This window comes from Amblyraja radiata, chromosome 6 (genome assembly GCF_010909765.2).
Source record: "Amblyraja radiata isolate CabotCenter1 chromosome 6, sAmbRad1.1.pri, whole genome shotgun sequence".
Classification (NCBI taxonomy): Eukaryota; Metazoa; Chordata; class Chondrichthyes; order Rajiformes; family Rajidae; genus Amblyraja; species Amblyraja radiata.
In genome coordinates, this window is record NC_045961.1 from 87,079,716 (window position 1) to 87,193,722 (window position 114,007).

General features: G+C 45.1%; 1 protein-coding gene and 1 long non-coding RNA gene across 2 annotated transcripts; both read right to left on the reverse strand.

Annotated features, from left to right (window-relative positions):
- Positions 1-34,834: 34,834 nt before the first annotated feature.
- Positions 34,835-91,388, reverse strand: cdc16 (cell division cycle 16). The gene is made up of 18 exons (XM_033023131.1): positions 91,267-91,388; positions 90,618-90,672; positions 86,096-86,193; positions 83,908-83,946; positions 79,750-79,890; positions 71,853-72,012; positions 67,347-67,441; positions 66,751-66,884; positions 66,244-66,323; positions 65,813-65,862; positions 64,542-64,615; positions 60,740-60,865; positions 59,491-59,643; positions 57,325-57,388; positions 42,959-43,020; positions 38,159-38,294; positions 36,256-36,346; positions 34,835-35,384 (listed from the first exon to the last, which is right to left on the reverse strand). Exons 1-18 carry the CDS (start codon positions 91,330-91,332, stop codon positions 35,095-35,097), a joined length of 1,914 nt encoding a protein of 637 aa, XP_032879022.1. The 5' UTR covers positions 91,333-91,388; the 3' UTR covers positions 34,835-35,094.
- Positions 51,485-55,777, reverse strand: LOC116974546. Its single transcript, XR_004412385.1, has 3 exons — positions 54,169-55,777; positions 53,802-53,977; positions 51,485-51,657 (listed from the first exon to the last, which is right to left on the reverse strand). It is a non-coding gene; the product is annotated as an uncharacterized LOC116974546 (long non-coding RNA).
- Positions 91,389-114,007: the final 22,619 nt, after the last annotated feature.

The window sequence follows — 114,007 nt, forward strand, 5'->3', positions numbered from 1 at the left end:
ACTCTTTTTGACAATGCCCACTCTAGTTTTAGAGTATAGTTTACATGGAAGCAGTTTCCGTGCTGCCTAAAGCATGTACGATTAGTTCCTTCCAGGCAAGGTTGGTGCTAGAAACTCCATTCATCGATTTACATTTTCAAAGTTTGTCAATATCATAATATTGGCATCTGTGGAAATATCAACATTCCAGTCACCTTGCTCCTACAAGCCCACCTCTTAAGTAGGCTTACTGACATCTCCCTCCACCCCATCTCTGCTGACACGTGATCCATAACCCTCCATATCTATGTGCCTATCTAAAAACGTCATCAATGCCCCTATCATATGTGTCTCCGCCACCACTCAAGTAGTGTTTTCCGGGCACCCACCGTAAAAAAAACCGTTCCCACACATCTACTTGAAAGATTCCCTTCTGACCCTAAAACTATGCCCCCTCGTCTTTGTCATTTGCCACCCTGGGGAAAAAGATTCCGACTGTTTACCCTAGCAACAATAGACCATAGACAATAGACAATAGGTGCAGGAGTAGGCCATTCGGCCCTTCGAGCCAGCACCGCCATTCAATATGATCATGGCTGATCATCCACAATCAGTGCCCCGTTCCTGCCTTCTCTCCATATCCCCTGACTCTGTTATCTTTAAGAGCTCTAACTCTCTCTTGAAAGCATCCAGAGAATTGGCCTCCACTGCCTTCTGAGGCAGAGAATTCCACAGACTCACAACCTCTATGTGAAAAAGTTTTTCCTCATCTCCGTTTTAAATGGCTTGCCCTTTATTCTGTTGCTCCTCTTAAAATGAAAAAGCCTAAGCCTAAAGGCTGGCCCTGCCTCAATGACACCACCAGAGCCCTAAGAAGAGAGTGCAGAAAATCAGAACGGAAGAACAAACCTGCTAAGATTCAAGTTTCCTTTGAACTTCTGAAAAACAATCTTCTCAAATACCAGGAAGCAGTAAAGTCTACGAGAACACAATATTTTTCCGACCTTATTTCCAAAAACGCACATAACTCCAAGGTCCTTTTTAGCACCATTACCTCCATTATATGAACCTGCCCCCAGAACCAGTTTAGCTGGGTCCCCTGCTATGTGCGAAGAATTTACTACATTTTTCACCAGCAAAGTTAAGAACATCAGATCGAATATTTCCCCTCCCATCCATGACCTAGCTGTCTCATTGGTCTGTTCTTCAAAATTAGACCTTTTCCAACCCGTTACTCTACCCTCCCTTGTAAAGCTGGTCACTACCATGAAACCTGCTACCTGCCCCCTCTGCCCTTCTGAAGGATGTCATTGCAATAGCCGGTCCCGCACCCTCGCCATCATCAACAGTTCTCTGGCCACTGGCACTGTTCCTACCTGCTTCAAGCATGCGGTGGTCCAGCCCCTCCTGAAAAAACCTAACCACGACCCCACCTTGCCTAGCAACTACAGACCTATCTCCAAACTGTCCTTCCTTTCAAAAGTCCTTGAAAAGGTAATTTTAAGTCAACTTATGCCTTACCTTCACCAAAATACCATCCTGGAAACTTTCCAATCAGGTTTCAGGACCCACCACAACACAGAGTCTGCCTTGTTGAAGGTACTTAACGACCTACTTCTCATCATTGACTCCGGCGACTGTGCAATCCTGCTCCTTCTCGACCTCAGCGCAGCATTTGATACTGTCGACCACACCATCCTAATTGACCATCTCCGGTACGGGGTTGGTATTGTTGGCACTGCCCCGAGCTGGTTCATCTCCTACCTCAAAGATAGGAGTTTATCTACATACATAGGCAACTCTTTCTCCTCCCCAGCTAGCCTTTGCTGCAGGGTTCCACAAGGCTCCATCCTAGGCCCCAATCTCTTCTCCCTGTATATGCTCCCCTTAGGACAAGTCATTCAAAGGCACGGCATTTCCTTCCACTGCTATGCAGACGATACACAACTCTATCTCCCCCTGAAACCCAACAACCAATCTAATCTTCTCAGCCTTATCCACTGCCTCGAGGATATAAAGTGTTGGATGGCCCAGAACTTCCTCCAACTAAATGAGAGTAAGTCTGAGGTCATCCTACTCGGCCCCTCATACTCAATCAAAATGATAGCAGGCAGCCTTGGAAGCCTTACCCCACTACTCAAACCTCACGTCAAAAACCTTGGCGTGATAATTGACTCCGCATTGAAATTTGACAAACAAGTCAATGCCGTGTTAAAAGCTAGCTTCTTCCAGCTTCGGACGATAGCTAAAATAAAACAATTCCTCCAATTTGACGACCTCGAAAAGATCATCCACTCATTTATCTCCTCCCGCCTTGATTACTGCAACTCCCTCTACACTGGCATCAGCCAATCATCCCTGTCCCGCCTGAAATTGGTCCAAAACGCCGCAGCGAGTCTCCTGACAGGCACCCGAAAAAGGGACCACATCACCCCGATTCTGGCCTCTCTCCACTGGCTCCCAGTGTGGTTCCGAATCAATTTCAAGCTCCTTCTGTATGTTTACAAAGCCCTTAAAGGGCTTGCCCCCACCTACATCAAAAATCTGCTTACCCACCATACCACCTCCAGATCCCTCAGATCGGCCGACCTGGGGTTACTGACCATCCCGCGGTCTAGGCATAAGCTCAGGGGTGACCGGGCCTTTGCGGTTGCAGCTCCGAGACTATGGAACTGCATCCCTATTCCCATCAGAACTGCACCCTCCATCTACTCTTTTAAGTCTAGACTTAAAACTTATATTGTATTGTATTCAAATTTATTGTCATTGTCTCAATTAGAGACAACGAAATGAATTTCCCTTTACAGTCAGTATCATAAAAATAAATAAATAATAAATAATAAAACATATTAAAAATAAAATAGAATTTTAAAAAAAGCAACAAAAAAAAAAGCACAAACACAGAAAGTCCACGACACAACATAACACAAGGGCACCAAGGTGAGGAAGGCACCATAGTCCAGCCAGCCTCCCCTCCGATCTTCCCAGATGTTCACCCGTGGTCGGGGTCTTCCAAGCACCCGCAGTCGCCACCCCGGGCGGCTCGATGCTCAGACCCTCTCGCCGGGCTGATGGAACGCCGACGCCGAACCCCGACGGTGAAAATCCTCCTCAGCGGCCCGGACCTCCCGATCAGCCGCCTCCCATCGGAGTCCGCAGCTCCCGAGTCCGCAGGCCGAGCCGGGCAGAGTCACAGGACCCCACGATGTTTGTCAGCGCCGCCCGCGTTGGGAGCTCCGCGAACCACAGCTCCAGGATGTCGGAGCCGCAGGCCCAGCACTCCGGGCTCCAGACGGCGATCCCCGGTAAGGCATCGCCAGCCCCGCGATGTATCAGCGCTGTCCCGCCGCTGCTGGAGCTCTGGTCGGTCCAGGCAGGAAAGGCCTCGCCAATCCAGTAGGTAGGCCGCTGGGGGGGGGTGAGGACGCGACTCGAATAATATTCGCGTCCTCTCCAGGAAGCGACTGAAGGACGATATCCCCTGCACCGTGCCCTCTTCCCCCACATTAAAACATTTTAAAAAAACATTAAAAACACACTTCAACATAACAAAAAAAAACGGAAAAAAAAAAAGATACGGGGCTGAAGGTGGAGGCAGCTGGCACCAGCGCCACCGGAAGTACAACATTGAGACTCTCTTGAGGTCCTCTGAGGGAGCGCTGTATGTATGTATCTATGTATGTATTGTTGATCTATGTACCACTGTTTGTACCACGTTAGTACCTGCACCAATGTAAAGTACTTTGGTCAAGGAGATTTGTTTTTAAATGTGCTATAGAGATAAAATTGACTTGACTTGACTTGACTTGACTTGACTTATTCCTAAACTGTGGCCCCTGGTTCTGGACTCTCCCAACATCGGGAACATGGTTCTTGCCTCTAGCATGTCCAAACTTAATAATCTTACATGTTTCAATAAGATCGCCTCTCATTCTTCTAAATTCCAGAGTATACAAGCCCAGCCGTTCCATTCTATCAACATATGACAGTTCTGTCATCATAGGAATTAACCTTGTGAACCAACGCCGCACCCACTCAATAACAAGAATGTCCTCCTCAAATTTGGAGACCAAATCTGCACACTATACTCCAGGTGTGGTCTCACTAGGGCCCTGTACAACTGTAGGACCTCTTTTCTCCTATACTCAACTCCTCTTGTTATGAAGCCAAACATGCCATTCACTTTCTTCAACGCTTGCTGTACCTGCATGCTTACTTTCAGTGACTGATGAACAAGGACCCCCAGATCCCATTGTACCTCCCCTTTTCCCAACTTAACTCCATTCAGATAATAATCTGCCTTCCTGTTTTTGCCACCAAAGTGGATAACCTCACATTTATCCACATTAAACTGCATCTGCCATGCATCTGCCCACTCACCCAACCTGTCTTGGTTCTTGGTTTCTTGGACCTCCAAAATATTCCAAATGGAATTTAAACTGGAGGTCCAATTCACCCTGCATCCTCATAGCATCCTCCTCACAGTTCACACTGCTACCCAGCTTTGTGTCATCTGCAAATTTGCTAATGTTACTTTTAATCCCGTCATCTAAATTATTAATGTATATTGTAAATAGCAGCGGTCCCAGCACTGAGCCTTGCGGCACCCCACTAGTCACTGCCTGCCATTCTGAAAGGAACCCGTTTAACCCTACTCTTTGTTTCCTGCCTGCCAACCAATTTTCTATCCATGTCAGCACCCTACCCCCAATACCATGCGCTCTAATTTTGCCCATTAATCTCATATGTGGGACCTTATCAAATGCTTTCTGAAAGTCCAGGTACACTACATCCACTGGTTCTCCCTTGTGCATTTTCCTAGTTACATCTTCAAAAAATTCCAGAAGATTAGTTAAGCATGATTTCCCCTTCGTGAATCCATGCTGACTCGGACCGATCCTGTTACTGCTATTCAAATGTGCCGCCATTTCATCTTTTATAATTGACTCCAGCATCTTTCCCACCACCGATGTCAGGTTAACTGGTCCATAATTCCCTGTTTTCTCTCTCCCGCCTTTCTTAAAAAGTGGGATAACATTAGCTACCCTCTAAACCACAGGAACTGATACTGAATCTATAGAACATTGGAAAATTATCACCAATGCGTCCACAATTTCTAGAGTCACTTCCTTAAGTACCGTGGGATGCAGACCATCAGGCTCTGGTGATATATCAGCCTTCAGCAAAGCTTCTCATAACTTATCTGCATCTCTCAACCTCCCATGCTCCAGGAAAAAACAATCCAAATTTGTTGAACCTTTCCTTATAGTTAGTAGCCTCTAATCCAGGCAGCATTCTAATAAACCTATTCTACACCCTGTCAAAAGCCTTCATATCGTTCCTGTAATGGGGGTACCCGACTCAGAAATGCAGATACAGTACCACTCCAAATGCAGCCTAACCCAAGTGTTATAAAGCTGCAACTTAAAGTCTTGACTCTAATGCCTTGGTGAATTAAAGCAAGCATAGCATTCACCTTCTCTACCACCCTGTTTACTTTTGTGTGTTTTTTGTTTTCAGTTTGTTTTTGCTCAAGATTCCTGTCTACAGACTCTTATGTCTTCACCCCTTCCTGATGCAATTATTCTTTTAAGGCCAAGTTCTGCAGGTTGTTATTAACGGTTGCCAAAGCTTTGTTCTCCATTGTATGCGACCTTGCAGCTAAACATTGATGCAATTTCTGCGTCTCAGGTTTCTAGACCACCTTGCTATAAGCAAGGATTTCTTTTAGGCTGTTTTCTTCTAAGTTACACCTCACGTCACAAAACCCATTGGTGACTCTGAAGGAAACAGTCATGCTCTAGCAGCAGCTGAAGGAGTGCCCACCTGACCCAGCACTCTGGAATGGGGGTAGGGTAAGAGGGAAGGTGACTGCCCTGCCCAGTTGCTCAGCCATGATCAGCCATGATCATATTAAATGGTGGTGCTGGCTCGAAGGGCAGAATTACTCACTCCTGCACCTATTTACTATGTTTCTAATATTCTTATAATAATTCAATAATAGTGTTGAGGGAAAATATAAAGTGTCCTGATAATCAATCTTTCAGCCCTGCAAACTCTGAAGTAAATTGTAATCTCACAGTTTACCAGTTCTCTTCGCATGGACTCACCTTGATCAAAGTATTGACCAGGAGATCTAGCAGATGAGATGGGGAGATCAACATGGGGGGAATTTGACTCATGACTGGGCTTCAGCCTGGTATTGTCTCAGGGCTGGAGTGGGGGGGTTGGGGTCATTGGTGGGTTTTGTAACTTCCTCCTGACCTACATCATCTTCACACTCCCCCATTAGAGACTTCTTGCACTTTCTTAATTCCCTTCATTCATCGGTGGTGTCTGTCCTGCAGTTCAGTTCTAAACAGAAATGCCATCCTCATACCATTCCAACTCTTTCTACTCTTTAAAATGGATCAGGTTAGGGACGAAGGATTATGAAGCAATGGGAGTTAATCCCATAAAACTGCTGGACGTTGCTGGAACTGCTGAAAATCTGGAAGGGAAACCCTTGGAAAGCATCTGGACCTGATGGTCTAACAGTCATATTCTCAAAAACAGCTCAGACCAAATGACTGGAGTTTCGGCAGACTTCTTCAACCTCTCATCAGTGAGGTCTGAGGCTCCACTTGCTTTGAAAGGGCATCAAGAAAACTGATGCCCAAGAAGAGGAAGGTGACTTGCCTCAATTACTACTGATCAGTGGCACAAACGTCTGTGGTGATAAAGTGCTTTGAGAGGTTTGCTATAGCACCTATCAACTATGTTAGTAAAAAACTGGACCTACTACAATTTTCCTATCACCAAAAATATATCAACGGAGTGGGTATGCCATCTCACTGGCTCTTCTCTCTGACTGGACCATTTGGACAATAAAAACACACATGTCACACTGTTGTTCATCGACTACAGATCAATTTTGAACATGATCACCACCACTGGACACAGTTCTAATTCTATCTTTGAATTTGCTGACGATACCATTGTGGTCAGACGAATTGCCAACTTGAATGACCAGGAACAAGGAAGATCACAAGAAGTGGAGGACACTGCCCAGTCCATTATGGATATTGACCTCACTACCAAAGATACTAGAGGAGCAAGATAGACCACTCCTACGAAATCCAATGGACTGACGTGTAGTATGCAACGGAACGTCACTTCCTCCATTTTAGGAATAAGACCCCGATCCCTGTTATGCCTCTTGCAGTTTAATCCATGTCAGTCCATTGAATTTTGCAGTTTATCTTGGTCTATTTTAGCCTTCTATGATAGACCATTATGATCTTTGTTTATAATAAATAAGGTGCTTCTTTAAAAAAATGTTTTTAAAGGGAAACTGCATATAAAATGGGAGACAATGCACAATGAAAGGTCTCTGGACCATATGCATTCTATGATCTTTGGTTTAATCTGTGTTGTGGGGGATCGGTATGTGTGTGTTTGTGTGTGTGAGAGGCAGGATAGAGATAATAGATTTCAAAGCTCATGGATCAGAAGCAACTTTGATTTAAAGCAACATGATGTACATGAGCCATTCTCATGATGTACATAAGCCATAAAGGCAATTATATATGCCTTTATTTTTTTGCCTGTAAGATACAAGGAACATAAGCCATAAGCCAATATATTTGCCTATATATTATATATTATAAACACGTATATATATTATATATATGATACACAAACATATATAAATGTGATATTGATGTATATAATTATATAACACACATACATATTCCTCTAGTTTCTTATATATATATAAACACATATATTCATTATATATATATATGATGCGTATATATGTGTGATATATATGTATATAAATATATAACACACACACACATGTATATTTCTCTTTCTTGTGATCTCTAATTTTGTTGAACTTTTTTTTCTTTCATTCAACCTCTCTCTCTGAAATCCTAATATTGTGAATAAAATATAAACGAACACAAGCCAAGATATATTTTCATTCTATATTAGTGTAAAGAAATATAGTGTATACATACCTACATTGATGCAGAAGTGCGAGCTTTAGACATGAATACTGTGCATTGCTACCATAGTTTAGTTTTTAATTTAACATATATTTGAGGAAAATCTAACATATATTTGAGGGAAATGAGTTACCTTATTTCCCAGCAATGAAGAACGCACCACCATTTGAGTTGTTAAATTTTGAAAAAAGGATGGCGGGACAGGATCGAGGGTTTGGTTTAGTCCAGGGGTCCGCAGCCTTTTTTGCATAGGGGCCAAGACCCTCCGGGACTTGCTGCAGTTCCCAGGTCACCTGCGAGCCCCGGGTCTAGCTGCGGTTCCTCTGTCCGGTCCCAGCGGCCACTCACAGTCACTCGAGCTACTGAGTGAGTTTTTATATGTGAATATCTCATAACTAAACATTTGTGGGTTAGCAATATATTGCATCAATCCACTCAATTTTAAATAATTCTACATCAAAATTCATAAACAAGGATAACACTTTTTATTTCTGTCATTTATGGTAAGATTTACATAATTTATTGCTTTATGTGTGAGATATACAAGGTGTTCAGAACAAAGACGGCAGTTCTTTGACAAGTACTCCGTAGTTCAGTGTCGGAGATGTTGTTCCCTATAACACCATTTATCATGTATTTTAAACACCACTGATCCATGTACATTGTGTATATTTAATACCATTTATCATGTATTTTAAACACCACTGATCCGTGTACATTGTGTATATTTAACACCATTTATCCTGTATTTCAAACAGGCTTAAACACAAGCCGATTCGTGATCTCCGCGGCTTGGAGGTCCTGAATCGGCCGCTTCCTACCGGAGACAGGGGCTTCATGATGTTATAGGCCGCGGGCCGGCGGTCGGAGCTCTTCTCCGGCGAGGAATCCCAGACTCCACAAGGTAAAGTACACACTGCCCCCGCAACTAGAAGCTCCGCACACTGCGGCTTCAGGGTGTTATAGTCCGCGGGCCAGCGATCGGAGCAATTCTTCTGGCGACCCCCGGCTCCACGATCTGGGCTATAGGAAGAGAACGGGCAGGCCACCCCTTCAGAAAGTTTAAATTTTTTTCTTACCTTTCGTCTTTAGTGGGGAACCTGAAGAAAGACTGCTATAAATTACTCAAATCGCTTACATTGGCGATTCGAGCACTATAACAGAACAGCTCGCGACACGTGTAGATGTGGACGCCATGACGGAGGCCCATTTAAAAAAAACCCTCATATATTTGATTCCCAAAATGGCGCGAATAAATTATCTATGAGCCCATGCCTGCACTACGGCTTTTTCGTCAAGTGGTCTACCTTGCTCCTCTAGTACCTTCGCTCACTACCATCGATGGGATCTACTGAAGGCGTAGCCCCAAAAAGGCAGACCACATCATCAAGGACCCACTCCACCCTGGCCATGCTCTCATTTAATTCCTGCCATCTGGAAGAAGGTGTTGAAGTCTGAAAACCACGACCTCCAGGTTCAGGAACAACTATGAACAACTTGTTACCGGCAACCATTAGGCTATTGAACACTACAAACACCAACATATCTTCAAACTATGAGAGGAGCTTCAGCAGTTCAAGAGACTGGCTCTCCCTTCATTTACTCAAGGATATTTTAGGGTGGGCAATAAATGCTGGACTTGCAAGCCATGCCCACATACTTAAAATCGCTATTGATTTTTGAATTTTAAAAAACTTCCATGTACCGTAGCTTAAATGTGGTATCAGGGGTCTACTGCCAGATCTGAAGTTGATGCGGGCTTATGGATAAGAAAAATAATGTTGTTGTGATCTGGAATGGGGTCGAGCAGGCTTAACAGGGATTTTCAACAGGAAATAGAAAGGGAATATTGCAGGACTATCAGATAGGTATGGGTGTAGGACTAAATGGAGAGATTCAGTGCATTCAGAAAGTATTCAGACCGCTTCACTTTTTCCGCATTTTGTTACGTTACAGCCTTATTTTAAAATTGATTACATTCTTTTTTTTTATCATCAATCTTAACACAATACCCCAGAATGAAGAAGCGAAAACAGATGTTTAGAAATTTTTGCAAAGTAATTAAAAATAAATAACTGAAATATCACATTTACATAAGTATTCAGACCCTTTGCTATGACACTCAAACTTGAGCTTAGGTTCATCCTGTTTCCATTGATTATCCTTGAGATGTTTCTACAACTTGATTGGAGTCCACCAGTGGTAAATAAAATTGATTGGACTATGATTTGGAAAGGCACACACATGTCTATATACAGTCCCACAGTTGACAGTGCATGTCAGAGCAAAAACCAAGCCATGAAGACGAAGGAAATGTCTGGTGACCTCTGAGACAGGATTGTGTTGAGGCACAGATCTGGGGAAAGGTATAAAATGATTTCTGCAGGTCCCGAAGAGCACAGTGGCCTCTGTGATTCTTAAATGGAAGAACTTTGGAACCATCAGGACTCTTCATAGAGCTGGCTGCCTGACCAAACTGAGCAATCGATGGGAGAAGGGCCTTGGTCAGGGAGGTGGGGTGGGAGATTGCAACATTCGCGTGGTCCGCCCTGTTTTGATGAATGCAATCAACCTGGTGTGCACAATCAAGTAAGATCAAATGGAACAAGTTGTCCTACAACTTTAGGCTGTGCACGCCATACGCAAGAAGAAAAAGAAGAAGAAGTCAGGGAGGTGACCAAGAACCCGATGGTCACTCTGATATTGCTCCAGATTTCCTCTGTGGAGATGGGAGAATCTTCTGGAAGGACAACTATATCTGCAGCTCTCCACCAATCAGGCCTTTATGGTAGTGGCCAGACGGAAGCCACTCCTCAGTAAAAGGCACATGACAGTGTAGTAGCCAAAAGGCATGAGAAACAAGATTCTCTGTTTCAAGATGAAACCAAGATTGAACTCTTTGGCCTGAAGGCCAAGCGTCACATCTGGAGCAAATCAGCAGCTGCTCATCACTTGGCCAATCCCATACCTACGGTGAAGCATGGTGGTGGCAGCATCATGTTGTGGGGATGTTTTTCGGAGGTGGGAACTGGGAGGCTAGTCAGGATCGAGGGAAAGATGAACGGAGCAAAGTACAGAGAGATCCTTGATGAAAACCTACTCCAGGGCATTCTGGACCTAAGACTGGGGCGGAAGTTCACCTTCCAACAGGACAACGACCCTAAGCACACAGCCAAGACAACACAGGAGTGGCTTTGTGACAAGTCTGTGACTGTCCTTGAGTGGCCCAGCCAGAGCCCGGACTTGAACCCGATCGAACATATCTGCAGGGACCTGAAAATAGCTGTGCATCGACGCTCCCCATCTAACCTGACAGAGCTTGAGAGGATCTGCAGAGAAGAATGGGAGAAATTACCCAAATACAGGTGTGCCAAGCTTGTAGCGTCATACCCAAGAAGACTTGAGGCTGTAATCACTGCAAAGGTGCCTCAACAAAGTACTGAGTAAAGGGTCTGAATACTAATGTAAATGTGATATTTCAGTTATTTCTTTTTAATTATTTTGCAAAAATTTCTAAGCACCTGTTTTCGCTTTTTTATTATAGGGTATGATGTATAGATTGATGATTTAAAAAAAAAAGAATCCATTTTAGAATAAGGCTATAAATGTAACAAAATGTGGAAAAAATGGTGGGGTCTGAATGCACTGTACCTGTAGGAATGGGTGCAGGAATAATTAAATAGCTTCATCGAAATATTTTCCTTGTGTTGTGACAGTAAGTGAGATTAAATAAAATGAATATGCCTTGTTCTTTTTTTGACGTTGGGACACCACCTCAACACTCCCATTTCACAATGAATAGGTTAGTCAATGCCTAAGTTTAATTGGTAGTTTGACTGCACTGTACATTGATGATAACAATTGAATTTATCTGATGCAATATGTGATAAAACAGGTTGTACCCGGAGGGATAGAAACCGCCTCTGGTTATAATTGTAGCTTTAATACTATTGACACTGTGGTTATATTTCTTCATTCTGAGAGACTATACAAATTGCTGGAGGAACTCAGCATCAAATAGGATCTGTTGGGGGAGGGGGATTGGTGACATTTTCGGACGACAGATGGCACAATGGGCTAAGTGTTCGGCTGGCAACCGGAAGGTAGCCGGTTCGAATCCCGCTTGGAGTGCATACTGTCGTTGTGTCCTTGGGCAAGACACTTCACCCACCTTTGCCTGTGTGTGAATGTGTGTGAGTGATTGGTGGTGGTCGGAGGGGCCGTAGGCGCAGATTGGCAGCCACGCTTCCGTCAGTCTGCCCCAGGGCAGCTGTGGCTACAGAAGTAGCTTACCACCACCGAGTGTGACTGAGGAGTGAATGAATAATGCGATGTAAAGCACCTTGAGTATTAGAAAGGCGCTATATAAATCCCATCCATCATTTTGATCCCTTTTCTCAGATGATATTTGATGCTGAATTCCTCCAGCAGTTTCGTTTTTTGGTCCAGATTCCAACATCTGAACTTTCCTGTGTCTCTAGGCAATGAAACAAGATGTGTCTTATTTTCATAGAAACATAGAAAATAGGTGCAGGAGGAGGCCATTCGGCCCTTCGAGCCAGCACCGCCATTCATTGTGATCATGGCTGATCGTCCCCAATCAATAACCCGTGCCTGCCTTCTCCCCATATCCCTTGACTCCACTAGTCCCTAGAGCTCTTAAATCCATCCAGTTACTTGGCCTCCACTGCCCTCTGTGGCAGGGAATTCCATAAATTCACAACTCTCTGGGTGAAAAAGTTTTTTCTCACCTCAGTCTTAAATGACCCCCCCTTTATTCTAAGACTGTGGCCCCTGGTTCTGGACTCGCCCAACATTGGGAACATTTTTCCTGCATCTAGTTTGTCCAGTCCTTTTTATAATTTTATATGTTTCTATAAGATTCCCCCTCATCCTTCTAAACTCTGGTGAATACAAGCCTAGTCTTTTCAATCTTTCCTCATATGATAGTCCCGCCACCGCAGGGATCAATCTTGTGAACCTATGTTGCACTGCCACATACATAAGGATGTCCTTCCTCAAATTAGGAGACCAAAACTGTACACAATACTCCAGATGTAGTCTCACCAGAGCCCTATACAACTGCAGATGAACTATACAGTTGCAGAAAAAATTCCTGAGAGATATTTTCTGATTAAAATGGACTCGGTGAATCAGAAGTTATTACATAGAAACATAGAAACATAGAAAATAGGTGCAGGTGCCCTTCGAGCCTGCACCGCCATTCAATATGATCATGGCTGATCTTCCAACTCAGTATCCTGTACCTGCCTTCTCTCCATACCCCCTGATCCCTTTAGCCACAAGGGCCACATCTAACTCCCTCTTAAATATAGCCAATGAACTGGCCTCAACTACCTTCTGTGGCAGAGAATTCCACAGATTCACCACTCTCTGTGTGAAAAATGTTTTCCTCATCTCGGTCCTAAAAGATTTCCCCGTTATCCTTAAACTGTGTCCCCTTGTTCTGGACTTCCCCAACATCAGGAACAATCTTCCTGCATCTAGCCTGTCCAACCCCTTAAGAATTTTGTACGTTTCTATAAGATCCCCCCTCAATCTTCTAAATTCTAGCGAGTACAAACCGAGTCTATCCAGTCTTTCTTCATATGTAAGTCCTGACATCCCAGGAATCAGTCTGGTGAACCTTCTCTGTACTCCCTCTATGGCAGGAATGTCTTTCCTCAGATTAGGAGAACAAAACTGTACGCAATACTCCAGGTGTGGTCTCACCAAGACCCTGTACAACTGCAATAGAACCTCCCTGCTCCTATACTCAAATCCTTTTGCTATGAATGCTAACATACCATTCGCCTTCTTCACTGCCTGCTGCACCTGCATGCCTACTTTTAATGACTGGTGTACCATGACACCCAGGTCTCGTTGCATCTCCCCTTTTCCTAATCGGCCACCATTCAGATAAAAGTCTACTTTCCTGTTTTTGCCACCAAAGTGGATAACCTCACATTATATTGCATCTGCCATGCATTTGCCCACTCACCCAGCCTATCCAAGTCACCTTGCAGCCTCCGAGCATCCTCCTCACAGCTAACACTGCCCCCCAGCTTCGTGTCATCCGCAAACTTGGAGATGTTGCATTCAATTCCCTCGTCCAAATCATTAATATATATCGTAAATAGCTGGGGTCCCAGCACTGAGCCTTGCGGTACCCCACTAGTCACTGCCTGCCATTGTGAAAAGGACCCTACTCTTTTTACTCCTACTCTTTGCTTCCTGTCTGCCAGCCAGTTCTCTATCCACATCAATACTGAACCCCCAATACCGTGTGCTTTAAGTTTGTATACTAATCTCTTATGTGGGACCTTGTCGAAAGCCTTCTGAAAGTCCAGATATAACACATCCACTAGTTCTCCCTTATCCACTCTACTAGTTACATCCTCGAAAAATTCTATAAGATTCGTCAGACATGATTTACCTTTCATAAATCCATGCTGACTTTGTCCAATGATTTCACCACTTTCCAAATGTGCTGCTATCCCATCTTTAATAACTGATTCTAGCAGTTTCCCCACTACCGACGTTAGACTAACTGGTCTGTAATTCCCCATTTTCTCTCCCTCCCTTTTTAAAAAGTGGAGTTACATTAGCTACCCTCCAATCCTCAGGAACTACTCCAGAATCTAACGAGTTTTGAAAAATTATCACTAATGCATCCACTATTTCTGGGGCTACTTCCTTAAGTACTCTGGGATGCAGCCTATCTGGCCCTGGGGATTTATCGGCCTTTAATCCATTCAATTTACCTAACACCACTTCCCGGCTAACCTGGATTTCACTCAGTTCCTCCATCTCATTTGACCCCCGGTCCCCTGCTATTTCCGGCAGATTATTTATGCCTTCCTTAGTGAAGACAGAACCAAAGTAATTATTCAATTGGTCTGCCATGTCCTTGTTCCCCATGATCAATTCACCTGTTTCTGACTGCAAGGGACCAACATTTGTTTTAACTAATCTTTTTCTCTTCACATACCTATAAAAGCTTTTGCAGTCAGTTTTTATGTTCCCTGCCAGTTTTCTTTCATAATCTATTTTCCCTTTCCTAATTAAGCCCTTTGTCCTCCTCTGCTGGAATTTCTCCCAGTCCTCTGGTAGGCTGCTTTTTCTGGCTAATTTGTACGCTTCATCTTTTGTTTTGATACTATCCCTGATTTCCCTTGTTATCCACGGATGCACTACCTGCCCCGATTTATTTTTTTGCCAAACTGGGATGAACAATTGTTGTAGTTCATCCATGCAGTCTTTAAATGCCTTCCATTGCATATCCACCATCAACCCATTAAGAATCAATTGCCAAGTCTATCTTGGCCAATTCACGTCTTATACCCTCAAAGTTACCTTTCTTTAAGTTCAGGACCCTTGTTTCTGAATTAACAATGTCACTCTCCATCCTAATGAAGAACTCAACCGTTTACAGTTTACAGTTTAGTTTATTGTCACGTGTAAAGAGGTACATTGAATGTTTTTTTTGTTGAGTGCTATCCAGTCAGCGGAAAGACAAGACATGATTACAATTGAGCCATTTACAGTGCATAGATACATGATAAGCAATAATAATGTTTATTGCAAGGTTAAGCCAGCAAAGTCTGATCAAGGAAAGTCCGAGGGTCACCAATGAGATAGATAGTAGTTCAGGACTGGTTGTGGTAGGATGATTCATTTGCCTGATAACAGGTGGGAAGAATCTGCCCCTGAATCTGGAAGTGTGCATTTTCACACTTCTATACCTTTTGCCTGAAGGGAGAGGGAAGAAGAGTGGCCCATTCTTGATTATGCTACAGGCCTTGCCGAGGCAATGTGAGGTATAAATGGAGTCAATAGAAGGGAGGTTGGTTTGTGTGATGGTCTGAGCTGTGTCCACAATTCGCTGCAATTTCTTCTGGACTTGGATGGAGTTGTTCCAAAGCCAAGCTGTGATGCATCCTGATAAAATACTTTCTATGGTGCACCTGTAGAAATTAGTGAGAGTTGTAAGGGACACACCAAACTTTCTAAAGGGTCTGTCCCACTTTCACCACCTAATTCACGACCTTTTTTACTCATGGACATTTTTCATCAGGCTAGAAAAACGCCCCAACCTACTTGATGCCACGAATACCTACGACTAGCATCACAATCTACCTGCGACCTCCTACGTCCCCGTGACGACAATGCTGCGCGTACGAGTCAAGGGCAAACTCGGCAGAGGTCGTGAATTAGGTCGTGAAAGTGGGACAAGCCCTTAAGCCTTCTAAGGAAGTAGAGGCGCTGGTGTGCTTTCTCGGTCGTTGCTTCAATGTGGGTGGTTCCAGGAGAAGTTGTTGGTGATATTGACTCTGAGGAATTTGAAGTCTTCAACCATCTCTACTTCAGCGCCATCATTGCAAACTGTGTACTGCTTCGCTTCCTGAAGTCGATGACTATCTCTTTTCTCTTGACACAAAGCTGGGTGGCTATGGTTCTATAACAAGCAAAGCTGGAGATGAAGTGGAGAGGAGCTTGAAGTGCAGATGTGGAGTTTGATAAGGAAGGAAGATAGGGTGTAAAATGTAGAACCGGATGGTGGGTGGAAAGGAAAGTGGGGAGGTTCAAAAAGTAAAGGAGGTAACATGGAGTAGGGATCAGTGGAAGGTGAGTGCATCGAGTTAAGAACTGGGTGACAAGGGCAGGGATAATGGCAAGAAAGGTGTGAATGGAGGGAGGATAATGGGTAGATGAGAATTTGAATGGAGTTTATGTGCAAGGGAAACATTTATTTTTTGTGCTATTGAGTTATAGGCTACCCAAGCAGAATATAAAGTGCAGTTCTTCCAGTTTGCTTGTGGCCTTACTGTGGTTGAGGATTGAAAGATTAGTATGGGGAAGGAGAGTTAAAATAGCGAGTAATGAGAGTTCAGTTGGCTGGAGATATGAAGATGCTATACAAACACAACCTGTGAAATACGAACAGAGCACAAATGTTCATCATAACCGTCACCTAGACCAGTGATTCCCAACCTGGGGCCATGGCAAATTTCAGGGGGTCCACAGAAAGATTTGGGGATTTAGGGGGCCACAGGTTCAATGAAGGGGGCCACAGAGCTACCACCCTGTTCCCTCCTAAATTTCAGTTCTAATAAATTTAAATCTATGTAGTTTAAATATTTTTGATGTTTGTGGAATAGAATAAAAGATATTATATATGTGCAATTAATAGACACTGATATTTTTATGGAAGGTATTATAATATTTTTTCCGCTAATAATGTTAGGGGGGGGGGGGCACAGAAAAAATTATAAGATTCCAAGGGGGCCATGAGCTAAAAAAGGTTGGGAACCACTGACCTAGACTATCCTTGGTCTCAACAATGTAAAAAAGACCACATGAGGAGCAATGAATAGATGAGGCTCGGTATTATTGGGAGAGGGATCATGTTGAAGATGGTGGAAATATTGGAGAATTATGTTTTGGTACAAAGTCTGGTGGGGTGAAAGGTGACTGTGGTGCCGCTCAGCAGACCACGGTGCCACAGCTATCCCCCGGCAGCAGGCCTGACTCGCCCGCCGCAGAACTAGGAAACCTGCCCCGAGGAGGGAAGCTGCCCAGCCCAGCTCTGCTCGTCCCTGAGGACTGGAGAACCTGGAGGATATCGGCAGCAGTGGACGCAAGAACAAAGGGCCGGCAATATGAAGTGGGGTCTTACCTTCTGCTTCTTCGAGGTCAACTGTGAGGTGTCCACGGAGCACAAAAGCTGAATGGTGGCCGGGCAAGGAGAGGAACAATGATTCATTGGCCAATTTGGATCGAGGCAGCAGATTGGGGGTTGGGTGCCGGTCCAGGAGACCAAAAGGGCGGACCGAATGCGACCTGCAGGTGTAGCCACGGTAGCTATATTTCACTTCCCTTTTTCTACCCCTATCAGAATCTATATCTGCATCCTTTTATCTCCAATTTACCTCTGTTCTCGTTTACTAATTCCACCCATCTGCCAATCACTCTTCATCTGTATCCAGCTATCCCCATCCATCGAGGGGATTTATCGAAGTCGCTGCGTCAAAAAGGCTGGCAGTATCATCAAAGACCCACACGATCCTGGCCACACACTCATTTCCCTGCTACCTTCAGGTAGAAGGTACAGGAGCCTGAAGACTGCAACGACCTGGTTCAGGAATAGCTACTTCCCCACAGCCATCAGGCTATTAAACCTGGCTCGGACAAAACTCTGAACATTAATAACCCATTATCTGTTATTTACCTTATAGCAGCTGGTAAACAGGACTTCCTAAGTGCAAATAACAGATAATGGGTTATTTATTCATGTGTTTTGTAGTCAATGCCTACTATGTTCTGTTGTGCTGAAGCAAAGCAAGAATTTCATTGTCCATCAGGGATACATGACGATAAACTCACTTGACTTGACTTGACTTTATTGCCCCATCTTCTTTCGCTACCAGCTTTCTCCCCTCTCCACCAATAATCTGAAAAACAGTCTTGACCCAAAACATCACTTATTTGTTTTCCTCCACAGATGCTGGCTGGTCTGCCGAGTTCCTTCAGCATGCATAGAACATAGATCAATGCAGCACAGAAACACACACTTCGGTCCCCCTATGATGGCAAGTTAATCTGTGCCGACACGTGATCCATAACCCTCCATATCTATGTGCTTATCCAAAAATGTCTTCAATGCCCCTATCATATGTGTCTCCACCACCACTCCAGCAGTGTTTTCCAGGCATTTGCCACTTGTGTAAAAAAAAAACTTGCCCCTATACATCTACTTTAAACATTTCCATCTGACCTTACAACTATGCCCTCTCTCTGGTGGAAAAAGTTTCCGACTGTAAACCCTAGCAACGCTTCTCATAATTTATCTGCATCTCTCAACCTCCCATGCTCGTGGAAAAAACAATCCAAATTTGTTGAACCTTTCCTTATAGTTAATAGCCTCTAATCCAGGCAGCATTCTAATGAACCTATTCTACGCCCTGTCAAATTCCTGTAATATAACCAGGCTGAGAAATGCAGATACCTCTCCAAATGCAGCCTAACCCAAGTTTTATAAAGCTGTAACTTGACGTCTTGACTCTAAGGCAAGCATAGCATTCACCTTCGCTACCACCGTATTTACTTTTGTGTTTTTTATTTTGTTTTTGCTCAAGATTCCTTTCTCCAGACTCATGTCTTCACCCCTTCCTGATGCAATTATTCTTTTAAGGCCAAGTTCTGCAGGTTGTTATTAACAGTTGTCAAAGCTTTGTTCTCCATTGTATGTGACCTTGCAGCTAAATCACGCTGCAGTTCCTGCTTGTCAGGTTTTTTACCTTGCTACAAGCAAGGATTTCTTTTGAACTGTTTATCTCTGTTGATTGATTGATTGATTGATTGATTGATTGATTATACCTTTAATAATCCTTTACAGGAAATTACAGTGCCACGACAGCTTCAAGACAGACATAACACCACACATTTCCTCAAATGGCTTCCATACTTAACAAGTTAAAATACAAGTTAAAATACAAGTTAAAATACAAGTTAAAATACAAGTTAAAATACAAGTTAAAATACAAGTTAAAATACAAGTTAAAATACAATTAATTTTAAAAAAGTGCAATTATTTATGCGCATTATATAACCTTATAGCAGCTGGTAAACAGGACTTCCTATGTCTCTCAGTTTTGCACATTGGTGCAATCAGCCTCTGACTGAAGATGCTGCTCTTGATCACCTTCAGGGCATGGAGTGGGTGAGTGGGGTTGGTCATTATTGAACCCAGTTTGTTCAGAGTTCTGGCCTCTGCCACCTGCTGGACCGTTCGTTGCTCAGCCCCGACCACTGAGCCGGCCTTCCTGATTAGCTTGTCCAGTCTGTTTTTGTCCGCTATGCGGGCGCCATCTCCCCAACAGGCCACAGCAAAAAACAGAGCACTGGCCACCACTGAATGGTAGACACTGCACAGTAGGGGTTGGCAGATGTTAAATGACCTCAGCCTCCTTAAAAATACAGTCGGCTTTGTCCCTTCCTGTACACCGCCTCCATATGACACTTCCAGTTCAGCTCACTGTCAAGCTGCACCCCAAGGTACCTGTGGTTAGCGACCACCTCCACCTCAGTGCCCTTAATGGTGATTGGTGTTGCTTGAGTCCTCCTCCTCCCCCTCCTGAAGTCCACAACTATCTCCTTGGTTTTTTTGGTGTTAAGATAGAGGTTATTGTGTGCACTCCACTCCACAAAGTTACTTATTATGTCTCTATACTCCTCCTCATTGCCCCCTTTAATGAGGCCGACAACAGCTGTGTCATCCGAAAACTTCTGCAAAAAGCAGCTGTTGGTGTTATATTGGAGATCTGCTGTGTAGATGGTAAACAGGAACGGAGCCAGCACAGTTCCTTGTGGAGCCCCTGTGCTGCTCAAGATGGTGCCCGAGACACTGTTCTGTAGGCGCACGTACTGTGGTCTGAGGGAAAGGTAATCCAAACACCACAGTACCAGTGATGGATCCACTTTCATCTTCTCCATCTTCTCCCCTAGCAGTCGGGGCTGAATTGTGTTGAAGGCGCTTGAGAAGTCAAAAAATGTAATCCTTACAGATGCATCAGTAGTGTTCAAATGTGTGTACACCCTCTGCAGCATGTAAATGAGGGCATCGTCGACACTGATGTTAGGCTGATATGCAAACTGTAAAGGATCCATTTGATTTGACACACTAGTCCTGATGTAGGAAAGGACAAGCCTCTCAAATGTCTTCATTATATGTGAAGTGAGCGCTACTGGTCTGTAGTCATTGTGGAGAGTGGGATGGGTCTTCTTTGGGACAGGTACCAGGCAAGATGTTTTCCACAGCCTTGGAACCCTCTGTAGACGCAAGCTCAGGTTGAACAGGTGTGTTAGAATACCACACAGCTCTGAAGAGCAAGTCTTCAGTAGCCTTGGGCTGGTGTCATCAGGCCCCACTGCTTTCCCTGGCTTCAGTCTGTCCAGCATCACCTTGACCTGAGCAGTATGAAGAGTCATGGGTGGGGCTGCCGGTGGAGTGGGAGGTGGAAAGAGGGGACTCCGTACAGGTGACATCTCAGGAGTGATGGAGAGAGGGATGGGAGGTGGAGAGGAAGCAGCAATGGTTAGCAGACCAGGTGGGGGAGGCTGGGGTGGTGTGGGGCAGTCAAATCTGTTGAAAAATCTGTTCAGATCATCAGCCAGACTCTGTTCACCATCAGGCAGTGTACCACCATTCTGCTTCATGCCCGTGATCTTTCGCATTCCAGCCCATACCTGCTTCACACCATCTTGCTGCAGCGGTCGTTCTAATTTGAACCTATAGGCTTCTTTCCCCTCCTTAATCCTCACCTTCAGTTCCTTTTGAAGTTCTTTGATTTTATTCCTGTCGCCCTCCCTGAAAGCCTTTTTCTTCTCATTTAGTAAGGCCTTCAGGCTGCTGGTAATCCAAGGTTTGTTATTAGGATAGCTCAGGCCTCGCGCCTCAAAACCCTTTCAACCTGGGAGCAGCTGTACTAAGCAAAGATCCTATAGCCGCTATATAGTATAGCGGATCAAGATAGACCACTCCTGCTAAATGCAATGGGCTGACATGTAGTACGCAACGGAACGGAACGTGGGCCTTTTTTTCATACATTTCCGTAACCCGACCCGACCCAACCCGACTCACAGTGTAATCAACATTGTGGGGGAACAATTTGTGTTAATAAATTATAATTCTATAAATGAGGAGAAGATTTTTACCAAATAACTTTTATTTTTACGAGGATGTTTCCGTGACCGACTTGCGTCTCCGCACTAGTATCTTTGCTCCGCTATGGGATCTTTGGTGCGGAGACGGAAGCCGGTTACGGAAATGGGGCCTAAAATTACCCATGAATCTGCCCATGACCGTACTACGTCTTTTTCGTCGAGTGATCTATCTTGCTTGCTATAGGATCTTTGGTACTGAGGGAACACCATTGTGAAATGGGCAGTGCTGAGGGAGCACCGCACCGCCCTTTGAGACAGTCTCTCCTTAAGGGCCTGTCCCACGAGCATGCGACCTGCATGCGGCCAGCGTGACCAAACCGGAAGCGGGTGCCGCGCGGAGGTCGAGTGATCCCCGTACAGGGCCAGTCCCACCAGCATGCGACTGCATGTGGCGAGCGCGACTAAACCGTAAGCGAGGTCGAATGAGTGACGTGAAGTTCGAGCGAAGTCCGTGGGAAGTTCGCGCATGACGTACGGCGTCAAGATGCTGCGTACGGCGTCAAAGCGCTGCGTACTGAGTTGAGACGCTGCGCACTCCCGTCGAGGCGGTGTGTACGGTGTTGAAGTGGCTACGGGCCGGCAGGCCGTTGCCGAGCGGAATTTTTGAACAAGGTCAGTTTTTCGGAGCACAACTCCATACGGCTCCGGCGATCGAAATGGGACCGGCCCCGCGAGGCCGTACAGCTCAAGCGACCACGTTAGGTCATGCTTGCCGCATTGAGTCGCATGCTCGTGGGACAGGCCTTTTATTTACTGCATCAAAACCTTTACTGATTTTTCACATCGCTATTACTTATACAGTCTTATCTATTTCAATCTTCATTTTCTCCAATATATTCAAATACAGTAGTGTGTGTGTGTTGTTGTGCTAATCTTTTTTACAATGCCACAATAATTTAGAATATAGTTTGTATGAAAGCAGTTTCCGTGCTGCCTAAAGCATGTACGATTAGTTCCAGGCAAGGTGGGTGGTAGAAATTCCATTCATCGCTTTACATTTTCAAAGATTGTCAATATCATAATATTCCCATCTGTGGCAACATTCCAGCAGGGCTGCCAATATTGTGTGAGAGTTGGGAGTGAGAAATTGCGAGAGACCAAGCCTGAGGGAGCATAGCGACCGAGGGGTGAGGAGGGGGGGGTGGGTGGATGGGGGGGAGGGGGGTGGTGGGTGGGTGGGGTGGGGGGGATGGGTGGGTGGGGGCGTGAGTGTCTTGGGGGAGTGGCTGGGTGGGGGGGGGAGGTGGCTGGGGGTTGGGTGGCGGGGTGGGGGGGGGGGGGGGGTGGGTGTCCCCACTCCATATAATCATATAACAATTACAGCACGGAAACAGGCCATCTCGGCCCTACAAGTCCGTGCCAAACAACTTTTTTCCCTTAGTCCCACCTGCCTGCACTCATACCATAACCCTCTATTCCCTTCTCATCCATATGCCTATCCAATTTATTTTTAAATGATACCAACGAACCTGCCACCACCACTTCCACTGGAAGCTCATTCCACACCGCTACCACTCTCTGAGTAAAGAAGTTCCCCCTCATGTTACCCCTAAATTTCTGTCCCTTAATTCTGAAGTTATGTCCTCTTGTTTGAATCTTCCCTATTCTCAAAGGGAAAAGCTTGATCACATCAACTCTGTCTATCCCTCTCATCATTTTAAAGACCTCTATCAAGTCCCCCCTTAACCTTCTGCGCTCCAGAGAATAAAGACCTAACTTATTCAACCTATCTCTGTAACTTAGTTGTTGAAACCCAGGCAACCCAGGCAACATTCTAGTAAATCTCCTCTGTACTCTCTCTATTGGTACAATTGGGGACATTTCTATTCAATCTGTCAAAGGAATTTATGGGGGGGGGGGTGGTTAGAAATAGTCAGTGAGGTAAATTGAGTGGCAAATGACAATACTGCTACCTTCCCAATATTTAACTGAAGGAAATAATGGGTTATCGGGGCTGTATATTGTGACAGACAGCCTGACACCTTTTTAATATTACACTTATCTCATCCCCCTGGATATTCCGAATGAATAAATTAAGGTTTTGTCAACTAATTACAAATCAGGCTAATTACAAATCAATAACATTAGCCAACTCCGAAACACGAAGCTCTGAGCATTAGGATCCAGACATCATGGACAACTGGCCTCAGTTCCCCGCTCACATCTGGCAGTGTTCTCCGTCTGAACCAAGGGCCGCAGAGCGTTTTTGAAAGTGGGGGGGCTGAGCGATCACTGATCACTGGCCTTGGGTGTATCTGGCGAGGGAGTGGAGCAACTGAGTGCGGGGAGGGTGTGGGAGGGGGGTGCTCCCCATCCCATGGTAGGCTTTTTGAAATTTGATGTATTAAAATCATATTTTAGTGCATTGTAGAAGTAGATTTCAATGTTTTTGGTTTGAAGTATTTTGAAAAGGTAACTTTTAAGGGGTAACTTTTTCCACACAAAGGGTGGATGGTGTATGGAACAAGCTGCCAGGGGAGGTAGTTGAGGCAGGGGCTATCCCAACATTTAAGTAACAGTTAGACTGATACATGGATAGGACAAGTTTGGAGAGATATGGACCAAAAGTAGGTCGTGTAGCTGGGACATGTTGGCAGGTGTGGGCAAGTTGGGCCGAAGGGCCTGTTTTCACACTGTATCACTCTATGACTACATCATACCTCCACCATGCATGAATGCTTCAAAATCAAGTGGTCGAGTTTTATTGCCATATACCCAAGCATAGAAACATAGAAAATAGATGCAGGAATAGGCTATTCGGCCCTTCGAGCCAGCACTGCCATTCAATATGATCATGTCTGGTCATCTAAAATCAGTACCTCTTTTCTGTTTTTTCCCCATATCCCTTGATTTCACAAGCCCCAAGAGCTAAATGTAACTCTCTCTTGAAAACATCCAGTTAATTGGCCTCTACTGCCTTCTGTGGCAGAGAATTCCACAGATTCACAACTCTCTGCGTGAAGAAAGTTTGTCCCCATCTCAGTCCTAACTGGCCTACCCTTTATTCTTAAACTGTGACCCCTGGTTCTGAGCTCCCCCAACATCGGGAACATTTTTCCTACAGATGTAGTAATCCAGTCGGCAAGCAGGATGCTTTCTCCAACCACCCCCATTTGAAGGCCGCTATCTTCCACCGTTTCTACCCAGTGCTTGGTACTTACTTCCAGCAGCCACTGGTTGTCCTCCAGGATGCACCGTGTCGCAGCTTGATCCATGCCGGTCACCAAGGCAAATTCGGCACAGAGACTCTGACGGCAGCGGCGCAACGCTTCCGACACCTCCAACGGGCCGGGACTCTTGCACTGAGGCTGCTCCATGGCCGGAGCTGCAGCGAGCGACTCGCCAGCCCGGCGAACACTTACCAGCCCAGCAAACACTCGCCAGCTCCGGCTCCCCGTACGCATCTGGCCCCGCCGCTGCTTCTGCTTCCATCCCTCCCTCAGCCCTGGTTCCCTAACACCCACGGCTCAAGCACTTGATATGAGTTTTGACATTTTCGTTGATCACAGAATTTCTCACGACAGAGCGTGAGAAATTTGTGATCAGTATGAGAGCGTGAGAATTTGTCCAAATGCGTGATTCTCACGCTCATTGCATGAGAGTTGGCAGCCCTGACATTCCAGTCACCTTGCTCCTACAAGCCCACCAGTAGTTGACTGGCATCTCCCTCTATCCCTTCTTCTAACGCAAATGAGATAATGAAAATCAAATAAATCACTGCATTCCTACTTGAGTGGAGAATCATAACTGACAATCAATTGTTTCCATGTCGTCAATATTACAGTTTACATTAGTTTTCAGTATTGTATATTAGCGTGCAAAATGAGAGCACATGATATTGAAAGTATGATATTGACATGGATGGAGAACTGGCTGGCAGAAATGAAGTAGGAATTAACAGGTCCTTTTCAGAATGGCAGGCAGCGACTTGTGGGGTGCCGCAAGGCTCAGTGCTGGTTCCCCATTTATTTACAATATATATTAACGATTTAGACGAAGGAATTAAATGTAACATCTCCAGGTTTGCAGATGACACAAAGCTGGGTGGCAGGGTGTGCTGCGAGGAGGATGCTATGAGGCTGCAGGGTGACTTGGATAGGTTGAGTGAGTGGGCAGATGTATGGCAGATGCAGTATAATGTGGATAAATGTGAGGTTATCCACGTTGGTGGCAAGAGCAAGAAGGCAGATTATTATCTGAAAGGTAGACACAAAATGCTGGAGCAACTCAGCGGGACTGGCAGCATCAGTTCAGAGATTCAGAGAGCATTAGTTCAGAGATACAGCGCAGAAACAGGCCCTTAGGCCCACCAGGTCTGTGCCGACCAGCGATCCCCGCACATTAACACTCCTACACCCACTAGGGACAATTTTTACATTTTACATGCCAATTAAGCTACAAACCTGTACGTCTTTGGAGCGTGGAAGGAAACCAAAGATCTCGGAGAAAACCCATGCAGGGAAACCCACGGGGAGACGAACAAACTCCATACAGACAGCACCCTAAGTCGGGATCGAACCTGGGTCTCCACCGCTGCAATCGCTGTAGGGCAGCAATTCTACCGCTGCGCCACCGTGATCGCGTGATCTCTGGAGAGAATGAATGGGTGACGTTTTGGATCGAGACCCTTCTTCAGACTGATGTCAGGGGAGTGGGCAGGACTGAAATAGAATGTAGTTGGAGACAGTAAGACTGGTGGGAGAAATGGGAAGGCGGAGGGGATGGAGAGAGAGGGAAAGCAAGGGCTATTTTAAGATAGAGAAGTCAATGTTCATGCAGCTGGGTTGTAAGCTACCCAATCAAAATATGAGGGGCTGTTCCTCCAATTGGTGCTGGGCCTCACTGACAATGGAGGAGGCTCATGGCAGAAAGGTCAGATTGGGAATGGGAAGGGGAGTTAATCGGGAGCAGCCGGGAGATCAGGTAGGTTAAGGCAGACTGAGCGGAGGTGTTCAGCGAAATTGATTATCTGAATGGTGTCTGATTAGGACAAGGGGAGATGCCCTTGTACATCAGTCACTGAAAGTAAGCGTGCAGGTAGAGCAGGCAGTGAAGGAAGCAAATGGCATGTTGGCCTGGGTAGCGAGAGGATTTGTGTGCAGTTTTGGTCTCCCATTTTCAGGAAGGATTTTCTAGCTATTGTGGGGGTGCAGCGTAGGTTCACCAGGTTAATTCCTTGGATGGCGGCCTGACATATGATGAAAGAATGGATCGAATGGGCTTATATTCACTGGAATTTTGATGAAAGGGGATCTAATAGAAACATAAAATTCTTAAGGGATTGGACAGGCCAGATGCAGGAAATAATTTCCATATGTTGGGGGAGTCCCGAACCAGGGGTCATAGTTTAAGAATAGGGGGTAGGCCATTTGGGACTGAGATGAGGAAAAACGTTTTCACCCAGAGAGTTGTGAATCTGTAAAATTCTCTGCCACAAAAGGCAGTGGGGGCCAATTCATTGGATATATTCAAGAGAGAGTTAGATATAGCTGTTAGGGCTAACGGAATCAAGAGGTATGTCTCTGTGGCCAGCTGCACTTAAAGCAACTTGGGACTTTGAACATGGCAGCTCTTGTATATGGTCTCAGTGAACTATTTCTATACACGTTGTACTTAATCAGTGATTGTGTTTAAGCAGTGATAATTTACTGAACTCTATACGGAAAAATGATTTGTACCTGATGTCCTAGAATGGAAAGCCTCATCATGAGAGCAGATGTCGTGGAGATGTTGAAACTAAAAGGATGGCAATTTTGCAGGAGACAAGGGGGGTAGAGGTGTAGGTTATAGTAGCTATATTTCACTCCCCATTTTCCATCCCTGTCAGATTTACAGATATGGAGAGAAATCAGGAATGGTGTACTGATTTTGGATGATCAGCAATGATCATATTGAATGGCGGTACTGGCTCGAAGGGCCAAATGGCCTCCTCCTGCACCTATTTTCTATTTTTCTAATATTCTTATAATAATTCAATAATAGTGTTGAGGGAAAATATAAAGTGTCCCGAAAACCCATCTTTCAGCCCTGCAAACTCTGAAGTAAATTGTAATCTCTCAGTTTATCAGTTCTCTTCGCATGGACTCACCTTGATGCAAAGTATTGACCGGGGATCCAGCAGATGAGATGGGGAGATCAACCAGGGGGGAATTTGGCTCATGACTGGGCTTCAGCCTGGTATTGTCTCAGGGCTGGAGTGGGGGGGTTGGGGTCATTGGTGGGTTTTGTAACTTCCTCCTGACCTACATCATCTTCACACTCCCCCATTAGAGACCTCTTGCACTTTCTTAATTCCCTTCATTCATCGGTGGTGTCTGTCCTGCAGTTCAGTTCTAAACAGAAATGCCATCCTCATACCATTCCAACTCTTTCTACTCTTTAAGATGGATCAGGTTAGGGACGAAGGATTATGAAGCAATGGGAGTTAATCCCATAAAACTGCTGCACGTTGCTGGAACTGCTGAAAATCTGGAAGGGAAACCCTTGGAAAGCATCTGGACCCGATGGTCTAACTGGTCATGTTTTCAAAAGCAGCACAGACCAAATGACTGGAGTTTCGGCAGACTTCCTCAACCTCTCATCAGTGAGGTCTGAGGCTCCACTTGCTTTGAAAGGGCATCAAGAAAACTGATGCCCAAGAAGAGGAAGGTGACTTGCCTCAATTCCTACTGATCTGTGGCACAAACGTCTGTGGTGATAAAGTGCTTTGAGAGGTTTGCTATAGCACCTATCAACTATGTTTGTAGAAAACTGGACCTACTACAATTAACCTATCGCCAAAAATATATCAACAGGGTGGGTATGCCATCTCACTGGCTCTTCTCTCTGACTGGACCATTTGGACAATAAAAACACACACGTCACACTATTGTTCATCGACCACGGATCAGTTTTGAAATCGTTCACCACTACTGGACACAGTTCTAATTCTATCTTTGAATTAGCTGACGAAACCACTGTGGTTGGACGAAGTATCAACTTGAATGACCAGGAACAAAGAAGATCACAAGAGGTGTAGAAGTTGGGATGTAATGTTAAAATTGTACAAGGCATTGGTGAGGCCAATTCTGGAGTATGGTGTACAATTTTGGTCGCCTAATTATAGGAAGTATGTCAACAAAATAGAGAGAGTGCAGAGGTGATTTACTAGAATGTTGCCTGGGTTTCAGCAACCAAGTTACAGAGAAAGGTTGAACAAGTTAGGTCTTTATTCTTTGGAGCGCAGAAGGTTAAGGGGGGACTTGATAGAGGTCTTTAAAATGATGAGAGGGATAGACAGAGTTGACGTGGATAAGCTTTTCCCATTGAGAGTAGGGAAGATTCAAACAAGAGGACATGATTTGAGAATTAAGGGGCAGAAGTTTAGGGGTAACATGAGGGGGAACTTCTTTACTCAGAGTGTGGTAGCTGTGTGGAATGAGCTTCCAGTGGAAGTGGTGGAGGCAGGTTTGATTGGATAGGTATATGGACTGGAAAGGTATAAATTGGATAGGTATATGGATGGGAAAGGAATGGAGGGTTATGGTCTGTGCAGGTAGATGAGACTAGGGGAAAATAAGTGTTCGGCACGGACTTGAAGGGCCGAGATGGCCTGTTTCCGTGCTGTAATTGTTATATGGTTATATGTTATATGGTTATATGGTTATATGTCATATGGTTATATGTTATATGGTTATATGGTTATATGTTAATATGTTATATGGTTATATGTCATATGGTTATATGTTATAAGGTTATATGGTTATATGTTATATGGGTGGAGGACTGTCCAGTCAATTAGGGAAATTGACCTCACTACCATCGAAGGGAGCTTTAGAACGCACTGCCCCAAAAAGGCAGCCTGCGTCATAAAGGACCCACTCCACCCTGGCTATGCCCTTATTTAATTCTTGCCTTCTGGAATAAGGTGTTGGGAGTCTGAAAACCATGACCTCCAGGTTCAGGAACAAATATGAACAACTTCTTCCCAACGACCATTAGGCCATTGAATATGACAAACACCTACTGGAGGGTGTCGGCGGCAGCAGACGCAAGAACAAAGGTCCGGCAATATGAAGTGGGGTCTTATCTTCTACGCCTTCCTGGTCGACTATGAGGTGCCCCCGGAGCACAAAGGCTGAATGGTGGCCGGGCAAGGAGAGGGACAATGATTAGCTGGCCAATTTGGATTGAGGCAGCAGATTGGGGGTCAACTGGGTTGGGTGCCGGTCCAGGGGAACAAAAGCGCGGACCGAATACGACCTGCGGTGGAGGATGCCTACACCTTCACTTGGCCAGGCCGACCCTACAACGCCACTAGAACAATGCAACTTGGCACTTTAAAAATGGCGGCAAAACCTGGCAGCTCTTGTATATGGTCTCAGTGGACTATTTCTATACACTTTGTTCTTAATCAGTGATTGTGCTTATGCAGTGGTAATTTGCTGAATTGTATACAAAAAAATAATTTGGATCTGATGTCCTAGAATGGAAAGCCTCATTATGAGAGATGTTGAAACTGAAAGGATGGCATTTTTGCAGGAGACAAGATGGGTGGAGGTGTCGTCACAGTAGCTATATATCACTACGCATTTTCCATCAGAATTTACATCCGCATCCTGTTATCCTCAATTTATCTTCTTGTTCTTGTTTACTAATTCCACCCATCTACCAATCACTCTTCATCCGTATCCACTTATCATTTATTGCCCCATCTTCTTTGGCTACCAGCTTTCTCCCCTCTCCACCAATAATCTGAAAAACAGCCTTGACCCTAAACATCACCTATTTGTTTTCCTCCACAGATGCTGGCTGGTCTGCCGAGGTCCTTCAGCATGCATAGAACATAGACCAATGCAGCACAGAAACAGGCACTTTGGTCCCCCTATGATGGCAAGTTAATCTGTGCTGACACTTGATCCATAACCCTTCATATCTACATGCATATCGAAAACTAACACCCCCATCATATGTGTCACCACCACCACTCCAGCAGTATTTTCCGGACACCCACCATCTCTATGTAAAAAAAAACTTGCCCTCATGCATCTACTTTAAACATTTCCATCTGACCTTAAAACTTTACCCTCGTGTCTTTGTCATTTCCACCCCAGGGAAAAAGGTTCCAACTGTAAACCCTAGTAACGATTCTCATAATTTATCTACATCTCTCAACCTCCCAGGCTCGTGGAAAAAACAATCCAAATTTGTTGAACGTTTCCTTATAGTTAATAGCCTCTAATCCAGGCAGCATTCTAATGAACCTATTCTACACCCTCTCAAAGGCCTTCATATAATTCCTGTATTGGAGCGACCAGAACTGTCATCTTCTCTACCACCCTATTTACTTTTGTGTTTTCAGTTTGTTTTTGCTCAAGGTTCCTGTGCCCAGACCCTTTCCTAATGCAATTGTTCTTTTAAGGCCAGGTTATACAGGTTATTATTAGCAGTTGTCAAAGCTTCTCTTTATTCTCCAATATACAGTGCCCTCCATAATGTTTGGGACCGATAATTTATTTATTTGCCTCTGTACTCCCCAATTTGAGATTTGTAATAGAAAAAAAATCACACGTGGTTAAAGTGCAGTCAGATTTTATTAAAGGGTATTTTTATACATTTTCATTTCACATGTAGAAATTACAGCTGTATTTATACAGTCCCCTCATTTCAGGGCACCATAATGTTTGGGACACATGGCTTCACAGGTGTTTGTAATTGCTCAGGTGTGTTTAAATGCCTCCTTAATGGAGGTACAAGAGAGCTCTCGGCACCAGTCTTTTCATCACCTTTGGAAACTTTTATTGCTGTTTATCAACATAAGGACCAAGGTTGTGCCAATTAAAGTCAAAAAGCCATTATAAGACTGAGAAACATGAAAAAAAAAACCTGTTAGAGACATCAGCCAAACCTTATGTTTAAGAAGGAACTGCAGATGCTGGAAAATCGAAGGTAGACAAAAATGCTGGTGAAACTCAGCGGGTGCAGCAGCTTCTATGGAGCGAAGGAAATAGACAACGTTTCGGGCCGAAACCCTTCTTCAGTCTGAAACATTGCCTATTTCCTTTGCTCCATAGATGCTGCTGCACCCGCTGAGTTTCTCCAGCACTTTTGTCTACCTTCAGCCAAACCTTAGGCTTACCAAAATCATCTGTTTGGAACATCATTAAGAAGAGAGCACTGGTGAGCTTACTAATCGCAAAGGGACTGGAAGGCCAAGGAAGACCTTCACAGCTGATGACAGAAGAATTTTCTCTGTAATGAAAAAAAAATAGGATGGCCATGTTAGTTTGCCAAGGGGTATTTAAAGAGCATTCATAGTTCTGGAAAAAGGTCTTGTGGAAAGATGAGATGAAGATTAACATATCAGAGTGATGGCAAGAGCAAAGTATGGAGGAGAGAAAGAACTCACCAAGATCCAAAGCATACCACCTCATCTGTGGTGGGGGTGTTATGGCCTGGGCATGTATGGCTGCTGAAGGTACTAGCTCACTTATTTTCATTGATGATACAACTGCTGCTGGGAGTAGCATAATGAATTCTTAAGTGTATAGACACATCCTATCTGCACAAGCTCAAAACTGAATGGCCGGCAGTTCATTCTACAACAAAGCAATGATCCCAAACATACTGCTAAAGCAACAAAGGAGTTTTTCAAAGCTAAAAAAATGGTCAATTCTTGAGTGGGCAAGAATTTATGCTAAAGAAAAAACTGAATGGGACTATCCCCCAAAACAAGCATAAGCTAAAGATGGCTGCAATACAGGCCTGGCAGAGCATCACCAGAGAAGACACCCAGCAACTGGTGATGTCCATGAATCAAACTTCAAGCAGTCATTGCATGCAAAGGATATGCAACAAAATACTGAACATGACTACTTTCATTTACATGACATTGCTGTGCCCCAAACATTATGGTGCCCTGAAACAGGGGGACTATGTATACACATTGCTATAATTTCTACATGGTGAAGCCAAAATGTATAAAAATGGCCTTTATTAGAATCTGACAATGTGCGCTTTAGCCACACATGATTTTTTTCTATTACAAATCTCAAATTGTGGAGTACAGCGGCAAATTATTGACGGGTCTCGTCCCAAACATTATGGAGGGAACTGTAGATCCATATCCCCAGCTTTCTTCATGTCTGGCCAAGAAAAAGGATTATCTGCTTGTGACCTTGTAGCTAAACCATGCTTTACCGCAGGCTACAAATCCTGCTTGACAGGTTTCTGGTCTGCCATTATATAAGCAAGGATATATTTTTGGCTGTTTATCTCTAAGTTATCACTCACGTCACAAAACCCATTGATGACTCTGAAGGAAACAGTCATGCTCTGGCAGCAGCTGAAGGAGTGCTCACCTGTCCCAGGACTCTGGAATGGTTGCTCTGGCAGGGAGTGGGGGCGAAAACGGGTGACTATTCGACCTGGGACTACGGCCAGAGGAAGATCGACTGCCCAGCTGTTTCTTGTGTGTGGGGGGGGGGGGATGTTTGAGGAAGTGACCATCCGACCGAGGGTTCTGGCCAGGGCACAGTCCGAGTGTCCATGTGCCCAGGCCCTGCTGGATGAGATCTTGCCTAGCTGCAATGCTGTGTTGAGGGCAGTACAGTTGATCCACAAACTGGAGAAACTGCAGGAGTGGCCTTTACATAGCATGCAGGTCAGAACCTCAGACAAAGGGAAGCAGGGTAAAAAGGGAGAAACATCTCGCCCTCCATTCATTTGTTGAACACCCAATGCTTAGAATCTTGGGTGGCACAATACAATACAATATTTATTACATGTCATTTGAACCTCAGTGAGGCTCAAACGAAACTCTGTTTCTGCAGCCATACAAACAAAGACACTGCAGCGCAGCGGTAGAGTTGCTGCCTTTCAGCGCCGGAGACCCAGGTTCAATTCTGACTACGGGTGCTGTCTGTATGGAGTTTGTACATTCTCCCCACGAATGCATGAGTTTTCTCAGGGTTCTTCCCAAATCCCAAAGACGTGCAGGTTTGTAGGTTAATTGGCCTCTGTAAATTTGTCTATTTTACTCTGTAAAAGGCAAATTGTATACAGTGCGGAGGATAGAACTAGCGTACGTAGTGAGCTAGAGATCATTGGTCAGTGCGGACTCAGTGGGCCGAATTGCCTTTTTCCATACTGCATCTCTAAACTAGACTAACATTTCAAACAATAATTGTCTGCAAACATGTATTTAAAAAAAAATCTGATCTCACTCAGCATAGATTAAATTTTCTCCCCAGTCACTTTTGCGATAAGTTTAATGAGCATGCACATTCCTTAGTCTCATATCACTATTTCCACATCTTTTGGCATTACACTTTTTACGAATAGCTTTGATTCCTCTTCTGGCAACACAGACTTGGCGAATAGCAAGATCTATCTCCTTTGTAAGCTTAAACCCTCTCGACAGTAACATCCTTGTGAACCTTTATGCAACAGTTTAATGATGTTCTCGGATTTGAAACCAATACTTGATCTAGTGAATAATGGCCATTTGCAGTTTCCTCCCCAAGTGTATGCAAAAGTTTTAAATAATGTCACTGCTAAAAGAGCAAAAGCGTGGTCTATATGCTTTGGTACTCCATTCCCGTACCAAAAGGAATATTTTTTCCCAATCCACCACTCCCCCCTCCCCCATCCCCCCACCCTCCTCAGTTTTAAGAAGAGTCCCGACACAAAACGTCACACATCCTTTTTCTCCAGAGATGACGCCTGACCTGCTGACTAACACCTCGTGTCTATCTTTCATGAACACTCCGTTACGTTCTGGCCTGAAAATTCCAAGGCAATGGGGAGTGAGCATGGAGAAACAGCAGTGACAAAGCTGAGGAGTGCTACATTATGTGAAAGTCAAGGAAGTACGGGTACAAATTGGGCCAGTCTTTGAATCATCAGACAAGACACACAAAGCATAGCGAAGGCATGAGCGGAAGCAGAAAAAGACTCAGATATTTTGTGTTGTTTTTGAGACATCTGACAAAGAACTCAGCCCAGCACTCTACACCAGCAAGGGGATGGTCTGAAGAACCAAAATTAACACTGAAGTACATAATGAAATAGACTAGCATAACTTTAGAAATATTAACACCTGATATTAGTTGCAAACCAAGATCAGTGCCTTTCAAGGATGGAATAACTTGGAGCCAAAGGTTATTTGAGATTTTAATACAATGAATTGATAGATTAACATTGCAAGATATCACTTGATCAACTTTTATCTAGCAGGTGAGTACAGGATCATTTGATCCCTAGTTTAGTCACCACTGCTGGAGTGGCTCAGTGTCTGTGGATCTTCAGCGCTAAAGCTGGGCTACATTCAGGACAAGACTGAACATTTGTATTGCTCACACCGGCCAACCCACTCACTACAAGGCGAGGAACAGTTCCAAAATTCCTGGTCAGAAGGCACTCAGTTGCTCTGGTCAGACAAGGATGTTTCTAACATCATGTCACTTTCGTTCATCTCCATGAAGAGTGGGGTGTCCTCAGGAGCAGGTCTGGGATTTGTTGCTTTACTCTGCTGAGGCGTGGTCTCCAGAGCCATGATGCCACTCTCCTCCAGGGGTGGTCTCTGAAACTCTGTATCACTCTCCCTCTCCCTCTCCTCCCACGAGCAGTAAATCATTTTCTTGATCATAGGTGCCTTCATTGCAGACAAATCGAGCTCATAGCATCCGAGTTTCTCCTTTATCTCCGTCCCTGCAACAAATGGAACATTTCCCTTGTGACAATCTTAAAGATGACTGATTGGATGACACAGTCACAATGGGCCAAACATTTCATATTCAAGATTTAGCAACATCTCTGTGCTCTTCTGCATAAACTGGCAGAAGGGAAGTTTTGGCAATTACACTACTGATCTTGAGTTAACAAGAGTACTCCTAAGGGATCATAGCTTGGCTTAGTGGTACCAAGTCAAAAGGCAGTGATTTCAAATACCACGCCGTTAGCAAATAATCCACACAAAGTTCCAGAGGGAGGCACTAAGGCAGTACAGCATTGCTGGAGATGGATTTTGGCTGCATAACAGTTCTGTTATTGTACCATTAACCTAATTTGACCATTCAAATTCAGTTATTTAAAGGAAAGTCAAAAACAAAAGTTTGATTACTAGATAGCTGTGTCTGTGGTTGCAAAAGAGATTACAGGTTGGTATGTTGCCTCCCTAGTGCGAGGGTCAGGAGTATTTTTGATGCCTTGGAGTGGCTGCAGGACGTTCTGAAAGGGGAGAGTAAACAGCCAAAGGTTGTGGTAATTTGCTACCAGTGACATAGGTAGGAGAGAAGAGGTCCTACAGCAGGTGTTTAGGAAGCAGGATCTCAAAGGTTGTGATCTCTGGATTGTTTTGCAGTCCATTTAGACTTGGACCATGGATTAACTTTGCAATACATGCAGACTGGGAATATGGACCAACAAATCTGTCCATGTAGACTGGGACCATGGATCAATGAGAAGTCCATGCAGATTGGAACTATGGAACTATAATGCAGAGGCAGTTTATAAAGACCATATTAGCACATTTCAAAAGAGCCTCCAATAACATTCTAAAAACCTGCGGAACAATGCTCACCAATATAGGCATCTGCATCCCCAATGTACATCTCGATGCAATGACCAAGCATCGTAACTGAAAAGGTATCATCTCTACGGAGACCTAGGGCCTAAAGAAGAGTAAGAAAGTCATACACAAGCTATTTGCCTTAATGGGAACCGAAAAAGCATTTAAAGCCACAGTAATTAACGTGCAAGATGGTTTCAACAGAGCAGTGCTTGCTTGAGAGAGGGAGGAGAAACAAATAATAATCGCACAAGTCCTACATTTATGGACGTATATAATTTCATCATAGCTGGGCGGTGGAAATATTGTGGCAGTTTTTAAGATTCCTATGACTAATGGACAACTTAATAATTCTTAATGAGTCTGAATCATTGGCAGAATCTGCTGTGATTCTGCCAATTTCAACATACATGTCTGTGTATGTCTACATCGCTGTGAATGCTGGCTGATCCGCTGCATCACGTCAGCATTTTGTGTCCTATTGTGTAAACTGGCTCCTTCTTTCTACCTTTTCGGCAGCATGGTCCTGTTGGAAGCATGTGGTGGTGAGCAAATTATTTATTCGTTGATATGAAGCAATGGGTGCAAATGTGGGCCAGCTGCTATGGGGGCAAATTAACACAACATACAGGTACTCAGTGTAGATGAAGAGGGTTTCATGTGGCAAAAAGTGTAGCGCACTGTTTCTGGTGCCCCAGTCGAATGTAGAGTGCTTTCAATGCTTTCCAATAGAATCCATCGGTTGCCTGTGCTCAGTCAACTCAAAACAATAGGTTTGATCAGGCTGGCACAAGCTATGTCACTAGACGGGTGAGATGTGTGTTTATTGCCCTAAATGATGGATTTAAGTAACTTCAGAAAGCAGAGAGGGGAAGAAATGTACAGGCAAGCTATAACAGGCCAACATGTGCTGACTGTAGTCATGCTTATGCCCCCGTCCCACTTAGGAAACCTGAACGGAAACCTCTGGAGACTTTGCGCCCCACCCAAGGTTTCCTTGCGGTTCCCGGAGGTTTTTGTCAGTCTCCCTAATGGTCGAAAGTGGTTTCCGCTTCTTCTATGTTCCGGCGATTATTTCAAAAAATTCAAAATCGGCCGAGACTAAAGATAGGTTGCCGTTTTAAAAATCGGTAATTTTTTTAGTCGAAGCCAGTTGCGATGCTAGTTGAAGGTGGTTGCCGGAGTTTGCAGGTAAGACCTTCCATCCAAATTCTGAACCCTTCAGCCCTACATCCTCTGCTCTTCAGTTACCCAAATCCTCTGGGTATTTTCAAACTGCATCTGTCCATTACAAAAGAGCATTCCACTCCTCTCTTCCCATTCCACCGTTCGAAGCGTCCTTGTGGACTCAACCACACCCAGCTTTTACTTGCAATCATTGGCATCAATTTGCATCTCTCCCTCCATGTTTTAATACAAAATAATAGTTTCAGGAGTGAAAGAAAGGTTTTTACAATTTAATCTCAATTGAAGATAACACTTGGACTGAACTATTAAGAATAGTTTCTGGAGGCAAGTGTTGGTGACAATGCTCCCATTTGTTGTAACCAGAAAAAAGTCACAAAAAGAATTGAACGGTAACAGCTTCAAACATTGGCCCAGGCCAGGTCAAGCTCTGTTTTCTGCCTCAATCGCCACAATATTATCCGCTAATGCTCCCCTGGTTATCATCCCCAAATTGATGAATTGAGACAAAACTTTACCATCACCAGACAAAAAAGACCTTCATCCCCACCACAACCCACGTGTTAATAGTATGCTACCCAGACTGCCATTTCTGATTATCCTTGAAAGGTATAAAAAGTAAACATCACATTGTTTTTCTATTATGGAGTTAAGAAAATTGGTAACCAAGAGGACTTTAAAGTTAAGTGCTTTAATGTCTGAAGTATTCTCATGTAACCATGAACCATACCGTGTGAAAATAGTTGATAGCACTCTCGAAGTTGCCCTTCAAACTGAGCACGTAACCTATAGCGGAATACGTGGATGCATTCTGGGGAATGAGAACCAGCGCCTGATGGTGATAGTCTAATGCTTCATCATACTTCCTGAAACACAAACAAAAGTTCTATTAATTGTCAAAATCTTCAGAGTTATGAATGGCCCTGTATGTACACACCAGACTGAACATACAGGAACTAAAGGTGGTGAGGAATCATGCAGTGTGGGAGGATATGTGGAGAAGGCAGGCACGGGTTATTGATTGGGGACAATCAGCCATGATCACAATGAATGGCGGTGCTGGCTCGAAGGGCCGAATGGCCTCCTCCTGCACCTATTTTCTATCTATCTATGAAACCACACGGCCCCTCATTCTAAGAGTGCTCTGCTTAGTCTTACTCCCCTGTACGTTCCTATTGGCCCTGCTTATGTTTCACTTCTCAAAGTTCATAATGAACCCCTTCTTAGGCAGAATGTTACAAATCGTACAACATCTCCCCTTTTCCATTATGGCTCTGCCACCATTCAACAATTTCATGTCCTCTGCCCAAAGACTTTCCTGACACTGGAAGCAGTTACCCCACTTATTTTAATATCACTCCTCTGTTTCCAACCCCTCCTAATTTTTCTGGTCCCTCCACCTTCAGTGAAATCCCAAACACCAAGACAGGTAGAGTAGATCATCTCTGCATCTCACCAATGCCTTGACATAATTCCTAAACTATGGTACTCATAATCAGTCTTAATAAGCGATTGATAGAATCACTTTTATAATTCAGCTGACTCAAGTGAATTAATGAGCTTTGTGTTTTAACTCAGGCAAAAAAGAGAAAAAGGAATATAACTATTCCACACAAAGGATTAGAGTCATAGAGTGATACAGTGGACCAACTTGCCCACTCTGGCCAACATGTCCCAGCTACACTAGTACCACATGCCTGCTCATGCTCCATATCCCTCCAATCTTGCCCTATCCATGTACCCGTCTAACGTTGGGATTGTCCCAGCCTCAACTACCTCTTCTAGCAGCTTGTTCCATACAGCCACCACCCTTTGTGTGAAAAAGTTACCCCTCAGATTCCCATTAAATGTTTTTGCAGACCAGAGAACCTATGTCCTCTGGTCCTCGATTCCCCTACTCTGGGCAAGACATTCTGTGCATCTACCCGATCTATTCCTCTCATGATTTTATACTGATAAGATCACCCCTCATCCTCCTGCCCTCCAAGGAATAGTGACCCAGCCTACTCAACCTCTCCCTATAGCACACCCTCCAGTCCTGGCAACAACCTCGCAAATCTTCTCTGAAGCCTTTCAAGCTTGACAATATCTTTCCTATAAAATAGTGCCCAGAACTGAACACAATATTCTAAATGCAGTCTCACCAACGTCTTATACAACTGCAACATGACCTCCCAACGTCTATACTCAAAACTCTGACTGATGAAGGAGAATGTGCCAAAAGCCTTTTTGACTACCTTATCTACCTGCAACTCGACCTTCAAGGAACCATGCACTTGTACTCCTAGATCCCTCTGCTCTACAACACTCCCCAGAGACCTACCATTCACTCCGTAGGTCCTGCCCTTGTTAGATGTCCCAAAATGCAAAACCTCACATTTTTCTGAATTAAATTCCATCAGCCATTCCTCAGCTCACCTGGCAAATCGATCAAGATCCTGCTGCAATCTTTCACAACCATCTTCACTCTCTGCAAAACTACCCACTTTTGTATCATCAGCAAACTTGCTAATCTTGCCCTTGTATTTTCTCATCCAAATCATTGGTGTAGCTGACAAACAGTAGCAGGTCCAGCACCGAACCCTGAGGCACACCCACTAGTCTCAGGCCTCCAGTCTGAGAACCAACCTTCCACCATCACCCTCTGCTTCCTTCCATGAAGCCAATTTGCTATCCACTCAGCTCTCTCCTTGGATCCCATGCGATCTAACCTTCCAGCGCAGCCTACCATGCGGAACCTTGTCGAATGCCTTACTGAAATCCATGTATACATCTACAGCTCTGACCTCATCGACCTTTTTGGTCACGTCTAAAACTCAGATTTGTGAGACATGACCTCCCATGTACAAATCCATGCTGACTATCCCTAATCAGTCCTTGCCCATCCAAATGTCTGTATAACCTATCCCTCAGAATACTCTCTGGTAACTTTCCAACTACAGATGTTAAGCTCACCGGCCTATAGTTCCCAGCATTTTCCCTGCTGCCCTTCTTGAATAGAGGCACACCATTTGCCATCCTCCAGTCTTCCGGCACCTCTCCTGTATTTAAGGACGACTCGTAAATTTCAACCAGTGCTCCTGCAATCTTCTCTCTGATTTCTCACAATGTCCTCGGATATATCTGATCAGACCCTAGAGATTTGTCTACCTTCATACACGACAGCACCTTCAGTACTTCGACGGTAACACTGACTGCTTTCAAGACACTTCCATTGACTGTCCTAAGTTCCTCCGTCCTACAGCCTTTCTCCTCGGTAGAGAGGAGAAATACTCATTGGGGACCTTGCCCATCTCCTGTGGCTCCACACAGAGGTGACCGCTTTGATTCCTGAGAGGTCCCACTCTCTCTCTAGCTACCCTTTTCCCCCTTATGTATTTATAAAATCTTTTGGGATCGTCCTTAATGCTACCTGCCAGAGCAATCTCATGACCCCTTTTTGCCCTTCTGATTTCCTTTTTCAGTTTACTCCTTAGTTTCCGAAACTCCTCCAAGGATGCACTTGATCCCAGCTGCCTATACCTGTCCCATGCATCCTTCTTGTTTTTGACCAATGCCTCAATTTCCCTCGTCAGCCAAGCTTCCTTAAGTTTGCCTGCTTTGCCCTTCACTCTAACAGGGATGTACCTATCCTGAGCTTTTGTCAGCACACTTTTAAAAACATCCCACTGGCTGATGTTCCTTTCCCCTCAAATAACCTGCTCCAGTCAACTTGAGTGAAACCTTCGCTCATATCCTCAAAGTTGGCCTTACCCCAGTTGAGCATTTTAACACGTGGGCCCTCGCTGTCCCTATCCATAAATATCTTAAACCTAATCGACTTTTGGTCACTGGTCCCAAAAGGCTCCTCCACCAACACTTCATTAACTTGCCCTTCCCAATTTCCCAATACTAGATATCAATGTTGCCCTCTCACGTGTGGGGGCCTCTACATATTGCTTGAGAAAACTCTCCTGAACACTTTTGAGGAATTGCACCCCATTTAAACCCTTTGCACTATGAATAATTTATCCATGGTGTATAAATCTTTATTGAACCATGTCCAGTACATTATTAAGTGACCAGAAATAGCCACAATAGATGGTGATCCAAACTGTACCAGTCAACGATAATTTCCCCACTTTTTAAACTCTATCCTTCCGAAAAATACCTTAATGCTTGTGTTTTGGTTTACTTTGTGGCCTTGTTAACCTATTTCAGTGAAGGGGGCAGCGGAACTTTTAGTTATCAACATACTTATATTCCAAGATCTATCTTTTTCGCTATCTTGTATCATTTTTTACACAGAGAGTGGTGAATCTGTGGAATTCTCTGCCACAGAAGGTAGTTGAGGCCAGTTCATTGGCTATATTTAAGAGGGAGTTAGATGTGGCCCTTGTGGCTAAAGGGATCAGGGGGTATGGGGAGAAGGCAGTGATGGGATACTGAGTTGGATGATCAGCCATGATCATATCGAATGGCGGTGCAGGCTCGAAGGGCCGAATGGCCTACTCCTGCACCTATTTTCTATGTTTCTATGTTTCTATATGTGGCAAGTAATAAGCAAACACCAAAACAGACAGCAGCTGTGGAATGAGCGACAGTTAAAAGATTCAGGTTAAACACCCTTTGTCAAAAGGAGAGAAAATAAATTATTTTTAAGTTGCAAAGAAGATGGGGGAAGAATCGGTTAGGCCAAAGATAATATCCCTGATACATTGAGGCCACAGGTGTTGCTTTGGTGTAAAAACAGTAGAAATGAGGAATTTAATATCTGCAGGTGTAAACTGCTGAGGTGATCTCGTTGAAGGGTCAGATAGACAAAACAAATACTAGAAAATGAGGCAATTAGTGCGAAAACAAAGAATTGAGAGGGTTGTGAAATTCACGGCTACAGAATATGCCTGTACCAGGCATTTGGTCAGCCTGTACCAATAAAGAGAGAAATCGCAGAAACGCATCACAGATGGAAGCCGTAAGTAGCCCGTTCTAACACAGAGAAAGCAAGTTACATGAACATGGAAAATTTGATATAGTCCGAATTCTGTAATGGTCCAAGATGAAAGAAGAGGTGCTGTTTCTCAAGCTCACCTTGGCCCCATTATAACAATGCAGGAGGACACAGGCAGACATGTCAGTGGAAGTGAGGTGGAAAATAAAAAAAAGTGGCTGACATCAGGAGCTCCGAGTCACCCTGGCAGAGTGGACACAGATACTCCACCAGGTAGTCAACCAATCGCTGTTTGGTTTCCCCAATGCAGGAAAGTTCTTACAGTAAACACTGAATAGAATAATTAAGGCTTATCCACAGTTCAGCAAGATTCCCCTACTTCATTGTTCACAAAGTTGCTGATCAGGAAATGATCTGAATATAAGATAATCAGCATTCCCATGAAATCTAGTCTGTGATCAAAACTCAACTCAATTCCTGAGAGGTGCAGAGAGAGTGCAAGAATGTTGCTTTTTGACAGGATCAGCCAGTCCTTCCGAACAGCAAAAAAAATCTTGAAGAAAAATGGGCACCATTCACTTGTAAGGACTTGGTACTTACTTGAGTTTCCTACATACATGTCCCAAATTGTTCATTAATGGTTCCCATTTATCAACAGTTACCTGCAAATAAAACAGCATAACATTAAAGACATTACTCAGTTACAAGGAATCAGTTCAGTTTATTTTATTGTCACATGTACTAAGGTACAGTGAAAGCTTTTGTTGTATGCTAACCAATCAGCGGAAAGACAACACATGATCACAATCGATCTATTCAGTGTACAGATACATAATAAGGGAATAAAGTTTAGTGCAAGATGATGTCGGTAAAGTCTGATCAAAGATAGTTTGAGGGTCACCAATGAGGTAGATAGTAGTTCTGGTCTACTCTGTAGCTGTGGTAGGATGGTTCTGTTGCCTGATAACAGCTGGGAAGAAACAGTCCCTGAATCTCGAGGTGTGCGTTGCCACACTTCTGCACCTTTTGTCTGATAGAAACATAGAAAATAGGTGCAGGAGTAGGCCATTCGGCCCTTCGAGCCTGCACCGCCATTCAATATGATCATGGCTGATCATCCAACTCAGTATCCCATCCCTGCCTTCTCTCCATATCCCCTGATCCCTTTAGCCACAAGGGCCACATCTAACTCCCTCTTAAATATAGCCAATGAACTGGCCTCAACTACCTTCTGTGGCAGAGAATTCCACAGATTCACCACTCTCTGTGTAAAAAATGATTTTCTCATCTCGGTCCAAAAAGACTTCCCTCTTATCCTTAAACCGTGACCCCTAGTTCTGGACATCCCCAACATCGGGAATAATCTTCCTGCATCTAGCCTGTCCAACCCCTTAGGAATTTTGTAAGTTTCTATAAGATCCCCCCTCAATCTCCTAAATTCTAGCGTGTACAAGCCGAGTCTATCCAGTCTTTCTTCATATGAAAGTCCTGCCATCCCAGGAATCAGTCTGGAGAACCTTCTCTCCCCTCTACCATGATGGTTGAGGGGAGAAGAGGGACTGGCCAGGGTGCGACCTGTCCTTGATTATACTGCTGGCCTTGACTCCTTACAAATGTGCAGAAATATTAGGTACAAACAACATGCCTTTGGTAAGTAATCCAGACTGGTACTCCCTCTGAAATACCGAAGGAGTGCTGTGTATTATTTGAAGTAAAAGCAGTAGTCTGTGTGGCATGTTCCAAATGTTTTTCATTACCGCAGGACAACCTAAAGCACAATAAGCATTATGGAGAACATACTCCAATGGTTGGAATCATACCTCAATGTAAGATGGTTGTGGTTGCTGTGGTCAATCATCCCAGCTCTAGTGCTTCCCTGCCAATGTTCCTCAGGGCAGTGTTGTGTCTAGACACAATCTTCAGCTACTCCAACAATGCCCTTCCTTTTATATTAAAGTTAAAAATAGGGAAGTCTGACAGTGTCAGCAAGACCTAGCAGAGCTGCCAAGCTTTGTCAGAGCACCTGTGCTAGTACCTGAAAATCAGTATTTTGCTGAGGAAATCAGTATTTTTATGCGGTGTCATTTTGCTGGAAAAAAATGTTTTTTTAATGTGCAGTCATAGCCATGTAAGAGTACAAGAATGCATAACTTTGCTACCAATTTACATGCCTTATACGCACCTTACTTAGTGCATTCATTGCCATCTCTTTGTATACTGCTGTTTGAACGGCTCCTTCCTGCTTTTAGCTCCATATGATGATGTAGAAGCCATTTAGACGGCGGCCCCATGTAGGGGGCGCCGTCCTGTACGGGTATGGCTGCCCAGCCTGCAGCTGTCCATTTTTTTTCATCTCTTTTTTATTTTTAGTTAGTTGAGTTTTTGTTTTCGGAGTTCTAGCCTTTTTTATGTGGGGGTGGGGGGAAAGGGGGAAGCTGCTTTTCAGGGTCCCTACCTGGTCGGAGAAGCGGCTTTTCTCCGGGCTGCACCGTCGACCTGTCCTCGCGGCCTACCAGCGGGCCCGGAGCGGCGTTTCCTGAGGGGGACCGCCCAGAACCTCAGCTAGGTGAGGCCTTGCCCGGGTCGCCATGCTGGAGCTCCAGAATGCTGAGACCGCAGGTGAACATCGCAGAGCTGCGGGTCTGTGGAGCGGCGGCGCTGAACTTTAACATCGGGAGCGTGGGATCTCTTGCCGAGATCGCCAGTGGGGGAGCTCCGTCCAGCGCGGCCTGTTGGCTTCGGAAGCCGTGGTCTCCGGTAAGGAAGCGGCCGTTCCAGGCATCCCAAGCCGCTGAGAGGGTTCTCCCGACGCCGGAGCACCATCACCCGGCGAAGAAGGGCCTGTAACATCGGCCCCCGTAGCGGCGACTGCGGAGGCCTCAATAGGCCCGACTATGGGTGGACATGGGGATGGAGACTGGACTTTGTGCCTTCCCTCACAGTGGGAACCATTGTGGGGGGATGTTTTTATGTTTATTGTTAAATTCTTTAATGATGTGTCTTATCTTTACCTGTGTGCTGCATTGCAAGTCAAATTTCACTACACCAATTGGTGTATGTGATAATAAATGTCCTTTGCATCCTTTGTTTTGTACTCATTTTGCATTTTTGATCCCTTTTCTTTCTAATCTTGTCTCGTCTCATCCCTCGACTCGCAACAACTATGCATCCACCACACCACGTGGTATTAAAATGCGCGAGTGCCCGTGAAGCTCCGACCAAAGATCAAAGCCATAGTGCGTGATGGGTAATTTTACGCGCCATTTGGTAGCAAAAACAGGAAGGCAGATCACTATCTAAATGGCGTCAAGTTGGGAAAAGGGGAAATACAATGGGATCTGGGGGTCCTTGTTCATCAGTCTATGAAAGTAAGCATGCAGGTACAGCAGGCAGTGAAGAAAGCGAATGGCATGTTGGCCTTTATAACAAGAGGAATCGAATTTAGGAGACCACCCCTGGAGTATTGTGTGCAGTTTTTGTCCCCTAATTTGAGGAAGGACATTCTTGCTATTGAGGGAGAACAGCATAGGTTTACAAGATTAATTCCTGGGATGGCGGGACTGTCATATGCTGAGAGAATGGAGCAGCTGGGCTTGTACACTCTGGAGTTTAGAAGGATGAGAAGGGATCTCGTTGAAACATATAAGATTGTTAAGGGCTTGGACACGCTAGAGGCAGGAAACATGTTCCCGATGTTGGGGGAGTCCAGAACCAGGGGCCACAGTTTAAGAATTAGGAGTAAGCCATTTAGAACGAAGACGAGGAAACACATTTGTTAACAGAGAGTGGCGAGTCTGTGGAATTCTCTGCCTCAGAGGGCGGTGGAGGCAGGTTCTCTGGATGCTTTCACGAGAGAGCTAGATAGGGCTCTTAATAATAGCGGAGTCAGGGGATATGGGGAGAAGGCAGGAACAGGGTACTGATTGGGGATGATCAGCCATGATCACATTGAATGGTGGTGCTGGCTCGAAGGGCCGAATGGCCTCCTCCTGCACCTATTGTCTATTAACGTGCTCGCGATTACCGTCATGGCGTCCACATCTACATCTCACTGTCTGAATGATACAGACGTCCTGACTGAAAATCACACCCTTCCGATCAATTATTTTAGGATAAGCCTTTCCAGAGAACATGCTGCTTTTTGCTTCGCCCATTTTCAAAAATGCCATTCATGGGCGGATATCGTTTTTAAATCATGGGGGAGGGGGGACGACAAATTTCCTGGCGGCCCGGTGACAAGTGTGCATGACAACGAACAATTTTATCTCCTCCCAATCCCCCCCCCCCCCCCGACAACAAGAAGCACATTTTTTATTATTGTTTAAACACAGTAATACCATCTGGTTGCCGGCGTTACACACACAAGCTCCCACACACAAAACACCAAGTAATCTGTATTTTTTTCAGTTCATTTGCAGTTCATTTTTTTTTGTTGAACTTTGCACATTTAACAGTGCCATTTTAGCAGCGGTGTCAAGTAAGTCGTACTAACCCCCCCCCCCCCCGAAGACGATACATTACTCAAATCAGATACCTTACCTCTATTACCCCTCTACATAAAAACAAAGTGTCAATGCCTCTTCAAGGTCTACTAACCCCAGAGCTTTAACACCTCAAAAAAAAACCTGAAATAGAATCCTAAATTTCCTGGAATTTGATGGCATGTCTTCAAAATGCTTCCTGCGTGCTGGGTTTTTTTGCGGGCACACGTTAACAAGACAAAGAAGAACAAGGCAAAACAGATCTATGTAACTATACTGTAGCTGCCTGCTTCTGTTACTCACTTGTAGAGTGTTTTGCAAGGCAGCTTTCGTTGCCTCCAACAGCTTTCGTTATCTTCATTTTTTCAACCTGCTCTCATGTGTCTCAGTCTCTGTGCTCTCTCTCCCTCCCACTCTTCCTTCCTCCCTCCCACCCCCTTTCCCTCCCCCTCTTTGTCTCTCCCTCTCCATCCCTCTCGCCATCCTTCCTCCCGCCCCTTTCCCTCCCACCCTCTCCTTCCTTTTTTCTCCCTCCCTCTCTTATTCCCTCCATCCCTCTCTCCCTCCCCTCGCCATCTTCTCCCTCTTTACACCCCTCCCTCTCTCCACCCCTCCCTCTCTCCACCCCTCCCTCTCTCCCCCTTGAGCCCACCCACCGTTCTGTAAAATCAAGGCCAATCCCAATGTAACTGCAATCCCACTGGTAACCTTTCACCACTAGGCTTATCCAGAATTCTACCACTGCCTGAAAAATAATTAAAGGCTCAACTTCCACTAAGAAAGAGAATTACAAAGACTCATTGTTATACGAGAATTTTCCCAAACAGTTAGTGACCCATAGCGCTATGTGTAAAGCCCATAGCGCTCCAGCCAGCAGCACTACATTTATAACCCATAACGCTGCAGTCGACAGCTCTTTGTTTAAATTCCCACGTGTTAAACTGACAGCGCGCTGTTTAAACCTGAAGTGGGACAGGCAGAGACTCTGGAGAGAACGAATGGGTGGTGTTTCTGGTCGAGATCTTTCGTCAGACTGAACTGAACTCTCGTCAGTGAGAAGGTAGACAGAAATTCTGGAGAAACTCAGCGGGTGAGGCAGCATCTATGGAGCGAAGGAAATAGGTGACATTTCGGGTCGAGACCCTTCTTCAGACGTTCTCCTTCTCTCTCTGAACTGCGAAATCTCGTCGGTGAGAATACTTGTGATTGTCTGAAGAAGGGACTCGACCCGAAACGTCATCCATTCCTTCTCTCCAGAGTCGCTGCCTGTCCCGCTGAGTTACTCCAGCTTTTTGTGTCTATCTTCAATTTCAGAGTTAAATAAAAAACACAGAGTGCTGGTGGAACTCAGCGGGTTAGGTGGCATCTGTGGAGGGAATGGATTAGGAGTTGTTTCGCGCCAGGTTCTTCTTCTATATGAAGGAATTGCAGATGCAGTCGTCTGCAAAACGCCAAATGTTTCTGGGAATGTTGAGGTGAGAGAGTGCGAGAGTGAGAGAGAATGGAGTGAGAGAGTGAGTGAGAGAACGAGAGAGAGAGAGAGAGAGAGAGAGAGAGAGAGAGAGAGATGGGCAGTACGATGGAGAGCGAAAGACAGAGATACAGCGAGAGAGGGAGAGAGAGAGAGAGAGAGAGAGGAGAGAGAGAGAGAGAAAGAACGAGAGATAGAGAGATTCCAGCCTCTTAAGATGAGAAAAACATTTTTCACACAGAGAGTGGTGAATCTCTGGAACTCTCTGCCACAGAAGGTAGTTGAGGCCAGTTCATTGGCTATATTTAAGAGTGAGTTAGATGTGGCCCTTGTGGCTAAAGGGATCAGGGGATATGGAGAGAAGGCAGGTACAGGATACTGAGTTGGATGATCAGCCATGAACTCACTGTGGTGGATGTTAATTTGTGTTTATTGTGTTTTGTTATTATTACATGTATGGCTGCAGGCAACAGCATTTCGTTCAGACCGAAAGGTCTGAATGACAAATAAAGGTATTCAATTCAATTCAATTCAATTCAATTCAATTCAATTCAATTCAATTCAATTCAATGATCATATTGAATGGCGGTGCAGGCTCGGAGGGCCGAATGGCCTACTCCTGCACCTATTTTCTATGTATCTATGTTAACCCCAAGCACTGTGGTAGATAAACGCTTACAAAATAATCATCCAGATCTTGAAATTTAAAATACTAATAGATAATCTGCTATAATTTTTAGAGGCACAGTATGACTTTTTATATCCTTGCATTTTTTCAGCAGCAAGATCTTGTTAATTTCACCGGGTTATTACTTTTCCATTGGCGCGTGGTATGTTAATGAAACAGGAAGTCGGGCTGATCTCAGTTGTACCCACCTGCCCGCTGCACCTCGGCCGGTACAGCGGTGACTCGTGACGATTATCTATGGTCAGATTTTAAAAAATCCGTATTTAACTACGCAAAATCGTACATCAGTATTCTTATTGCATTTCCGTACAAAATACGGAAAATCCGTACTACTTGGCAGCTCTGACCTAGGCTATGTGCAATACGGGTTGATTATTGCAACCACCATAATTTTCACCACAGAGGTTACAGTTAATGACATCTCCAACAATAGGGTGGCTGAAACCTATCCTTGGCATAATTATCAGACACTCCGCCAGCAGCATTCTGGCAACATTGCATGCACAGGACTGGTTTGGCAGGCAAGCTCGGTTAAACTTGGTTTATTGTCACGTGTACCGAGGTACAGTGAAAGGTATTGTTGCGTGCTAACCAGGCAGCAGGAAGATAATGCATGATTTCACATTTCTATACCCTTTGCCTGATGGGAGAGGGGAGAAGATGGAGTGGCCAGGATGCGACTGGTCCTCTATTAAGCCGCTGGTCTTGGCGAGGCAGCATGAGGAAAAAATGGAAGGGAGGTTGGTTTGTGCGAAGGTCTGGGCTGCGTCCACAATTCTCTGCAATTTCTTGCGGTATGGGATGGAGCTGTTCCCAATCCATGCTGTGATGCATCCCGATAAAATGCTTTGTATGGGGCATCTGTAGAAGTTGGTGCGAGTTATGTGCCAAACTTCCTACGCCATCTGAGGAAGTAGAGGCTTGGTTAGCATGGATATTGGCCTATTTCCATGCTGTATGGATCTACGTCTCGAACTAAAACTCGGTCTACCCTCTCTGGAGAACATAATACATAATGTTTGGGACAAGGACCCATCTTTTATTTATTTGCCTCTATACTCCACAATTTGAGATTTGTCAGAACGAAATCACATGTGGTTAAAGTGCACATTGTCAGATTTTAATAAAGGCCATTTTTATACATTTTGGTTTCACCATGTAGAAATTACAGCAGAGTTTATACATAGTCCCCCCCATTTCAGGGCTCCATAATGTTTGGGACACAGCAATATCATGTAAATGAAAGTAGTCATGTTTAGTATTTTGTTGCATATTCTTTGCATGCAATAACTGCTTGAGGTCTGCGATTCATGGACATCACCAGTTACTGGGTGTCTTCTCTGCCAGGCCTGTATTGCAGCCATCTTCAGCTTATGCTTGTTTTGGGGACTAGTCCCCTTCAGTTTTCTCATCAGCATATAAAAGGCATGCTCAATTGGGTTCAGATTGGGTGATTGACTTGGCCAGTCAAGAATTTACCATTTTTTAGCTTTGAAAAACTCCTTTGTTGCTTTAGCAGTATGTTTGGGATCATTGTCTTGCTGTAGAATGAACCGCCGGCCAATGAGTTTTGAGGCATTTGTTTGAACTTGAGCAGATAGGATGTGTTTAACACTTCAGAATTCATTATGTTACTACCATCAGCAGTTGTTTCATCAATGAAGATAAGTGAGCCAATACCTTCAGCAGCCATACATGCCCAGGCCATAACACCCCCACCACCGTGTTTCACAGATGAGGTGGTATGCTTTGGATCTTGGGCAGTTCCTTCTCTCCTCCATACTTTACTCTTGCCATCACTCTGATACGTTAATCTTCGTCTCATCTGTCCACAAGACCTTTTCCAGAACTGTGGTTGCTCTTTTAAGTACTTCTTGGCAAACTGTAACCTGGCCATCCTATTTTAGCGGCTAACCAGTGGTTTGCATCTTGCAGTATAGCCTCTGTAGGCCTCTGTGGACAGTGGTCATTGACAAATCCACACCTGAGGAGTGTTTCTGATCTGTCGAACAGATTTTTCTTTATTATAGAGAGAATTCTTCTGTCTTCAGCTGTGGAGGTCTTCCATGGCCTGCCAGTCCCTTTGCGATTAGTGAGTTCACCAGTGCTCTCTTTCTTCTTAATGTTGTTCCAAGTAGTTGCTTTGGTAAGCCTAAGGTTTGGCCGATGTCTCTAATAATTTTATTTTTATTTCTCAGTCTCATAATGGCTTCATGGACTTTCATTGGCACAACTTTGGTCCTCATGTTGATAAACAGCAATAAAAGTTTCTAAAGTTGATGAAAAGACTGGAGGAAAGACTAGGTGCTGAGTCCTCTTATACCTGCATTAAGGAAGCATTAAAACACACCTGAGCAATTCCAAACACAGGTGAAGCCATGTGTCCCAAACATTATGGTGCCCTGAGATGGGGGTCTATGTATAAACACAGTTTTAATTTCTACAAGGTGAAACCAAAATGTATAAAAATACCCTTTAATAAAATCTAACAATGTGCACTTCAACCACATGTGATTTTTTTATATTACAAATCTCAAATTGTGGAGTACAGAGACAAATAAATGAATTATGTATTTGCCTCTGTGCAGAATTGGAAGCAGGTATATACTCTTGATGCCCAAGATTTCACCCTCAACCAATTTCACTGGAAATAAATGATCTTCTTGTAGTGGCCTGGTCGAGGTCAGGAAAAGACCGGACACCAGGCGGATTCAAAAGAAGCTTTTTAATGGTAGCCGTACGAGAACACACACCCGACACCCTTATCTCCACCCCTCGGGAGTCGTCTGGAAACCCCGTGGCAGACCAACGCCCCTGTCCCTCAATCGGCGAGGGGGATGATCCAAGGAGTGGCCTACCCCACAGGGACCGCCACAGGACCCCCCCCAAGTACCCGAGGTACGAAACGGACAGGAGGGCGTACACGGCGGCCAGCCCGGGTGCACACAACGCTCGGCCCTGGAACAGGCGCCTGGTCAACAAGTGCGGGGGACGAAGTAGCCAGAGGAGGAGGTACCCTAGACAGGGGCCGCCCTCGCTTTCGGGGCAGCGCTACCAGCGCCGGCCGATCGATATCGATATGTGCCGGCTTCAACCGCGCAACTGAAACAGTCTCACGCCGACCCCCAATGTCCAGGACGAAAGTCGACGAGCCATGTTCCAAGACCCGGAAGGGACCTTCGTACGGCCGCTGTAGAGGTGTCCGATGTGCATCCCTGCGCAGAAAAACAAACTGGCAGTTCTCCAGAGCAGAGGGAACGTGCGGACGGAAGGACCCATGACGAGACGTGGGCACCGGCGCCAGCTTGCCCACCGTCTGCCGAAGACGTTGCAGAGCGTCCGAAGGCTGCTCCACCTGGTCACGTGCCGGCGGGATGAACTCCCCGGGCACCGTTAACGGAGACCCATACACCAACTCGGCGGAGGAGGAGGCCAAGTCCTCCTTGGGTGCGGTGCGTATCCCCAGCAAAACCCACGGTAGAGCGTCTACCCAGTCTGGGTCAGTGAGCCGCGCCCTCAGGGCACCCTTAAGCTGCCGGTGAAACCGCTCCACTAGGCCGTTCGACTGCGGGTGGTACGCCGTCGTGTGGTGCAGACGAACACCCAGGAGGCGTGCCATGGCCGACCACAGCTCTGACGTGAACTGAGGCCCCCGGTCGGACGTTATGTCCAGTGGAACACCGAACCGGGCGATCCAGTGCGCCAGCAATGCTCGAGCACAGGTGGTTGTTGTAGCATTCTGTAGCGGAATGGCTTCAGGCCACCGCGTGAAGCGGTCCACAACGGTGAATAGGTACGTCATGCCCTGGGACGACGGCAGCGGCCCCACGATGTCCACATGAATGTGGTCGAAACGCTTATGAGGAATGGGGAACTCCTGCAATGGCGCGTGCACGTGTCGTTGCACCTTGGCGGTCTGGCACGGGATGCAAGTGCGCGCCCAATGTCCAACCTCCTTCCGCAGCCCGTGCCACATGAAGCGGGAGGCTACCAGGGCTACTGTCGCCCTGATGGAGGGATGTGCAAGTCCATGGAGCACGTCAAACACCCTGCGCCGCCAGGCGATGGGAACGATGGGTCGCGGAACTCCAGAGGAGACATCGCACAGCAGCGTGGTACCCCCAGGGCTACAGACAACGTCCTCCAACTGCAGGCCCGAAACCGCCGTACGGTAGGCGACCATCTCCTCGTCGGCGCATAGCACCACGTACTGGACGATGCGCGGAGCCGGGGCGGCCATGACCAGAGATCAGAGAGAAGTAGCGGTAGCGGTGGTCAAAGATGCCCCGCTATAGGATCCTTGGTGGCGGCGGCCATGACCATCCCGGCACCGCGCAACGTCCAGTACGTGGTGCTACGCGCCGACGAGGAGATGGTCGCCTACCGTACGGCGGTTTCGGGCCTGCAGTTGGAGGACGTTGTCTGTACTGGTGACCCCGCGTCGTTCATCACGCATCGTGATGGAGAATAACGCCGTTGCGTTGAAGCTCCCAACTCTATGGACCGAAGAACCCGAAACCTGGTTCCAGCTGGCAGAGGCACAGTTTGCTGTGAGAGGTATCACGTCGGGGTCACCAGTGTAGTGGCCTGGTCGAGGTCAGGAAAAGACCGGACACCAGACGGATTCAAAAGAAGCTTTTTAATGGTAGCCGTACGAGAACACACACCCGACACCCTTATCTCCACCCCTCGGGAGTCGTCTGGAAACCCCGTGGCAGACCAACGCCCCTGTCCCTCAATCGGCGAGGGGGATGATCCAAGGAGTGGATCATCCCCACAGGCCTACCCCACAGGGACCGCCACATTCTCATCATGACTTTGTTGTTTGTAGAAGTTAATTGGCTTTGATGTTTCCTACAGTAAAATACCAGTCGCAGTTCACTGATTGACGAGAATGTTGTTTTTTTCAATTTAGCGTGACATTGCTCACATTACATTTCCCTGCAACAATGCTACAGGAAGAAAGTTGTAAAATATACCTGTGTTCAAAAGGGAACTGCAGATGCTGGAATATCGAAGGTACGCAAAATTGTTGGGGAAACTCAGCGGGTGCAGCAGCATCTATGGAGCGAAGGAAATAGGCGACGTTTCGGGCCTATTTCCTTCACTCCATAGATGCTGCTGCACCCGCTGAGTTTCCCCAGCAATTTTGTGTACCTATAAAATATACCTCACTGTTTGTTAAATATATTTGGTTACAGTTCTTGTTTTACTGCAAACTGTAATCACATTTAATTTCAGCTCCAATTTGATTTCCATTCTTTCATTGTAATTTGTTGAATTGATTTCAAAATATTGCTTCACATTCCCAACGCCATTTCCTGACATTTCTCAAGTAATGACAATGGGATATTTGCTTCGGGACTGTTTATAATTCAAAACATGCAAATTTTAAATTACAACAAAAGGTTTCATTTTACTTTAGCCAACTTAGGCAATTTAGCATCAGGATAGTTTGTAGCAAAATAAATAGAGAAACAAATTATAAACAACAGCAAGAATTCTGGAGGAAGAGAATCAGATAGTAATTCTTGGAACCGTTTCACAGTGGCAGGCAATTTCAGTAACACAAGTTATCAAATTTCAAATATGTAAAGATTACTGTATACATTGCCAATTCAATTATATATGCAGAGCAACAAAAATAAGAAGTTTAGCAATATCCGGTGTGAAATGACCACAGGGTACAACTTAACGTCATTATGTGTCAATGACTTGCAAAAACACAACCAGAAAAACTTCTTGAAAATAGACGTGGCAGATTACGAGATTCTTGTGTGGTTAAGGAAATGTGCGTCAAATTCCTGTTTCATAATTGGTATGATGTTAAGAGGAAATAATCGTCTTCAAAAAGTATTAAAAAAACAACTTTGTTGAACATGAACAAATTATAAAACTTTAGGTTTGGGTTTAGCAAAATGCGAGAGGGTAGTTAATAAAACCTTCAAAAGTTAATTGAATGGATGGCGAAGTGACATGAAACTTAATGCAGAGAAATGCAAAGCATTCCATTTTGGTAGAAAGAATGAGAAAAGTCAAAATAAACTTGACGCAATTTTGAAAAATATGGAAGAAAAGACAGATCTGGGGGCAGTTTGTGGAAAATAGGAAGGAAGTTGAGATTGTGGTTACAAAACCATTCGAAATGTGGTGCTTCATGAACAGTGGCAGAGCACAATAGCATTGAAGTCTTGAACAAAAGACAAACTACTGGGGGAACTCATTGGGTTAGAGTTAGACAGTATCGGTGGAGGGAAATGAACTGTCAACGTGTCAAATTGAGACCATTCCTCTGGATGGAAAGACTGGAGATGAGATAACCAGAGGAAAAAAATATAGAAATATTCCGGCATAAAGAACTGCAGACGATGGTTTACAAATAAAGACAAAGTACTGGAGTAACTTAGCAGGTGAGGCTGTATATATGAAGAGGCATGGTACGGGTGATGTTTTAGGTTGTGATCCTTCTTCAGACTTTTGCACCCTTTTCCTTCATATTCCAACTCGGTGGCATGAACGCTGAATTCTATTATTTCATGTGTCCAGATTCCAAACGCCACCCCCCCTCCCCCCCCCAAACAATCTCTCTATCCAACCAGTTCCACACATACCCTTTCATTCCACACACCTACCCTCCTCACATTCAGCTTCTTCCTCACCAACTCTGTTTGCCCGTCACCTACATACTTCTCGGGCCAAACAGTCTTCTCAAAGTACATGACCTCACAATTAGCGGCATTAAATTCAATCTGCCATTATTCTGTCTACCCGTTTGTTGTTTGCTGGAGTTTTCAAGCATTTCATTCTGACTCACTTCAGTTATGTCAAAATCAAACATCACAAAAGGTCTTGTGTAACATTGAGATGGAAATAGCACTCAAATGGACAGCACAGAGCCTCAGCAAAACAGGTTATTCTACCAACACCCAGTTGACGAATTTTCACTGAAACATAGAAACATAGAAATTAGGTGCAGGAGTAGGCCATTCGGCCCTTCGAGCCTGCACCGCCATTCAATATGATCATGGCTGATCATCCAACTCAGTATCCCGTACCTGCCTTCTCTCCATACCCTCTGATCCCCTTAGCCACAAGGGCCACATCTAACTCCCTCTTAAATATAGCCAATGAACTGGCCTCGACTACCCTCTGTGGCAGAGAGTTCCAGAGATTCACGACTCTGTGTGAAAAAAGTTCTTCTCATCTCGGTTTTAAAGAATTTCCCCCTCATCCTTAAGCTGTGACGCCTTGTCCTGGACTTCCCCAACATCGGGAGCCATCTTCCTGCATCTAGCCTGTCCAACCCCTTAAGAATTTTGTAAGTTTCTATAAGATCCCCTCTCAATCTCCTAAATTCTAGAGAGTATAAACCAAGTCTATCCAGTCTTTCTTCATAAGACAGTCCTGACATCCCAGGAATCAGTCTGGTGAACCTTCTCTGCACTCCCTCTATGGCAATAATGTCCTTCCTCAGATTTGGAAGTGTACGCAATACTCCAGGTGTGGTCTCACCAAGACCCTGTACAACTGCAGTAGAACCTCCCTGCTCCTATACTCAAATCCTTTTGCTATGAAAGCTAACATACCATTCGCTTTCTTCACTGCCTGCTGCACCTGCATGCCTACTTTCAATGACTGGTGTACCATGACACCCAGGCCTCGCTGCATCTCCCCTTTTCCTAATCGGCCACCATTTAGATAATAGTCTGCTTTCCTGTTTTTGCCACCAAAATGGATAACCTCACATTTATCCACATTATACTGCATCAGCCAAACATTTGCCCACTCACCCAGCCTATCCAAGTCACCTTGCAGTCTCCTAGCATCCTCCTCACAGCTAACCCTGCCCCCCAGCTTAGTGTCATCCGCTAACTTGGCGATATTGCCTTCAATTCCCTCATCCAGATCATTAATATATATTGTAAATAGCTGGGGTCCCAGCACTGAGCCTTGCGGTACCCCACTAGTCACTGCCTGCCATTGTGAAAAGGACCCGTTTACTCCTACTCTTTGCTTCCTGTTTGCCAGCCAGTTCTCTATCCACATCAATACTGAACCCCCAATGCCGTGTGCTTTAAGTTTGTATACTAATCTCTTATGTGGGACCTTGTCGAAAGCCTTCTGGAAGTCCAGATACACCACATCCACTGGTTCTCCCCTATCCACGCTACTAGTTACATCCTCGAAGAATTCTATATGATTCGTCAGACATGATTTACCTTTTGTAAATCCATGCTGACTTTGTCCAATGATTTCACCACTTTCCAAATGTGCTGCTATGAAAGATAAAATGAAACAGCAATGAAAGATAAAAAATAAACGTCACCTCATTTCCAATTGCCCTCACTTTTTCCAATGCATCTCGAAAATACTTCTCAGCAGTCTTCCAGCTGAAACACAAGTGTTAAATTAATGTCAGTTAAAAAAACGGCAGATAAATAAAATAATTTGTTGATTCGTAATCTGTTGTAATAAATCCATTTTATCCAGCTGCAATAATTTATTTATTGGTGTTAAATCAAAGGTATCTTATCCCATTACTCAGTATTCATTTATTATTGTCCTGTGCACTGAGATACAGTGAATAACTTTGTTTTGTGCACAAGCCAGCTATACAATCCAAATGTGAATATAAAATATGGTATTGCAGCTGCAGAGAAAGTACAAATAAAAGAAAGAGTGCAAGGGCCACATCGAGGTAAATTGGAGAAAATCTGGACTACATTCTTTGACTTTAGACTTGAAAGATACAGCGTAGAAATAGGCCCTTCGGACCACCAAGTCTGTACCGACCTGCGATCACCCCAGGTACTAGCACTATCCTACTCATTATGAACAAAGTACAATTTACAGAAGCCGATTAACCTACAAACCTGAACGTCTTGAGTCTGGGAGGAAACCGGAGCACGTTCAAACTCCGTACAGACAGCATCAGAAGTAAGGAATTTTAGTCAGCAATTTTAAGCCTTTGTATCTTCTGCCCAATGGGACAAGAGGGAACGGCTGGGGTATGAGTGGTCCTTAATTACGTTGGCTGCTTTCCTGACGAAGCAGCATGAAGCAGTGAGAATCAATGGGGAATCAATGGTGGGAGAGCACGGTGGCTGGTTTGCTAAGGTACTGGGCTGTGCCTTCTATTGTACTAGTATTGAGGGCTATTAATCGCACACCCATTCAGCCCATCTAGCTTGCGATAGGTCCCGGAAAGAGCTTTCAAATTAGTCCCGCTCTCGCTCACTCCTGACAATTATCTTTGAGAGAATGTTTGTGCTGGGACACTTAGCCATGTGCTTTTCTACACAAATTTTGACTCTTTGTGAAAATGTCATACTCAAAACAAAGGTACTGAGCTATAGGGAGAGATTCTGAGCTATAGGGAGAGATTGAGTAGACTGGGACTCTATTTCCTTGGAGGGCAAGAGGATGAGGGATGATCTTACAGAGGTGCAAAAAATCATGAGAGGAATAGATTGGGTAGAGAGTATCTTGCCCAGAGTAGGGGAATCAAGGGCCAAAGGACATAGGTTTACAGTGAAGGGGAAAAGATTTAATAGGAATCTGAGGGGTAACTTTTTCACACAAAGGGTGGTGGATGTATGGAACAAGCTGCCAGAGGACATAGTTGAGGCTGGGACTATCCCAACGTTTAAGAAACAGCTAAGACAAGTACATACTTTACATTCATACCCATCTGTCTAATTAGGTACAAAGGATGCATAACTATCTTATGGACAGATGATAAAACAGCTCTGATTTGTTTCATAATGTTCACTGGCCCCAAGCCTGAAGAATGCCTCAGTACTCGGCAGCCTTGTATTTCCAGCATGAACTGCCTCAGCACTGATAGCAGACAGCCAACTACGGAATGGAATGTGGCCATCACATAATTCCTCATCGATTCTCCACTTAGTAATGTATCTACTACAACATTTCTACATGTCTACTACTGCGATGTTACTTTCTCCCTCGCTCTTTCGAACATTTCTGTTCCTTTCTTATTTGCATCTCTGTAATTCTCAATTACTTCATGTCACCTTCTGGACATCATCACATTGGGGTTCATCTAGCGAAATGGAAATGGAAAAATGAGTGTAATGAAAATCAGACAAGCTCTATAAAGGGAGAACAGGAGGCATTCCCCTCATTGAGAGAAAAGAGGAAAATTACCACAAAGACATAGGCGTGATTTTCGAATAGCCTGATCCAGTCATCATCAAATCGGTAACACACATTACAACTTGAATTTGTAGAATTACTTTGAATATACAGCAAAATGTATACCTTCCCCACCCACATGCCTCCTCCCATTTCACCTCACTTTACAATCATTCCTTTCTGTTTATTCTGATTCTGTTCAATTACATCTCCTGTTTGCCTCAATCTTTCATTTATGGATTTAAAATAATTATACATTACGAATTCCTGGAAGAATTCAATCGCAACAGAATGATTTGGTGCTGGTTTGTACTCTGCAAAATTTGAATCTACTTACTCTGCATTTTGGAAAGCCACCACGCCCATCTCATGAAGAACAAATGGATCCTCAGGCGCTGTGTTCAAGGCCTGACTAAAAAACCTCTCTGCAAGTTTGGAATTGTTGGTCAGTCCGTACTCAAGGCCAATATACAACATTGGTAAATGACATCTGTGGACAACAGAATGCGTCATCTCTAACACGACAGTGTCTTCCGTGGAAATTAAATAAAATGTAAATCAAACAATATAAGAGACGTTATGAACATCACCGAGAAATGAATACATCACAAAGCAGCCAACAGCATAAAGCTTTGTGGAATTGTTAAATTTATTCAATTCTTTAAACAAATGCTAACTGCAATCAACTAGTTTAAAGGCAATCGCGTGGAATGTTCAGAGCTAAGAAAAACATTGAAGAATTAAATCCCCCGGCCCGGCTCTGTCACGCTGGTGGAAGCCACGATCGGCTGGTCATCCCGCTTTTCACCGTCCTCAGATCGTTCCGTGCCTCGCTCGGGCTGTCGACCCCTCTCCTCTCTCTGTCCCCCACCCCCTCTACCCCCCTCTCCTCTCTCTCCCTCCCCCCTCTCACTCTCTCCCTGCTCTCTTCCCCCCCTCTCTCTTCCTCCCCCCTTCCTCTCTCCCAACCCCCTGCCCTCCACCACCTTCCCTCCCCTCCACTCCCCTACCCTCCACCCCCCCCCTCCCTTCCCCCCACCTCTCCTCCTCCCTTCTCACCCCCTCTCCCCCTTAGCCCCCCTTCCTCCCCTCTCTCCTCCCATCTCTTGAAGTGGTGAGTTAACCAGGGAGTTGCAGAGGGAACGGTCTCTGCAGAAAGCGGAAAGATGGGGCGATGGGAAGATGTGGCTCATGGTGGAATCCCGTTGGAGGTGGTGAAAATGCGGTAGGATTATGCGCTGTATGCGATGGTTAATGGGGTAAAAGCTGAGGACTGGGGGGCACTGGGGAGCGGAAGGAGAAGCAAGAACGGAGCTGCGGGATACTGAGGAGATGCGTGTGTGGAAGAAGGGTCCCAACCCAAAAGCCACCCTTCCATTTTCTCCAGAGATGCTGCCTGACCCGCTGAGTTACTCCAGCACTTTATGAATATCTTTGGTATAAACCAGCATCTGCAGTTCTTTGTTTCTACAATCTAGCAATCAAGATCTCAAATCATGTACAATGTAAAAACAGATATTGACAGAAAAGCAATGATTTGTCAAGTATTAAAGAAATGTAATGACAGCCATGGGGGCAGCACCTACCCTTTCATTAGCTGGGCTGCTGTGAAGTAGGCAGCCATAGCCTGGTCATGCTCACCTTCCACAGCAAACGAATGGCCATAGGCGATCCAAGCCGGCCCATAGGTTCGCTCAAGGGTAGTGGCTTTACTGAGGAGATCAAACAAATTCAATGAGAAACAACTAGAACAGGTGGCTATTCATTTACACAGGTTGTTGGATAACTCAGAAGCCAAGATCCTAAGTAGATTATTGTGGTAACTAAAGGAACGAATTGGAAAACAATTTAAAAGTGGAGAGGAATAAGGCATCTCCTGATAGAAACAACAAACTGCTTCTTGCTATCTAAAATTCGAACCAGCTTCACTGCACATCCCACACAACTAAGAATTAAGAATACATATATATATACTAAGACTAAGAATTAAGAATTTAGGACTGAGATGAGGAAAAACATTTTCACACAGAAAGTTGTGAATCTATGGAATTCTCTGCCACATAAGGCAGTAGAGGCCAATTCACTGGATGTTTTCAAGAGTTAGATATAGCTCTTAGGGCTAATAGAATCAAGGGAAAAGGGGAGAAAACAGGAATGGGATTTTGGATGATTTTGGTTTTGGATGATCAGCCATGATCACATTGAATGGCGGTGCTGACTCGAAGGGCCGAATGTCCTATTCCTGCACCTAATTTTCTAGGTTTCTAACTCCTTAAGCACGATTTAGCAATTCAAAGAACCCAATCCCCATTATATCTAGGACATCACCATTGTTCACAACCCTAATTACCCCCAGCATCACAACACATTGCTACACACACACACCAGCTCTCCCCACCCCCACACCTGTTCCTCTTGTTACTGTGACCCACAGATAGAACACAGGGCAGCACGTGGCCATTAGCCCTGTTAATTAAGATTATGGTTAATCATGTTGATAAGACATAGAAGAAGAATGAGTCCATTTGGCCAATCGAGTCTGCTCTGCCATTCGATCATGGCTGATCTATTTTTTGCCTCTCAACCCCATTCTCCTGCCTTTTCCCAATAATCTTTGATGCCCTAACTAATCATGAACCTTTCAATCTCCGCTTTAAAAATACCCAATGACTTGGCCCCCACAGATTCATCATCGTCTGGCTAAAGATTTCACACAAGTTCACCCCCCTCTGTATGTCCTTTTGTTCTGAGGCTGTGCCCTCTGGTCCCAGACTACTGGAAATATCCTCTCCACATCCACTCTATCCAGGCCTTTCATTATTTGGTGAGTTTCAATGAGATCCCTTCTCATCCCTCTAAACTCCAGCCTGGAGCCATCAAATGCTCTTCATACATGAACCCAATCATCCCTGGGATCATTCTCATAAGTGTCCTCTGGACCCTCTCCAATGCCAGCACGTTCTTCCAGGGCTCGAAATTAATGGTTGCCCGGTTGCCAATGGCCACCTAAAGTCCCGCCGGGCAACCTAAAAGCTGTGTCATTTTGACCGGCTTAGCCCCCTTCTCCAATTCTCTGTCACTCTCCATCTCCTCCCGTCATCCGTGTTCGGGCCGCCGAGTCTCCACTCTCCGGCCGCTCCTCATCCGCTGGCACGGCCGGCCGCCTTGCGCATGCGCACTGCCTGCACATCCTCCCCATGCACAGACGCACTGCCATGGCCAGCACATCGGCCGCCCTGCGCAAGCGCACTGCCACTGGTCGGCACCGGGCACTTTCTCCCTCCCTTTGCATTGCGGGAGATCTGGCCGCCATTGCTGCCTCGCCGCGACCGCTGAAACCCAACGCAGAATCACTCCCTGGAGATGGAGTAACTCCCCGGAGTGACTCTTGCTTCTTGGTTTCCTGGTCCTCCAAAAATATTCTAAATGGAATTTAAACTGGAGGTGGTGGAGGATGGACTTAAGCAAAAAAGGGTTATTGGGGAAAAAAGAGCTACCTTAAATTTCCCACCACTAGCTTCCAAACCAGGGCATCGGAGATGTCCTCATTCTTCCCCTTTTCCACTATAGATGAGGCTCTCACCAGGGTCTCTTCTATACCCCGTAACCCTGCTCTCACTCCCCATCCCCCCACTTGTAACAAGGACAGAGTCTCCCATGTCCTCACCTTCCACCCTACCAGCCGTCACATACAACAAATAATCCTCTGACATTTTCACCACCTCCAACGGTATCCCACCACTGGCCACATCTTCCCATCTCCTCTCCTTTCGGCTTTCCGCAGAGACCGCTCCCTCCGTAACTCCCTGGTCACAGGGCAACAGGAAGGCAGATTACTATCTAAATGGCGTCAAGTTGGGAAAAGGGGAAGTACAACGGGATCTGGGGGTCCTTGTACATCAGTCTATGAAAGTAAGCATGCAGGTACAGCAGGCAGTGAAGAAAGCGAATGGCTTGTTGGCCTTTATAACAAGAGGAATCGAATATAGGAGTAAAGAGGTCCTTCTGCAGTTGTACAGAGCCTTAGTGAGACCACACCTGGAGTATTGTGTGCAGTTTTGGTCCCCTAATTTGAGGAAGGACATTCTTGCTATTGAGGGAGTGCAGCGTAGGTTTACAAGGTTAATTCCCGGGATGGCGGGATTGTCATATGCTGAGAGAATGGAGCAGCTGGGCTTGTACACTCTGGAGTTTAGAAGAATGAGGGAATCTCATTGAAACATATAAGATTGTTAAGGGATTGGACACACTAGAGGCAGGAAACATGTTCCCAATGTTGGGGGAGTCCAGAACCAGGGGCCACAGTTTAAGAATAACGAGTAAGCCATTTAGAACGGAGACGAAGAAACACTTTTTCTCACAGAGAGTGATGAGTCTGTGGAATTCTCTGCCTCAGAGGGCGGTGGAGGCGGGTTCTCTGGATGCTTTCAAGAGAGAGCTAGACAGGGCTCTTAAAAATAGCAGAGTCAGGGGTTATGGGGAGAAGGCAGAAACGGGGTACTGATTGGGGATGATCAGCCATGATCACATTGAATGGCGGTGCTGGCTCGAAGGGCCGAATGGCCTACTCCTTGCACCTATTGTCTATTGTCAATTCGTCTGTTCCCACCCAAACCACCCCCTCTCCTGACACTTTCCCTTGCAACCGCAGGAAATGCTACACTTGTCGCTTTAACTCCCCCCTTGACTCCATCCAAGGGCCCAAGCAGTCTTTCCAGGTGCAGCAGAGGTTTACCTGCACCTCCTCCAACCTCATCTATTGCATTCGCTGCTCTAGGTGTCAGCTGATCTACATCGGTGACACCAAGCATAGGCTCGACGATCGCTTCGCCCAACACCTCCGCTCGGTTCGCAGTAACCAACCTGATCTCCCAGTGGCTCAGCACTTCAACTCCCCCTCCCATTCCGAATCCGACCTTTCTGTCTTAGGCCTCCTCCATGGCCAGAGTAAATTGGAGGAGCAGCACCTCATATTTCGCTTGGGTAGTTTACACCCCAGCGGTATGAACATTGACTTCTCCAATCAGAGAAAAAAAGTTAAGTTAGTGCCCTGCCTTCCTCAGAAAAGGGGCCTAATTTGTCCCATTACACAATTTGTCTAGGTTCCATAAACCCTTTGCCCAACCAAAATGCTTCAATCTCAGTTCTCAAGTTCTAATGTGAGCCTCAGCCTTTTGGGAGATTCACAGAATTCCTTGGCCTTTTGTGAGGCAAAGTGTTTCCTGATATCATCGCTGGACGTGGTAGTGTACCTTTACAATAAAGCATGACCATACGTGCTAAGTCACTGAAACAAAATTAAAATTGAGGAAAATAAACGATTTAGGCCCAAAATACAAATCTGTTGTAAATATCTCAGTAACCCAGCTAACACAACTGCAGTCCCACCTGAGATATCTCCTGGCGTGTTCATTTTTGTGGCCGACCATGAGGTAGTAACAGCCGACGGCAAACCAGGATACCTGGACATCAACGGAAACAGGAAAATTAATGATCGTAACAATACTATAATCTCATCATCCAGAGTGGCAGCAGCATGGATCAGAGGGGGATTCAAGTGATCAGCAAAGATACATTTAAATGGTATCTTACAAAAAACCATGAAGGAGAAAGGATGGGGGCGAATAGGAAGGAACTGCAGATGCTAGTTTATACCGAGGATAGACACAAAATGCTGGAGTAACTCAGCGGGCCAGGCAGCATCTCCGGAGAAAAAAAAAGATGTTTTGGGTCGGAAACCTTCTTCACACTCTGAGGAAGGGTTCGGACCTGAAACATCTTACTTTTCTCCAGAGATGCTGCCTGACCCTCTGAGTTACTCCAGCATTTTGTGTCTATCTAAGGGTGGAGGTGAGATGGAAAGGTATGGAACAAGACTCATGGAAAGATAAACAATGGTATGGCCCAAAGAGCAATGCCAATTTGCATGGTCACCTGTGGCAAAAGTAGCAGCTGGAATCTTAAGAGATAAGGGTATTTGATTACCATGGGAGATTACATGGAAAATATTTTTCCCCTTAGACTGTTTCTTGCATGGCAGCTTTTTTTCTCAGCTTGTCAATTCCAAACCAACTTTTAAGTGGTTCTTTAGTTCCTAATCAATATCACGCGGGAGTCAAATAGGCCAACATAATTAAATAGTTCATCAATTTTCTATCCAATTCATCAATCATATTATATCCAATTACTGTTATGGAAACAGTAATTCTGTTATAGCAGAATTGCTTGCATATATAAACAACCAACAAGATTGTAGACAGGTCAAATTCTTTGAAGATAAGCTCCTGGAAATAGGCCATAGATTTGATTCTTGGACCATGGTTAGCTGGCTGATTGAAAAGTGCAAGGATCAATCCAGCATGAAAGTTGGAGGAGAAAAAACAATCCCAGTACCTGCCAATCCGCAGAGCATACCCGATGGGCCGAATAGCCTAATTCTGCTCCCATATCTGATGATCAATCACTTCCTAATAACTCTGGGTGGTAAAGATGGCATCATTGGCAAGTTATAGCTTACACGATGCCTTACACTAATGCAAACCCATTCATTCATGTGTAAGCATTGATAATAAGTGCCATTGTAGATAAAAAGTAACACCAAGACATATAAACAGAAAGACAGAAACAGGACATGAACATTTGTGAATGAATAAACGTACCGGATTATTGGGGTATAAATCCACCAATTTGTGTGCAAGGTAAAAGAGTTCTGAAAAATAAAGAATAATGCAAAGAAGTAAATAAATGTATGCAATTTTGATCACATCCAGAAAATAAGAGGCTGTGAGAATGCAACGATTTTACAGAAAACATCAGTCAATCCAAAGTAAAGAAATGGTACCCCATGTAAAGATGGGATCCAGGATGAAGGTATCACAGTACTTTGGGCTGAGCAGCCACTTGCACCTTTACCCAGGGGTGGAACCGAGTGGGGGAGAGAACAGACAATCCCCTAGATCCAAGAGCCTGAGGAGCAGGTGACAGGTACATAATGGAGTCTGGAGCAGTACATACATCTGCCTGAAACATGGCTGGCTAAGCACGGGTGCAAGTTAAGCTAAGGCAAAAGGAAAGGTGGTTCAGTTCCTACCATTCGCTTTGTTCAGTTCCACCAATGCACCGATGTGCACTGGAAGGAGCACTGCATGATAAGGATCTTTATTCATCACCCTGTCAAGAGACACCAAAATAAACAGCTCAGGTTATCGAATGAATCCACTTGTAACTAATTTTGAAATTATGAGCATCTTTCTACATTGCACATGGTAGGTGTCATGCAGAACATAAAGTGTGGAGTTCCAAGCCAAGGCAGGAGGCTATGGTTTAAGCTCCTCTTCAGACCTCAAAGCCAGTCCTAAACATTACGACAGTGATGAGTGTTGTACTGTCAGAGGTGCCACCATTCAGTGAGGTGTTAAGCCTCTCAAACTCTTATTTATCCAACAAACGTCAACGGTAGATTATATTTTCATTATTTCATTGGATATTACGATATAAATTAGCTGCCAAATTTCCTCCGTTACCACAGTAATCAGGCTTCAAAAAAACATCTTTGCTGTCTGCAAATGATTCTATCGAAGATCCAGACTTTACTTACATTGAAGTCAGTTTATAACAAGTCTTGAAATCACAGTTGTAGTAATTCCTCTCTGCCACAGAAACTACAACATCCAGGTTATCCTGGAGTCCATCCACTGATTCAGGAATTAATGTTTCACTTGGCTTATTATACTGTTGGGGGAAAAAGAACAAGATCCCACAGCGTTAGTAAAAACTGTCAAATAGTGAAGTGAGGTACAATTACAGGAGGAAAATAGTGACAAGGATTACAGTAACCCATCAAATACATTCAACTCCCTGTAGCCAATGGCAAGACTGTGCTGATGTCCTCCTCTAAATTCCTTATCCTTGTTCGAGTTAGAAACGTTTCGGACTGGAGCACCACCATGAGTCAGACAGAGTTATTGCAGATTTTATTCCCAGCTAATGTCAGCACAGAGTAAAATGCAAGATATGGACCAAATTAGATCCAAGGTCTCTGGTCCAATTAGACTTAAGCCTATCTTCACCTGAAAGCTGTACAACATCCAGAAGATAAATGAATATTTTACGCACTATTGTATCCACGAAACTGGGAATGATTTTCAGGTATTATTGTGGTTTACAGAAACTTGTACGAAAAAGTGCAGTTACCTTTTTCAATTTATTTTCATACAGGAAGTACAGTAATTCATGTTCATCTTCTGTGCACTGCTTACTGAAAGGTAATGAATCGAGCAGCTCTTTCTCTGAAGAGGAAATATTTTCAAATGGAGTTAACATATTGCCAAATGAACACTGGTACACAGCATAATACCACACATTCTGCTTCAACAATGGGTGGCCTACAGACCAACCTATTGCTTACTTTAATTTCCTACTAATTCACAACATCAACTCAGGGCTAGCATGTGAAGCAGAAAATATCCTGTTTAACAAAGGCTGGGCTCAAGTTCTATGAAGTCCAATACTAAAGTACATAGCCAATTCTGGGAAGGACATGAAGCCCTTGAGCAGGTGATCTTTTTGGAACAGTTCCAGGAATGAGAGGCTTCAACTATGAGGAGAGACTGGACACGCTGGGGTTGCCTCTCAGCAAAGCTGGTTATGGGGAAACATTATAATGGGTAGAACAATTAGATACATTATCTGTGTCTTAGACTTTGGAACCCAATTATAGATCACAGATTTTAAAACAACTGGTTAAAGCAGGGGGAAAATTAGACTTCCACCTCTCTTCCCCCACCCACCTGAGACAAACAGGATTTTGCTGATCTGAAGAGTACCCTCAGCAGGGAGAGTGGATTCAAATTTTAAAAGATCTTTTAAAAAGCATTTGCATGTAGTTTGAGAGATAGAGGCATAGAGTCATAGAGTGACACTCTATGTCGGAAACAGGCCCATCAGCCCAACTCGCCCACATTTGCCAACCATGTCCCAGTTACCCTAGTCCCACTTGCCTGCACTGGATCCATAACCCTCCGAATCTGTCCTATTCATGTACCTGTCCAACTGTTTCTTAAACGATGGGAGGGATAGTCCCAGTCTCAACTACCTCCTCTGACTGACTTCATCCACTTCACCACCAACTTCCATTCGGCACTCCAATACACCTGGACCATTTCCGACACTTCCCTACCATTCCTTGACCTCACCATCTCCATCGCAGGGGACAGACTTCTGACCAACATACACTACAAACCAACTGACTCACATGGCTATCTGGACTACACGTCTTCCCACCCTGCCCCCTGCAAAGACTCCATCCCCTACTCCCAATTCCTCCGCCTACGCCGCATCTGTTCCCAGGATGAGACGTTCCACACCAGGGCATCGGAAATGTCCTCGTTCTTCAGGGAACGGGGATTCCCCTCCGCCACCATAGATGAGGCTCGCACCAGGGTCTCATCCATACCCCGCAACACTGCTCTCTCTCCCCATCCCCGCAACAAGGGCAGAGTCCCCCTAGTCCTCACCTTTCACCCCACCAGCTGGCAAATACAACAAATAATCCTCCGCCATTTCCGCCACCTCCAATGTGACCCCACCACTCGCCACATCTTCCCATCTCCCCCTATGTCTGCCTTCCACAAAGACCGCTCCCTCCGCAACTCCCTTGTCAATTCTTCCCTTCCCTCCCGTACCACCCCCTCCCCGGGCACTTTCCATTGCAACCGCAAGAAATGCAACACCTGTCCCTTCACCTCCCCCCTCGACTCCATTCAAGGACCCAAGCAGTCGTTCCAGGTGCGACAAAGGTTCACCTGTATCTTCTCCAACCTCATCTACTGCATCCGCTGCTCTAGATGTCAGCTGATTTACATCGGGGAGACTAAGCGGAGGTTGGGCGATCGTTTCGCCGAACACCTCCGCTCAGTCCGCAATAACCTACCTGAACTCCCGGTGGCTCAGCACTTCAACTCCCCCTCCCATTCCCAATCCGACCTCTCTGTCCTGGGTCTCCTCCATTGCCAGAGTGAGCAACACCGGAAATTGGAGGAACAGCACCTCATATTCCACCTGGGTTGCTTGCGTCCGGTTGGCATGAACGTTGAATTCTCCCAGTTTTGCTAGCCCTTGCTGTCTCCTCCCCTTCCTTAACCCTCAAGCTGTCTCCTCCCATCCCCCCGCCCTCGGGCTCCTCCTCCTCCCTTTTTCCTTCCTTCTCCCCCCCACCCCCCATCAGTCTGAAGAAGGGTTTCGGCCCGAAACGTCACCTATTTCCTTCGCTGCATAGATGCTGCTGCACCCGCTGAGTTTCTCCAGCATTTTTGTGTACCTACCTCCTCTGACAGCTTGTTTCATACACCCACCACCCTCAGTGTGAAAAAGTTACCGCTCAGATTCCTATTAAATCTTTTCCCCTTCACCTTGAACCTATATCCTCTGGTCCTCGATGCCCCCACTCTGGGTAAAAGACTCTGTGCATCTACCCGATCTATTCCTCTCATGATTTTGTAAACCTCAATAAGATCTCCCCTCATCCTCCTACGCCCCATGGAATAGAGACCCAGCCTACTCAACCTCTCCCGATAGCTCACACCCTCTAGTCCTGGCAACACACTCGTAAATCTTTTCTGAACCCTTTCAAGCTTGACAATATCTTTCCTATAACATGGTGCCCAGAAAGGAACACAATAATCTAAATGCAGTCTCACCAACGTCTTATACAACTGCAACATGCCCTCCCTACTTCTATATCACATGCATGCTTAAGGAGAAATGTTAAGATGTTTATGCCACAGAGAAAACTATTTGCATGAGCACACACCATGTTTTGTTTAATATAGTTTAATTTAAAGATACAACATGGAAACAGGGTCTTCGGCCCATTGGATCCACCCAGCCCACTAATCGTTCAGACCATTTCTATATTATTCAACTTTTGCACCCACTCTCTACATGGCCACCCAACCCACATATCTTTGGGATGTGGGAGGAGCACTCGGAAGAAACCCATAGGGTTACGGGGAGAACGTGTAAACTCCACACAGACTGCATCTGAGATTAAGATCAAACCCGGGTCTCTGGTGCTGCGAGGCAGCAGCTCTACCTGCTGCGCCAGTGTGCCGACATGCTGCAAGATTTTGTCATACCCAACTAATGTTAACTCTGGTTAAGCAACAGGTAGGGAGAGCTGGAAACATACTGCAGACTCCATCAGCCTTCAAAAGGAACAGGGAATCCTGGACCCATTTTCAATTCTGACCCAGATTGCCAAATTTACACAGCCTTACAAACTTAGTTATTAGGTTTATTTTATGGAAGTTCAGTAAGAATCCTATCATGTTTTCTTCTTAATTTATTGTGGAACAAATCTCAGAAGTTTGGAAACAGAAGTGAAAAGCAGGTCACTGAACACTCTATCTCTATGTATGCAGCTTTTGCTGTTGATGTTATAACTTTAGCGTGCTTTTAATCATTGAATCCACCTTGCCTCGCCCCCTTGCCCCTCGCATCATCCCACCCATTTATTTTGCCTGGCAATCCCCATCCCTGTCCTCCCACCCCAACATCACCCCCCCTCCACATCCCAGGGGAAAATGTCAAGAAGCAGTTGTGGGTCAAGTCAGTCAAGCAGTCAGAGTGTGGCACATCCTAAACATAGAAATACCCACAACAGATGGAATTAGAAGAGACTGGGAACAAGAATTAGCTATAAAAATTTCAAAAGAGAGCTGGGATAATCATTTACTACAGGTGCATAAATGCTCGATCAATGTACGACATACGCTTATCCAATTCAAAACATTACATAGACTATATTATTCAAAAACTAAATTAAATAAAATCTTTCCTAATGTTTCACCAATCTGTGATAAATGTCTGTGTCAAGAAGCTACCATAGCGCATTCTTTTGTTTTTTGTACAAAAATCCAAAAATTCTGGCATGGAATATTTGATATTTTTTCAAAATTAATTAAAATAAAACTGGTACCAAAACCAGAATGGATCATTTTTGGGATATCGGAAGGTATCCCTGAATTAAACGTGTATCAGAAGAATTTACTCAATTACAGGCTAATAATGGGAAAAAAGCTCATACTTAAATTCTGGAAAAATGCGCCCATACCAACAATAAAAATGTGGACATCAAATATGTTTGAAACATTACATCTGGAAGAGATGAGATTCCTCTTAGCAGGTAAAGCAAACCAATTCCAAAAGACGTGGTCTACGTTTATGGACCTATTACAAGCATGAGGTGCAATAGTAATTTTAAAAATAAATAAATAAATAAAATCAGGACCTGGCAATGGGAGGTAAAACAACAAAAACAGACTTGGTTGGTAGTCTTTCTGCGGAGTTCAATGTTATAATAGAGCGATTGTCCTTACTCTCTTTTTCTTTCTTTTCTAGGGTCTACTTTCTTACTTCACTTCCTTCTCTAACTTCTTTTCTAAGGGGCTTTCTTTTCCCAACACTCTCTTGCACTTCACGACTCTTGCGCACTTTCTTTACTTTCCTTACTTCTATCTTTTCCTTAAAGCTCAAAAAAAATGAAGCGGTACAAAAAAAATGTATTAAGATATATGTGTTGTGTATTATTGTAATTTACCGTACTTCTAAGAAAAATAATTTAAAAAAAAATGGCACATCCAAAAGACCCAAGCTGGCTGCTACCTCAACTTGCAGTAACCAAACAAATGTGTTACAAACCTTCCTGTGCGGTCAGCATATGGTGCGACGTCAATAGGTCGAACGCTTCAAAGCAACACACATCCAGCTTCAGAGCCTCTCTGTAGCTGTTGGTGGCCAGAGGTCGATTATCCATTGCATCATAGATTTTCCCCCGTAAAAGGCAAATCGAGCTTTTAATCTGTCGTGATACATACCAGCAGATTAAAAAGTCACCAATACTATTCAATGAGGAATTTCAGTACATGTACTTTTCACCACATAACTTTGCAAAGAAAACCAAAAGAGCAGCATATACACAGATTTTAAGCTGCAACTGTTTAGTGCAAACCTGTCATTGACATGAATTTCAAAATTCTGAAAAATATAGGTTCGCAGGTGAAGCCACTCAGTCCCTCGAGCCTCATGTGTTGTGCAAATAATTATAACCGAATAATTCCTCAACTCCATTTTCTCAGGTCTCAAAACATTTATGAATCATCATCCTGAAAATTGCAATAATCTCCCAGATCCACAGCATTTTAGAAGAATGATATTCTTGATATCAACTTGTGGAAAACACTTCCAATTTCCCTTAGTGGCTGGAATCCACACTCACTTATTACTAGATCTAACTAGTGTGGATTGTGAAGGAGTATCAAATTACTTAATGCACCATCATATGGACTGGGAACCATAAACAGACCAAGAGTAGAGGCACCTTTGCTTAGTTTAATGTTCACACTATTGAGGGTTAAAGCGGTCAAATGTCAATCCGTCAATCACCACAAACGTAAACAAATTTTCTCCAAGCTTTTAATGAAAAGCCAAGCTGATCACGGGGGGGGGGGGGTGCGTGTGTGTGCGCATATCTATATAATTAAAAATGTCATCTTAACCACTTCCTGTCTGCGCTATACATTGATTTTAGAAAAAACGCTGCTTTGTATCGCTGGGTTTTTGGCCATCTTACTCACAGTCCTCCTCTGCTGTGCAGGCCCCGAGGATTTATCCCGTCGATGAAAATTTAAAAAAGTTATGAGTGCTTAAAAAAACATTGAGGTCAGCTGATTGGTCCTCTCGCCTATCAATCACCGTGATGAAGGTAACGCTTCTTTCATGGGGGGGGCAAGGACTATAAAACCCCGGATGCCTGGACTTGAGTCAGTCACTCTGCAAGATCGTGAGGGAGAGGTCACGACTATCATTCTAAGCTGTGAATCAACTGAACTGTGAGACTGCAATGTACTTGCAATAAATGATTTGTTAGTCATTAATGACAATAATAATAATAATGGATGGGATTTATATAGCGCCTTTCTAATACTCAAGGCGCTTGAGTACTCAATACTCAATGCCATGAGTTGTTTGGCCTGCTGCCCTGCCTGTGCTTGAAACGGCAATGCTTTATTAGGTCCGATTGTGTTTGGAAGGAATAAATGCTTTATTAGGTCCGACTGTGTTGGGAAGGAATAAATGCTTTATTAGGTCCGACCGTGTATGGAAGTAATAAATGCTTTATTAGGTCCGACTGTGTTTAGTCCAAAAGTTCCGCTCATTTCTTAACTTCCTCTGAGTGGACAGGTCGCGCTGATTGCATAATTTCCGGTAAGTGCAGAGGTTACTCTAATTACGAAAGTGTCGCTGACTACGGAAGCCCCATAGTGGTATAGATCCAAAAAAGCTTACTGTCATATATATGGTGCGTGAGTCAGTGTGTGTGAGTGAGTGTGTGTGTGTGTGTGTGTGTGTGTGTGTGTGTGTGTGTGTGTGTGTGTGTGTGTGTGTGTGTGTGTGCGAGTCTGTGTGTGTGTGAGTGTATCAGTGTGAGTGTATGAGTGTCTGTGTGTGAGTGTGTAATGTACTCCACAATTTGAGATTTGTAATAGAAAAAAAATCAGATTTTATTAAAGGCCATTTTTATACATTTTGGTTTCATCATGTAGAAATAACAGCTGTGTCTATACATATTCCCCCCGTTTGACTGACCATGGGTGATGCATCCTAGTTGTTGGCTGCTTGCTCCATACCTCGGCCAGAGCAGCGTCGCTTGTGGCTGAAGAGTCTAATGTGGGAGTGACAGTCTCTGTGGCAAAGGTTACATTTGTGTGTGGTCTCTGGTTTGTTGAAGTTGCTGCGCTCCTTTCTGCGCGCCAGCTTGTCTGCCGCTGCGTTCATCAGTTTCTTTCCCCCCCGTTTTGAGATGCTGGTTCAGGGTACCTCTCCACCTCGTGCGGTCGGCTGCAAGGCTCTCCCAGGACTCATCGATGTTGAGTGCCTTCATAGCTCTCTTGCAGACATCCTTGTTACGTAGCTGGGGGCGGCCGATGGTTCTCTTCCCAGATGTCAGCTCTCAATAGAGGATGTCTTTTGGAATACGGCCATCCTCCACGCGGTGGACATGGCGCTGCCCGAGTAGAGTGTACATACTGTGATGGCCAGCGCGAGACAGGATCTCAGCGTTGGACCCTGTCTTGCCAGGATATGCCCAAAATACGGGGGATGCTTCTAACGTGGAAGGTGTTGAGTCTTCTCTCCTGTTTGGTATATGTAGTCCATGTCTCACTGCCATACAGCAGCGTGCTGTTGACACAGGCATTGTAGACTGCTATCTTTGTCTGCACTATCAGCTTTGGGTTGGTCCACACTCGAGTTGTGAGGCGAGCGAGAGTTGTAGCTGCCTTCCCAATCCTCTTATCAATCTCTGTGTCCAAGGAGAGGTTGTCGGTGATGGTGGAGCCGAGGTACGTGCATCTGAGTTCGTAGACGTCAATCGTGATGACAGGCGGTGTCTCTGTATCCTGCCCCAGGATGTCCGTCTTCTTCAGGCTGATGGTCAGCCCGAAGTCCTTGCTTGCCCGATAGAAGCAGTCCATCAGTGACTGTTGTTCCTGCAGGGTGTGGGACACAACTGCTGCATCATCGGCAAACAACATGTCTCTGATGAGAGCTTCACGTACTTTTGTCTTGGCTCTGAAGTGTGTGAAGTTGAAGAGCCTGCCATCTGATCTGGTTCGCAGATAGATCCCCTCTGTTGCGGTGCGGAAGGCATGTTTCAGGAGCAGAGCGAAGAGTGTGGGAACGAGGACGCAGCCTTGTTTGACGCCACTGCGGATGTCGAAGGGCTCCGAGAAGCTGCCAATGAACTGCACTGTTCCCTTTGTATTGATGTGGAAGGATTCTATCATGCTCTACAGTTTTGGCGGGCAGACGATCTTTGGCAGAGCCTTAAATAGGCCATCTCTGTTGACAAGGTCGAAAGCCTTGGTGAGGTCAATGAAAGCAACATACAGGGGCATCCGCTGTTCTCTGCACTTCTCATGGAGCTGGCGACGGGAGAAGACCATGTCTACTGTTGACCTTCCAGCTCGGAAACCGCACTGTGACTCTGGGTAGACACGTTCTGCCAGCTTCTGCAGGCGGATCAAGATGACCCGAGCAAAGACCTTGCCGACGATTTTGAGTAGGGAGATGCCTCTGTAGTTGTTGCAGTCGCTTCTCTCGCCCTTGTTCTTGTAGAGGGTAATGATCATTGCATCCCTCATGCCCTGCGGTACAGCTCCTTCTTGCCAGCACTGGCAGAGGAGTTCATACAACGGAAGCAGTAAGGTAGTCTTGCAATGCTTGATCAGGTCAGGGGGAATCTTGTCGCTGCCTGGAGCCTTGCCTGAGGCCAGGCTGTCAATGGCCTTGCTGAGCTCTCCAACTGTCGGCTCCCAGTCTAACTCATCCATGGTCGGCAGACACTCGATGACGTTGAAGGCTGAGGAGGACACAGTAGAGTAGAGGTCGGAGTAGAGTAAGGTTCCACCCATCTCTCCATCTGCTGGCATTCGTCTGTGATTACTTCCCCAGTGGAGGATTTAAGGGGGGCTGTCTTGCTCTGGACTGGTCCTAGTGCCTTCTTAATGCCATCGTACATTCCCCTGATGTTCCCTCTTATGGCTGCCTTCTGGATGTCCTCACTAAGCAGGGCTCGAAATTAGCAGTTGCCCGGGTGCCAATGACCACCTAAAGTGCCGCCGGGCAACCTAAATGGCGAGTCATTTTGCCCGGCTTGGCACTGCAGATGCTGGTTAATACTGAAGACAGACACAAAAAACTGGAGTAACTCAGCGGGTCAGGCAGCATCTCTGGAGAAAAGGAACGTGACGTTTCGTGTCGACGGCGGCAACAGCTGAAGTGTGGGTCAAAGATACTAGGTGCGGGGTGACGGAGAATCAGAGCGAATGACGGGCCCCGCACAGCAGCAGCGACAGCGGCACCTCCTGCCTCACCCCGCCCATCCTGATAACGGCTGCTGCTTGCCACTCCACCAGCGGCGCTTTCAAAACAAACCCTCCCGCACGCCGAGGGAGCGAGCGAGCGAGCGGGAGGCCCCCTTCCGCCGTCCAAAGCGTTTGCACCGCTCGGCCCCGCACCTTGCTATTGGCTGACGGAGGGGAGACGGTGGAGAGGAGATCCCAACAGCCTCCCCCTTTGGCGGTGGACAGGGACGGCCAAGGCAGCCTGAGGAGCGCTGACCTTCCTTCCTCCCCCCCTCCTCTGTCTCTCTCCTCCTCTGCCTCCCTCCCCCTGTCCCTCTTCCCCTCTCTCTCTCACTGTGTGTCTCTCTCTCTCTCTCTCTCTGTCAGTCTGTCTGTCTGTCTCTCTCTCGCTGTCTGTCTCTCTCTCTCTCTCTCTCACTCTCTCTGTCTCTCTCTCTCCCCCTCTGTCCCTCTCTCTCTCTCCGTCTGTCTCTCTCTCTGTGTTTGCCTGTCTCTCTCTGTCTGTTTGTCTGTCTCTGTCTCTCTGTCTGTTTCTCTGTCTTTCTGTCTCTCCGTTTCTCTCTCCCCCCCCCCCATTTATCCTGGGACCCCTCCTCTCAATCCCACACTGATCCCCATTCCCGCCTCTATTCAGTCCTCACTGACATCCTCTGTGCTCCCTCCCCATCTACCCCCCCTCCCATCTATTCATCCTGCACTGATTTCCCTATCCACCTCACATTGATTCTCCTGCCACCCCCATTCATCCTGCACTGCTCCCACCCATCCATCCTGTACTGATCCCCCCTATTCTTCCCTTACTGACCCCCCCTCCATTTATCCTGCACCGATCCCCCATCCATCCTGTAGTGATCCACCCATTCATCCTGTAGTGATCCCTCCATTCATCTTGCACAGACTCTCCAATCCACACTGTACTGACCTCCCCCATTCATCCTGTACTGATCCCCCCCATTCAAGAAGAATGGGGGGGGGATCAGTCTGAAGAAGGGTCTCGACCCGAAACGTTGCCTATTTCCTTCGCTCCATAGATGCTGCTTCACCCGCTGAGTTTCTCCAGCATTTTTGTCTACCCCATTCATCCTGTACTGATCCCGCCCATTCATCCTATACTGATCCCCCCATCCACCCTGCACTGATTCCCCCCAACCATCCTGCACAGACCTCCCCCGTCCATCCCGTACTGATCCCCCCCATTCAACCCCACTGACATCCCCCGCGCTCTTCCCTCATAATTTTATCTACTCCAACCAACACGCACTAATTCCTCAGCCTCAATCAATCCATTCTGCACCGATTGCCTTCTCAAACCCTCCCCCCCAATGTGTTTTAATTCCCAATGTTATTATTTGATTTTAATCCATAAAGATAGATTAATAAAATTGTGAACACGTGAAACATTTAAACCGCAGTGTTAGATTGTCACTGCTACCGTTGACACGTTATTACAGAATTCATTTTACCTGCAAATCAATGCTCTTAATATGGAGTATCAGTACAGTAGTTATTTAATGAAAACATTCACAGCTATACGTTGGATTTATCCAGATTTTACTTTTACAGTTGGTCATATACATCACAAATTTGGTCAGGAGATATTTCAGTTAAAATTTTAACATTCATTCTGAAGTGGGAATGATGGAAACAGCGTTTATCAATAATTTGTTTTAAATCTGGTGTGTACAAACTGGGTATCTTCATTGCTGTTCATAACACGTACATCTAATCTGAATGTCCGGTAATGTGGCGTTTTGACAACTTTAAACATATTACCAAAAGAACATTTGCTGCAGTTATGTCCTTTGACCATCTCTTGTCAGTTAGTGTGATGTTTAACCTGTCAGATGGGTATAGTCGGTTTTAACAGCTATTATCATAAAATGTAGTTTTGATATTTCCTTGCAACCTGTATATTTTGTTGTGGATAAATTATGTGGGAAGCGAGAGTGTTTCTGTACCAATAGCAATAATGGCCCATGCTATGGCCATGCCATGATAATTTTCGGTCCTTCACAGAGAACATGCTTGTATCAATCTTTAGTGTGCATGGTTAAGCATATATGTTACCATGGTCCAGGATTTATTGACACAGGTTGATCATACGCTGAATAATCCAACCACATTTTTGTTTGGAAGTGGAAAGAAATAATAGAAATTGCATTAATTGCAATGTGTAAAAAGAGTTGAGATACTGTATTATAATTTTGCTGCATGTCATTGTGGTATATATCATGTCTTGATTGGTGAATATGTTTAGTTTGTGACTATTTGAAGCAGAAATAATATGTGAATGCTTCATTGAGCATAATTCCGACTGGTAACTACGCACTTCGTCGTAGCACATTATCGCACGCGTCATGCAAGCCGTCTTAAATGACCACCTAAACTGTCATTTGGCAACCTAAAAAACTACCTAGGTTGCCCGGCTGGCAACAGGGAAAAAAAGTTAAGTGAGAGCCGTGCTAAGGTGTGTCCAGCAGTCATTGGTGCAACGCCTGGCAGTCTGCTGAACCTTGCACCTGGCAGCCCTGAGGATCTGCAGGTTCTTCTCATTGGCTGACCGCTTGTACTCGGTAGCAGTGGCAGATGGAATATAGTGTAGCAAAGTGGGGAGTCAAACATTTGGGTATAAGGAATAAAGGTGTAGACTATTTTCTAAATGGGGAGAGAATCCAGAAATCAGAGGTGCAAAGGGACTTTGGAGTGCTGGTGCAGAATTCCCAAAAAGTTAATCTGCAAGTCAAATTGATAGTAAAGAAAGCAAACTCAATGCTAACATTTATTTAGAGGGCTTGTATACAAAAACAGGGATGTAATGCTGAGGCTCTATAAGGTGCTGGTAAGGCCACATTTGGAATATTGTGAGCAATTTTGGGCAGCATATCTGAGGAAGGATGTGCTGGCTCTGGCGAGGGTCCAGAGGAGCTTTACAAGAATGATCCCAGGAATGAGCGTTTGTCGGCACTGGGCATGTATTCTCTGGAGTTTTGAAGAATGAGGGGGAACCTCATTGAAAAATACAGAATAGTGAAAGGCTTGGATAGAGTGGATGTGGAGAGGATGTTTCCATTAGTGGGAGAGTCTAGGACTAGAGGCCATAGCCTCAGACTTAAAGGACGTTCTTTTGGGAAGGAGATATTTATTTAGTTAGGCAATGGTGAATCTGTTAACTCCTTTACCACAGAAGGCTGTGGAGGCCAAGTAAGTGGATACTTTTATGACAGAGATAGATAGATTTTTGATTAGTACAGGTGTCAGAGGTTATGGGAAGAAGGCAGGAGAATGGGGTTAGGAAGGAGAGATAGATCAGCCATGATTGAATGGCGGAGTAGACTTGATGGGCTGAATGGCCTAATTCTACTCCTATCACTTATGACCAGCTTCTTCTGATATTCAGAAACACCGCTACTGAACCTGCACCAGCACCACCTTCAACCTGGCACTAGTGCAGCAACTCCATTCAAGCTACAAGTAATTTAAATTAAAATATGTCTTTTGATTTAATTGATTTAAATATTTGCAAAGTTCCATTGAGCGTTTTAATTACTCTTAAAAATGTAATAGCATATTTAACTTTTAATAGGTCTGCAAAGGTTTTGAACATCTTGTGACCACCAGAAGACACTGTCCTTATGGAGCAGCAGAAACCACGACAGATCCATCCTACTCACCGCAGCTGGAGACAGCCCCCAGTCAATGGAAGCTTCTTTAACTTTGTTATCATCTTTGGAACTTTTCTCCAGGATTATCTTATTGATTGGTTCCTGCATATCCAGAATGTCGAGGGCTTGCTGATATTCCTTGGTTGCATACTTTGCGATCAAAATAAAAGATAACAATTAGCACAGTGGTTAGTATGGGAGAGGCACAGATCCACCAGAATTCAATTGAAAGGTAGAGTAGGTTCAAGGGGCTAAAGGCCTACTTTTGCTTTAAAAATTCCAATAAAGTAGAAAGGATTATCAGCGATTAAAATATTGCAATGCAAGATGTGTTAATAAGATATGTAAATTCTTTAGAGGACAGAGATTGTCCCAATGAGATCATGACCGTAGGTTTCAATTTCACCTGCTCTCTGAAGTGGGACTCAAATCTCAATCACTAACTCAAAGACATGCACAGTAACCAGTGCATGGCTAACATAAGTATTGGAGAAAATAGCAAGACCAAAGATAAATGCTGTAATAGTCAGCCAGTATTTGTAACTTAAATCTCACAAAAATTCTTATTTTTACCAAGTTTGCAAATGGAAGCCAAGGCACTGAAAATTGTATACAAAAACATATCAGGCAGAATCTCTGGCAAGAAGGAATCGGTGACGTTTTGGGTCGAGACCTCCAGAGATGCTGCCTGTCCCGCGGAGTTATCCAGCATCTATCTTCGGTGTAAACCAACATCTGCAGTTCCCACCTACACTTAAGGTCGCTCCTTGCAGGCTCTGGTCCCAGTTTGTGGCAAACAGTTGAATCCTACTTCTATCCCATCCTACCCTTTCCATTCTCCATCAATGAAACTGCTTAACATTGGCGTTTTGGCCCAGGTCAGGCCAACTTTGTCCCATGGAAATTGGCCTATTGGTTGTCTGTGTATCACCTTCTATCTGTCATTTTAACATGGTATAGCACTGTGGTTATCGGTACTGAGCCAGAGAAGTGCAGAGGATTGTGAACCAATTGCTCCTAACAGTTCATACTAACATCCCATTATACTTATGGGCCTGGCAGTCTCATGACCAGATCTTATCGTTGAACTATTTTTCCACCTTAACTTACTTACGCTTTTGGTTATCCCTATTGACATGGAACCGACCAGAGCTAATGAAGCTTTGGTTTGTACCAGGAATACTGCAAAGTTTCTCCAGCATTTTGTGTCCACCTTCGATTTTACCAGCAGCAGTTCTTTCTTAAACATACTGCAAAGTCAATGGATTGTCCTTATCTTACCAGTTCCCTTCAACTGGCTCGTTATTTGCAATTTTAATTGTCACGAGGGACTCTTCAACACAATTCCGAATTCGAGATTACATGAAAAACAGGTTCTCGCAAGTTGAATATCTGCCTGTTATCTTCCTATGTCTTTAGAATTCAAAGAGAACTTTGTAAACCATTAACCGTATCTCCATCTTCAGGTATCAGTTGAGGCTGTATACATCTCATTATTTTATTTGAAGACAGTTGTCACCCTCTAACTACACATTTATAGCTACAAGTTGCTGGCTAAGGTTACATTCAGGTGGTTTACCGTACCTGCCTCACATCTCGACATCTCAACAGGTGAGCATACTCAACTGCCTGCCCACACTCATTCTCATGCTGAAGAACTACTTCAACTCTATTCACTTTCTTCAGATTAATAGCCCGGTCCCATGGTGCGAGTTCATTCCAAGAGCTCTCCGAGTTAAAAAAAATCAAACTCGTGGTAAGCACGGAGAATGAAGGTAGCGGGTACGTCGGAGCTCGGCGACGTCTCTTAGCGCTAACGGCAGGTATTCGGGAAGACTCGCTAATGGCAGGTAAGCACAGAAAGACTCGTGAAGATTTTTCAACATGGTGAAAAATGTCCACGAGAGCCCCGAGTACCGACAAGTGGCCATTACCGTAAATCTCCGAGTTCGAATCAGGGCAAACTTGGGAGAACTCTTGGAATGAACTCGTACCATGGGACAGGGGTTTAAATGTGTAGCCAAATTAACTCACATGGGGCCCATCTTTTTGTGGGATTTATGGAACAGTCCATATTTCAGTTATAATAATAATAATACATTTTATTTATGGACGCCTTTCAAGAGTCTCAAGGACACCTTACAAAAATTTAGCAAGTAGAGGAAAAACATGTAAGCGGAATGAAGTAAATAGTAGAGACATGACTAGTACACAAATTAAAGTCAGAATTCAATTCAAAACACAATATGAGGCAATTCAAGCACAGATGAAAAGGGAGGGGGACGTGGGGCTAAGGATAGGCGGAGGTGAAGAGATGGGTCTTGAGGCGGGACTGGAAGATGGTGAGGGACACGGAATTGTGGATCAGTTGGGGGAGGGAGTTCCAGAGCCTGGGAGCTGCCCTGGAGAAGGCTCTGTCCCCAAAACTGCGGAGGTTGGACTTGTGGATGGAGAGGAGACCGGCTGATGTGGATCTGAGGGACCGTGAGGGTTGGTAGGGGGAGAGGTCAGTGAGATATGGGGGGGCCAGATGGTGGAGGGCTTTGTAGGTGAGGACCAGGATTTTGTAGGTGATCCGGTGGGACATGGGAAGCCAATGAAGTTGTTTGAGGACTGGAGTAATGTGATGCCAGGATTTGGTGTGGGTGATGAGTCGGGCGGCTGCGTTCTGGACCAGTTGGAGTTGGTTGATGTAGGTGGAGCTGATGCCAAGGAGAAGTGAGTTGCAGTAGTCCAGTCGGGAGGAAATGAAGGCATGGATGAGTCCTTCAGCAGCGGGATGTGTGAGAGAGGGTCTGATTTTGGCGATGTTGCAGAGGAGAAAGAAGGAGGTTTTAATGACTTGGCGGATGTGAAGCTCGAGGGAGAGGGTGGAATCAAAGATCACGCCAAGGTTGCGGGCCTGGGGAGATGGGGAGACAGTGGTGCCGTCGATGGTGAGAGTGGGGTTATTGATTTTGCTGAGTGTGGATTTGGAGCCTATGAGGAGGAATTCTGTTTTATCGCTGTTGAGTTTGAGGAAGTTATGTTGCATCCAGGTTTTTATAGCTGACAAACAGGAGTTGATATGGGAGAGGGGGGGGGGGGGGGGTTGTGGTGCCGAGGTAGATCTGGGTGTCATCGGCGTAACAGTGGAAGTCCAGGTTGAAGTGGCGGAGTATCTGACCAAGGGGGAGGATGTAGATGATGAAGAGGAGGGGGCCGAGTACGGAGCCTTGGGGAACGCCTTGAGTGACTGTGGCTGTAGCAGAGGTGTGGTTGTGGAGAGAAATGAAGTAGGATCTGTTGTTCTCCCCAGGCCTCCTCTCTCAACTCCTTTTCTGGTACATTGATGAATGTATTGGTACTCTTTCTTTCACTCATGGAATACAAATTTTCTTTTCTTTAGCTGCCAATTTTCAATCCGCTCTACTTTTGAGTATCCATTGAAAGTTCAATATCCATTGAAATTCACATGGCCCATGTTTGACACATTCATTCCTGGATCTTGAGATTTCCATTGCTTGCGTTATCAGTGTCAGGAAAAAGGTCAGTATCAAACATCCATTACAAGCTCCTACATTGCCTCTTGAAAGACCACTCCATTCGCCTTATTCCTCTATATCTAATCCATCGAGGTAACTTCCTTAACTGTGGCTTTCCATTTGCCATTGTTGTCTTGATGAACTTTCCTACATTTATGTTCTCATCCCTTCTCTTCCCAGAGAGAGCAAGGATAGAGCTCTCCTTGTCCTCATTTTCCACCTCACCAACCTCCACGTTCTACGGACCATTGTACGAGATAAAATTCCACCACCACACGCAACTTTCACTCCCACCTCAGCATTCCAAATGGCCTATTCTGAGGGACCATTCCCCTTGCAACTAAAACTCAGGGGTTAGGCAGCATTTCTGGAAGACATGGATAGGCAATGTTTCTGGTCGGGATCCTTCATTTGCAGTTTAGTTTTGTGCTCCCATTTTGAGTATGGGTGGTGGTACCTGAAGCTCCTGCTCGAAGCAAGGACAACAGCTCCACCCCAATGTTATCCTGCACCTTTAGAATTCTGATTAGTGCCCACACATCCTTTCTTCAAACATGCTTATTGGCAGATTCAATGGAAATTGCACAAAGGCACGCCAGCAAACCTTTTATGTGGAATACGACACAAAATATGCTGTACTCACGTGACACTGAGCAGCAAAATATCGACAGGCTCCATATAACTGAGGAAAAAGAAAGAGATTTGTAATGTCAGTCAATGCATATTTCTTCATCAATTTCTGCGAAAATTACAATTGGCCACTGAAAATGTCATCAATTTATGCAATTAGGCTTTTGAAAGAAAATATACCCAATGCAATCCTGATGTGGTTACGGATAGTGAAAACATTCAGCATTAAGTTCCTGAAGTAAATTATATGAAATTAATCACATCCAGATCAATAGGCTTACATCCTAGTCCAGTCTGAATATACCCTAAGGACAGCATATAAACAGATGTCTGAGGCTAGACACAAAATGATGAAGTAACTCAGCGGGACAGGTGCCAGAGGTTGTGGGTAGAAGGCAAGAGAATGGGGTTAGGAAGGAGAGATAGATCAGCCATGATTGAATGGCGGAGTAGACTTGATGGGCCGAATGGCCTAATTCTACTCCCATCACATAACCTTAAGACAGGCAGCATCTCTGGAGAGAAGGAATGGGTGATGTTTCGGGTCGAGACTGAAGAAGGGTAAATCAGCATCTGCAGTTCCTTCCTACACAATTGTCTGGGGCTGTTAAACCCCCTTTTCACGGGGCGAGTTGACGCAAGATGTCACCAGAGTGAAGAGGTCGTGGTCCAGCACGAGTCTCGCACGATATAACGGCAGTAGATAAAGAGTTCCCACGGTACTCGGCATTTATGTTATTCGTGCGAGTTACTTGGCCGTTTCCCGAGCAGTCGCGTTAAATCTTGAATGAACATCGTGAACTACACGTGACACAAATGATGTAACTTTTTTTTTCACACACTATATATATCCTCCCTTGGTTGAATCGGCTCATTTGGAGACATGCCTTTACGAAATAATTCTTTTTATGGCTCTTTAAACTTCAAACACAGAGGGTGTAAAAGCTCTCTGCGACTTTTTTACTTTGCAGCTGCAGGGCAGACAGACAGACTTATAAGAGAAGTTTAAGTTTACTGCAAACACAGAACTTTTACATCAATAGCAATGTATGTTTTAAAATCTTGGATAACATTAAATGGTTCTCCTCTTGATGAACTTATATATCGTTATATAAACTCACATGAGCACTCGGGAAACTCGGCAGCCTTCGTCTCCAGCAGGTTCCTTTTCCTCTCCCTGTTTCTATAATCCTCTCTGGATTTATCGTACAGAATCTCGTTAAATTGGAACCATTCTACAAGTTCCCCCTCTTGTTCCCTGGTGAAGTTATATGGCTTTACCTTCTGCCATCTTCCCTTTACATAAGCGTCTGTAGAGGCTATTCCTACAACGGCTACTGGGGAGGCAATCTGAATTGCACCTTGCTCACCCTCTCCCTGCTCCAAGGAGCCCACAGGCAGTGTTATCTGTGGCATCTCCTGTTGCCTCTCCACCTGTCTCTCTTGCTGCGTCTCCTCCTCATTCTCCTGCATGGCAAAAACATCTCTGACCCGCTTTTCCCCCTTCCTTTGAGATTTTCTGGGAGCCATCTCTGCAAGTGTTCCTGTTAAAAAGATTATCCAACAATGACAATTAGGTGGGACGTCCTCGAAGGACACATGTTCCCATGTGTCCTTTTGAGACCACCTTTTTTAATCACCTTCTGTCCCCTCTGTCCAGCTTCCGGGTTCACCGTTCGCAGGAGTTCCCACGGTACCCGCAAGAGTTATTACGGATATCGCACGGATATCGCACTGGCCACTACGTTCATATAATGTTGCAATACTCAACCACAAGTGTACAAGTCACTCTTGGAGAAATTCCAATTTTCTTGAATTTTCTCCCGAGTGACCAAGTTACACGATGACCTGCCGTTAGCGCTACGGTGGTCCACGGTGGTCCACGAATGCCGCACTGTTATCGCACGAGGTTCCCACGATGTTGAACTCTGGTTAACTCTTGCGTCAAGTCGCCTCGTGTAAAAGCCGCATAAGATTTCAAGAATAGGGTGACAAAGACAAAATCTGAAAGAGTACTGCTCTTGCGAAGCACAGAAAAATTCATCAGCCATCTTGAGTAAGCATGAATAGTAATGTTGCTAAAGATTTTCCTATTCTTTAAATAACCTTCACTAGTTAGAGATAAATGTGCTGATGCACAATTACATAATGTGAAACAGTTGAAATTAGAACCATATGGATGTTGCAGAAAAAATGCCTACCTTGTCAAGCTTGCGGGATCGGATAGCGTGGGCAGCTCTGTGGTACTGGGCTGTGAGATAGAGACACTGGGACAACCAGTAGATATCCTGGGGCTCTTCTGCAATACAATCGGAACAAAATGCAACACATAAGTTATCACAAAAGTAGAAACACTCCTAAAGAAAAAACTACACACCAAGCCTGGAAAAGCAAGTTGAGAGCCTCCTGCAGAATGGCAAGCAAAAAATACTCTTGTCAGTTAACATAATCATTCCCGATGATTAAATAGCATATCTACACCACTAGGCAATACTACATTCAACTAAAACATTTCAAATACAACAAGGAATTATAATCTATACTGAAACAGTATTTCCATCCCTTACCTCTTACTCCATTTCCATCAAGTGAATTTTATTGTTATTTCATCTCAAAATAATTGAAACGCCAGAACGCACAATTACAGAACAGAGGCTCATGTTCACCAGACAATATTTGCATTATCTAACGTTAAGAGGGAAGAGTTAGCAAATGGCAATCAGAATGGACCCTAAACACAATTGTGTTTGGGTGACACAATGGCACGGCTGGTGGGGCTACTGCCTCACAGCACCAGATACTCAGGTTTGATCCTGAAATCAGGTGCTGTCTGTGTGGAGTTTCCCTGTGACCACGTGGATTTCCACTGAACACTCCGATTTCCTCTCACATGCAGAAGTGCAGATTTGTAGGTTAATTGGCCTCTGCAACATAGGCACATGTGTAGGGAGTGGATGTGAAAGTGGGATAACACGGAACTAGTGGGAACGGGTGATCAATGGTTGGCATGGACTCGGTGGGCTGAAGGGCATATTTCCATGCTGTATCTGTAAATTAAACTAAAGCTGGGAAAGTTATAGTGATTAAATTACTGATATAGCAAATCAGAATCCAAGAATACTGATCTGACAATCAAATCTTATCGAACATAGCATGGAATTAGAAATGATTATATATTGAAATTAAGTGCTTCAAGAAATCCCATCTGGTTCACTAATAAGTGAATTCGGTATTCCGATCAACGCAAGGAATCATGGGATTTATCAAAGGTTATTCGTGATAAAGAAAAAGCGAACTAAATGCTGGTTGTATAAACTGTGTATAAATTCTTATCTTTATTCATAATTTATGAGTAAAAATATATTTAATCTGAGCAACGGGGGTAACGGGAAAGCTGGGTGTAACAGCGAGAGAGAGGGGGCAGATGTGAGTGGGAAACGGGAGAGACTGGACCGTCGGAGAGGCATTATCGGCAGCTGCACTGCTACGCGCACACAGACCCGCGCCTCATCCGCAGACAGGATCGAACCCGGGTCCCTGGCGTTGCAAACACTGCCGAACCGCTACTGGACCGTCCCCCCCTGCTCCAGGCCGTCCAAAGCAACCCCGGACCGACAGGACACAGACCCGTAGCAGCGGCGGCCCCAGGCCCACAGCCAGCGCAGAGTAGTACCAACCCCAGCTCAACTCCGCCGGACCAAACAACCGCCCCGGACCGACAGGACACTCGCCCGGAGCAGCGGCGGCCCCAGGCCCACAGCCTGCGCAGAGAAGAAGCGCCAACTCCAGCCCAACCCCACTCCAACTCACGAGGAACCTGCTCCCCAACTGGCCAGAGACCGCCAGCCGCACCCCACGCAGCGGCCGCCGGCCAACCCCCCCGGCGCCGACGAAAGCCGAGCACCAGCCATCAATGGAGACACACACAAAACGCTGCAGCAACTCAGGAGGTCAGGCAGCTTCCCCGGAGAAAAGGAATGGGTGACGTTTCGGGTCGAGACCCTTCTCCAGAGATGTTGCCTGACCCGCCGAGCCACCGCAGCACCCCATGTGCATCCCTGCCGATAACCGGCACTCAGCTTCCCCCCCCACCCCCGCCTGGCGCCAAGCTGCAAGCCCGGGGTCGCCATCGCCCTGGGACACTCGGGAGGGGACGGGGACGACCCAGCAGCAACACAACAGCGCCCGCAGTGCCGGAGACCCGGGCCCGACCCCGGACGAAACGCAGGCCTGCAGACGCAGCAGCACAGCTGCCGAGAATGGTTATCGCGAGTGACCTATGACCTGGGCATGCGCAGTCGGAATACCGAAATCGCTTATTCTCTTCTGGTGTGCAAACCCGGCCTGGCGTTTATAACTCCAGACCAAGTGCTCGAGTCTCAATTGTCCCCTGAGATGGCCAAGCAAGCAACTCAGTGCAGAGACATTAAATGTCAAACTTGCAAACATTACCAAAACCCACGAATTACAAAGGCAGATGGGTTGACAGAAGATGATCTAAAGGGCATGTAGAAACAAGGAACAAGGAAGTGCCGATTTACAAAAAAAGTGCTGGAGTTACTCAGCAGGTCAGACAGCATGCCAGGAGAATATGGTTAGATGACATTACGAGTCAGCACCCTTCTTCAGACTCAATAAGCGAGTTCGGTATTACAACTGCGCATGCCCAGGTCATGGGTCATTTAGGATAAACATTCTCGCCAGCTGAGCTACTGTATGTATACGGACCTGCGTATTCATTTCAATGAGATTTATAAATACATTTATCCGTCAAATATGTCAGCAGTAGGCCACAGCGTATTGCAGGCTGCACAAATCCACAATTGGATCTATTTAAATTATTGACTCAATACAGCACCAGCCTAGAAGACACAAGAATGCCTGGAAAGAACCTGTTAATTATCAAATCCCTAGCATTAGCCTGGGTTACAGCCATTCTAATTCGATATTGATTTACACGAATTACAAGTTGTGTGCTCAACCAATTTGAGACAGTCCTAAACAACCTTCCTGGGTTGAGGGAAACAAGGAGATTGTGCTGTGTGGGGAGTAGGTTGGAAAGTTCAGATTGGATTCAAACATGCTGGTTAAACTTTAGAGGTGGGTTGACTTCAATAAAGATGCTGTCGCTTTAACTTCTGGTGTTGTTTCCTGTCTGTCAGGGCACACAGTTGGGAGCCGCGTCCGGGTGACCGTGCGGTGATAATTATCAGAATTTACAGCCATTAAACCGCAGCCAAACTAGAATTTAGGAATGGCCTACTCCTGCACCTATTTTCTCGAGGCTTCACTCAGGTGTGGGCCGCAGCTCCCCAGCTGACAGGACCTGTTCTCGCTCTCTTTGAAGGAGGCGCCGCCCGCCCCAGCGAGTGGGAAAACGCGGAGCCAGCCCGTAATATGTGGGAGCATTTTCTCGGTCAGACTTTGTCGACAGTTGGGGTGGGGGATCTGGGAGAGAGAGAGCTGGCGATGCCGCACAGACGGAACAGTTTAATAACAACCCATTAAAATCCGCCCTTCGGTCACTCGGCAACCTGGGCTGATCTGATCTGAAAGCACTCTCGCTAGCTCGCTGCATGCCTAATCCTAATGCAGAACCTCCACAAAACCGTTGGGCTTCGCGTAACACCTGCACAAAGACCCTCTGCTAACAAGGGCTGGCGAACTGTGTTGGTCAACGTGAACTGGGCGAGATGGCTGGGGGAAACGCACCACTACCACCGCAAACTTGGAACAGCACAGACCCTCCACTCAACCTATCCAATGCTAAAGGGCAGGCATTTCACAGTTAAATGTCTTATATCGATTGGCAGCTCCTTCACAGGGCCAACCCTGTACTCAGTTTTCCTCGGAGATTAATCTTTGCCCTAACGGTATATTCACACCGCCTGTAGGTAAAGCATCAGCCCACATCACACTGATACAGTCGCTGCCTGCCTCAGATTAAATATATTTTACTCATAAATTATGAATAAAGATAAGAAAACATTTCAAACGCAAGTAATATTTTCTTATTCCAGTAGTAAACACATTAAGGATTAAATGAAAATATTAAATTCTTTAACTTTCTGAATATCTCATAATTGCAGATTAATGAACTGAGCTAGAAGTGGGACTGTGTAGTGTGTGAACAGCAAAACAAGAAAGGAAGCTATTGAATTGACAGAATTCGTGATTAATTCCTTGGTAGAATAGTGAACAATGTATACAGTTTATACAGCGCTGCGTTCACTTTTTTTAAATCCCGAATTACCTTTGAAAACTCCCATGATTCCTTGCGTTTATCGAGATACCGAACTCGCTTATTGATAAGGTTGGAGGATGTGGAGGGGAGATCACCATTGGTTTTGAGATCAGAAAGTGTCTGGGAGATGATGATGGCCTGGCGTTCCTCCGTGGGGTCATGGCCAAGGGGTAGGTGTCCAACAGCTGGAGCCTGGCCTCAGCATGCTCGAGGTCAGCCTGCCAGAGTACAAAGGACCTCCCTTGTCAACAGGTTTAATAACAGAGTTGGGGGGGGATTGTTGCCGAGTGAGCGGAGGGCTGTGTCTTCAGAGGGGATGAGATTGGAGTGGATAAGGGAGTGGGAAAATCAAGATGGTTGATGTTGACGCGGAAGTTGGAAACGTAGTCCTGACAGTCTGAACAGAGCCAGGTTAGGCACTGACCTCAGCAGCACCCTGACCACCAACATGTAAGTTGAAGGAAGAGAAATGGGCTCACCATGCGAGAGGGAGGCGACCTTGTCAGCCCAGAAGAGAGCACTTTGGTATTGTTGCTGCAGGAAGCAAAACAGTTATCAACTGTGTGGGAACACGAAGTCAAGATGCAAAAAGAGGGGGAGGGAGGGCGCCGGTGGGATGGCCACAGGAAAGGGGGGCATCGAGGGATCGTCGCAGGAGGGAGCGCCGCGCCACAGGATAAGGGAGAGCGCTGACTGAGGGATCGCCCTGGGAGAGGGGAGCACCGCCGGAGGGATCGCCCTGGGAGAGGGGAGCACGGAGGGATCGCCCTGGGAGAGGGGAGCACCGCCGGAGGGATCGCACTGGGAGAGGGGAGCACCGCCGGAGGGATCGCCCTGGGAGAGGGGAGCGCCGCAGTTGGGGGGATCGCCGCGCCACGGGAGAAGGAAGCGCCGAGGGATCGTCGCAGGAGGGAGCGCCGCGCCGCGCCACAGGAGAAGGGAGCACGGAGGGATCGCCGCAGTTGAGGAGAGCGCTGACTGAGGGATCTCCGCGGGAAGGGGGAAGGCACCGCCAGAGGAAGCGCCAATGGATCGCTGCAGTGGAGGGGAGGTGCCGGATAGGCCGCGCCGCCGCCGCCGCCGCCGGCCTGTGTGCGGGGCAGGGACCCCCGGGCCCATCGGCCGCACCTGGTCCAGGTAGAGCCGCACCCGCCGCCGCAGCCGCTCCCGGTCACCGCGCTGTTTCTGGCTCATTGTCTCCGCTCCGGCGCCACTTCCGCCCGCCGCCTTCCCGCCGCACAGCCACTTCCCCCCGGAACGCCGCGCTCCGGACAAAAGGTCCTACGCTGCAGAAATCAAAGATGGTAGAAAGCCTTCAGTCTCGGATCGACGGCCCCGCCACGGTAAAGTCGGGGGATGCGGGGTGTGGTTTACCAGTGACTGGCGTCTGTAACGCTGGGTAGAATCCGATCTAACCTCATGTTTAACCCTCCGAAATACCTGAGATAAGAGGCGAAGAGGCCTGACTCAGTTGCCAATCAGGGCAACGCTTCAGAGGCCTCAGCGAAACTGAACTCTATTTTTAAGGTGAATGTGCGATCCGTTTCTGGCAGCGTGTGGTGCCAAGGTGGAGCAAGGCCAGGGACAAATGTGTGGCAAGTATTAGGGAAAGAGTCAAGGTGGAAATGTGTCAGCCTCGATAACAATCAGCACGGGAGCACCTCAAGGCTGCGTGCTCAGCCCCCTGCTGTACTCACTCTATACTCATGACTGCTTAGCCGGTCATAGTGCGAACTCCATCATCAAGTTCGCTGACAACACCACTGTTGTGTGATGAATCACTGATGGGGACGAGTCAGAGTATAGAAGTGAGATCGACCGACTGACCAAATGGTGCCCGCACAATAACCTGGCCCTCAACACCAGCAAAACCAAGGAACTGATTGTGGACTTTATATCAACTGGTCGATGGTGGAGAGGGTCAAGAGCTTCAAATTCCTGGGCGTGCATATTTCTGAAGATCTCTCCTGGTCCGAGAACACTGATGCAATTATTAAGAAAGCACATCAGCGTCTCTACTTCCTGAGAAGATTACGGAGAGTTGGTATGTCAAGGAGGACTCTCTCTAACTTCTACAGGTGCACAGTAGAGAGCATGCTGACCGGTTGCATCGTGGCTTGCTTCGGCAACTTGGGCACCCAGGAGCGGAAAAGACTACAAAAAGTAGTAAACACTGCCCAGTCCATCATCGGCTCTGACCTCCCTACCATCGAGGGGATCTATCACAGTCGCTGCCTCAAAAAGGCTGGCAGCATCATCAAGGACCCACACCATCCTGGCCACACACTCATCTCCCCGCTGCGTTCAGGTAAAAGGTACAGGAGCCTGAAGACTGCAACGTCCAGGTTCAGAAATAGCTCCTTCCCCACAGCCATCAGGCTATTAAACTCAACTGAAACAAATCTCTGAACATTAATAGACCATTATCTGTTTATTTGCACTTTATCTGCTTATTTATTGATGTGTGTATATATTTATATAATGGTATATGGACACTGATATGTTCTGTATTCATGCCTACTATATTCTGTTGTGCTGAAGCAAAGCAAGAATTTAATTGTCCTATCTGGGACACATGACAATAAACTCTCTTGACTTGACTTAAAAAGTCTTGGTCAAAGCCAGGGGAAAGGTCTAAGGTAAGGCCTGGGGTGTTTGAGGAGATACCCCCGAATAAGCGAGTTCGGTATTCCAACTGCGCCTGCCCAGGTCATAGGTCATTCGCGATAAACATTCTCGGCAACTGTACTAGAGCATGTATACAGACCTGAGTTTCATCCGTAGTCAGGTTCGAACCCGGGTCTCTGGCGCTGCAAGCATTGTTGAATTGCTACTGGACTGTCCCTGTCCCCTCCTGAGTGTCCCATCCCTGTCCAGTGGTGGCCAGAGATGTCCGGGGTAACCCTGGACGAATGAGACACCGGCCCGCAGCAGTGATGGCCCAGGCTTACAGCCAGCGTGGAAAAGAAGCGCTAACTCCACTGCTCCAGGCCGGTGTCCGGACAGTCCAGGGCTATCGGTTAACACGGCGGGACAGGCAAAGTTGAGCTGGACTTAGCGCTTCTTCTCTACGCTGACCGGGTTCGATCTTGACTACCAGGTCTGTATACATGCAGCAGCAAAATTGCCGAGAATGTTACCGAACTCGCTTATACCGTAGTAGCACCAACTTTATCCATTCCTTGGGAGTTGTGGTCTGGCTTATGATGGAATCACATCACTAATCACATTTCTAACCTGTGTTAGAACATTGAACTGCCCAACGTGGGAACTGGCCCTTTGGCCCATGATGTCTATATCGACTGAATCCTATTAAGGTTCAATAGACAATAGGTGCAGGAGTAGGCCATACGGCCCTTCAAGCCAGCACCGCCATTCAATGCGATCATGGTTCTTTGAAGGAAGCAACACAGATATTGGTATTAGTGTATTATTGTCACATGTATCGAGAAGCAATTAAAAATGTTTTGCATTGATGCACAATAAGCGAGTTACTTGTTGTAAACTCCAGAGAAAGCTATATTAAATATGAAGGAGCTTCAAAAGAATAGCAGTGTGGTTGAGCTCAGAATGGCTGCGTGGCGCTCTGCCAGGGACACAAAAAACTCCCTTTTTAACTCCTTATCTCCAACCCCCGCCCCTCAGTCACGCGCTTCTTCCGAGGGTTCCACTAAGCAATGGCCCGACTATCAGATGGCTCCACACGACCCCCCCCCCCCCAGAAACGGAGGAACAAAAATGAGCAGGCCAACTAATGCAATGGCCTGATTTCGTAGCCACCGCATTCGGACATCCCACAGGCATGGGAAACGGGGGCTAAGCCAGCGGACGCTTCAGACGGCGAGGCTGAGCCACCTGCAACAGCTGGCCAATGTCCACATGAGCGGCTTAAGACGCACCACCGATACAATCCCAGGCTTCCCGCCCATGTCCAACACAGAAGTTGAAATGCCGTGTTGCAACACCCGGATGGACCCTCATACGTGCGTTGCAACGGCATACGATGAGCATCCCAATGCAGGAACACATATGGGCAGTCCTTGAGGACAGATGGAACATAGGAAAAGCAACTCCGTGCCGGGATGTTGGAACAGGAGAAAGCTTGCCCACCTGCTCCCGAAGACACAACAGCATAGAGGAGGGCGACGCCTGCTGCTCCTGCGCAGCCGGAATGAAATCACCTGGAACCGTAAGCGGAGCACCGTACACTAATTCGGCAGAGGACGTAGCCAGATCTTCCTTAGGGGCAGTGCGAATTCCCAACAATACACACAGTAACTCATCGACCCAATCCGGACCTGTGTGCTGTGCTTTCAAAGCATCCTTGAGACGTCGATGGAAACACTCAACCAACCCGTTGGATTGCGGATGGTAGGCCGTGGTGTGGTGCAGCTGAGCCCCCAACACCACCAACTCAGAGGTGAACTGTGCCCTCCTGTCAGATGAGATATCCGCCGGCACATCAAAAAGAGCGATCCAATGAGCGGCGAGGGCACGTAGCAGCAGTGGTATCGGCGATCGGAACAGCCTCCAGCCATCGAGTGAAACGATCATCGATGGTAAACAGATGAGTAACCCCTCTGGACGGGGGCAATGGACCCACAATATCCACATGTATATGGTCAAAACGCCTCTGGGGCACAGCAAAACCCTGCACGGGTACCCTGACATGACGCTGGATTTTAGATGTCTGACAGGAGGTACACGTTCTTGCCCAGTGACCGACCTGCTTACGCAAACCATGCCACACATACTTGGCCACCACCAACGCAATCGTCGCTCGGATGGATGGATGGGCCAGGCCATGAACCAGATCGAAAACCCGGCGACGCCAAGCTGCAGGATGGATAGGTCTCGGCTGACCAGTCGACACGTCACAGAGTGCCGTGGCACCAGCAGGACCAAAACGCACATCCTCCAAAACCAAACCAGAAATAGCGGTGTGGTAGACGAGCACCTCATCATCATCACGCTGAGCTGCTGCCAGTGCAGTATAATCAATACTCTGAGCCACCTCATGGAGGGCATGGATGGCGGTGCGGGACAATGCATCCGCAACCAGGTTGCTCTTCCCCTTAATATGCTGAACGCAAGTTGTGTATTCCGACGTAAGCCAAATGGCGCTGCTGCCGAGATCTTAACAAAGGCGAAAGTAAGAGGCTTCTGATCCGTGAAAGCGGTAAACTCCCTTCCCTCGACAGGTGCCGACTGAAAAAGGCGAGAGGTTGCCAGCGCCCATCCATCAACTGCTCGAGTACGCCCCTAACAGCTGTGTCACAAGCGTCAACCATCAGGGCAGTCAGAGCATCAACTCGCGGATGGACCAACATCGTCGCATTCGCCAGTGCCTCCTTCGCGCCCACAAATGCAGCCGTGGCCTCATCGTCCCACACCAGGTCACTCCTCTTGCTGGACATGAACCTAAACAATGGGTGCATAATCTGAGTAGCCGCGGGCATGAAACAATGGTAAAAATTGACCATCCCGACAAACTCCTGCAGGCCACGCACCGTGGGTGGTCGAGGAAAATGCCGAATGGCGTCAACCTTACATGGGAGCGGCACCATCCCCTGTGGTGTAACACGGTGCCCCAGAAAAGAGATAGAACTCAGACCAAACTGACACTTTGCGAGATTGACAGCCAGTCCATTTTCACTGAGACGCTGACACAGCAAACGGATGTGGGCGCAGTGCTCCTGATGAGAGCAACTGGCAACGAGGATATCGTCCAAGTAAATAAATAAAAAGTCCAAACCACAACCCACCATGTTCATGAGGCGCTGGAAAGCCTGTGGGACTGTAAGGCCAAAATGTATACGTATGAACTCGAACAGCCCAAATGGGGTAATGATAGCAGTTTTGGGGTCATCAGCTAGGTGAACTGGAATCTGATGATAACCTGTCACCAGATCGATCTTTGAAAAAAAATTTGGCCCCATTCATAATGGGCCGTGAAATCCTGGATATGTGGAACAGGATATCGATCAGCCACTGTGACATCATTTAAACAACGATAATCCCCACAAGGCCTCCAGCTCCCATTCGCTTTGGGAACCATGTGCAGTGGAGAGGCCCACGGGCTATCAGAACAACGCACAATCCCCATCTCCATTTGGCGGAACTCCACCTTGGCAATGCGAATTTTGTCAGGAGGCAAACGGTGTGCCCGAGCATGCAGTGGTGTTCTGGTGGTAGTGATATGATGTAAAACCCCATGCTTGGAAACGCCTGACTGAAACTGAGGTGCCAGAATGGCAGGAAACTCCGCCAATATCTGAGCGTATATATTGTCAACAGCAGAAACCGGGTTGAGGTGAGGCAGAGAAACTGGTGCGGGGCGAAGGGAAATCGACTCCAAAGTTCCAGAATGTGCGAGCCGCTGCCCACGCACATCAACTAACATGGATTGTGCCCGTAGCAATTCGGCGCCCAACAACGGCTGGGATACATTGGCCACAGTGAAAGTCCATGTAAAATGGCAGGAGTCGAAAATAAGTGGGACCGTACGAAAACCATAGGTACGGATGGGGCTGCCATTAACTGTGGTAAGAGCGGGCCCCCGCTTACCTGATTGAGTGTCGCTGGGGGCAAAACGCTGACCTCGGCACCCGTGCCCACCAGAAAACGCCGTCCTGAATGACGGTCTAAGGCGTAGAGGCGATTCTTCTGGCCGGCCTCAGCCGTCACTACTGGCGGCCGGCCGCAGCGTTTCCCGGATACGAGAAGGGCGGATGGCATTGGTGGGCTGCAGGACCCCAGCGTTGATGGTAGTAGCACCACCTACTTCTACCCACGTCACTCGAAACTGGCCTTCTGGTGGAACCCGAAACCGGAAATTACCGCTGACTGCGTCACGGCCCCGCCGACACCCGACCGGTGGAAAAGGCACCCTGCTGTTTGGCCTCCCATAGCTCGCCCAGTCAGCTGCAGCGGGTCAGAAAAATCGTCACCAGCGAGGAGCAAGCGGATGTCCTCGGGCATCTGCTCAAGGTGCTTGAAAAGGAAACGGGGCTGATGACCGCCCATCAAGGTAAGCATTTCGCTCATCAGAACCGACAGCTTGGTGTCACCGAGACCACCCATATTCGGAATCCTCGCAGCCCGCTCGTGCTTGCTGGGATGTGTGCAAAAGGAGCGCCTTAAGGCCATCATACTTTCCCGCAGCCGGCGGTTGGCGAAGGAAATGAACGAGATGACCGGCCGTGCCCTGATCCAAGGCCCCGACCACGTAATAGTATTTTGTGTCGTCAGCAATAATATGCTGGACTTCCGGTGGCGTGATGCTCTGCTAGCAGTCGCAAATCTTTTAGCTCCGCTGAAAAAAATCGCGATTTTTCGCGTAAAAATCGGGTCTGGAGGTCGGGACCATTTTTAAAAACCTACCGGAGCACCGGGTCGCTGTGCTGATGACATCATCAGTAAGCGCCGTGAATTTAACGGAGGGAAACTCATTTAAAATGAAAAACACGTCTCCAGGTCAGAGCCCACAGAGGAAAGCTACAAAACACCTGCTGAAGACTCAGAAACCTCAAGAAACTGCACAGCTGACCTCTGGAGTGGACTCTGGAATGGATACACGATCTAAGACTGAGATGACCACAAAAGAGAAAACCGAAATGGAGGAGATAAAGAACTCGGTAAGAGACTTGAGAAAGGACATTGAAACTGGAAATTTAAAAATGATGGAAAACATGGAAGCCGGTAATCAAAAAATCCTTGAGGGCATTGGCGCTTTACAAAAAAGAGTTGAGGATGTGCAAGAAGAATTAACGGGGAAAATTAATAAGGTGGCAGAAGAGACCACAAAGATGTTTGAGGCTGTGCATGAAACTGTTTCTGCAAATGTAACTGCGGTGAAAGATATGGAAGCTGTTGTGGAAGACATGACCGGAGATATGCAGACGATGAAGTTAGAATTAGACAGCCTCAAGAGTCAACTAACAAAAGTCTCTGATAAATGTGTCGACCTCGAAGCTCGCTCAAGACGCCAAAATATACGAATACGTGGAGTAACAGAGGGAGCTGAGGGGGACAATGCCTGTGAGTTCACTGCCAATCTAATCAAACACGTACTCAAGCTACCTGAGGCACCTGTAATTGAAGTAGCACATCGACTACCCAGATTTAAACCAAGATCACAAGGAGACCAAGCCTATCCACGACAGATCATAATCAAACTTCGGGATATCTCAACAGTGGAAGAGCTGATGAAAAAAATTAAACACGGAGAGAAGATGATGTATAGAAATGATTCTATCAAACTCCTACGGGACTACCCTCATGAGATTGTGCAAAAGAGAAGAATGTTCTCACAGACAAGAGAAGCTCTTTACGGTGTCAAGGAAGTCATATGCGGAGTGTATTATCCGGCCAGGATGCGTATTACTTACAAGGGAGTTTCAAAAACATTTACTAATTCGGTAGCATCTCTTAAATATGCTCAAGAAATCATGGCAGAACTCACAGCGTAGGAAAAGAAAATTAATCACGGCACCAGTACGTTATGAACAAACTAACTTGCTTATTCCCTCAAAGAGAATATTAGAAGAAAAGAGAGATAACACCAATCTTTAAAAATTATTAAATGCAACAGCTTTTCCACGAGAAGTGTCTAGACATTATTATCTCCCCTTGGACATTGTGGAATCCAATTCAAGGACACTTTGTGTTCAAACGGGGAAAGACTGATAAACATGGGAGTGACGATCTGCTGAGCTGAATGGGGAAAACATTACAAGGACAAGTGTCGCTTTACGATTTTACATAGTTTCACAAAATATAGAGAATTAATCATAATTAATAACTAACAATACTAATATAGAAATAGTAATGGAAACTAACTTGAGGTATATAATGGTAAAAATTGTAAAAATGCGTTGCCTGATATATAACGCAGACAACTGTAATCTTATGTGTTTCGCAGCTTGAGTGGGGAGGGGAGGAGACTCAGACACCTGGCATAATTCCAGGAGCCTGACTCTGGTTAACCCTTTCAGCGAACAGCTCACTATTAACAAAGCTAAAACCGATTGTAAATACTTAATAGATAAAGAGTGAGGAATATAGGTAATTGAATATATGATTAGATTTGATAAGTCGGAATGAAACATATATATATAGTGTAACTGGGTGAAATAGAACTATTTTGGAAATGGTATCGACCCCCTAGGTTTAGGGTAATAAAGGCAGCGGGGCTAACTTCATAACATCTACACCGGAAGCGGTATGTCGAATCCCACAGACGAGTGGGACAATCACTACAGTGTCGAATACTCAGACACTGTAAATTTACTTGTTCTATTTTTTTTTTTTATCACAATAGGTCACATCTATGTGCTTTTTTTTCAAGGAAAATCGCGGAAGGGAGCTACCAAAGAAGTCTATAATATAAACGCCCCCAAATAACCAGAGTCCTGAGGTATGGACGCACCGCAATAAATAAGGTCATTAAAATTGGTAAAAATGCATGACGACAATCAAAAGAAAATGGGAGGAATCACACTATGTAGTTGGAATATAAGGGGTATTAATGAACCTATTAAAAGGGGCAAGATACTAGCTCAGTTGAAATCATACAACACGGACATTTCGTTTCTACAAGAAACGCATCTTAAACACCAAGATCAGACGAGACTGAGGGCGAACTGGATAGGCCAAACATTTCACTCTTCATTCACTTCCAAATTTAGAGGCACTGCAATCATTATTCGTAAAGGAATACCATTTAGATCAAAGAATATTATATCAGATAAGGAAGGGAGATATCTTATAGTAACAGGAGAAATCAATACTACGCCACTTACGCTGGTAAACATTTATGCGCCCAATTTTGATAATCCTCAATTTTTTAATAAAATTTTGAATATAATTGCAGAATTTAATTATCAAAATGTTATAATTGGAGGAGACTTCAACTGTGTTTTAGACCCGTATCTAGATAAATCGATGCAAAAACAAAGAGGTAACATGAAATCTAAAACCAGTGAACTCTTACATACATATATAAAAAACACAAATATAGCAGACGTTTGGAGGATTGCAAACCCGACGGGAAGGGATTATTCGTTTTATTCAACGGTACATAAAACATACTCACGTATAGACTATTTCCTAGTGGATACAAAATTAATTCCGCATACTATGAACCCTAAATACCACATCAATGCGATCTCAGACCACTCCGCTAACTTTTGTTTTAAAATTAGAAGGAATGTTTATGAATAAATCGTTCTGGAGGTTTAACTCGCAAATTTTAAAAGACCCACAAGGGAGTATATATCTAAAAAAACAGATGGACCTATTTTTTGAGATAAATGATACACCAGATATATCCCCCACGCTATTATGGGAATCCTTCAAAGCATTTATTAGAGGAGTCATTATTTCATTTCAAGCTTTTCAAAATAAAAAGAATAAGAATGAACAAAGACATTTAGAAGAACAAATAAAACAATTAGATACAGATAATGCTAAAGATCCAACTATGGATAAACATAATAAATTCTACTATTGAAATTCAAGCTAAACAAATTGTTGTCAGAGAAAGTTATAACACTATTTCAAATTACTAAACAAGAACATTTTGAATTCGGGGACAAACCCCACAAACTTCTAGCACGCCAATTGAAAAAACGGGAAAAAGAGAATGCAATACTAAAGATTAAATCAGATAGAGGGGAATTATTAACACTACCCAAGGATATCAATAAAAGATTTGCTCAATTTTACCAGAATCTATATACATCTAAAACGTCAATAGACAATAATAAAGTCTCAGAATTTCTGGATAATTGTAATCTCCCTCAATTAGAACTGAGGGAACAAGAGGAACTGGGAGCACAAATTACTTCTAAGGAGATAGAAGACACAATAAACACACTTAAGAATGGAAAAACACCAGGACCAGACGGATTCAGTAACAAATTCTATAAATCCTTTTACGACATAGTTACTCCACGCCTACAGAAAATGTATACATATGCTTTTAAAGAGCAAAGATTACCTGAAACATTAGCAGAATCAACAATCACACTAATACTTAAAAAAGATAAAAATATAGAAGAACCAGGATCATATAGAGCTATTGCTCTGTTAAATACGGATCAAAAAATAATAGCGAAAACACTAGCTAGAAGACTAAGCAGGTATGTTCGTAGATTAATAAATGAGGATCAAACAGGATTTATACCTAAGAGACACTCATTCAATAATTTGAGACGCTTGCTTAACATAATGCACTCACATAAATCTCATGACCAAGAGTTATCTATCATTTCACTGGACGCAGAAAAAGCGTTTGATCAAGTAGAATGGGATTATATGATTAAAGTATTGCAAAAATTCCAAATGGGAGAGAACTTCATCGCATGGATAAAATTATTATATAACAAACCCACGGCTAGAATACTAACTAATAATATACTGTCCACAAAATTTGAATTATCAAGGGGTAATAGACAAGGATGTTCATTATCACCGCTGTTATTTGCTTTGGTAATTGAACCCCTTGCTGAAAAAATAAGAACACACCCGGATATTTATGGTTATAATACAAAACACTCAAATAACATAATATCTTTATACGCCGATGATGTACTATTGTACATCACAAAACCACAAATTAGTATACCAAACATATTAAATTTAATTGAGGACTTTGGATCCTTCTCAGGATATAGAATAAACTGGAACAAAAGTGAAATTATGTCGATAAAACCAAAAGACTCAACACACCTCCGGAAATTCCCCTTTAAAATAGCCACAGAAAAATTCAAATATTTGGGAATTGAAATTACTAGAAACTACCAGGATATGTTTAAAGCCAATTATAATCCCTTACTTAAGAAACTAAAGAATTTGATTAAATTCTGGAAAACACTTCTGATGTCCCTAATAGGCAGAATAAATGCTATTAAAATGATCTTTCTACCACAAATCCTATACCTATTTCAATCAATACCTATATATCTCCCAAAAAAGTTTTTCAAAAAATTGGATTCAGACATTACAAATTTTATATGGGATTATAAATCCCATAGAATACAAAGAGCACACCTTAATAAACGAAAAGAGCTGGGTGGTCTAGCGCTCCCCAACTTTATGTATTATAATTGGGCAGTAAATATTAAAAATATGATTCACCTGCTGGACAATTCTGCCCAGCAGGTGGACTGGATTGTAATGGAAAGAGAGGACTGCTCTCCGTGTAATATAGGAGCGACTCTCCTCTCACCAATACATCTGAGTAACAAAAATTATAATAAAAATCCAATTATACATAGCACAATTAGAACATGGAAACAAATAAAACAGAACCTAAAATTAAGAAACCTATCTCTTTTAATACCAATAGTTAATAATCCATCGTTTAAACCATCAATTATAGACAAATCATTTATACAATGGGAAAGAATGGGAATCAAAACGCTCGGAGATCTGTATGAATTGGGAAAATTACTATCATTTCAACAACTACAACTGAAATATAATTTGAAAAATAATCAATATTTTAAATATCTTCAAATTCGTGATTATCTGAAAAAATACACAAAAGAGTATCATAATATGCCTACAGACTTACTGGATGAAGCAATGAAAACAAAGGCGGAATCAGCGAATCTAATATCGTACTTATATAACATCATCTTAAACATAGAAATACCCACAACTGATGGAATTAGAAGAGACTGGGAACAAGAATTAGCTATAAAAATTTCAAAAGAGAGCTGGGATAATCATTTACTACAGGTGCATAAATGTTCGATCAACGTACGACATACTCTCATCCAATTCAAAACATTACATAGACTATATTATACAAAAACTAAAATAAATAAATTCTTCCCTAATGTCTCACCCATCTGTGATAAATGTCTGTGTCAAGAAGCTACCATAGCGCATTCTTTCATTTTTTGTACAAAAATACAAAAATTCTGGAATGAAATATTTGACATCTTTACAAAATTAATTAAAATAAAGCTGGTACCAAAACCAGAATGGATTATTTTTGGAATATCGGAAGGTAACCCAGAACTAAACGTGTTTCAGAAGAATTTACTCAATTATGGGCTAATAATGGGAAAAAAGCTTATACTTAAATTCTGGAAAAATGCGCCCACACCAGCAATAAAACTGGATATCAGATATGTTTGAAACACTACATCTGGAAGAGATGAGATTTCTCTTAGCAGGCAAAGCAGACCAATTCCAAAAGACGTGGTGTACGTTTTTGGAACTATTACAAGCATGAGGTGCAATAGTAATTTTAAAAATAAATAAATAAATAAATGGTACCAGGTACCAACAAAAACAGACTTGGTTGGTAGTTCCCTTTCTTGAGCGATTGTTTCTCCTTTCTTTTTCCTTCTTTTCTAGGGTCTACTTTCTTTCATTCTTTACTTCCTTCTCTAACTTCTTTTCTAAGGGGCTTTCTTTTCTCAACACTCTCTTGCACCTTCACGACTCTTGCGCACTTTCCTTACTTTCTTTACTTCTATCTTTTTCTTAAAGCTTAAAAAATGAAGCGGTACAAAAAAATGTATTAAGACATATGTGTTGTGTATTATTGTAACTTACCGTACTTCTAATAAAAATATTAAAAAAAAAAAAAAAAGCAATAATATGCCGAATATGAAATTGAGCCTCGGCCTGCTCAAATCATACGTGCGGCTACGATGTCCAAAACATGGGTAATTTAACCACAACAGCATTCTGCTGAACCAGAGGGCCAGTGTTCTGCTGAGCCAGAGGGCAGACTGGATTGGGCGGGCTGTTATCTGTTTGCATTTTGCTTACCTGCTTGCTTTTCCAAAACCACAGTTTGGAAAACATCAAGGTCACCAATTCTTCTTCTTCTTGCGTATGGCGTGCACAGCCTAAAGTTGTTGGACAACTTGTTCTATTTGATCTTATTTGATTGTGCACGCTGGGTTAATTGCATTTGCTGAAACAGGGCAGACCATGTGACCACGTGAAGGTTGCAATCTTCCACCCTAAGAATCACGAGTTACTTGTTGTAAACTCCAGAGAAAGCTTTATTAAATATGAAGGAACTTCAAAACAATAGTGGTGAGGTTGAGCTCAGAATAGCCGCGTTGGGCTCTGCCAGGCACACACAAAAAAATCCCTTTTTTACTCCTTATCTCCAACCCCCGCCCCTCAGTCACGCGCTTCTTCCGAGGGTTTGACTAAACAATGGCCAGACTCAGATGGCGCCAGAGCATGCTATTTATTCAAATTCCCTTCAACCCTCTTTTTAAATCGCCCATGGTTCTCAAGTGGGTTTTTACATGCAAAAAGAAAACGCTTCTGAAGTTAAATTTATCATTAAAATAATAGCAAATCATACATGGGTTTTGAATTACATTTTACTCAGATGCAGGCCAAGGAATGGCATAATTGTTAGCAGTTAATTGGACATAATCAACCTCAGCAAATTGACAATATCTTTGAAAGGGAGTGGGTGTTTAAGCTGTCAGGACATTTTATTATTTGCCAAAATATACATCTCAATTTTTCTTGTATAATGCATAAATAACATTAATAAGTAATAGCATATTCATAGAAAACTTACTTTTCCACACACCACTCATAAGTCTGGAGAATTTTTTGGGATGTATACACTGGTGTCGTGTAACCAACCATTTGCATACTGATTGTAAGCATCAGATGACTTGTAGGCCTGAAAATTCTTTGCTGTTCCTGGACTGGGCGTTGAGATGAGGTAGGTCATGATGTCCATGGAATTAAGTTCTGGCAGTTGAGCGATGTCACGGGATCTCTCAGTTTCAGGTACTAAGTAAGGGTCAATAACAATCAAGGAGACTTTTTGGACATATCGTTCGTACTCCTCAGTTGCTAGATTTGAGGCATACTGCGACAATTGAATGGATACGGGGGCAGAAGACGGCCCCGCTACCCTGGAAGCCATGTTAAGTGCTTACCTGCAGTTCACCGCATGTACTCCAGTAGGCGTTGCTTTGCAACAGTACGGGTCATGGGCCGTGAACTCGACTGCCATGCTACCTCCCTATAGAGATATATAAAATCACTAAACTAAGTGGGACCCGTTGGGTCCCAGCATCACACGGGAGGGCTGGTCACCCAATGCAATATTCCACCTCTCCACCAATTCCAATATTGCTGGCCGGGGGGGGGGGAGGGGTGGCACTTTCTGTTGCGCTAGCATGAGTGTTGTGGGCCGAAGGTACTGGCTTCCAGAGGGCTAGTATGGAGTTTGTGTTATGAGTTATGCAGTGCAGTCTCTCATGCCTGGTACGCTGGCAGTTCAGTCAGTCACCCCACCTACCTCCACCCCCCCCCCCCCCCCCCACTCTGCTCCACTCCATTCCCCTCCCCCCCACACACATTCAGTGCATCTCCCCACAACCTCCCCCTATGCACTCTTAGTGGCTCTCCAACAGAGCAGCCATTCCTGCCTATTAGGTTCCTATTGTGATGAAGAACACACAGGCATCAAAAGTGCAAAAAGGATTTATTAAAGTTTAAAATGTGAATGGCTCTTAAAATATAAGAACAATTTAAATGTTAAAGATGAGAATTATTTAGTTCTTTCTTGTTGTGTCTCTTGTTGTGTTCTGCTGCTCACTGCCTCTTGATGACTATTTCCTATTGATAAAAAGAGACAATTTTAATATAGAGAAAGTCAGCAGTCAAATTTTAAGAAAGAAAATCTGAGAATTTATCTCAAAAGTCATCATTCAACGAAGCACGCTTTTAATGACAACATTCTTGGTCGATTTTCCATCCTTCAGGAAAACTTTGACATTTCCCTTCATCTTTCAACCAAAAGGCTTAGTGTTGCTGAAGACATCTTGAAGAGTTCTGTCCACCGCTTCAAAGCTTTCTCCTAATCATTGGATATTCATCCCAAACAATGACTTTCACATGCCTCATGAAGTGCCGTCTTAGAGTTCTTCTCGATGTTGCAGAATGTATCCTCGGCCACTTGGATGGGTATCTTGAATCGAGAATGTGTAGTTCTTACAGCAGGCATTAACGTAGCTGCTATCCCAGAGGATGCTACAGCAATAGCCACATCACCTTGACCTCTAACTTTTCCTGACATAATGTCGAAAAAGCAGCCTAAAGACAATTTCATTTGTTAATGAACACTGAAGAATTTGTGCAAAACATTTTTTTGAGGCGGAGGCTGTCAGGGTGGGGTGGGGGTGGTAAACGTCGTGCAGCTAAGGGAGGGGCATAGCTTCAGGCGGGAGTTCTCATGAGCTGATGAGAAGGGGGGGTGTCCTCATTCAGGGGATGTGGGCGGCTTCAGTAGGGGGCGCATCCTATAGCAAGGCGGAGGGCAGCGTCTTGAGGTGGGGGATGTCGGTGGAGGGGGGGGGGCGGTGAGCGACTTCGTCATGACCTGTGGACTCACTCACTGCCTTGGGATTAACTCATGGCCTTTGGACTGTGACTCTCACGGCTTGTGGACTGACTGATGCCCGACTTCTGGAGTCATGTCCGACTTTTGTAAACTGAAAACTGTAACATCTACATTGAGGAACAGCTTCTTCCTGACAGCCATCACGCTATTAAACATAAAAAATAAGCTCTGAACTACGAAAGACTATTATTTGTGCTATTTGTTATTTGTTAATCACACACACCCTCCACCTCACACACTCACACACATAAACACAGACTCACACACACGCAGACTTATTCACACACACATACACTCATTCACACACACTCATTCACACACACACACACACACAGACTCATTCACACACACACATATTCATACACATATTCATTCACACACACACACATATTCACACACATATTCACGCGCACACATATTCACACACCCATATTCACACATACATATTCACACACACACACACACATATTCACACACAAACATTCACGCACACATATTCACACACATACACACAGACTCATTCACACTCACACACAGACTCATTCATACACACACACACAGACTTATTCACACACATATACACACACAGACTCATTCACACACACACATTCACACACACTGACTCATTCACACACACTCACACATATTCACACACATACAGACTCATTCACACACACACACATACTCATTCACACACACACACACACACTCATTCACACACACACAGACTCATTCACACACACACACTCATTTACACACACACATTCACACACCCATACACAGACTCATTCGCACACACATTCTCACACACACACACACATTCTCACACACACACACACATGATCACACACACACACACATGATCACACACACACCCATACATATTCACACACACACACATATTCACACACACATATTCACACACACACATATTCACACACACATATTCACCCACACATACACACATATTCTCACGCACACACATATTCAGACACACATATTCTCACACACACACATATTCACACACACACACATACATTCACACACACACATATACACACACTCATACATACATATTCACACAGACATACACACACATATATTCACACACATATTCACACACACACACATTCACACACACATTCACACACACATTCACACACACACATATTCACACACACATATTCACACACACTCATTTGCACACACTCATTCACACACACACACATTCACACACACACACATTCACACACACACACACATATACACACACTACTAAAATGCCAAGTAACTTCAGAATGTGTTGAATATACAGTGTGTAAAACGGTTCTTTAAAGCCTGCTGTAGAGGCTGCTGCTGAAACAAAATGCTGCTTTTAAATAACATCTAACAAACACACACTTACCATAGACAGCAGTAAAGTCATGAATTATTCTGCAACGGCTGCACTTGCCGCCATCTTGACGTCACCATCCCGCTGCTTGCCACCAACCAGAAATGACGTCATCGACGTCATCTTGCAACCCAGCCAAAATCACAGAATGAGCGACAATTTTAAAATTAAACACAGTTCTGATCTAATAAAATGTTTATTCATGCTTTATCCATCTGAGAACGGTTGCAACCATCTTAAAACCCAAGAGAAACTCTACAACAAATACATTTTCTTTTCTGTAAACATTTATTTTAAACCCAACAGAAACAAATTTGCAAACTCTTTACAACAAATGCATTTTCTTTTCTGTAAACATTTATTTTAAACAGCCAACAGAAACAAATTTGCAAACTCTTTACAACAAATACATTTTCTTTTCTGTAAACATTTTAAACAGCCAACAGAAACAAATTTGCAAATTCTTTACAACAAATACATTTTCTTTTCTGTAAACATTTATTTTAAACCCAACAGAAACATATTTGCAAACGCTTTAAAACCAAAACATTTCCTGAAAAAAAACATACAGACACACACACTCACAGCCAATACTAAAATACCAAGTAACTTCAGAACATGGCAAACAGACAGTGTATAAAACGAACGATTCAAACGTTTAAAGCCTCCTGTAGAGGCTGCTGCTGAAACAAAACATGCTCTAAATAACGTCCAACAAACACGCACTGACCATAGACAAAGCAGCCAACTATGTTGAATTATTCAGCAGCGCCTGCACTCTGTGTCTTCTGCAGTCAGCGCCATCTTGCCACCAACCGGAAATGACGTAATCGACTCCATCTTCCCGCTAACCGGAAATGACGTAATTGACGCCATCTTGCAACCCAGCCAAAATCACAGAATGAGCGCCAATTTTAAACTTAAACACAGTTCTGATCTAATAAAATGTTTATTCATGCTTTATCCATCAGAAAACGGTTGCAACCATTTTAACAGCCAACAGAAACAAATTTGCAAACTCTTTACAACAAATACATTTTCTTTTCAGTAAACACATTGCAAGCAAGCGACAAAATACACATCAGTTCGCTGAAAGCAAATTTAAAAATGCCAAGCAATTGCGGGACAAAACACGTTGCAAGCAAGCCGACAAAATACACATCAGTTCGCAGAAAGCAAGTTTAAAAACGCCAAGCAATTGCGGGACAAAACACGTTGCAAGCAAGCCGACAAAATACACATCAGTTCGCTAAAAGCAAGTTTAAAAACGCCAAGCAATTGCGGGACAAAACACGTTGCAAGCAAGCCGACAAAATACACATCAGTTCACTGAAAGCAAGTTTAAAAACGGCAAGCAATTGCGGGACAAAACACGTTGCAAGCAAGCCGACATATACACATCAGTTCGCTGAAAGCCCATTAAAAATGCCAAGCAATTGTGGGAAAATACACGTTGCAAGCAAGCCGACAAATACACATCAGTTCGCTGAAAGCAAGTTTAAAAACGCCAAGCAATTGCGGGAAAAAACACGTTGCAAGCAAGCCGACACATCAGCTCGCTGAAAGCAAGTTTAAAAACGCCAATCAATTGCGGGACAAAACACGTTGCAAGTAAGCCGACAAATACACATCAGTTCGCTGAAAGCAAGTTTAAAAACGGCAAGCAATTGCGGGAAAATACACGTTGCAAGCAAGCCGACAAAATACACATCAGTTCGCTGAAAAGCACATCGAGGGGACTCACCGTGGAGTAGTTCCGCAGCTCAGAGAGCCATGACCCTTTTTCTTCCTGGGTCCGGCAGAGACTGAGTGAGGCATGACACTTCCACGTTTTATAGTCCCTCCCCCTGCCGCCAGCGGGGGCAGCAGTGAGAATGGGGAATTTTGTAAAAACATTAATCTCTCTCTCATTTTTCATCGACTGGAAAAATCCTCCACACTCGGAAGGCGGAGGGGGGCTCTGAGCGAGTTGGCCAAAAATGACGGCCGTAGGTGGTGGCGTTCTCTCGGAAATCGCAGCACAGTGGGCCAAAAGCGGTCAAGATCAGAGATTTAGTAATATATTAGACCAAGTGCAGACCCCTGTTCCCCCAACGTGTGGTTGTGGGGGGGGGGGGGGGGGCGGCATGCAGCGTCACACACACTAACTATCCCCCCCCCGCACTCACGCTAATTACCCCCCTTGATATTATATTAATATTATTAATTTGCTCCTTTTACCCCATAACCACCCTATCTACTGACGCATAGCCCCCAACTTGCAGTCACATCTAGAGAGGGAGGGGGGGCAGGGTTAGAGAGTGAGGGCAGAGAGAGAAGGGGCAGAGACAGAGAGAGAGACAGAGACACAGAGAGGGGCAAGAGGGATAGGGGGTGGAGAGGAGGAGAAGAGGGAGGGTGGGTGAGGGGGAAAGGTGGGGGAGGAGGGGAGGAGAGAGAGAGGGTGGGAGAGGGGGTGCTGAGGGGGGAGAGGTGGGGAGCAGGAAGGGGGAGGGTGGAGGGAAGGGGGTAGGGGTGTGTGGAGGGGAGGGGGGTTTAGGGGAGGGACGGTGGGGAAGTGGATGGGGGGGGAGAGAGAGGGGGAGAGGAAAGGGGGGGGGAGAGGAGAGGGGGGTGAGAGGAGAGGGGGGAAGAGGAGAGAGGTGGAAGAGGAGAGGGGGAGATGAGCGAGAGGAGGAGGAGGGAGGAGGGGGAGGAGAGAAGGGGGGGAGAGGAGAGGGGGGTGAGGGGGGAGAGAGGAGGGGAGAGAGAGAGAAGGCGAGAGAGAGGAGGGAGAGAGAGAGGAAAGGGGGAGAGAAAGGGGGGGAGAGAGAGAGAGAAAGAGAGGGATAGGGAGAGAGAGAGGGAGTACCTTTTTACTTCAACCCAAATAACCATTTGCAGGCAGTGCTTTTTTCCTCAAACTAACCATATTTTCATTTTCAAACCACATTATGGGTACTCACAGCTGTGGAGACATTTGTTCAGTGTTATTCAGAGCTCTGATTGAGGCACACCACTTGCAGAGACTGATTGAGGCACACCACTTGCAGAGACTGATTGAGGCACACCACTTCCTGGTTTTATAGTCCCTCTCCCTCCCTCCAGCAGGGGCAGCAGATAGAATGGGGAATTTTGTAAAAACATTAATATCTCTGTCATATTTCATCGATGGGAAAAACCCTCGGCACACATGCGGCGGAGGGGGGCTCTGAGCGTGGCGGCCAAAAATGACGGCCGTAGGTGGCGGCGTTCTCTCGGAAATCGCAGCACAGATCGCCAAAACCGGTCAAGAACAGAGTTTTAGTAATATAGAGATGAGGGCCATAGATAAGATGAACAAAGTTTTTTCATCAGAGTTGGGGAATCTAAACCTAGAGGGCCAAGGTCAGGGGAAAGGTCTAAGGCAAGGTCAGGGGAAAGGTCTAAGGCAAGGCCTGGGGTGTTTGAGGATATACCTCCAAATACTGTAGTAGCACCATAGGTTTAAGGTGAAAGGTAAAAGATTTGTAAAGGACATGAGAGCCAATTTTTTTCCATAGAGAGTAGTGTGTACATGAAATGTGCTGCTAGAGGAAGTGGTGGAAGTGGATCTAATTACGGCATACTTGGACAGTTACATGGAGCAATTGCGGCTCTGAACCGGCCCTAATGAGTGCCCCCCCACCCACCCCCTTTGGACAGTCTCCCTCAGATGGTCACGTCAATCAATTCAGCTTGCTTATTTATGTATTGTATTTATTTACCTTTCTTGTACATCAGTGGAGCTGCACACTAAATCTCGTTGCACTGACGTGCAATGACAATAAAAGATATATTATTATATTATATTATATTATAGGAAAGGTTTGGAGGAATATGGGTCAGGGGAAAAGGGACTAGGTTGATGAAGAATCTTGGTTGGCATAGATGAGTTAGCCAAAGGACTAGTTTCTGTGACATGGTTTATATTCTATAATCATGATTATGTGAATTGGTTTTAAGTTCTATAGCTCCATGATTCTGCGACATGGTTTACATCCCTCTATTTTGCCCAATCGAGCCAGTTAGTGTGCCTGTCTAAATGTCTCTTCAACATTGCTATTGCTAACTGCTTCCACCACTTTCTGTGCCAACGTTTGCGGAGGTTTTTGTCAGTCTCCCTACCTGCTTCCACTACCTGCAGCCTCCGGCAACCACCTGCAACCTCCAGGAACCGCACGGAAACCTTGGGTGGGGCGCAAAGTCTCCAGACGTTTCCGTTCAGGTTTCCTAAGTGGGACAGGGGCATAGGTCCTTCAAAAGTGAGGGAGGAGGGAGAAGGAGTGGAGACAACTTTTAAGAAGCCAGACAACTTTTAAGAACCCAGAGATACATGGAGAGAATAAGTGTTCGGCACGGACTAGAAGGGCCGAGTTGGCCAGTTTCCATGCTGTCATTGTTATATGGTTATATGTTATATGGTTGTTATATGGCTGTGAAGTTCAACGGATATTTCACATTACTGGTCAGTTATCCTTGGTTCTGAAAACTACAGCTTACGTTTTTTTCCCCCAATGAGCCAATGAAATTCACCGGTCAGCACCGGTTACAGCCTACTAGAACCTACGAGAACCTTCGACCTCCTGGCAACCCACTAGGACCTCTTGCCATCCCACCTATGGCACAAGAATTCTCGCTACTCTCCATGGCGGCTTCATTCTAGTCGCCACTAATTTTTCAACATGTTGAAATATTTGCGACGACCATAATGAGGCCGCGACTAGTTCCCAGAATACGGGAACTCGTCACAATAGACAATAGACAATAGGTGCAGGAGTAGGCCATTCGGCCCTTCGAGCCAGCACCACCATTCAATGTGATCATGGCTGATCATCCCGAATCAGTGCCCCGTTCGTGCCTTCTCCCTATATCCCCTGACTCTGCTATCTTTAAGAGCCCTATCTAGCTCTGTCTTGAAAGTATCCAGAGAACTGGCCTCCACTGCCCTCTGAAGCAGAGAATTCCACAGACTCATAACTCTCTGAGAAAAAGTGTTTCCTCGTCTCCATTCTAAGTGGCTTACCTCATATTCTTAAACTGTGGCCCCTAGTTCTGGACTCCCCCAACATCAGGAACATGTTTCCTGCTTCTAGCATGTCCAAACCCTTAACAATCTTATATGTTTCAATAAGATACCCTCTCATCCTTCTAAACTCCAGAGTGTACAAGCCCTGCCGCTCTATTCTCTCAGCATATGACAGTCCCGCCATCTTAACCTTGTAAACCTACGCTGCACTCCCTCAATAGCAAGAATGTCCTTCCTCAAATTAGGGGACCAAAACTGCACACAATACTCCAGGAGTGGTCTCATCAGGGCTCTGTACAACTGCAGAAGGACCTCTTTTCTTCTATACTCGACTCCTCTTGTTATAAAGACCAACATGCCATTCGCTTTCTTCGCTGCCTGCTGTACCTGCATGCTTACTTTCATAGACTGATGAACAAGGACCCCCAGATCCCGTTGTATTTCCCCTTTTCCCAATTTGACGCCATTTAAGATAGTAATCTGCCTTCCTGTTTTTTATACCAAAGTGGATAACCTCACATTTATCCACATTAAACTTCATCTGCCATGCATCTACCCACTCCCCCAACCTGTCCAAGTCACCCTGCATTCTCATAGCATCCTCCTCACAGTTCACACTGCCACCCAGCCTTGTGTCATCTGCAAATTTGCTAATGTTACTTTGCTAATGTCACGACCATGAAGGCGACTCCCCGGCAACCACCCGCAAACATGTGGCGACCATGTGGCGACTGCATAGTCTCCTGCAGTCGCCTAAAAAGTCACCTAAGTGGGACAGGCCCATAAGTCTTCACATCCTTCCTATAAAGTGACTAGAACTGCACACAATACACCAAATGTGTTCTAACCAAAGAGTTGCACAGCTGCGACTTGACTTCACTACTTTTGTATTCAGCAGCTCGATCAATGTAATAAGGTATGTTATATGTCCTCTTTACCATCCTATTTTAATGTGTTACAACTTTCTCGGCTATATGGACGCATCCGAGGATCCCTCTGTACATCAGTGCTCCTAAAGTTCCTGTCATTTGCTGTATGT

Excerpts from the sequence above, each read along its gene's own strand:
- cdc16 (XM_033023131.1), bottom strand. The coding sequence starts at position 91,332 with ATGAGCCAGAAACAGCGCGGTGACCGGGAGCGGCTGCGGCGGCGGGTG. Across the intron at positions 83,947-86,095 it reads GATCCCGCAAGCTTGACAAG|TTATATGGAGCCTGTCGATA; the intron begins GTAGGCATTTTT and ends CTTTTTCCTCAG. Across the intron at positions 57,389-59,490 it reads GTGGCTTTCCAAAATGCAGA|CTGGAAGACTGCTGAGAAGT; the intron begins GTAAGTAGATTC and ends CTTGTGTTTCAG.